At 38.6% G+C, this 144,179-nt stretch overlaps 1 protein-coding gene and 1 pseudogene across 2 annotated transcripts; one reads left to right on the top strand and one right to left on the bottom strand.

The window, feature by feature from the left end:
• The first annotated feature begins 23,486 nt into the window (after nucleotides 1-23,486).
• Nucleotides 23,487-113,483, top strand: LOC147608847 (cation/H(+) antiporter 19-like; annotated as a pseudogene). Its single transcript, XR_015264392.1, has 9 exons — nucleotides 23,487-23,729; nucleotides 24,385-24,697; nucleotides 97,631-98,297; nucleotides 98,853-99,365; nucleotides 99,398-99,670; nucleotides 99,706-100,217; nucleotides 100,331-100,407; nucleotides 109,371-109,467; nucleotides 113,013-113,483. The product of XR_015264392.1 is annotated as a cation/H(+) antiporter 19-like (transcript).
• LOC147608848 (cation/H(+) antiporter 19-like) lies at nucleotides 32,098-35,808 on the bottom strand. The gene is made up of 3 exons (XM_086788293.1): nucleotides 35,587-35,808; nucleotides 34,162-35,166; nucleotides 32,098-33,652 (listed from the first exon to the last, which is right to left on the bottom strand). Exons 1-3 carry the CDS (start codon nucleotides 35,800-35,802, stop codon nucleotides 32,348-32,350), a joined length of 2,526 nt encoding a protein of 841 aa, XP_086644419.1. The 5' UTR covers nucleotides 35,803-35,808; the 3' UTR covers nucleotides 32,098-32,347.
• Nucleotides 113,484-144,179: the final 30,696 nt, after the last annotated feature.

Here is a 144,179-nt window from a genome sequence, read left to right as displayed (position 1 = left end):
TCTGACTGTCAGTGAAGATGGTGGTGGCAGATGGCTGCCCAACACCCAAATCAGCCATAAGGCGTCTGAGCCACACACACTCAACCGTAGCTGTGAAAGCTGCCCTGTACTCAGCTTCACAACTAGAAGTGGCCACAGTAGGCTGCTTCTTGCTCAACCATGATATGCATGAGCTTCCAAGCATGAAGCAAAAACCACTCGTGGACACGCGTGTGTCATAACAACCAGCCCAGTCAGAATCTGAAAAAACATGTAAATCTGGCGGCAATGATCCCCCCTTGGGATAAAACAACCCAAGATGCCGAGTACCACTCAAATAGTGAAAGATACGCTTCACTGCCTGCCAATGCTTAATGCCTGGGCTATGCATAAATCTGCTCACCTGTGAGACTGCAAACTGAATGTCTGGCCTCGTAATGCATACATAAATGAGGCAACCAACAGCTGTCTGATAGAGTGTGACATCAAAGTGATCTCCAGCATCATGAAGACTCAACTTCAAACCTGTCTCCATTGGAGTAGCAATAGGCTTGCAGTCTTCAAGGCCAAATCTCCGCAACAATGTTTCAATATACTTTGTCTGACACAAAGCAATACCTCCATCACACTGCTTAAATTGTATCCCCAAATAATGATGCAAATGCCCCAAATCTGACATCTCAAAAGAGGCATTCAAATCAGCCTTAAAATCAGCAATATGACTCTCATTTGGTCCTGTGAGCAGCATGTCATCGACATAGAGAGCAATGATTAGATGTACACCATCCACACGTTTAACATACAAAGTGCTTTCTGTTGGACTATTCTGAAACCCATGTGCAGTCAAATATGCATGTATTTTTTCATACCAAGCTCGTGGAGCTTGCTTTAAACCATATAAAGCCTTTTTTAATCTGCACACTTTGTTTTCCTGCCCTCTTTGAACAAAACCACGAGGCTGCGATACATACACCTCCTCATGCAAATCTCCATTTAAGAACGCAGTCTTTATGTCCAGCTGATGTACATTCCAACCATTATGAGCTGCTAATGCACAGATGCTACGAACAGTGGTCATACGACATGTGGGAGCAAAAGTCTCATCAAAATCAATGCCCTTCTCTTGAGCATAACCTTTTGCAACAAGCCTAGCCTTATGGCGATCCACTGTGCCATCAGGCTTACGCTTCAATTTGTATACCCACTTAGTGCCAATGGCCTTCTTGCCAGGGGGCAAGTCACATAAAGACCATGTACTATTCTTCATAATAGCATCGTATTCTGCTTGCATAGCAGCCATCCAATTTTCTGAACTTTGTGCCTCATCAAATGAAACAGGCTCACTTTCATCGCACATACTAGAAACAGCCAATGCATAACAATCTGACGCATAAGAGGCACCATGAGAGCCAGAACGAGTGCGACTAGACAAAGGGGCATCCAACTTGCTGTCACGCAAAGTCTGCACCAGCCATCTAGGCATGTTCCTAGAGCCCTCAATCTCTTGTCTCTCATCCTCAAGTGCATCATGCACATCTGCATCAGATATAGGCTGATCTGTGCCATCATTTAAAACCTGCATAGGCTGAAAAACTGCCTCATGAGGTATTGCACTTGACTGTGCACCACTGAAAAGAGGCAACAATGTATCATAGACATCACGTGAGCTGATATCTGTCTCCTTAGTACATGAAACCAAGGGCTGAACTGCATCTTCCACAAATACAACATCACGGCTAACCAAAATGCGCTTTGTCTGTGGATGATACAAACGATAGCCTTTGCTCTCAGCACTATATCCAACAAAAATACATTTGACAGCTTTGTCATCCAATTTTCTGCGATGTTGCACAGGCACTAATGCATATGCCAGGCAACCAAAAACACGTAAATGGCCAACAGATGGCTTGCGGCTATGCCAAGCCTCATATGGAGTGACAACCTGTAATGCTTTGGTGGGACACCTGTTTAGTACATAAGTGGCACACATGACAGCCTCAAGCCAAAAACCATGTGGTAGACTTTGACTCTTAACCATACATCTTGCCATTTCCATGAGAGACCTATTTTTTCTCTCAGCCACACCATTTTGCTGTGGTGTATACGGCACTGTACATTGGTGTTTTATCCCACGCTCAGCCAGAAATGCATTAAATTCTGAAGACATATACTCCCCCCCTCGATCTGAACGGAGGGTGCCCATCTTACTTTCTGACACATTTTCAGCCATAACCAAAAACTGTTTGAAGCACAAAAACACTTCGGACTTTGCCTTCAAAGGATATACCCATGCATGCCTGGTAAAATCATCAATGAAAGTCACGAAGTAAAGGTAGTTTCCAAATGATGGAGTTTGCATGGGACCACAAACATCACTGTGAACAAGCTGCAATCTGCGTTCAGCTCTCACTGATCCATCTTTGGGAAAGGAAGCACGCTGCATTTTACCCAATATGCAGCCCTCACAAACATGCTTGACAGGTGCCTCAAGCTTAGGCAAAGAAGACACCATTTCAGATTTCTGCAGGCGCAGCAAACTTGCAAAATTCAGATGACCAAAACGTGCATGCCACAGTTTTGCATTTGAAATAGCCTGCGTATCCATAATAGCACATGCTGAATCCTCTACACATTTGCCATCCATATTGAGCTTATACAGCCCTCGACATAGTGAACCAGATGCTACAATGATGTCACCACAAGAGAGATCATGAACAGTACATCTGTCATCCACAAATTTTACAACCAAACCTGTTTTGGCAAATGCGGAGACTGACAGCAGATTCTTTTTGATCCCTGGCACATACAATGCATCAAAAAGTGTAAAGGTGTTGCAATTTGCAACATTCAGCACAATCTGTCCAACTCCTTTAACGGGATAAGAGGAGTTATTGGCACAAGTGACAGTATTCCCTGTGGGAGCAGACTCAAGGAAAGTGAATAAACTGCGCTGCGAGGTGATATGCTTAGTGGCACCACTGTCAAAGTACCATACATCTGAATCTACTGCAGACATACATGTGTCATGCAAAGATGGGTCATAACTGCACTGCGCATTGAATGCCCATTCTGTATCTTGAACAACATTAGCAGATTCATTGTTAGAAGGAGAGGCATCTGCAACAGCCATACCAGCCTCTTTCTTCTTAGCCTCTTTCGCAGCCAGCTTAGGACACGCTTTGATGACATGATCATTTCCCTTACAGTACTTGCAAAATGTCTTCTGTTTGTCACCCTTCTTCTCATCTTTGTCTTCCTTCTTTGGTTGCGCAGCATTTGCAGATTTCTGCTTACTAGAAGAAAAGCCAGCTTTACCTTTCCCGCTTCTCTGACTAGCAACGAAAGCTTGATCTGCGACACGCATAATATTCCTGTTTTGCCTTGACTGGTCTTTTTGCAGCAAAACAGAAACTAACTCCTCAAATGATAAGGCATTGGGATTGCCTTTCATCATCAAGCGAAGAGTGGAAGCAAAACCCTGATAAGAATCTGGTAGACCATTCAAAACAGTCTGCACAAGTGAACTGTCTGACAGGATTTCATCTGCAGAAATGAGCTGCTCTTTGAAATCCTTGATCTTTGTCAAAAAGCTATCCATAGAATCACCTTCGTTCATATGCTCACTCTCCAACTGTTTTCGGAGGTAAGCAACACGAGCCTCATTTCTTGCCTGATACAATGTGGCAAGTACATCCCAAGCATCCTTAGAAGTCCTGCAGGAGCGAATATGTGGGATAATGGTACGTTTGACAGACAGCGCAATCAAGGCATGAGCCTGCGCATCTCTACCATCCCAACGAATCTGCTCTGCTGAAAGTGGTGGTTCTCGAACAGCTGCTACAGCACTTGTGCCTGCACCATCATCAACAGTACCTGTTTCTGATGTGTTTGCAGCATTCCCAACCACAATAGGACGTGCATCAATACCCTGCACAATGTTCCATAACCCCTTTGCTACCAATACATGTCGCATCATATATGCCCACAATGGATAGTTGGTGCCATCCAACTTATCCTCAGCAGCCAACATGCGGAATACATCATTGTTGTCAGCCATGGCCAATGACTGTACTACTAGATGTAAATGCTGTCTGTAAGAGGTAAACCTGTATAAAATCGACCTGTGCTATGTAGCACAGCCCAAAACAGACGAATGGGCACCTGTCCTGCAGATTTTAATCTTGACAGAAAATCTGCACAGTAGGACGATTTTGCCTGCGCAGTACTTGGAATGCAAAAACGGAGGGCGAAATGACTTCAGATCAAAATTCTGAAACGAACTAGCCCTACGGGCTTTCCCACGGCATATACTAACCTGCAGACGCTCGTGAAACCTCGTCGCAATCGGAGGAGATGAAGCAGCAGGTGCCGATGATGCTGCCCGGGAGGAGGAAGCCTGCTCTGATACCAATTGTTGGAATTAGGGTTGCAGGAATGCACACACAACTTCAAGAAGATGAGGAAGCTTGAGCACAACACAGTAGTGTATTATGAGTGCCTAAAATGAAAGATAACAAGCCCTAGAAGATAATGGGCGTATATACAATGCACGGGGGAAAAAACCTCCTAGTGAGGGAAAAAGTGCCCCGGCGGTCCTAAGTGTGTTCACACACATCACTACTATAATATGGTAACAACAATGCAAGGACAATTTCAAGAATGCTCAAAGAAGTATGAAGCAATATATCGATGCCCATAGGAGATTTGTGGAGTTCAATGTGGGTGATTGGGTGCCGTATGTATACCAAAATCAAGATATGCATGTCTCAAGGGTAACACAAACCCCAAATTGGCATAAAGGTACTATGTTCCATATGATATTCAGAGAAGAGTTGGGAAAGTAGCTTATATTGCCACTAGCAACCACACGCATACATGATGTGTTTCATGTCTTTCAATTGAAGGCATATGTCGGGCCAATAATGGAAGTACAAGATGAGTCACCTCTACTGAATGAGGAAGGTATAATTGAGTTTGTACTAGAAAAGGTGTTCGACACTAGAGAAAAGGTGTTACGCAACTGTTCTTTGGTGGAATACCTTTTTAAATGGAGAAAGCTTCGTGGCAACCCTCCTCAATCTTGGAAGGTTATGAAGGCATTATGGGTGCATTTGGTCGATCAAATAAGGAGGCGTAACAGTGATTTTTCTTGCTAGAATTTCCTATAAATCATTGTTAGAGAGCTTCATACTATTTGGGGTTCATGGAACTTGCATTTGGGAGTGTTAATAAAGGAGGTACCATTATGGAGAGCGAGTTTGGGGCTGTTTTACATGCTTAAGATGCAGTTTTTGGTCATTGGAAGAAATTTAACCATGAATCACTTGAGAATGTTCTCACATGAGTCATGTTTTTCCACATATTTGGTGGATATGGATTTTGAGCACTTTTATGTGGATACCCAACCCATATGGAGAAGCTTGAATGTTATAAGGTTTCAAGGACGAAACCTATGGATGGGGATTGTTTGTAATAAAGTGCTAAAGGACTATGGCCATGGCCCATAGTGCTAAAGGACTATGGCCATGGCCCATAGTGCTAAAGGACTATGGGTGGGGATTGTTTGTAGTAATAAAGTGCTAAAGGACTATGGGCCTTGGGCATGGCCCAATGTGGAGTCCAAGAAATTAATAAATGTGAAAAGGGGGCCAAAAGTATATAAGACAACTATAAGCCCAAGTTGTACATAACACTTTATGATTTTTTACTCAATCAAAGCCTTTCTCATGCAAGCTTTCATGGTGACCTTCGACCATGTCTAGACTTCCATGTAAATAATGTCTCATGTGTCTAGACTCCACGTAAATAAGTCTCCCCATTTGTCTCTTCTTTCAATTAAATATTTTGGGCATAATTTTAATTGCATGTGTGCCCTTTCAATTTATTAAAAGGGAATACATTAACAATTTTATTGCAGTACACTGGTTCTTTTATTTCTTTGCTAGCTATTATCTAAGGAGCTCTGGGCAAGTAAATACCATAGACATGTACTAATTATACATATGGGCGTTTAAGGATATAATTTTCCAAAAGAGTAAAAGATTATTCCATACTTAAGAGAACAATTAAAGAGAGACTCTTTATATGCACACCAAGTATGAACAAGTAAAAGATTATTCCATACTTAAGAGAACAATTAAAGAGAGACTCTTTATATGCACACCAAGTATGAACAAGAATAATGTTAAAATATTTATGTTTTGGAAAAGGTGCGTGATTGATAAAATTAGGTGATGAATAAATGGACAAAAAATAAACAAGAATGTGGAAAATTTTATGTCTAAAAGGAACATGGATTATAAAAAACAATAAATAAATGGACAAAGCAGAGGATAAAGCATCTACAAGCATCATGAGAATTTATCAAGCAGAGGATGAAAGGCCTACAAGCATCATGAGAGTTTATCAAGCAGAGAATGAAAGGCCTACAAGCATCATGAGAGTTTATCAAGCAGAGGATGAAAGGCCTACAAGCATCATGAGAGTTTATCAAGAAGAGGATGAAAGGCCTACAAGCATCATGAGAGTTTATCAAGCAGAGGATGAAAGGCCTACAAGCATCATGAGAGTTTATCAAGCACAAGATGAAAGGTCTATAAAAAGCAATGAATAAATGGACAAGCAGAGGATGAAAGGTCTACAAACATCATGAAAATTTATCAACCTTTTTTTATTCTAAAGTGTCCCAATTCCCTTCTTCAAATGTGCTAAATGGGCACCCATGCCCTTGGGTACCTAATCATCATGAGACTTTCCTTACCTTAGAGTTTCTTTCTTTATATATTGGATAAGTTAGCGTTGGTGTCGGCACTTGCATTTTCTAGAAAAGGATTCTTTTAAAGTTATGATGGCGTTGGATTGTTACTCTAATGTGTCAAAATAAATATAGTCCTCCCTTAGAGTTTCTTTCTTTACATATTGGGTATGTTAGTGTGGGCAACATTTTCTATAATAGGATGTTTTTTAAGTTTTGAGTAACTTTCTTTACATATTGGATAGATTGATGTTGTTGTGGGAACTTCCATTTGCTATAATATGATGTAAATTTTTTAGTCACATGATGGCATTGTTTGATTACTCTTACCTGTCACAACAAAGATTGCTGCCACAATGCATAGCTAAGGAAACTTAGTGAACCTCATTATGTGAGTGAAAGATCTTAGAGGTGGAGATCCAATGGAAACCATCATACATAATAACTCTACAAAAGTTAAAGCTTCAAAACACTTCAATAAAATAATCCATGAGGTAGGATTAAGGTGCATCCATATCTTTGAATATGTACAACTATAATCCCTCATATGTGCAGTGTGGCATTTTATAGTACACACAATTAAAGCTCAACTTTATATATAATAACTCAAATTTCAAGCTTCAAAACACTTCAAAGCCCAAGTTTATCAATAGCTCAAAGTTCAAGCTTCAAAACACTTCAAAAAAATAATCCAAGGTGTATCCATACCTTTTGAATATGTATATACGTAATCCCCTTATGACATGTGGGATCTTTATATTACACACAATAGTAAGGATTATCAAACGAAAATGAGGAAACACATGGGAATAAAAAGGGCTACAAACATACTAGCTAGGTTCTTTGATCTAAGAGAATGACATGGAGATGCAAATGTGAAGACACGATTGTTTCCCCAAAAAAAAAATATAGATAAAAGGGAAAGCTTTACACATGGTGTGTTCAATATAACCTTTGGATCGTAACAACACATCTTGCTTTTGCCAGATCATGTGCTTCACATGAAGGACCACGATAAATATTAGAATATATTGTGCTAGTGCAATCATGGTTACTAGGACCTTAAAAAAGCAAAAGGGGGGACCATTACAAGACAGTAAGTGCGTATGTGTGTGTGTGCATGAGAGAGAGAGAGAGAGAGAGAGAGAGAGGTTTCATTTTTGTGGCTATCTTCTAGAGGGAAGGAGAAAAGAAACATATCAGATTGCTTTATCTTTACAATAATGGTTGTTGTGTTTTTGAATTGAAAGAAATATATATATATATATTCTAGAGGGAAGGAGTAAAAAATATCTCAGATGGTTATGTCTTTATGCATAAAGGATTGAGAGAGAGAGAGAGAGAGAGGAGAGAATTTTTTTCTCTTATGACACTATTGTATCCTAGTGTACATCCCAGTAACCTTGCAAGTTGACTATGAACTCTCGAACTAGTTTACATCATACGTTGCAATCTAAAGCCTTTATTAATAGGAGATTAATGGTAAGCCCCCCAAACCATATATGACCCCTAGTATACCCCATGCCTTCCTCCATTCTCCTTGTAGATAGTGATGTTGGGAGTGGGCTACTGCATGTTTCACGCTAATAGAGTTATAGAGGCAAAGGGATGAAGGTTCAAATGAAATCCAAAGGATCAATGTATTTTATTGGTTAGCTAGTTAATTATTTATTATGGATCTTTTGTTAATTGATTGGTTGGCTAGTTAATTCTTTAATAGTGATCTCTTATTAATTTTTGGTCATGCAAGAAAATCCTTTATTTATTAGTTTTAAATATGAGTCGTCAATTTTTTCCAAATATGATAGATTTTGTGTTGTTTGTATTATTTCAATGACAATAAACTACTTACAATAGACTCTTAGTTTAAAAAATGCCATGACAAACAAGTTATTCGGTATAACTATCATGGGAACGAGTCAAGTGGTTGAACTAATTCTTAAAATAGTGGGACAAATTGGGTGGCTAGCAGGGATTTAATATTCACGTGATCACAAGATTTTTTGTGATAATAACACATGTGAACAAGTTATTCACATGTTCTCATGTTACCGTTCACAAAATAACAGGTCACTTGCCATTTGGGAACCCCTTAAAAGCTTGGCTACACATGGGAATAAGCTATTCACATGTTCTCATGTTACCATCTTCACATAATAGCAGGTCAATGGCCACCTAAGAAGATTTTTTATGCCCGACAAAGATAATTTTTTTAGGTCCTTGTGAAAGCTTTGTGAATATAACATGTGATCACAAGATTTTTTGTGTTATTAACATATGTTATTATCATGTTTACATGTTCTCGTTTACATCAGTGAAATCCCTGGTGGCTAGTTTAACCAACAAGCTTGTATCTACTACAACCAATCAATTTCATGAGCCTACTAGGTTCTAAAATGACATCCCAAACTAGCAAGATAGCTAAACCAATCATGGACGTACATGGTTTAAATATTTGAAAAAAGGTCAAAATTTATTTAAAAAAAGATTCATTATTTGAATTTTTTTGATTCTTTAGTCACCCTATTTGGTCAAACAACACTAAATTGTAATGCAAAAATTGCCATGCAACACGATAGTGTGTTAATCCAAAATTTCAACCCCTAAGATGAATTGGTCTCTAGTTTTTTTAGTAGCCTCTTTTACTTATCTGAGCACAAAGTTTTAAATATTGCTATGTGCTTTTTGGATATCAAAAAAAAAAGTCCACCTCATCCCTTTGCTTTTTGATTGTGCATTTTCCTTAAATACACCCTTGTCTTCTTTCTTTTTATTCAGCCCGTCCTCCATAAATTTATACACCAAATAATACTTCAATCTAATACACCTTTCATAAGCAAAGCTACATGGTGAACTAGTGATAGATTGAGCTGTGTTGGGGACAACGTTTACAAATTAAACTTAGAGGGAGGAGCATGAGGGTAGATCCAAGCACAACAAGCAATATGAAGAATGTAAGCATAGATAACGTGGAGAAAGGTGCTGGAAAAGAATAAGAAAGTGCTTTGAAATCCTTAATGCCAACAAATTGTTTTTAAGTTCCAGAGTAGCATTTTGTCATAATATAAAGTTTAACTCCTACTTGCCTTTCTTGTGAAGGCATCATATAGTTTTTATAATACACATATTATTCTTATTTATAATATAGCTACATATTTCTATTTTAGAGATTCCCATAAAATGTTCAACATCTTATATCCCCATTATACAATATCTAGAGAAAAGAACAATGGATGAAAAATGTTCATGAGTTGATTTTTAGTCTATCATGTCTATGCATTAACCAAAGTAGCTATGGTATCTCATGTGGGAAGACCACATGTGATGCAAGAATCTTATGTGGGAATATGGCGTGTGTCGATGCTAGTACACAAAATAACAGCACATTTGTGTAAAAAATAAATTTCTATTTGACATGATTAAGGGTGTAGATTCTTTCAAAGGTTATAGCTTAGCAAATACCTTGTCATGAGCCCATGATTAAGAACGTAGAATTTTTCAAAGGTTATAACTTAGCAAATCCATTGTTATTAACCCATGTAATACATTGACATATTTTTGAGTGACCAATGTGAATGAAAATTCATTTTAGAAAAGTTGAGCACATGATTGGGATTTTTTTTTTAAGTTTAACATTATTTGAAGTAAAAAGAAATTTTCATGAGTTTTATTTTTGTCCTTGATTTTATTAAATGGAGTAAAATCATTCTTAAGAAAGTTGAGATGGAGTACCCATGTAATACATTGACATATTTTTGAGTGACCAAAGTGACTAAAATTTATTTTAGAAAAGTTGAGCATACGATTGGGAATTTTTTTAAAAAAAATTTAACATTCTTTGAAGTAAAAAGAAAATTTCAAGAGTTTTTATTTTTTCCTTGGTTTTATTAAATGGGTTATAATCATTCTTAAGAAAGTTGAGAGGGAGTTTTTGAATACTTTAGGAGGATGTGCCATTAAGCTTTCTATGGGATGGTAGTAAGTTTCTAAATGCATGTGTTCCCTCTAAAATTGAGAGGGAAGTTATAGAATAGTTTAGGACGATGTGCCATTAAGCTTTTTATGGGATGGCAGCAGTAAGTTTTTAAGTGCATGTGTGCCCTCTAAAGTTCTTCACATAATGCAATCAATGGATCGAGTTACCTTTATTCAGTAATTTTTTTGGCTAGATACATATTATTCAGACATGAATTTTCAAAGCCATAATTTTCACAAAATATTTATTCGTACTTAAGAGCACAACCTAAGAAAGTCTCTTTATATGTGAAATCGCATGAACAAGAATGTGGTATTATTTTTGTGTACAAAAGCACATGGACAATAAAAGGCATTGAATAAATGGACAATAAAAGGCATTATGCTAATTTATAAACATTTTTGTGGTGAAATATTGTGACCATCAAGCAACAATGGCCCCTTTTCTAATGTGCAAAGTTAGCATTCCATGTGCCTTAACCCTAGTCATCATGAGACATTCCTTTCCTTTAGGTTTCTTGCTTTGCATGTTGGATAAATTGATGTTTGTGTGGGCACATGCACTTAGGAGAATATGATGTTTTTCAAGTTGTAATACCGTTGTCTTGGTACACTCACTTGTCAAAACAAAGATAGTCTCACTGGTTTTCATGAATTGTATCCAATACAAAGGTAAGAATGCTAACCCCCATATGTAAGTGGAGGAGCATAGATATAATGGAAATCACAATCAAAGGTCATGTATAGTAATTCAAATTTCAAGCTTCATGAGGTCAGGTTAAGGTGCAAATTTCAAGCTTCCAATGCTTCATGAGGTCAGGTTAAGGTGCAAATTTCAATCAAAGGTCATGTATAGTAATTCAAATTTCAAGCTTCCAATGCTTCATGAGGTCAGGTTAAGGTGCAAATATACTCTTTTTTTGGAAGGATTTGGCTGAAAATTAGAACGTACACTACTCACACACACTAAATGCCACTACTCACTCACACTAAATGCCATCACTTGGGAGATTTGAAGGCATCACCTAGAGACTCTCAAACTCCTTTCTTACCACTCTCTTACCACTGCATTAACGTGTGATTGGCGAGGTGCAAATCTACATATGCCAAATGTTTCAATGTGTATATATATATGTAAAATAATCCACCTTATGTGACATGTGGCATCTTGTTGTGGCATGTAATTATATTAAGGATTATGGAAAGGGACGTGGGAATGGGAAAGATGACAAAGGTACTAGTCGATGCAAAACATCAACTTTTCCACACAACTCGATGTTTTGCATCGAGTTGATGCAAAACATCAACTTTTTCACACAACTCGATGTTTTGCATCAAAGTTGATGCAAAATATCAAATTTTCCACACAACTCGATGTTTTGCATCAAAGTTGATGCAAAACATCAACTTTACCATAAAACTTAATGTTTTGCATCAAGTTTCAAATGCTGCAGAGAAAAATGTTTGGGGACGGAGGTTGATTTTCACAAACGGACTTTTTTAGCGATTCCGTCCACAAATTTTTCACAAATTTTGAGTATGAACACGACTATGTTTCGATGCGATTTACAAACATCACAAAGCAACTTGTTGATGCAACAAGTCGCTTTGTGATGTTTGCGAATCGCATCGAAACATAGTCGTGTTGGTACTCAAAATATATGGAATAGGTCAACTTTCTTCTCCAGAGCATATGAAACTTGATGCAAAACATCAAGTTTTACGGTGGAGTTGATGTTTTGCTTCAACTTTGATGCAAAATATTGAGTTGTGTGAAAAAGTTGATGTTTTGCATCAACTCGATGCAAAACATCGAGTTGATGCAAAACATCGAGTTGTGTGAAAAAGTTGATGTTTTGCATCAACTCGATGCAAAACATCGAGTTGTGTGGAAAAGTTGATGTTTTGCATCGAGTTGATGCAAAACATCAACTTTTCCACACAACTCGATGTTTTGCATCGAGTTAATGTAAAACATCAAGTTTTATGAAAAAGTTAATGTTTTACATCGATTTTATGCAAAACATAAACTTTTTCATATAGATGTTTTACATTGATTTTATACAAAACATCAACTTTTCCATAAAACTTGATGTTTTGCATCAAAGTTGATGTAAAACATCAAGTTTTGTGGGAAGTTGATGTTTTCTATAATGTTGATACAAAACATCAAGTATTGATGTTTTGTATAATGTTGATACAAAACATCAAGTATTGTAAAAAAGTTGATCTTTTGCATAGAAAGTTAATGTTTTGAATATAAAGTTAATTTTTTATATCAACTTGATGCAAAATATCAAATTTTCATAAAAGTTGATGTTTTGTATCAAGTTGATTAGAAAACATCAACTCTTAGCTGAGAAGCTCTTACTTAGCATTAAGTTGCCGCAAATGTTATAGCTAAAACATCCTTACTATGTGTAGTAACCATTAGGATTCAAACCTAGGTCCCTACTTGATATTTTACAAAAGAAAGTATTTTGGAAAGTATAAACTTTTGTTTCTTAGACATTTTTCATACTTTCTAAACTCATTTAATAACTGAAATTACCATTTATCCCTTTTTTGTCACATCAAGGATACATCTTCTTTAAAAATGAGTGTGGAATTGTTTTTCAAAATTAGACAACTTTTAAATAGCTTTTTCATGATATTTTAAAATTCGTATGTATGTAACGAACTCTTTTTAAAGAAGTATATATTATCAATTAAGAAATTGTGATACTTAAGAGCTTCAAAATGGATTTTAATACTACTCTCATCGAGAGCCAGAATAGGGTTTTACAATTAAGATAATAATTATATCAAGATAACGCTTTTGTAATATAATTATATATATAGTTTTTTATAGTTGCACTCTGTAGCACATCCTCAATCATGCTAACATGGCAAATGACCCAAGGAGTCTAAGCTTCCAGTGTACATATAGAAGAAAAAATTTATATTTGTGTATAGTGAAGAAGAGGATGCCTCATCTACCTTCTCAGAGAAAGGCACATCGACTAGTGATGGTGTATCAATGATTATGAGGAACCAAACCTATGCCATAAGCTATATGTCTAGAAAATGGCTTCTTTTATAGTTGTATCATTTTTTAAATGGATTGAAGATAGAAATAATAAACATTATCTCTATTTTGGCATGTTTTTTGACAACTTATTATTAGATTTTAATTATAATCTCAAAAAGTAAGCAAAACGAAGTCTTTTTTTTCATGTTAATTTTTGTAAGAAAGTAAAGTGCCCAAAATATTACCGTTTTTTGGCAGTGTTGTACGCATGCGTAGAAGACCACTTTTTAAAAAGAGGTAAAAATCTGAACTTTTTTTATGGAATCTTTGAAAGATGCCAAATGTTTCTCGTTTTCAGAAAATATTACCTATTTTGTCCGCAACAGTGTTTAAATTTGAATTTTTTCTTTTGCGTTTGAACTTTCACAGCCTACACTTTCACACAGCGGACCGTTTTCACGGCCTGCACTTTGACGGTGGACCTTTACGGCCTGCACTTTCACGACAGACCTTTTCATATCACGGCCTACACTTTCACAGATGGAATTCCGTTCACAGTTGGAACTACACTTTCACAACCGGAATTCCCTACACGGCCAGATTTTCGTTCATGGTCGGATTTTTTTAATTTGTATTTTTTGGAGTCTAGTAGGAAATAGGAATTTTTCTTTTTTTGGGGGGGAATATTTTTGAAATAAAAATAAAAGGGGTATGGGCATTTTCCCAACAAAGTAAGTGGGAGTCAAAAAAGTCAACCTTTTAATGACACCCCTTACACCCCTCATAAATAACCCCCAAAATGAACAATTTTGATAACTCATTGAATGCTCATTAGCCTTAATGAGTTATGTAAAAAATTTATTAAGAATTAATCTAAGATTAAATATTTCACTAATATTTTTCTCTTTTACACTAAGTAAGGACTCTAATTCACTAATCCCTAAATAATTCACACGATTGAGCACATCATTGGATAGAGCAAGAGAATGCTAGTCTTTGTGCATCAACAATGGTGTAAATTAAGCTAAAATAGGAGATTAATTAGACTCTTAATAATTATCTCCTCTTTTAAGGTAAAATTAAGCAAAGAGAGTCAAATTTCTCCAATTGATGAAAAATTTGATGTGATTAGGTGTTTTGATGCACCTAGATGCTCTCAAAACACTCAAAAATCCCAATATATGATCAATTTAGAGCCCAATTAACACATTTTCTAATTTTCTGCATAGATTAAAGGCAAAACGATGGAAAAATAAAAGGGATGGCTCCCCGACAACGGCACCAAAAATGTTATGGCTCACCCTAACCTTCCTTGAAACACATCATCCAAAAAGACATTACCTTGTGAACCACAACTGTCGTGAGGATCTTTCCAATGTCATTCTCTTTTAGGAGTTTGCCTCACACATTTCGTCTACATCACGTGGTGAAGGGAATCGTGTGGCTTTCAATTTTGCACATATGGATGAGTCTTAAGATCTTGGCCCACTCGTAAGGCCGCACATGTGTAATGCTCGAGAGGATGATGATGAGTTTAAAGGTATCAAGGATAAACTTGTCTTCTCAAAATTCAAAGGATCAAGCATTGAGGAATATGTTGAATGGGTTGATAAGGTGGATATGTATTTTGAGATGAACATAAGAAGTGATCGCGCTAAGGAGTACTTTGACTCACTCCACATGGAGGGGTATGCACACACTTGGTGGCAACATTTACGTGACAATGGCTATGAGATTACCACATAGGGTGCTTTTAAGAATGCCATACGAAATGCCTTTACTTCCAAGTTAAGGAATGATAAGTTGATTGGTGAGTGGGAGAAAGGGTTTCACAAAGTTAAGAACTACACACAAAAGTTCTTGAAGCTTATTCTTCATCTGGTTGGATTTAGTGAGAAGTTTAATATGCTTAAGTACATTAAGGGTCTCAAACCAATCATTGGGGCGGATGTAAGAGCACAAGGGCCTAATAATCTCCAAGAAGCTATTATGTATGCCAAGATCTATGAAGATAAGTATGCATATAGAGGGCTAGTAAGAGGTGGAGGTAGCGGGGCTGATTTGAATGCCCCAACTTTTGGGACCTATTCGGCATCTATGGTTGCAAGACAATTTGTGGAGTTTTTATTCAAGTTGCACGGAATTCCTCACAACAAATTGTGAGTGAGAGAGATTCCAAGTTCGTGGGTTCATTTTGGAGAATGCTATTTAAGCTCATGGGTACCAAGTTGACTCCTAGCACTGCCTATCACTTGGGAATGGATGGGAAAACAAAGAGAGTCAATAAGTGGGCGGAGACATATTTGAGACACTTTTTCCATGATACTCAACATGCATGGGATGAGTGGTTACCTTTGGCAAAATTCGCTTACAATAGCACAAACTGTGTAAGCATTGGCATGTGGCCTTTTGAGGCTACTTAGGGATACAAAGTGAATGCACCAATGGTGATCAACAACAAGGAGATTTAAAATCAAAATGAAAAGGATGAGGTGAAAAGAATGCAAACTCTTACAACAATGCAAGGACAATTTGAAGAATGCTCAAAGAAGTATGAAGCAATATATCGATCCCCATAGGAGATTTGTGGAGTTCAATGTGGGTGATTGGGTGCTTTACGTATACCAAAATCAAGATATGCATGTCTCAAGGGTAACACAAACCCCAAATTGGCATATAGGTACTATGTTCCATATGATATTCAGAGAAGAGTTGGAAAAGTAGCTTATATTGCCACTAGCAACCACACACATACATGATGTGTTTCATGTCTTTCAATTGAAGGCATATGTCGGGCCAATAATGGAAGTACAAGATGAGTCACCTCTACTCAATGAGGAAGGTATGATTGAGTTTGTACTAGAAAAGGTGTTCGACACTAGAGAAAAGGTGTTATGCAACCGTTCTTTGGTGGAATACCTTTTTAAATGGAGAAAGCGTTGTGGCAACCCTCCTCAATCTTGGATTATGAAGGCATTATGGGTGCATTTGGTCGATCAAATAAGGAGGCGTAACAGTAATTTTTCTTGCTAGAATTTCCTATAAATCATTGTTAGAGAGCTTCATACTATTTGGGGTTCATGGAACTTGCATTTGGGAGTGTTAATAAAGGAGGTACCATTATGGAGAGCGAGTTTGGGGCTGTTTTACATGCTTAAGATGCAGTTTTTGGTCATTGGAAGAAATTTAACCATGAATCACTTGAGAATGTTCTCACATGAGTCATGTTTTTCCACATACTTGGTGGATATGGATTTTAAGCACTTTTATGTGGATACCCAACCCATATGGAGAAGCTTGAATGTTATAAGGTTTCAAGGACGAAACCTATGGATGGGGATTGTTTGTAATAAAGTGCTAAAGGACTATGGCCATGGCCCATAGTTCTAAAGGACGACACTCTTTATATGCACACCAAGTATGAACAAGAATAATGTGAAAATATTTATGTTTTGGAAAAGGCGCGTGATTGAAAACATTAGGCGATGAATAAATGGACAAAAATGAACAAGAATGTGGAAACTTTTATGTCTAAAAGGAACATGGATTATAAAAAACAATAAATAAATGGACAAAGCAGAGGATGAAGCATCTACAAGCATCATGAGAATTTATCAAGAAGAGAATGAAAGGCCTACAAGCATCATGAGAGTTTATCAAGCATCATGAGAGTTTATCAAGCACAAGATGAAAGGTCTATAAAAAACAATGAATAAATGGACAAGCAGAGGATGAAAGGTCTACAAACATCATGAAAATTTATCAACCTTTTTTTATTCTAAAGTGTCCCAATTCCCTTCTTCAAATGTGCTAAATGGGCACCCATGCCCTTGGGTACCTAATTATCATGAGACTTTCCTTACCTAAGAGTTTCTTTCTTTATATATTGGATAAGTTAGCGTTGGTGTCGGCACTTGCATTTTCTAGAAAAGGATTCTTTTAAAGTTATGATGGCGTTGTGTTGTTACTCTAATGTGTCAAAATAAAGATAGTCCTCCCTTAGAGTTTCTTTCTTTACATATTGGGTATGTTAGTGTGGGCAACATTTTCTATAATAGGATGTTTTTTAAGTTTTGAGTAACTTTCTTTACATATTGGATAGATTGATGTTGTTGTGGGAACTTCCATTTGAAATAATATGATGTAAATTGTTTAGTCATGATGGCATTGTTTGATTACTCTTACCTGTCACAACAAAGATTGCTGCCACAATGCATAGCTAAGGAAACTTAGTGAACCTCATTATGTGAGTGAAAGATCTTAGAGGTGGAGATCCAATGGAAACCATCATACATAATAACTCTACAAAAGTTAAAGCTTCAAAACACTTCAATAAAATAATCCATGAGGTAGGATTAAGGTGCATCCATATCTTTGAATATGTACAACTATAATCCCTCATATGTGCAGTGTGGCATTTTATAGTACACACAATTAAAGCTCAACTTTATATATAATAACTCAAATTTCAAGCTTCAAAACACTTCAAAGCCCAAGTTTATCAATAGCTCAAAGTTCAAGCTTCAAAACACTTCAAAAAAATAATCCAAGGTGTATCCATACCTTTTGAATATGTATATACGTAATCCCCTTATGACATGTGGGATCTTTATATTACACACAATAGTAAGGATTATCAAACGAAAATGAGGAAACACATGGGAATAAAAAGGGCTACAAACATACTAGCTAGGTTCTTTGATCTAAGAGAATGACATGGAGATGCAAATGTGAAGACACGATTGTTTCCCCAAAAAAAAAATATAGATAAAAGGGAAAGCTTTACACATGGTGTGTTCAATATAACCTTTGGATCGTAACAACACATCTTGCTTTTGCCAGATCATGTGCTTCACATGAAGGACCACGATAAATATTAGAATATATTGTGCTAGTGCAATCATGGTTACTAGGACCTTAAAAAAGCAAAAGGGGGGACCATTACAAGACAGTAAGTGCGTATGTGTGTGTGTGCATGAGAGAGAGAGAGAGAGAGAGAGAGAGAGAGAGAGGTTTCATTTTTGTGGCTATCTTCTAGAGGGAAGGAGAAAAGAAACATATCAGATTGCTTTATCTTTACAATAATGGTTGTTGTGTTTTTGAATTGAAAGAAATATATATATATATATTCTAGAGGGAAGGAGTAAAAAATATCTCAGATGGTTATGTCTTTATGCGTAAAGGATTGAGAGAGAGAGAGAGAGAGGAGAGAATTTTTTTCTCTTATGACACTATTGTATCCTAGTGTACATCCCAGTAACCTTGCAAGTTGACTATGAACTCTCGAACTAGTTTACATCATACGTTGCAATCTAAAGCCTTTATTAATAGGAGATTAATGGTAAGCCCCCCAAACCATATATGACCCCTAGTATACCCCATGCCTTCCTCCATTCTCCTTGTAGATAGTGATGTTGGGAGTGGGCTACTGCATGTTTCATGCTAATAGAGTTATAGAGGCAAAGGGATGAAGGTTCAAATGAAATCCAAAGGATCAATGTATTTTATTGGTTAGCTAGTTAATTATTTATTATGGATCTTTTGTTAATTGATTGGTTGGCTAGTTAATTCTTTAATAGTGATCTCTTATTAATTTTTGGTCATGCAAGAAAATCCTTTATTTATTAGTTTTAAATATGAGTCGTCAATTTTTCCCAAATATGATAGATTTTGTGTTGTTTGTATTATTTCAATGACAATAAACTACTTACAATAGACTCTTAGTTTAAAAAATGCCATGACAAACAAGTTATTCGGTATAACTATCATGGGAACGAGTCAAGTGGTTGAACTAATTCTTAAAATAATGGGACAAATTGGGTGGCTAGTTTAACCAACAAGCTTGTATCTACTACAACCAATCAATTTCATGAGCCTACTAGGTTCTAAAATGACATGCCAAACTAGCAAGATAGCTAAACCAATCATGGACATACATGGTTTAAGTATTTGAAAAAAGGTCAAAATTTATTTGAAAAAAGTTTCATTATTTGAATTTTTTTAACTCTTTAGTCACCCTATTTGGTCAAACAACACTAAATTGTAATGCAAAAATTGCCATGCAACACGATAGTGTGTTAATCCAAAATTTCAACCCCTAAGATGAATTGGGCTCTAGTTTTTTTAGTAGCCTCTTTTACTTATCCGAGCACAAAGTTTTAAATATTGCTATGTGCTTTTTGGATATCAAAATAAAAAGTCCACCTCATCCCACCTACCCTTTTCTTTTTGATTGTGCATTTTCCTTAAATACACCCTTGTCTTCTTTCTTTTAATTTAGCCCATCCTCCATAAATTTATACACCAAATAATACTTCAATCTAATACATCTTTCATAAGCAAAGCTACATGGTGAACTAGTGATAGATTGAGCTGTGTTGGGGACAACGTTTACAAATTAAGCTTAGAGGGAGGAGCGTGAGGGTAGATCTAAGCACAACAAGCAATATGAAGAATGTAAGCATAGATAACGTGGATAAAGGTGCTGGAAAAGAATAAGAAAGTGCTTTGAAATCCTTAATGCTAGCATTTTGTCATAATATAAAGTTTAACTCTTACTTGCCTTTCTTGTGAAGGCATCATATAGTTTTTATAATACACATATTATTCTTATTTATAATATAGCTACATATTTCTATTTTAGAGATTCCCATAAAAAGTTCAACATCTTATATCCCCATTATACAATATCTAGAGAAAAGAACAATGGATGAAAAATGTTCATGAGTTGATTTTTAGTCTATCATGTCTATGCATTAACCAAAGTAGTTATGGTATCTCATGTGGGAAGACCACATGTGATGCAAGAATCGTATGTGGGAATATGGCGTGTGTCGATGATAGTACACAAAATAACAGCACATTTGAGTAAAAAATAAATTTCTATTTGACATGATTAAGGGTGTAGATTCTTTCAAAGGTTATAACTTTGCAAATACCTTGTCATGAGCCCATGATTAAGAATGTAGAATTTTTCAAAGGTTATAACTTAGCAAATCCATTGTTATTAACCCATGTAATACATTGACATATTTTTGAGTGACCAATGTGAATGAAAATTCATTTAGAAAAGTTGAGCACATGATTGGGATTTTTTTTTTAAGTTTAACATTATTTGAAGTAAAAAGAAATTTTCATGAGTTTTATTTTTGTCCTTGATTTTATTAAATGGAGTAAAATCATTCTTAAGAAAGTTGAGATGGAGTACCCATGTAATACATTGACATATTTTTGAGTGACCAAAGTGACTAAAATTTATTTTAGAAAAGTTGAGCATACGATTGGGAATTTTTTAAAAAAAATTTAACATTCTTTGAAGTAAAAAGAAAATTTTAAGAGTTTTTATTTTTTCCTTGGTTTTATTAAATGGGTTATAATCATCCTTAAGAAAGTTGAGAGGGAGTTTTTGAATACCTTAGGAGGATGTGCCATTAAGCTTTCTATGGGATGGTAGTAAGTTTCTAAATGCATGTGTTCCCTCTAAAATTGAGAGGGAAGTTATAGAATAGTTTAGGACGATGTGCCATTAAGCTTTTTATGGGATGGCAGTAAGTTTTTAAGTGCATGTGTGCCCTCTAAAGTTCTTCACATAATGCAAACAATGGATCGAGTTACCTTTATTCAGTAATTTTTTTGGCTAGATACATATTATTCAGACATATGAATTTTCAAAGCCATAATTTTCACAAAATATTTATTCGTACTTAAGAGCACAACCTAAGAAAGTCTCTTTATATGTGAAATCGCATGAACAAGAATGTGGTATTATTTTTGTGTACTAAAGCACATGGACAATAAAAGGCATTGAATAAATGGACAAGAGGAGGATGAAAGGTACGTTGGCATTATGCTAATTTATAAACATTTTTGTGGTGAAATATTTTGACCATCAAGCAACAATGCCCCCTCTTCTAATGTGCAAAGTTAGCACCCCCTAGTCATCATGAGACATTCCTTTCCTTTGGGTTTCTTGCTTTGCATGTTGGATAAATTGATGTTTGTGTGGGCACATGCACTTAGGAGAATATGATGTTTTTCAAGTTGTAATACCGTTTTGGTACACTCACTTGTCAAAACAAAGATAGTCTCACTGGTTTTCATGAATTGTATCCAATACAAAGGTAAGAATACTAACCCCCATATGTAAGTGGAGGAGCATAGATATAATGGAAATCACAATCAAAGGTCATGTATAGTAATTCAAATTTCAAGCTTCCAATGCTTCATGAGGTCAGGTTAAGGTGCAAATATACTCTTTTTTTGGAAGGCTTTGGCTGAAAATTAGAACGTACACTACTCACACACACTAAATGCCACTACTCACTCACACTAAATGCCATCACTTGGGAGATTTGAAGGCATCACCTAGAGACTCTCAAACTCCTTCCTTACCACTCTCTTACCACTGCATTAACGTGTGATTGGCGAGGTGCAAATATACATATGCCAAATGTTTCAATGTGTATATATATATGTAAAATAATCCACCTTATGTGACATGTGGCATCTTGTTGTGGCATGTAATTATATTAAGGATTATGGAAAGGGACGTGGGAATGGGAAGGATGACGAAGGTACTAGTTAGGTTCCCCGATCTGAGAGAGAGTGACGAAGAGGTGCACATGAGAAGGCAAGATTGTTACCGAAAAGAAAAGGGAAAGCCTTGAGACATGCTGTGTCCTCAATAAAGTCCATGGACTATGACACCACAGCATTACTTTTTTCCAGAGCATTGTGTGCTTCAAGATGGACACAAAGGCCACATATTAAAATAGGTTGTGAGCATACTTACTAGTGGGTCTGTGATATCGTATAAAAAGGCAAAAGGGGGGTACCCTTCTGAGAGAGAGAGGGCGCGCATTTTCGCAAGGAGGTTTTACAGAGATAATGGACTCCTTGTCTGTGTACTGCGAGCGTGCATGCGCGCGTGTTTGAGAGAGGAAAGAGAGCCCATTTTTGGCTGCTATTTCCTAGAGGGAAAGAGCAGAGAGAATTAGATATATTCAGATGGGAGGTGTGTGTGTGTGTGTGTGAGAGAGAGAGAGAAAGGGGGGGGATGTGAGAGAGACGAGCGATAGAGATTGCATTTTTGGTGGATATATCGTATGCACGTGTGGGTGTGTGTTTTCTACAGAGGGTGTGTGTACGCGCGCACGAAGGGGGTGTGCGTGTGCGTGTGTTGCGAGTGAGAGAGAGAGTATTCTGTTGCCGGAGGGTGTGTCTGTGTGTGTGTGTGAGAGAGAGAGAGCGCGCTCTCACGCATGTGATTATTTGGTGCTTGAATATGCAGCAAGGTGCAAGGTAGTGCGTTGGCGGCCTCCATGCTGCAAGAGAGGGAGGTAGGGGGCTGGGGGCGTGCATTAAACAGTAGACGGAAAGAAACGCCAGTGGGATGGGTCGACGACGAGGTCTGTCTCTTCAGAGGTGTCCACCTCGACTCCCTCACTCAGCTTTATACCCACTCCCACAATAGACCATGCAGAGCCTTCTCGCCCTCTCGCAACAAATTCCTTCGTCTAGCCTGCCTATATATATTAGGTAGGCTGATCATCCCATGCAAAAGAAAAAAACACGCACCGTTTATCTCATGCAGTCGTTTCCTGTTCGCCGTCACAGCATCTCTCTCTCTCTCTCTCTCTCTCTCACACACACACACACTCTTTCTCTCTCTCTCTCTCTCACACACGCTCTCTCTCTCTCTGTCTGTCTCACACTCTCTCTCTCTCTCACTCACACACAAACACGTACATTGCTTTTCCCTTCACTGCTTTTTTTCCTTTGTTTTCGCTCTGCAAATTATTCAAGCATGGCCGCCACCAACTCTACCGCCCTTGTTCTGCAAGGAGACCTGCAATGCCTGCCGTCTCCAACGGTGTCCTGCAAGGAGACCTTCCCCTCAACTTTGCCCTTCCCTTGCTAACTGTTCAAACCGCTCTCGTGCTTCTAGTCACTCGATCTATGGCTTGTCTCCTTAAGCGTTTCAAACAACCTCGTGTTCTTGCAGAAATCATAGTAAGTACACGCCAACTTCCATAGGCGCTTCCTTATTACATTAAACTTGCTCTTTGGTTTAATTATGGTGTGCTTAATGCTTGTGCAAGTGGAAGCAGAAAAGGGACAAGGTTAAGTATATCTCTATCTATATATTATTTTAAGGAAGAGTTTCACAAAGCTACTACATGGTAGGTAAGAATTTGGAGGTTCTTGAAAAGGAGGAGGAGGTTTGGGTAGCATTTGATTCTGGAAGCCTCAAAAGACTTGCGAAGCACGGTTCTCAACTAGTTGGTTTAATTATGCTGTGCTTAATACTTGTGCAAGTGGTAGCAGAAAAGGGACAAGGTTAGGTATACTTGTGAATTTATTATTACATTGAAGAGCTTATATTATAGCTCTCATTTTCTCTCCGTAATCATGGGAGAAATGCGTCATATTAGCAACTTTCTAAACTGATTCTTTATATTTAATTTCATATGTTTTTGGTTGGGCACTGCCTTAGGTTTGAAAATTATAACCGTGTTCATGACACCAATTTGAATTTAAACTTTCTTGCAATAATGTCATCAAGTCCTGTGACTACTCATGATAAAGAAGGCCTTATTTTAGTTCTCTTGTACAATGAAAAATAATAGTTAGTTTTTTTTTTCTTTTCTTTGTTTTTTGTGGACAGGGTGGTGTTCTTCTTGGCCCAACTGCATTGGGCGGAAACAAGGCCTACATGGAGAGGGTGTTCCTCTGCTTGAGACAATAGCAACCATGGGGTTGACCTTCTTCATATTCATGGTGGGGCTAGAGCTGGACCTACAAGCTCTTAGCAAGACAGGGAAAAGGGCTTTTCTAATTGCAATGGCAGGAATTGGGGTACCCTTTGGAGCTTCAGCAGTGCTAGCAACCTTTGTGAGAAGCACCATCTCACAAGGAGTAAGGCTTGGGCCATTGATAGTCTTCATGGGAGTCCCCCTCTCCATCAGTGCCTTCTCAGTGCTTGTTAGAATCATGGCAGAGCTCAAACTCTTATCCACTGATGTTGGCGAACTCGCCGTAAGAACCGCTCATACCCTTGTGGGTTCTACTATGTGGTGTTGGATTTGGCCTCATAATGCTGACAATAGTTAGAATGTTCATATGGCAAGAGTAGCCCATAGAGCAACTAAGCAGGAGCCAAGGAAGTAGTGATGTGTATGTGTGCGTGTATGTGTGCATAACACTTGTGGGTGTGTTGCTATCTGGTTTTGTTAGTGATGCGATTGGTGTGCACCAACTCTTAGGGCCATTTTTATTGGGGTTAGTCATTCCAAAAGATAATGCATTTCCTAAGATAATCATAGAGTAGATTGAAGACTTTGTGACAGGTCTTATGCTGTGTCTCTTCTTTGCAGTGAGTGGCTTGAAGACCAACCTAGGGTCCCTTCATGGGGTGGTGTCGCTTGGTTTCCTTGTTCTCTTCTTTGCAGTTGCAGCAATTGGGAAGAGGAATTTTTTTTTATTTTTATAAAAACAGCAGAATATATTAAAAGTACTCACTGTCCTTGACATTTGAATCCAATAGAAGATACTTATCCACACTTGGATTGACCAAATCATCATCTTCTTCAAGATTCTATGTGATGATGGTGGCAAGACAGTAGTCCTCCCTGATGTCAATCAAAGTTTGAATATCTATTAGGAGGACATACTGGTGGTCACCAATTAGAAACACATAGGGGACTGAGGTTGAAACATGCTCTGTTTCCTCTACCACAGTGGGCTCCTCGTCTCAGGAGTAGCTATAACAACTTGGGTGCCTTCTCTTTTGAGGGCATCAATATCAAATTTCTCATTGCGTTCCCTCTCCATGGCCAACTCTATCTCCTATAGAACCTCATCATATTCTTCTCTTTAAAGGTTCCTCTGACGTTTTCTCATCTCCTTCTTTTTAACCTTTCTCATCCTTCAGTAGGTAGATGCAAATAGCAAATAAACCCATAGTGGTAGGCAACAAGACGATATTTGCGCTTATGTACTGGGCACTTATTTTTTTTCTTCTTATCCGCCGGCACCTTTGAAATATCCATGTTCACCTTATTTCTTGAGGATGTGGTAGAAATAAGATCCTCCACATGCACATACTGAATATTGTCCAGGATGACTGTATCATTCAAAGTTATCCCCCTCGGTATTGCTACTCTTTCTCTTGGAGGTATGAGTGTCCAGACAAGATCATACTCTCAATAGAGATGTTGCGAGAAAACATATGTAAAATATGAGGTTGGAGATGGTGCTGGCCGACTTTGTGAAGGAAATCGAACAATTTCTCGTTAGGGGTTTCTTCAAACCTAGTATTGGGTTCGACCTCGATCTCGAAAGGATGCATCTATAGGCAAGAAAAGGTTGGAAAAATGATTTTAACTACACAATAATGAGAGAATAATGGAGATCTGTAGTTACAGTGCAAACGTCATTACAACACGATTCACAATGGATGTTGGCGAGTGAAGCTTGATATCGCGTTGTGCTAAATCGAAATACACACAGTCTAGGTTGTATATATATGCATCAGAAGCTAGCGATACTATAAATTTTTATCATGACACAAACTATGGTGTTTCCGAATTCAAGCTATACTAAGTCTGCATTGCTAAAATTTCAGCAAACATCCCTATGAGACAGAGATATGGAAAAGGATTCAATATTTGAGCTAAAAAGACCTTCTATATTGCAAGTCACTACAACGTAATTAACATTGGATGTTGATGAGGGGAGGCCTTATATCACGTTGTATTAACTTGCACTATTTATACAAGGTCTATACTACACAGATATGTAACAAACATCATTACACGTTGGATGTTGGCGAGTGAAGCATGATATCGCGTTGTGCTGAACCGAAATATACATGGTCTACATTGCACATATATGCATCGGATGTTGGATGCCTTATATCACGTTGTATTAACTTGCACTATGTATACAAGGTCTATACTACACTAATATGTAACAAACATCATTACAATGCGATTCATGTTGGATATTGGCGAGTGAAGCATAATATCGCATTGTGCTGAACCGAAATATACATGGTCTACATTGCACATATATGCATCGGATGTTGGAGATACTATAAATTTTCATTACAACACAAACTATGGGGGTTTTGAATTCAAGCTATGCTATGTCTGCATTGCTAAAATATCAACAACACCACTATGAGACAGAGATATGGAAAAGGGTTCCATATTTGAGCTAAAAAGACCTTGTATATTGCAAGTCACTACAATGCAATTTACATTGGGAGAGGCTCACGAGGGAGAGGCCTTATATCATGTTGTACTGACTTGCACTATACAAGGTCTATATTACACTAATATCTAACAAACGGGCCTCTAAAGTTCATAATACTCAGTTTTTCATTGTATACAAGGACCATATAGTTTCACATTGCACAAGTGTGCAACGTAGCTGATGAGAAACAAGCTTCCATATTCACGCTATAATGAGAGCGTATATTGTAAGTGAGTACAATGCGATATAGGGTATGCGATATAGGGTGCATGTTAGCGAGAAACAACCTAACGTGTTGTTCTGAATTATAATATACAAGGTCTATATTGAGCAAATATGTAGAGAATACTAAAAAGTGGCTTCTAAGAACTAGAGTATGGGTTGGAGGTCTCCCATATGGTTCCAAATTCGCATTATAATGACCTTGTATAATGTAAGTCAGTATATCGTGATTTAGGGTGGACGTTCTCAAGTAAAGCCCTACATCGCGTTGTATTGAAGCTCAAAGTAAATTCTACTAAAAACGAGAGCATGTGCCAGAGATTGCTCATATTTTTCTAAATTCGTGCTATACTGAACTGTATAACGCAGTTCAGTATATCACGATTTTGGGTGGACGTTCTCGAGTGAAGTCCTGCATTGCATTGTAATGAAACTCAAAATTATTTATTAATTATTTATGATTTGCATAGGAAAAGAAGGAATGGCACTCACAATCATACGAAAACGAACATTTTAAGGCCGATAAGACTTCAGAACTCAACTGACCTTAAAATCGCCTTAGGCTTGGAAACTGTCACAGATTAATGCCGAGATGATCAGGAGAATTGCCAACAGTGATCACACCATCAAAGAGGAGCAAACAAGAGTGAGAAAATAGTTGCACCAAAAGAAAATCCAAGTGTGCTTGAAACTCATGCTATAAATAATGCATGTGGGAGTGTGTGTTACCCCAATGGTCTTTACATGTGGTAGGATTTCATTGGCAATTGTCTCCACGTTTGTTCACATGAGTGATAGACACATGTCACTCATGCATTCAGTTGTCACCATTGCCTGCCATGTGCACTTAATGCGAATGTCATCATGCAATGTCACATCTACTTATTAACCCTAAATCGTCCAATCAAGCATCAAGCGGCATCAAGCTCTGTGTAAACCTTGATCTTCTCTCCGTTGTCTACACCATTTCATCCCTTCGTGGATAACATTCTATTGACAAGTAAGTGTCCATTTCTCAATACACTGTTTATTGACTTGCACCATGTCTTCTTCTTCCTTTTCTATGTGGACTTCCAAGTGAGTTTCCTTCATTATGAAGTCAATACAACGCGATATGGGGGTTTCAATTTGTTGGAACTCTTCCCATCACGTTGAAGTGCATTAAATCCAAATATGTTGTCACGTTTCTTTGATTTTAAATGCAGCATAACTCAATTTACTGGTCTGAATATGTTGTTTTTTTGCATATCGCATTGTATTTGGGCCAATTTTCCATGATATGGAATATTCTACATGTTGGATGTCCTCTTCGGTCGACTTTGGAAGAAATTTTAAAGCCACTTCAAAGATCCTTCCAATGCTTGATGCAGTGAAGAAATTGAAGCCAAAATAGCACCTCCAAGAATTGCTGATTTATGATGCCCTTTCATGCTAAACAATTTCTCTCCAAGAGGTTTCCATTTTTTTTTCGAAAAAGAGATGAAGACCTTTCTGAAACTTTTCTGCAAAATTTTTTGCACCTTTTGTGTAGAGCCGCTTCTTTTGTGTAGAGCCTCTTCTTCCTCTAGAACCCCTTTGAACACCTTTGAAAATAAGCTTATAAGGCTTTAGTTTTAAGCTTGAAATCTTAAATATTAAAGTTTTACTTTGAAAAGCTTACAAAGCTTTTTTAAAAAAAGCAAGAACACCTTTCGAAACCATCGCGCAACACACATTAGAGAAGGAAGGAGGGTGATTTCAACTGTGCCAATGCCATGAAGAAAGAAGAGGAAGAAAGAAGAGAGAGGAATGAAAAATAGCACTACTGTCGAAGAAGACAGACCAGAATTCTTGAAAATTTTTCTTTTTAATTCCCCAAAAAAATCCAGCCTACAAGCGTATTCTCCATATATTGATTCGTAAAGGCACAAGCACCCTTCATCAATGGTTTAGTAATTGAATTGTGGAACTCAAACCTCCTTGAGAAGCTGATTCAATCCATACAGCTGGATCATTGAGAGGGTTTGGATTGAGGAAAACCACTTTTGAAGAAAAAGATAGTTTCATGGTTTTCTATAGAGTGGTTTGCCACCCCCTTTATCCTTTAGTCTATGCCCCTTGGATAATACAGTGCAACCCTCCAAAAATCTTTGAATTAAGCCTTCAATTCTTGCCTCCATCTTCCTAGATCCTTACTCTGATACCACTGACATAGATCTAAACGTCTAGGAAAATAGAGTTAAAAGAAACTAGTAAGAATTGATTAAATCAAATCAAATAACTTATCAAATACCACATGTTCAACATATTTCAATATTTGAGAGAATAATAAATAATACTTAGCTCACAAGTACGACTCTAAGATTGGGTGCAATCTCCCCCCTCATGTGTGTAGCTCCACTTCCACGACATGAGTATTTAGAGAATTGTATTCAATAAATAGTCCAAGGAGCTATTTATAGTTGTGACTACAAAATTAGGCTTTCTGTTTACACTTTTTGCAAAAATAGCTCAAGCACTAGAGCTTGTTCACACACTAAGTGTAAATAATCAAAACTCTTCTAGCATATATACTAGGAATATAGCAGCACCATGCACAAGCATGCATAAATAATTTGCATAAACATTTGGCACATGGCCAACAAAAAAATTACCTTGTGCTCATTCGCATATAACCTTGTGTACATTCGCACATTCCATTAAGCTGATTTTCACACACATTAAATCAAGCATATAACCTTGTGTACATTCGCGAAAGGTTATATGCTTATTCGCACATAACCTTGTGTACATCTGCACATTCCATTAAGCTGATTTTTACACACATTAAATCAAGCATATTTTTCTACAATCATTATGCATCAAAAATATGATACAATATATACATGTAACATTCAATGATGTAATTCATTATAAAAAGTCAAAGTGTTTATTGTGTAACATACAAATCATGAGATCATTTACTTTTTGTGAAAGAATATGTGACACATACATCATGAAACCTATTACTTTACTTCTTTAAAAAAGATGGTTGCATGATTATTATGTGAACCATTTCAGGTAGAAGAACTAATTATATGGAGATTCTAAAATACCATATTCACATGATTATACAAACCAGTAGAATAGGATAGTCATTAATTGGAGGGTTGATTTCCTTGAAAGTGGGTTCAAAGTTTTATTAGTGATATGAAGCCAATTATATGGAGGACCACATTGCAAGAGAGTCACTTAAAATTTTAGCTGGTTATATGAAGCCAATCATGGACCAACCGTGAAGCCAATTCTATGGAGGACCACATTACTCTGGCGTCACTTAAAAGTTTAGCTAGTTATATGAAGCCAATCATGGACCAATCATAGAGAAGCACATTTATTTAAGAGTTACTTCAAATTTTAGCTAGTCAAATAAAAGTTGAAGAAGCTAGTCACATGGAGGGGGGCCAATAGTGAGAGTCATTGGCAAATTTTGGCTCTTATGAATAAGGGAAATATGAGATAAACAAAAACTTGCATTAAACAAGAAATGCTCAAGAAAGACATATTTCCTTCACTTGCATATTTAAAAAAAAAGATTTATTTGTAAACATTTGAAATCAATACTAGCCACTATATTTGAACCAGAAGTTTTACATTTACATTCTTAGAAATATGTTTCATGATTTTGGCTTTTTTTTTAGGTGAGCTTATGTTCGAGTTTTTTAGCTTTTCCTTCTTTAATAGTTCTAGTTTAAATTTTATTCTCAAATTGAAAAAATAATGCATATGTATGTTTGTGAAAAAAGCTATGAAGTATTATATTCTTTGTAAATATTTTTGTTAAAGGTAATTTTTGCATTAAATCTTCTTGAAACATATATACTTGCAAAATTTAATGCTAGATGGTGCATAAATATGATGGATGGCAACTGAGTAGATAGTGGATCAAATATTTAAGGACAAAGGTAATGTGAGGGGAGGGGGCTGTGTTAACAAAAAAGTTGATGAGATAGAAGTGAGGGAGGGAGGGCTTCATGGAACTATGAATGTCTATAAAAAGGTGTATTCTTAATGTAAAGTGGACCTAGATCTCAAAATGATTGAATTAAACGGAAGAGGTTTACAACACACACGTCCAATCATGGGCTAAATAATAATCTTACGATTAAAAAGGTGAGGCATCAGACTTACAATTAAACAGGGAAGAAGTTGGAGTTTAACAATAGTCTTTTTTTATAAGAAAAAGGGTAATTAAAAATAGGGTAATGTTAAATCCAGTCACCTCTCTAAAGCCAAATGCTTTAGAGACTTCGTGAAGGTCCCTTTCTTTAAGAAAAATAAAAATAAAAGGAATATTGTGAGCAGTGTTGAACTACATTATTTAATGATCTTTCACTCATGGTTCATTTGCAAGAGCATGATTCAATACATATGATCATTGATACATCATTTGACATAAGTGCTTTTTTTTCAATACTTCCCCAAAATGATATAGAAACTATTTATTATATCAAGATTCCATTTTTATAACTTTCTAGTAGTCGAAAAAACAAGTATAAAAAATGTGAATTATATAATTTTTAATAATTATTATTATGGTATTTTTCTTGGAAAAGTTCAGTTCTAGTTCTAGTTTGAAAACAACTAAAATATTTTTTTTAAGCAGAGTACAAATCATAAAAACTCGTATACATGTGTATGAAACAATAGCATGTATCTTCCATCAATTGAAGTTATACTTGGATACTTCTTCTAAAAAACAAGACTTTTTAGAGTAATTCTAACCGACCTTTAGTAGTTTTATCAATTACAATATTTAACTCTTATAGTATGCGAACATGTGCCAACCAAGCACATTCAAATAACTTCATATTTTTGGCCTTCTTTTTAAAAAAGATATTATTTCATGTTTGTTGGCTTTCTTTTGTGCCATCCCTTTTTTTTAAGATATATGATGCCATTTTTATAGAACCACTTTTATGGGTCAATCATAGGACTAGTGTACCGACTAAAACTAGTCCTAATGTTGAAATGTGGTCTGCTAAAGGGTTCTGAACTATAGCAATTAGTTGATCACGGCAATAATAATATGGCCTTGAAGGTATTGCATGAGATGCAATAGCTTACATTAACAGGAAACCAGAGCATTTCGAACAATGCAATAGCTATACACGGCCAGAGCATTTCGATTGTTAAGCAGTTGAGTCAATTAAGGTAGTTGATGATGCTGGTTTGCAGAAGAGTGGCGATTTCGCCACCAACTCTTCTCTGTGTTGTTGAACCACCAAGATGCTTGCATGGAAATCTGACCCCGCAGATGCCAAAACCTCGCCAATCATACCCAACTCGCTAGTTTCAGCTTTACTAGAATCACAGCTATCATCACACGATGTTAATCTAGCCCTTAATCTTCCCCTACCCACAACAAACAAATCAACCTCATTCATTAATCTCTCTGTCATCACCTTAATTGCCTCCGTTGAGATTTGCCCTCCCACTATATGCTCCTCCTCATACACAAATGAGCACTCCATGGCCTTCTCTTTGACCCTTAAGATGGCCTCGTTGTCAAGAGTTCTCTGCTGGGTGGCATCCAATGATGATGATGATAACTCATAGTTTTCCTCATCAGTTCGATTGAAACTAGGGGTTTCGATATGATCATCGTTGGGATATATATTTTGATAATGGGGTCCTTCATTGGAGGTTAATTTGATTACTTTTAGAGAAACCCCTGGATGATCTGCCATCCTGCGGCCTAAACAGAGGGCCTCTCTGTCATCAGGGCCTCCTATGAACAGAACGACCACCTTGTAAGAGAAGAAGCAAGGGTGGATTGCGCCCATTGAAGCCTTATCCACAAGGATGCCAACAGAGCAAGGTGCATTGTCTAGCACTCTGTGACAAGCCTGGTAGAATCCATTGGTATCATCTGCAGCAGGAGCTAAGAGTGATGTTGCATGCTTGTGCAAATACGGTAAAATGATTATAGTGGCTCGCTTTTCTACGGCAAGCTTGCAGATGTCTTCATGCATGCGGTGGAGGTTGGCGATGGCGGTTAAGCGCTTCACTTTGACCTTACAGAGGGCGGAGGAAGCTTGAAAGGAGAGAACGATATTGCCGTGGGAGGCATTTGTTAATGATTGTTGTGCCGGGTGGTTGAGCATTAGAATGGCGGAGGGGCGGTCGGATAGTTGCATGACGCGGAGGGTGTAGAGTTTCAGGTTGGCGCTGCTGGTATTCTTGCTGCCGCGCGTGGCCTCCACCACGTTGACGAGGGCGGCGTATTGGCTGTCGTCGTCGGTGCATGCTAGAACGCGCAGCTGCTGCTTGCCCCTCTCCACGCTCTCCACATTGCAGCTCGCGTACAGCGAGCTATCGACGCCGCCAGAGGCCCCCGCCGGCACCCGGCACAGCGCCGACACCACCGGGAACGTGACAAATGACGTCAGCAGGCACGTCACGACCAGTATGGCGAACGTCTCGTCCGTCAATGCCTGAAAATTTTAACATAGCTAAAGTAGAAAATAAACAAATAATTATGAAGAAGAAAATAAATATAGAACAATTAGTCAAGAGAACAGGTTAGAAATGATAAATAAAAATAATATCTGAAATTTGTAATTAAAGAATTCGAATAAACGAGAAACAAAATAACACGAATATATTTTCCCCCAAAACAATAATGACGAATTTTGAAAAAATATTTTCGACTGTTCAAAAATCTAAACAAACATTGATATGTAAAGCAACTTTCTTCAGCTTTTCCAAAAAAAGGTCCTTTTTTAAAAAACTTTTGAATTGCATCATCATGAGAAATTCCCTGCGCCCAAAGGCATTCCCAAAAAAAAAGAGATGAGAAATTTAGCTAAAATAATTCCAAAGACTCATGCATAGACTTATTCGTGCGAAATTTATCATTACTTCCATACAAGACAAATCTGATTTTAATTACATTCTTCTTGTGTGCAGCAAAAGATTGAATGATCATATAATAATAATGTACCTGAAGATCTCTCCCAATGTTCAGAACGTTGAGCACGGCAAGCCCTTTGGTGTTCATGAGAAAGCCCAAAATCAAGGCTCTCTTAGTGGGAAGCCCACTAAGCCTGGCAGCCACAAAAGTCCCTGCGATCTTCCCAATTGCTGCAACTGCAAAGAAGAGAACAAGGAAGCCAAGCGACATCACCCCATGAAGGGACCCTAGGTTGGTCTTCAAGCCACTCGATGCAAAGAAGAGAGGCAGCATAAGGCCTGTCACAAAGTCTTCAATCTTCTCTGTGATTATCTTAGGAAATGCATTATCTTTTGGAATGACTAACCCCAATAAAAATGGCCCTAAGAGAGGGTGCACACCAATCGCATCACTAACAAAACCAGACAGCAACACACCCACAAGTGTTATGCACACATACACATCACTACTTCTTTGGCCCTGCTTAGTTGCTCTATGGGCTACTCTTGCCATGAACATTCTAACTATTGTCAGCATTATGAGGCCAAATCCAACACCGCATAGTAGAACCCACAAGGGTATGAGCGGTTCATGTTTAGGGCCAGCCATGGCAACACCCACAGCTAGTAGGGTCCACACAGTGACATCATTTACTGCCGCAGAGGGTACGGCGAGTTCGCCAACATCAGTGGATAAGAGTTTGAGCTCTGCCATGATTCTAACAAGCACTGAGAAGGCACTGATGGAGAGGGGGACTCCCATGAAAACTATCAAGGGCCCAAGCCTTACTCCTTGTGAGATGGTGCTTCTCACAAAGGTCGCTAGCGCTGCTGAAGCTCCAAAGGGTACCCCAATTCCTGCCATTGCAATCAGGAAAGCCCTTTTCCCTGTCTTGCTAAGAGCTTGTAAGTCCAGCTCTAGCCCCACCATGAATATGAAGAACATCAACCCCATGGTTGCTACTGTCTCAAGCAGAGGAATGCTCTGTGAAGGGAACACCCTCTCCATGTAGGCCTTGTTTCTGCCCAATGCAGTTGGGCCAAGAAGAACACCACCCTGCCCACCAAAAAAAACAAAAAAAAAACAAATTATTAACTAAAATAAGGCCTTCGTTTTCATGAGTAGTCTGAGGACTTATAACATTATTGCAAGAAAGTTTAAATTCAAGCTCGTGTCATGAACACGGTTATAATTTTGAAACCTAAGGCAGTACCCAACCAAAAAACATATGAAAATAAATAAAAAGGATCAGTTTGTTTAGAAAGTTGCTAATATGATGTATTTCTCCGATGATTATGGAAACACAATGAGAGCTATAATATAAGCTCTTCAATTTAATAATAAATTCACAGGTATATGTAACCTTGTCCCTTTCCTGCTACCACTTGCACAAGTATTAAGCACAGCATAATTAAACAAAAGAGCAAGTTTAATGTAATGAGGAAGCGCCAGCTATGGAAGTTGGCGTGTACTTACTATGATTTCTGCAAGAACACGAGGTTGTTTGAAACGCTTAAAGAGACAAGCCATAGATCGAGTGACTAGAAGCACGAGGGCGGTTTGGACAGTTAGCAAGGGGAGGGCAAAGTTGAGGGGAAGGTCTCCTTGCAGGAAACCGTTGGAGACAGCAGGCATTGGGCGAAAGCAACGGATAACATGAAGAACAAGGGCGGTAGAGTTGGTGGCGGCCATGCTTAAATAATTCGAACTGAGAAAACAAAGATAAAAAAGCAGTGAAGGGAGAAGCAATGGACGTGTTTGTGTGTGTGTGTGTGAGAGAGAGAGAGAGAGAGAGAGAGAGTGTCTCAGAGAGAGCGAGACACACAGAGAGAGAGAGAGAGTGTGTGCGAGAGAGAGCGAGAGACAGAGAGAGAGAGAGAGAGAAAGTGTGTGTGTGAGAGAGAGAGATCTATATAACAGGAAACGACTGCATGAGATAAACGGTGCGTGTTTTTTTTTTCTTTTGCATGGAATGATCAGCCTACCTAATATATATATATATATATATATAGGCAGGCAGGCGAGACGAAGGAATTTACTGTGAGAGGGCGAGAAGGCTTTGCATGGTGTATTGTGGGAGTGGGTGTAAAGCTGAGTGTGGGAGTCGAGGTGCACACCTCTGATGAGACAGACCCCATCGTCGACCCACCCCACTTCCGTCTACTGTTTAATGCACGCCTCCCCCTCTTGCCCACCAACGCACTATCTTGCATCTTGCTGCACATTCAAGCACCAAATGATCACGTGCGTGAGCTCTCTCTCTCTCTCTCTCTCTCACACACCCCCTCCGTGCGCGCGCACATACACATACACCAATAGCCACCAAAAATGCAATCTCTATCGCGCTCTCTCACACACACACACTCTCTCTCTCTCACACACCCATCTGAATATATCTAATTCTCTTGCTCTTTCCCTCTAGCAAATAGCAGCCAAAAATGGGCTCTCTTTCCTCTCTCAAACACTCGCACTACACAGACAAGGCCACCTGCGAAAATGCGCGCTCTCTCTCTCTCTCTCTCAGAAGGGTACCCCCGTTTTGCCTTTTTATACGATATCACAGTCCCACTAGTAAGTATGCCCACAACCTATCTTAATATGTGGCCTTTGTGTCCATCTTGAAGCACACAATGCTCTGGAAAAAAGTAAGATGTGGTGTGGTGTCATAGTCCATGGATTTTATTGGGGACACAGCATGTCTCAAGGCTTTCCCTTTTCTTTTTGGGAACAATCTCTGTGCACCTCCGCATCACTCTCTCTCACATCGGGGAACCTAACTAGTACCTTCGTCATCCTTCCCATTCCCACGTCCCTTTCCATAATCCTTAATATAATTACATGCCACAACAAGATGCCACATGTCACATGAGGCGGATTATTATACATATAATATATACACATTCAAACATTTGGATATCCCAATCCAGTATATTTGCACCTCGCCAGCCAGTCATGCGTTAGTGTAAGAGTTAGTGTAAGAGTAAGGAAGGAGTTTGAGAGTCCCTAGGTGATGGGTTCAAATCTCCCTCTCAGCAACAAGTGATGGCATTTAGTGTGTACTCAAGGGTGCATTACTAGGAAACCCTATGTATCACATGCGTTTAGTGTGTGCTGGGGGTACATTATTAAAAGAAACCCTATGTATCATGTGTGTTCAAGGGATATTTAAAAAATCCCTTACCTGTGAAATTTTCATGAATTAAATGACCCCTCTTTCTTTATGAACTTACGCTTTTTTTTCAAAATCAATTAAAAAACCCCCTTCTGTATATGTATTTTTGTAAATTTACCTTGAATATTTGAATTAAAAAACCATTTTATTTGAACTCACGTGCTCCACTTACAGATTTTTAGGTGAACCCCCCGATGTTCAAGTTTTCAGCCCAAAGTCCCCCCAAAAAAGAGTATGTTTGCACCTTAACCCAACCTTATGAAGTGTTGGTGGAAGCTTGAAATTTAAATTACAATACATGATCTTGAGCTTTGACTATGATTCCATTATATCTAAGCTCCTCCGTGACTTACATAGGCAGTTAGTATTGTTACCTTTGTATTGGATACTATTCAAGAAAACCAGTGAGACTATCTTTAATGTTTCGACAAGTGAGTGTACCAAGACAACATTGTTACAACTTAAAGAACATCATATTCTCTTAAGTGCATGTGCCCACACAAACATCAATTTATCCAACATGCAAAGAAAGAAACCCAAAGGAAAGGAATGTCTCATGATGACTAGAGTTAAGGGGCATGGGGTGCTAACTTTGCACATTAGAAGAGGGAGCATTATTGCTCGATGGTCACAATATTTCACCACAAAAAAGTTTATAAATTCTCATGATGCCAACGTATCTTTCACCCTCCTCTTGTCCATTTATTCAATGTCTTTTATCATCCATGTGCTTTTGGACACAAAAATAATACCACATTCTTGTTCATGCGATTGCACATATAAAGAGACTTTCTTAAGTTGTGCTCTTAAGTATGACTAAATTTTTTAAAACAAGTGAAAATTATGGCTTTGAAGATTCATATGTATGAATAATATGTATCTAGCTAGAAGATTTTAATGAATAAAGGTAACTCAATCCATTGTTTGCATTACGTGTAGAATTTTAGAGGGTACACATGCATTTAAAAACTTATTGCCATCCCATAAAAAGCTTAATGGCACATCCTCCTAAACTATTCAAAAATTGCGCTCTCAATCTTCGAGGGAACACATGCATTTAAAAACTTACTAGCATCCCATAAAAAGCTTAATGGCACATCCTCCTAAACTATTCAAAAACTCCCTCTCAACTTTCTTAAGAAATAACCCATTTAATAAAATCAAGGAAAAAAATAAAACTCATTAAAATTGCTTTTTACTTCAAACAATGTTAAATTTTTTATTTAAAAAAATCCCAATCGTATGCTCAGCTTTTCTGAAATGAATTTTCATTACTTTGGTCACTCAAAAATATGTCAATGTATTACATGGGTTTATAACAAGGGATTTGCTAAGTTATAACCTTGGAAAAACTTTATGCCCTTGATCATGGATTCATAACAAGGGATTTGCTAAGTTATAACCTTTGAAAAACTCTACACCCTTAATCATGTCAAATATAAATTTATTTTTTACTCAAATGTGCTGTTTTTTTTATACAAGCATCGCACACCATATTCCCACATGCGATTCTTGCATCACATGTGGTTTTCCCACATGAGATACCATACCTACTTTGGTTGGTTTTCCCACATGAGATACCATACCTACTTTGGTTGATGCATAGACATGATAGACTAAAAATCAACTCTTTATTCTAGATATTGTATAATGAGAATATGACTAGATCTTGAAACTTTTTATGGGAATCTCTAAAATAAAAATATATAGCTATATTATAAATAAGAATAATATGTGTATTATAAAAACTATATGATGCCTTCACCAACAAGGCAAGTAAGAGTTGAACTTTATATTATGTCAAAATGCTACTTTGCAATTTAAAACTGGTTTGTTGGCATTAAGGATTTCAAAGCACTTTCTTATTCTTTTTTGGCACCTTTATCCACGTTATCTATGCTTACATTCTTCATTTTTCTTGTTGTCCTTGCATCTACCCTTATGCTCCTCCCTCTAAGCTTTTAAGACTAACCTACTCCACCATTGTACCTAATATCAAAAGTTGCCACATTGAATTCTTTGGGTCAAGGAAATAATTTGTAAACCTTGGCCCCAACAAAGCTCAATCTATCACTAGTTCACCATGTAGCTTTGCTTATCAAAGGTGCATTGGATTGTAATATTATTTGGTGTATAAATTCATGGTAGAACATTGGGCTGAATTAAAAGGAAGAAGATGAGGGTGTATTTAAGGAAAATGCACAATCAAAAAGCAAAGGGTAGGTGGAATGAGGTGGACCTTTTATTTTGATATCCAAAAAGCACATAGAAATATTTAAAACTTTGTGCTCAGACAAGTAAAAAAAGATTGCTAAAACAACTAGAGACTGATTCATCTTAGGGGTTGGAATTTGGGATTGACATACCATCACGTTGCATGGTAATTTATGCATTACAATTTAGCATTGTTTGACCAAATAAGGTGACTAAAGCATAAAATAATTCAAAACTTGAAAATGATAAATCTATTTTTATATAAATTTTAACCTTTTTTCAAAAACTTGAACCATGTATGTGCATGATTGGTTTAGCTATCTTGCTAGTTTGGCATTTCCTTTTAGAACCTAGTAGGCTTATGAAATTGATTGGTTGTAGATACAAGATTGTTGGTTAAACTAGCCACCCAATTTGTCACATTATTTTAAGAATTAGTTCAACCACTTGACTCATTCTCATCATAGTTATATCAAATAACTTGTTTGTCATGGCATTTTTTAAAGTAAGAGTCTAGTTTAACTAGCTTACGGTCATTGAAACAACACAAGCAACACAAATATCTATCATATTTGAAAAAAAAATGACTCATATTTAAAAATAATAAATAAAGGATTTTATTAAATGACCAAAAATTTAATAAAAGATCACTATTAGAGAATTAACTAGCCAACCAATCAATTAATAAAAGATCAATAATAAATAATTAATTAGCTAACCAATAAAATACATTGATCCTTTGGATTTCATTCGAACCTTCGTTCGTTTGCCTCTATAACTCCACTAGGGTGAAACATGCAGTACCCCACTCCCAACATTACTATCTACAAGGAGAATGGGGGAAGGCAAGGGGTGCACTAGGGATCATATATGGTTTGGGGGGGCTTATCATCAACCTCCCTATTAATAAGGGCTTTAGATTTCAACATATGTGAACTAGTTGGAGAATTCATAGTCAACCTGCAAGGTTAGTGGGATGTACACTAGGATACAATAGTGTCCTAAAGAGAAAAAAATTCTCTGTCTCTCTCTCTCTCTCTCTCTCTCTCTCTCTCTCTCTCTCTCCCAATCTTTTACCTATAAAGACATCACCATCTCAGATCATTCTTTGCTCCTTCCCTCTAGAATATATATATATCTTTCACTCAATTCAAAAACACAACAACCATTATTGTAAAGATAAAGCCATCTGGTATGTTTCTTTACTCCTTCCCTCTAGAATATAGCCACAAAGAATGAAACCTCTCTCTCTCTCTCTCTCTCTCTCTCTCTCTCTCTCTCTCTCTCTCTCTCTCTCTCTCTCTCTCTCTCTCTCACGCACACACAAACATACACACTGTCTTGTAATGGTCCCCCCTTTCGCCTTTTTATGGTCCCACTAAGCATGATTGCAATAGCACAAGGTATTTTAATATTTATCGTGGTCCATCATGTGAAGCACATAATATGGTAAAAGCAAGATGTGTTGTTATGATCCAAAGGTTATACTGAACACACCATGTGTAAAGCTTTCCCTTTTCTTTAAATATTTATTTTTTTGGCAAAAAATCATGTCTTCACATGTGCATCTCCATGTCATTCTGTTAGATCGAAGAACCTAGCTAGTATGTTTGTAACCCTTTTTATCCTTTTTATTCCCATGTGTTTCCTCATTTTATTTTAATAATCCTTACTATTGTGTGTAATATAAAGATGCCACATGTCACATAAGGGGATTGCATATGTACATATTCAATGGTATGGATACACCTTGGATTATTTTTTTGAAGTGTTTTGAAGCTTAAAATTTGATCTATTAGATAAATTTGGGCTTTGAAGTGTTTTAAAGCTTGAAATTTTAGTTAATATATATAAAAATGAGCTTTGATTGTGTGTACTATAAAAATGCCACACTGCACATAAGAGGGATTATAGGTGTACATATTCAAAGATATCAATGCACCTTAATCCTAGCTCATGGTTTATTTTATTGAAGTGTTTTGAAGCTTTAACTTTTGGTTATTATGTATTATTGTTTCCATTGGATCTCAACCTCTAAGATGTTCACTCAGTTTCCTTAGCTACGTATTGTGGAAACAATCCATGATAGCAATTGAGAATACCTTTGTTGTGATAGGTGAGAGTAATCAAATAATGCAATCATGACTAAGGAGTTTACATCATATTATAGCAAATGGAAGTGCCCACAACAACATTAATCTATCCAATATGTAAAGAAAGTTACTCTAAACTTGAGAAACATCCTATTGTAGAAAATGTTGCCCACACTAACATATCCAATATGTAAAGAAATAAACTCTAAGGGAGGACTATCATTATTTTGACACATTAGAGTAACAAGACATTGCCCTCATAACTTTAAAATAATCCTATTCTAGCGAATTCAAGTGCCTACACCTACGTCAATCTATCCAAATGCAAGTGCCTACACCTACGTCAATCTATCCAATATATAAAGAAAGAAACTCTAAGGTAAGGAATGTCTCATGGATGATTAGGTACCCAAGGGCATGGGTGCCCATTTATTACATTTGAAGAAGGGAAGTGGGACACTTTAGAATAAAAAAAGGTTGATAAATTCTCATGATGCTTGTAGACCTTTTATCCTCTTCAATTGTTCTCTTAAGTATGGAATAATCTTTTTACTCTTTTGGAAAATTATGTCTTTGAAAGCTCATATGTATAACTAGTACATGTCTATCGTATTTACTTGCCCTTAGATAGTAGCTAGCAAACAAATAAAAGAACCGGTGTATTGCAATAAAAGTGTTATTGTATTTCCCTTTATAACTTGAAAGGGCACACATGCAATTAAAATTATTTATTATTTTTCCTTGTTTTTGCCTAGAGAGATAAAAAATTCTAGAGAGAGATAATTTAATATTGAGATATTTTTAGATAAATAATTCTCCTAATATCAAAAATATATTTCCTTGAAATAGAAGTTCAAAATAAATTCTCCAAGGTGCATTAGGAATCAATTAAAAATGATTTAAAAGACCTTAGTCTAAGGGTCTTGATTTTTTTTGATTTTTGGATTATGGTCCAATTAATATTCCTATGGGCCAATAAGATTAATCCAAGTGTTGGGATGAGATAAATCCAATGAATAAAAGAAAATACCCAAATTTGAGTAAAGGTAAAATTCTTGGTATAGTTGGAATAATGCATATTTTTATTTAATTTAAAGAGGAATCTTAGATAAATTCATTTTATGATAAAAGAGGAATTCCCATGACAATTGGAATCCAATCATTAAATGAGGAAAAGAGGAATTTTAAACTTATTCAAAAAAATAGATATTTGTATTTAGTTACAAGAAGAATTCTTATGATATTTAAATAGAGAAAGAATTGAATTAATTTTTGGTGACAAAAGAGGAATTTGCACCATAATTCCTCCTAGAGAATCAGGGTTGGTAAATTAAGTTGGAAGAAAGAATGTCTTTAGATATTTTATGTGGTTAAATCACCAAATTGGTATTTACCCAAAATTAGATTAAATGGAAGAAGAGTATTTTCATTAAAATCCAATATTCTCTAATAAAACCATTTCTTAATCTACTATGGAAAAGAAGGAATGAAATTCACAAAGTTGGAATTTCCTTACGATTAGAAATTTAGTAGATGTTTATTTGAAGAAAATCCTTGTTAGAACTAAACCGAATGATTTTGGTTAGACACCACGAGAGGGACAGTCAGTGAATCTACTTGTCCATCTCTCGATCCGAATCAAGTAAAAACTTCATTTACCAATTCCAGTTCTTAATACAAAGAATAAACTACCATTGAATTAACTAGTTTTCCCTTGACTGAAATCACCAAGAATCTAGTTGGACAGTCAATCAAATGATGGGTAGATTACCCTGATGAGAGATCAGGGATTCTCATTATGAAATTATGGATTAAGGAAAAAGGTTTTTGTGGAACCAATCCCAAACTGGGAATTTTACTTGCATAGAACCTCTGTTTTCATTTAAAGGACTGTTTTATGACAGAATGCTGGAGGAAGCATTTGGAATGTGTTTTGCTAAGAGGAGGTTTGTTGCAACAGCTGGCGCGGGGAGTCGTCGAGGGACGTCGCTCACATGACAAAGCCTGCGGAGGTCTTGAGGCAAGCCTCGGTACGATTAAAATGGTACACTTCTGGTACAATGGACGAGGATCGACAAAGCGGTCCCTGAGTGAAGTGCTAGGACACCTAAGTAGGATCCTAGAGGGTTCTGACCAGGTGATGCACAGGCTTGTGGTTGCTAAGACATCCATGCATACGTCGAGGAAGATTTGGATGGACTAAAAAGAATGACTTTTGTGAATCAAAGTTTGATATTGGATCTCGTTGGTTGGCCAGCCTGGTCCTTCAACGGAGAGCAGATGACATATTTTGTAATACAATGGACTCAGAATTTTGGAGGATGATGATCAGTAATATTATGATTTTCATTGAAGGATTATTTTAAAGACAGTCGATTCTGTTATAATGGCAATTTCATATTGGGTGTGTATGTGGTATGCCTACCTTAATTTTTGCATGAAATGCTGGCTAGGGGGCCTGGGAACTCTTTTCCTCGGTACCTCGGCAAAACATAACCAAATCCTTATAAAGGAATCCCACAAACCCATGAGCCGGTTAGGCTAGACAGGGGACTCCTATGATAACATTAAGTTACGATTAATTACGTTAGATAGATTAAGTTCTGAGAAGACCCTTGTTCTATGGGAGGGAATCAACGGCGGTTGTGCCTTGTTAAAGGAGGAAAAAAGCGGTGATTCTATGGACCAAGTGCAAGTCTCTTCTTTGATCTGACCATGTGACTTCAGGTTCGGTCGGATCAGTTTGAATAGTTAAGACTTTGACCCATTAGATTAATTCTCCCGTTTAAAGATTTTCCCTGGAGGAATCGCTCATGCCTTTCGGGCGAGGGAAGTTTTTTCGGGTTCGCGGGTTTCGGAGGAACCGTTGGGCTAGACTCTTGTCCAAACATCTGTGGGCGAGGCCCCAAGTGTGGATCCCTGTCTCGCGTGAGAGGGTGATGCTGCTTCTGTCGTGCCAGCGCCTCACCGCGGAGGGTGTCGGGGTCTCACAGCTCGTATCAGAGCTTTGTTGAAAGCTAATAAGGAAAAATGAATTCTTATCAGAAATTGATAATAAAAAACTCAAAAAGAGCTTTTACATATTGTATTTTCATTCTGTAAGCTTCATAAACAAAGAATTTTAATCAAAGAGACTGGTTTTATAGATGGAAGTTCCACACTTATCTGGTGTTCCCGACCTCACCTAGTCACTCACAAGACATGACTGCATTCACCTTCGAGCATCTCATCTCTTCTGCTACAACTCGAACGAGCCAAGCCAGACTCCCAGGCCATTTCATGGACCTATATTTCTCTGACCCAGCAGAGAGACGACAGCACAAGTGGTTTGCAGAGGGTAGTATGTCCACGCCTCTTGCAACCAGCATGCAATGTTGAGGCAGAATCTCTCATTAACCATGATTCTGATGAGGCTAAAAGTGATACATGGTGTTATTTTATATCACTCGATGCCTCGAAATTTTAGACTTTCTTGCCATATCTATAGACTCCTTAGTCGCTTAATTCATAAGGAGAAGACAGTAGCTCCCTTGGCAGTAAAGGGAACATTTGTATCAAGGGGCATGGCTATAGCCCAATACCACCGTCTTATGCATCTCCCAAGGAGATTTTGACTTCTGGAGCCAAGCTGCTCTATGTACATATTGCAACCTTTATATAAATAAAATGTTTTGTGGAAAAATTCCCTGTTGTATAAGTGATTGTTTTTTGATGAATTGATAAAGCAAAATCTGTTACCGGACCCATGTCATAGATCTCCAATAAGATCATTTATCTTGTTTAAGAAATTATTTTCCGAACCTCTTAAGTCTTAGGATCTCTTGGATGAAATCAAAATAAAAACTTAATAATATATCATTTTTGGTAGAGTCATGAGGCAAGGGAACCATGGCCGTTAGCTAGATCCTCTCACTGATGAAGAAGAACTTGACCTCGACGTTCGTAACTCTTCACCACATAACTCAGCCAGGATCCTTCAAAGGTGAAGGGGAGAACTTGGGTGAAGAGCTCTGTAGAGAAATGGGTTGAAGCAATGGAGGAGTATTTTGATGTCACCGACTACAATGAGAGGAGAAAAATGGCTCTTGCTAGGCTGAAAATTGTGGTTCAGCCAGGGTGGCATGGAGAAACCATTGCGACACCAACCACCTAGATAGGAATACCCAGTCCTGGAATGATCTTAAAGCCTATCTAAGGAAGAGATTTTGTCCCCCCGGGTTTTTAGAAACCAAGATTAATGAATTTTTAGAGCTAAACCAGGGGAGAAAAACCATTGAAGAATATCACCAGGCATTTGCTCTTCTCCTCAAGTATTCACCACCTCTAGATGAAGAGCAACTTACGGCGAGGCTCATTCGAGGAATGAACGAACCCTTAGACACACTGGTCAAGAATGCCGAGCCAGTGTCCATGGCAAAAGCTATTAGAATGGCGACGGACTTTGCCAAAGCCTTCATCGCGAAAGTCCCGCCAAAGCCAGCTCCCTCATCCTTCAAGAGATTCCAGACACCGAAAATTTCTTCCAACCTTCTGCCTCCAAAGAGACACCAAGGTCCCAACTAGAATCTAGAGTCGAGAAATTTCAGGAATGAAGGAAGACCTTTCCCTCGAAGTACTTTCTCAGGAACTCCGACTCTCTCAAGAATGCAAAGGGAAGAGCTTCCAAAAGTGAGAATAGGTGCTTCGAATGTCAGGGGTTTGGGCACCAGCTCAAGGATTGGTCATCTCCTTTTATGGGCCAAGGAAGCTAGGGTCCCAGAATTCAGAGACAGACTCCTTCGTATTAGTCCAATTAGGGTCCCCCACGCCAAAATGAAGGCAACCCGAGAAGAGTGCCAGCTCAGTCTGTAGCCTCCATATACAAAGCAGTCTCCGAACTCTCTCCCAGAATTGGAGTAACCAAAGAGAGAGAGTCCCACCTCCGACTGTAGCAGCTAGAGCTGTTCACTATAGTTGACAAAGTGGAGGAAGAAAAAGGACAGATCTATGCAACAATAGAGCATCAGGGGAATAACCGTCAATTTTCAGTCCTCCAGACTCCAGCAACAGAGTACCAGGGTAAGCAATTCAAGCTTTTGATTGATTCAAGCAGTACTCATTCTTTTATTTCCCTAGGATGTCTATGTAAGTTAGTCCTAAATCAAAAATCAAGAAAACCTATGCAAGTGGAATTGGCCAGTGGAAAGATTCTTTTCACACACCTTGAGACAGACCTTATTCAGTTTAGTCTAGATGGAAATGTAACAGACTGCCAGTTCACAGTCCTACCCTTGGGAGTCTATGATGGAATCTTTGGAATGGATTGGCTCCATAAGAATCAAGCTGATATTCATTGTCACAAAGGAACCATCTCTTTCCTTAACCTTCATGGGAATAAAGTTCAAGAAACTCGAATTTCTGGATCCCCAGTGCTGCAATTAGTCAAGGCTTCTAAATTGTTAAAAGGGCTCAGAAAGAGGCAAGCTAGTATTTATGTCGTTAAGATGAATCTGGTAGACATAAAATGCAAGGCTAAAGAACCAGAGTGGTTAAGTGAGTATGCAGATGTGTTCCCTAAAGAGCTGACTGAGATGCCTCCATCTCGCGAAGTAGATCATGAGATCGAGCCCCAGTAGCCCAGCGTGCATACAAAATGCGAGTCCATGAAGCCATAGAACTTAAGGAGCAGTTAAGACAATTGTTAAAGCAGGGATCAGTGTCTCACCTCGGGGCGCACCCGTTCTCTTTCAAAAGAAGAAAGATGGAATGTTAAGACTCTGTATTGACTACAGAGAATTGAATCAATTAACAATTAAAAATAAGTAGCCTATCCCTAGGATTGATGAACTTCTGGATCGGTTAAGTGGGACTCAAATGTTCACAAAGAAAGATCTCAAATCTGGGTACTACCAGATCAGAATCAAGGAGGAGGACATCCGAAAGACAGCATTCAATACTTGCTATGGGCATTATGAGTTCACAGTCATGCGGTTTGGATTTACTAATGCCTTGGCGACGTTTAATCGTCTTATGCAGAATATTCTTGTAGAATACTTGGATGATTTCGTTCTTGTCTTCTTTGATGATATCTTGGTATACTCAAAGAATACTGCAGATCATGAAGATCATGTGCCCAAGGTCCTGGAAATCCTAAGGAAACACCAACTCTTTGCAAAAAAGAGCAAGTGTTCTTTCTCTGTCGACTAGGTGGAATACTTGGGATTCATAGTATAAAAGGATGGGATTTCTCCAGACCCCGCAAAGATCCAAGTAGTCATAGAATGGCCAGAACCTAAGACGATAAAGGAAGTCAGAGGATTCCTAGGATTAAGCGGATGGTATAGGATCTTTATACCTAGGTATGCTTAGATAGCATCCCCTTTAACTAACCTTCTCAAGAAGAGTACACTTTTTCAGTGGACTCCAATGTGTCGGAGTGCTTTGATAAACTGAAGACAGCCTTAGTAACCAACCCTGTCCTTAAGTTACGAGATTTTACCAATCCCTTTGAGGTAGCTACCGATGCAAGTGGGTTTGCCTTAAGCGGTGCTCTTATGCAGGAAGGTCATGCAGTGGCCTATGAATCCAAGAAACTCAGAACACATGAGAGAAATTATGCCGTCCATGACTTGGAGTTACTCTCAGTAGTTTATTCTCTGAAGTTGTGGAGACATTATCTTTTGGGACAAAGGTTCACCTTGATAACAGATCATGAAAGTCTGAAGTGGATCTTCACCCAAAGGGATCTCAACATGCGTCAAAGGAGATGGATGCAGACCCTGCAGGAATTCGATTTTGAAATCAAGTATCGGCCGGGGAAAGAAAATGTGGTGGTGGCAGATGCGCTCAGCAGAAAAGCCTCCTTGCTTGTAATTATAGTGGTGTCAAATCCATTAATCAGTGAAGCAAGGGAGAGAATCATGCTGGCAAATTATTTGCCCCTATTGCTACCCTTCTCATGTAGGAAAGTAAGACTCCTCAAGAAATGAGTCAAGTTCTTGGGTACAAATTGGATGGATGTATGTACTATAATAATCGGCTATGTATTTCCAATGATGAGGAAATAAAGGGAAGAATTCTGAGAGTAGCCCATGAAAGCGTGATAGCTGGACATCCAGGGTTTATAAAAACCTATATGTCTATGAAGAAAAGCTTCTTCTGGCTAGGACTCAAAAAGGATGTACTTGATCATGTGCGGAAATGCTTAATGTGTTAGAGAGTCAAGGTAGAGAGAGTCAAGATGCCAGGGAAATTGCAGCCTCTAGACATTCCACAGATAAAGTGGGAGTGTATCAGTATGGACTTTGTCATTGGATTACCTTCAATGCAATCAGAATACAACTCCATTTTTGTGGTAGTTGATAGGCTAACCAAAGTTGCCCATCTGATTCCACTGAAAGAAACATACACTGCAGTGGATGTTGCTTGAGTTTTCCTTAAAGAGATCTTCAGATTGCATGGCTTACCCAGCAGGATAGTAAGTGACAGAGATCCCAAATTCACATCGAAATTTTGGACTGCATTCTTCAAAGCAGTAGGAACTTTCTTGGATCTCAGCACAGCCTATCACCCCGAGACTGAGAGAGTAAACCAGGTAATAGAAGATATCCTTCGGTCACGCTGCCACTACAAGACAATGCTGCCATACACGCGTTTCATACACGCGATAAATTACGAGCGCATGTATGGTCGCGCATGTATTTGAATAGAATCGGACGCGTGTATTTTGGCATTTAAATTCGCGTGTATATTTGCATTTATCAACGCGTGTATAAGCACGTTTATATAAACGCAATAATACACGCATCAATACACGCTGCCATACACGCATTAATACACGCTTGGTAAAGAAAAACTGAAGAAAAACTGAATTTCTTTACAAAATTAAGAACTATTTTCTTTAAATCATCTCATAGTACATTACAGTATATATCATTACACAATCCCACTACATGCATTTACAACAATGAAATATATTCAAAAATAAATCATGCATATGAGATGATAATTAAAAGACAACACATACAATAGAAATGTCATCAATTTAGAACGATACAGTGATGGATTGGTTAGGGTTCGATCTCATCTTCAATAAGATCCATCCTTGCCAAACGATCAACATCAATATCCATTTGATCAATTTGTAAGGCTACAATTAAATTTATTCCACTATTGATATTCTGTACTCCGTTGATAATGGTATCGATGTCCTGATCATCCTCATCAACATCACCATCATCCTCAATGGTAGGGTCATTCTCATGATCATGAGAAATGGCACGCTCATCCTCATTATCATGATCATCTCTTATTTCTTGATCATCGATCACAACATCTTCATTGGCATGTTCGACATCATCTTCATTGCGGCTTGTTACATCCTCCATATGCTCCATATCAGTGAATGTATTATACATCACTTTGGAACGTGGTGCAATAGGGATGACATACCACCATTTAATGTCATGCACCATTGGTAGATAGATAACCTACTCAAATACACATACTACAGTAATTAATTAGCATATCAAAAGTCAAGGGGTACGCGAGCTTAGATATATATGTACATAAAACACATTAGTAAAAAATGCATACCTGCTCACATTGTTGTGGCAATATGAGCCTATCTTTCTTTGTTTGCCAAAACTTTGTAGAGTCAATAGCTACATAGCCACTTGCATGGCGTTTTATCGTTGCATCAGGCCCTTTTTCCACCACGTTCATTTGCCATTTGACACCCAAAACATATACAAAGAAGCGACGAAAGTCAAGCCTAAATATGTCTTGGATTATGCCACAATAATCATCCATTTTTCCATTAGCTCCCTCAAAGCTACTAATGACACCGCAATCTTGTGTATTCCTATTTTCATCAATTCTTTGTGTTCGAAAATGCTTGCCTTCACACCATATAGCATTGAACATATTGCACTGGACCAAAATAGAAGCAATATTTGTGTAAGCAATGTGAATAAATATTAAAAGCAAATCACTTACAACTAATGCAAAACATTAGTTCTATGTACCTTTAACATGCATCCTCGTGCATACTCCCATTCTTCCGACTTTACGAGGTACGTCAAAACTCTTCATATCTGTTCTATACCTTGCTTCACCACAAGTGGGACAATGTCGAGCCTCCTTATGCGTCCCACGAAAGAGAATGCAATCATTGATGCATGCATGTATGCGATCATAATCCAATCCTCCAAGAGATGTCACATAGCGCCTCGCTATGTCTCTTGAGGTGGGTAGTCTATTTCCCTTTGGAAGCATGTTTGATAATAGCCTGCATCCAATATCATCAATTATAATTAGTCTTAAATCTTAAACCTTAAATCACTAATTCAAATTTGTAAGTTAGAATGCTTACTTCAATAATGCATCAAGACTTGCATTGCTACATCCATAAACTGTTTGTATATTGAGTAGTTCAAGTGAAGCACGTAAAATAGAGAATGTACACCCTTCAAAAACCGGTGTCGATGAAGCCTTGTAAAGATGCTCTTGTTCCATAGCATCATCGTCCATACCTTTGAGATCATCCTTAAAAAGATTTCGCACCATATCATCAAACACTTCCTCTTCCACAACTTTGTGGGGTGTAGGGCTATTGTCATCCCTTTCCCACTCATCTCTGACAATAGATCCCGAAGCTCCAGCATCATCTCGTCGACGCTTTGCATGCTCTCGTCGCGCATAGGGCACCATGTTAGGGTGTGGTACTGCATCCTGCTTCAATTAGAGTTTATATATTACAACTCTATTAATTTAATTTGGATACCATGAGTCATTTGAATACCATCAATTTACATCTACTCACCTCTAAACTAGTTTGATTCCATTCTCCATACATGGAGATGTGACTCAGGGTAATTCGACGTGCTCGTACAATGCATCCTTGACATCGATTACACATACATTTGATCCGTTGTTCCAACCACACATCGCGATTACGATGATGCATTGTCTCATCTTCCCCAGAACTGCTTGAGGAGGTTGATGACATCCTATGTACAAACCAGAAAACACAAAATCATAATATGTTTTTAATGAAAGTATAAAAATCGCGTGTATTAATGCGGCTATTTCCTAAAAATTGTGTGTATTAACGCGGCTACTTCCTAAAAATCGCCTGTATTAACGTGGGTAATTCCTGCAAAACGCGTGTATTAACGCAGCTAAGTTATCATACACGCGAACATACACGCGTTTATAAACGCGACGATCTGTTTAAACTAAAAATAGCCCGCCTTCCCCAAATAAAGATTTTGAACTAACATATCTGTTCTTTTTCGTTTTCGCCTCTTCCAACAGAAATGAAACCTAAGTGCAAGGAGGGAGCAGAGAAGGAGCACACACGGGAGGAAACCGACCAAGAAAGAAGACTCACTTTTTCAGAGGTGAGTCAGTTTGTCTTTTGCCTTGTCTCCTTCCTCAGATTTGTTTATGCTATTTTCTCTTTGCTTTTTGGGTTTGTCTCCGTCCTTTTGCTTCTGTGCACACGATTTTGGGTGAACGATTTTGACAGGGGCGACAGTGGGCCTTTTATAAGGACACATTATCGGAGGTCGGTCGCTTTCAAAAAAAAATTTGCGCAGGTCGCGTGTAGAAACGCGTGTATCCTGTCTGCACAGAATGCACGCAGATATACACGCGTTTGTGGACGGGTGTATACACACGTTTTTTGACGAGTGTATACACGCGTTTCTGGACGGGTGTATACATGAGACTGCATTTCCTGTTTCTATGGTTTACAGGCTGATAGGTGACTTGAATGATGATATTTGTGTGAGTCAAGAGAAAGCCCATGATGTACATGAGGATTATTTTTGCAGATTCTTTATGGATATTTGAGGTTCTTCATCTGATCCATTTGCATATAGCAATTGGTTGATGGAGATGCTAAATCATTTTGGGCACCATCCTGGTCTAGTTGAGCTTACAAAGTACATGTATGCCCATCCCCCTCCTTCCATGCCTGGTGTCTATACCCCTACCGCCGCGAGTATCCAGGGCACTCCAGTGCCGTCTATGCCTACGAGTCCGACGAGACGGCATGCAGCTTCTCTTCTTCCACGTCCACCGAGGAGACATACCTCGTCCTAGACACACTCACGCACACCCTCACAGCCACCATCACGTGCTCCCTCAGAGCCACCGTCACGTTAGGGCTCACAGCCACCGTCACGTAGACAATTCCCCAGTCTCGTGACTCCACCCGCAGCAGTAGGAAGAGTGGGAGTGGAGGATGCGGCGGGTGCTTTGGTGGGGGAGGTGGGGGAGGTAGTAGGGCACGCGGTGAGAGAGGAGATAGAGGGAGAAGAGTTAGAGGAGACAGTTTGGAAGAGGAGGAGATGAGAGAGGTGGAGGGAGTGATCTGCTATGATGTGAGACGGATAGGGGCGGGATAGTGATGGATGCGAGGGGGAGGGAGGTAATGGAGTACATGCGTGGGGTAGTATCAAACTTGTATAGAAATTGTTTTATTAAATTTAAAGATCAAAATAGCCGATTAGTTGGGGAGGTGATAGAGGCTGTACATAGTCGGTACCCCAATCCCCCACATGCTACATTCTCAGATGTATGGGGAAGGACGCGAATAAGGGAGATCTTAAGTAATAAAAGATCTCACCTTAAAAAACTCGCGTACGATGATGGGCTAAATGTAGCTGTGGGTGGCTATCCTGCCGAGAAACCTGCCACTACGCACAAACGCGAGTGGAAGGAGGCAAAGAAACAAGCAGAGGGTGGCGTGAAGAGTAGGCAGCATGTGGAGGCACGACAGATCCAGATGGAGACCATTGGATCTTCGCATTTCGGATCTGGCGACGTCGAGTCATGGGAGGCAGAGTTCATAAGTATCTTGCCACTTTATTTGATTATTTACTTAATTCATTGATTCTATGATTGTTTTAATCTTACAAATTGTGTTGATTATGATACAGCGACGACGGGTTACGGGGAGGAAGCCCACAACCCACGATACTGCGTATGCTCGTCGGCATAGCAGACGTGACACGTGGGCCATCTTCAGAGCCGAGGGATGTATTACGGACGCTCAGTTTGAGATGGCCATGAGACCATACGGTCGACAGGTACTTGAAAACTCTAAACGAATGATTTTGGTTTATTGAATTACATATATATATACTTATATACTATATATTACTTGAACAGGCACAAGCTGGTGATGATCCACCCGCCGCCACTGCAGAGGGTGGATGTGAGCACTACTCATCGGACATTCCGACCGATGTGAGCTCATCTGAGCATGGAGGGAGCACCGAGTCATCATCTGGGTCTGAGTAGTACTCAGACTTATAGTATCACATTCCATATTGAGGATGTGGTTGTATATATTTTTTTGTAAACTGAAGCCATGGGCTACTTCGAGATATGGACTCCCTTGTATATATGTGTGAAATTTTGATAGTAATATTAATCGTGAATCGATAGTATTACATTAATGTCTGTCTTGAATCGTGTATTGACAATGTATACATTCATGTCGTTCTTATCTTAATCTTCCTCGTGGACGTGGATGGTCTAATGCACCAAAAAAAAAATTCCAGAGAGTGTTATTGGGTGCTGGAATGCTGGAACAGCATTCAGGCACCAAATAGCACTATCTGGATTTTTTTTTTGCTCTCTGTTTGCGTGTATAAACGCGGTAGAACTGCTAAAAGTCGTGTGTATATACGCGGAAAATCTATAAAACACGCGTGTATAAACACGTCAAATCTGAGAAATGCACGTGTATAAGCGCATCTAAAGTAACAAAACGCGTGTATAGACGCTTGTATCAACGCGCTAAATGCATCTGAACTGACAGAATGCGTGTATACGCCCGTGTAGGAGCGCGTCTGAGCAGCCATATACACGCGCTTTTACACGCATGTCTCTGGCCGCGATGATACACGCACTGATACACAGGCCCGCTACTTTTTTTCACAAGTCATTTTTAGCGGCTAGGAGCGTGGGTATGAGCCCGATCCCTTGTAGTGTGCGACCGGAACCCAAGAAATGGTTTAGCCATTTGCATCTGGTTGAATTTGCTTACAACGCTTCTTATCATCGAAGCGTTGGGATGAGTCCTTTTTCTCTAATACTGGGAATTTTACTTGCATAAAACCTCTGTTTTCATTTAAAGGATTGTTTTATGCTAGAATGCTGGAGAAAGCATTTGGCATGTGTTTTGCTAAGAGGAGGTTCGTTGTTGCAATAGCTGGCGCAGGGAGTCCTCGAGGGATGTCGCTCTCGCAGTAAATCTTGCTGAGGTCGCCTTGGTACAGTTAAAATGGTGCGGTTTCGGTACGATGGGCAAGGACCGACGAAGCGGTCCCTGAGGAAAGTGCTAGGATACTTAAGTAGGATCCTAGAGGGTTCTGACCAGGTGATGCACGGGCTCGTGGTTGCTAGGACACCCATGCATGCGTCGAGGAAGATTCGGATGGACTAAAAAGAATGACTTTTGTGAATCAAAGTTTGATATTGGATCTCGTTTTGGTTGGCTAGTTGGTCTTAAACAAAGAGTCTAGATGATATTTTGGTTGGCTAGCTGGTCTTGAACAGAGAGTCTAGATGACATATTTTGTAATACAATGGACTCAGAATTTTGGAGAATGATGATCAATCTTATTATGATTTTCATTGAAGGATTGTTTTAAAGACAACCGATTCTGTTATAATGGCAATTTCATATTGGGTGTGTACGTGGTATGCCTACCTTAATTTTTGCATGAAACGCCGGCTAAGGGGCCTACGAACTCTTTTCCTCAGTACCCAGGCAAAACATAACCAAATACTTATAAAGGAATCCCACCAATACAGTGGTCAGGCGGTTGGCTAACCCATGGGCCGGTAAGGCTGGATCAAGGGATTCTTGCGATACCATTAAGTTACGATTAGTTACGTTAGATAGAATAACTCCTGATAAGACCCTTGTTCTGTGGGAGGGAATCAGCGGGCTGTGCCTCGTTAAAGGAGAAAAAAAGCGGTGATTCTATGGACCAAGTGTAAGTCTCTTCTTTGATCTGACCATGTGACTTCAGGTTTGGTCGGATCAGTTTGAATAGTTAAGACTTTGACCCATTAGATAAATTCTCCCATTCAAACGCATGAAAGAACCTCCTCCACTCTCTTGCACACTGCTTGGGCCTCTAACATTGGTTGCATTATATGCAAGACATATATATTCATAAACCATTTTTTTCACAATTCTACAGATGGAATGTAATGTACAAGGATGGACTTGTGTTAAAGGAATGTCAAGTATAGGGTCCCATGCTGGATCCACCCTAACCATTTTTCTATCATCCCATATGAATTGATCACACGAGTCAATGCACCATCCTTCCTAATATTCATATTCCATGCCTTTTTTTCATTCTTACCCTTTTTCCTTGAGCGCATGCAATATAAGCAAGCAAACTCTGTATTTGCAGTATTTGAGACATCAAACATGTACTTTAGTGTCTTTAGATCACCTGCAAGATGCCATTCCATTGAGTATTCTCCAAAACCATCCACATATAGAATTTCACCTGCTTTTTGACGTTGAACCACAATAGGAATCTCTGTTAGATTGAAAAACATCTTTAGGATCTCATGGTCCTCTTTTGGAACCCCAAATGTTGTGAGCCACCAGATCTTGTTTTCAGATTGAACACTGAAGTATTGAGGATCACCTGGCTTTATGGAAGGATCCAATGCCCTGTTCATCAATGTCAAACTTACTCTTTCTATTTTTTTATTCTTTAGAATTTCACTCGCAACAAGTTTAGTACAAATTTTAGTGTGTCACTATATTCTTAAACAAACATATCATAGAGCTTCACCATTGCAGCTTCCAATTTGCACACATCCAAGACAAAATTGTTGTTTGGATTCATATAATGCTTGAATACATATGGCTGAACTATGTGTTTCAGCTCACCAATGAGTTCAAAGACACTGTTATTCAATTGTTGCCTTATTTTTCTGACACTATAAGGACACGACAGCGGAGTTACCCTTTTGTTTTACTAGACACACTGCATCCATTTGTCTATAGATCATTGCATACGATTCTCTACTTAAACCGATTTTATCACAAATACCTTGAGCTTCCCTTTTTAGACAGTCGAGCATTTAATTGCTTGATCTGAGCTTCCTTCATCATTAGCATCCTTTGTGACGATATCCAAATGCTTTACACCTGACTAGTAAGCCTTCTTCTGTAACCAAGCAAGCTAGCATAGCCCTCAAACATTTAATCAAAGAAGTTAGGCCTAAAAATTTAGGTGGCGGGTCAAGGGATCAGATGGGTAATATATCCTTCCACTCATATATCAACATGCTTTCTCCCTAATTCCCTGTTGCATTACACAAGGGTTGACCTTAGAAGCCTCTGTTCTCTTATAGAGAGAAGCATACTCATCGTCCAGGTCCACATGTATACATCGCTTCTTAGAATTATCTCTGATGTTCTATAGACCACAAAATAATACTGAAATTGTAACTAACTCCTTTCCCTGATCCCACATGTTAATCCATATGCGGTGTAGGCTAAGTAATATTTTCTCCTTAGAGCATACACTCCAGGGCCGTGCCCGAAGTTCGCACCACTACATGCTTCTCCAAAAGCATGACTTTGTCTACATTGCGCCTAACGGGGTACCCCCCAAGACATCTAGATAATGTTTTGATCGTCGCAACCAAACAATGGGAATTCAACTCTGTCCTTTGAAAACTTTTTGTGGAAGATAATGACTCAGGAAATTTAAGCCGTTTAATGTACTTACTGGGCACACGATTCTTTCCAAGTCCTCCCACTCATGATCGTGATGCGTGCACGAGAAAATCATCCTCATAGACTACCAGCTACAAAACAACATTGTCCATAAGCCAACAAAATAAATACAATATCTAGAAGCTTCATCATCACGATATTCAAAATTATTATAATCAAACCTTCTGATTTTGATCATTAACAACTAAATCGTTTATCCATAAGTTGATTGATGACTCAACAGCTTGGACAATTGAATACTTCTCTTCCCTTTGCATACTATTGAGTCTTTGTTGAACATCTTGAAATTCCTCTTCAGTGGGATGGTTGGCCTCATATAGTGAGACGAGCATCCTTATACATCATTGATAATATCTAAGCAGGATTATGGTACTCACTATCCTTGACATTTGAATCCAGTAGAAGATACTTATCCACACTTGGATTGACGAAATCATCGTCTTCTTCAAGATTCTGTGGGATGATGGTGAGACAGTAGTCCTCCCTGACGTCAAACAAAGCATAAATATCTGTTAGGAGGACATACTGGTGGTCACCTCATTGGAAACATAGGGAGGATTGAGGTTGGAACATAGGGAGGACTGAGGTTGGAACATGCCTTGTTTCCTCTACCACAGCTAGCTCCTCTCGTCAACACAGAAGATGTAACAACTTGGGTGCCTTCTCTTCTGAGGGCATCAATATCAAACTACTCTCACCACTAAGTTCCCTCTCCGTGATCAATTCTATCTCCTGTGCAACCTCATGAACCTCATTATCTTCTGCTCTTAAAGGTTCCTCTAATCTTTCCTCATCTCCTTCTATTAAACCTTTCTCATCCTCAAGCAACACATGCAAATAGCAAATAAACCCATAGTGGTAGTCAACAAGAGGACATTTGCGCTTGTGTACTGGGCACTTATGTGTCTTCGTCTTATCCCCCAGCACCTTTGAAATATCCATGTTCACCTTATCTCTTGAGGATGTGGCATAAATAAGATCCTCCACATACATGTACTGAATATTATCCAGGATGATTGCATCATTCAAAGTTGTCTCCCAGTATTGCTAATGTTTCTCTTGGAGATATGTGCATCTAGATAAGATCATACTCTCGATGGAGATGTTGCAAGAAAACATACATGAAATCTGAGGTTGGAGATGGTGATGGCCTACTTTGTGAAGGAAATCAAACAATTTCTCAATAGGGGTTTCTTTACCGAGTTTTACCTCAATCTCTAAAGGATGCATCTATAAGAAAAAACGGGTTGGCAAAATGATTACTAACTACACAGCAATGAGAGAATAATGGAGATCTGCAGTTACAGTGAAAACGTCATTACAACGCGATTCACGATGGATGTTGGTGAGTGAAGCTTGATATCGTGTTGTGTTGAATGGAAATACACACGGTCTACATTGTACATATATGCATCAGCAGAAGGTAGTGGTACTGTAACTTTTCATTACAACAAAAACTATGGGGTTTCCGAATTCAAGCTATACTAAGTTTGCATTGCTAAAATTTCAACAAACACCCCTATGAGATAGTGATATGGAAAAGGATTCCATATTCGAGCTAAAAAAACCTTTTATATTGCAAGTCCCTACAATGCAATTAACATTGGACATTGACGAAGGGGAGGCCTTATATCGCGTTGTACTGACTTGCACTATACAAGGTCTATATTACACTAATACATAACAAACATCATTACAACGCAATTGACGATGGATGTTGACGAGTGAAGCATGATATCATGTTGTGCTGAACCGAAATATACACAGTCTATGTTGTACGTATATGCATCAAATACCTTCCTCATTAATTAGAGGTAACTCATCTTGTACTTCCATTATTGGCCCCACATATGCTTTCAATTGAGAGACATAAAACACATCATGTTTGCATGTGGTTGCTAGTAGCAATAACTTATAAGCTACTTGCCCAACTCTTCTCTCAATCTTATATGAAACCTAGTATATATATGCCAATTTGGTGTTTGTATTACCCTTGAGAGATGCATATCTTGACTTTGGTATGCATAAAGCACCCAATCACCCACATTGAATTCCACAAATCTCTTATGGGCATCATTATATTGCTTCATACTTCTTTGAGCATTCTTCAAATTGTCTTTTTGTTGTTGTATGAGAGTTTGCATTCTTTCCACCTCATCCTTTGCATTTTGATTTGAAATCTCCTCTTTGTTAATCACCATTGGCGCATTCACTTTGTTTTCATAAGTAGCCGCAAAAGGTGACATGCCAATGCTTACATGATTTGTGTTATTGTAAGCTAATTCCGCCAAAGGTAACCACTCATCCCATGCATGTTGAATATCATGGATGGCAAAAGTGCCTCAAATATGTCTCCACCCACTTATTGACTCTCTTCGTTTGCCCATCCATTTCTAAGTGATAGGCAATGCTAGAGTCAACTTGGTACCCATGAGCTTAAATAGTGTTCTCCAAAATGAGCCTATAAACTTGGCATCTCTATCACTCACAATTTGTTGAGGCATTCCATGCAACTTGAATAAAAACTCCACAAATTGTCTTGCAACCATAGATGCCAAATGGGTGACCTTGGTAGGAATAAAGTGTGCCATCTTTGTCAATCAATCCACCACTACAAACAAGCTATCCCAACCCTTCCTTATTCTAGGAAATCCCATGATAAAATCCATCTATATATGTGTCCACTTTACCTTGCAAATAGGCAAGGGCTGAAGGAACCTCCCAGCTTATGTATTGGATCCTTGTTTAATTAACACACCAAACATGCTAGTCCAAGTGTGCAAGTGACACTGCAAAAACAATGAAACACAAGCAATAATTGACATGATGTGTGATGATTCAATAAATCAACCAAAATCAAACTATATTATTTGAAAGCATGAATAAGAATCAAGCCCAGCAAGCTAATGCATTTGGGAGCTTGGTTGAGAGTATAAACAAGAGCCAAGTGTTATGGCTCACCCTAACCCTCCTTGAAACACATCCAAAAAGAGATTACCTGGTGAACTGCCAATTGTTTATGAGGATCTTTCCAATGGCCGAGCTTGTAACCCTTGAGGTCTCCAAGCTCTACAATTCCTTGAGAAGCAATTCAACTGCATCTCTCGTGAGCATTATCACACCATTGCTCGCGTTGCACTACGGGTCCTCGTCCCTCCTCTCATCTCACTTCACTCACACACACTCACTAGCATGCATTAGGGAGAGGGATTAGTAAGAGGATTAGCAAGAGCAAGACTCAATTGCACAATGGGAGAGTATGTTGTATTATGAGAGAAATTCACTTATATACATGGCCATAAGTGTTCACACTCACTTAAACTGTGGTCGACCGGGCACTTTAGGATCATAAGAGACCTAATGCTATTACAATGACTACTCTCATAATATATCCATGAAGTACATCACTTAGAACTTCATTCTATCTTGCTGCCACACGCTCTTGAAGTGGGGATCGCCATAAATACTCCATCACACCATTACGGGCACCCGTCCAAGTTGTAGCTTTGGACACTATTGCTTCAGTTCTTGAATGTATGACCCTTTGGTGTATCTACCATGACTCCTTGATGTAAGATAATGGCCATAGATCTTGTTAATCCTAGAAATAGATTAACATTCCCCCCAACCTGATGGGCGATCGCATCCTCATGATCGTGTTGAAGACCTTTGTGTGGGGAGAATGAACAAGCTTTGTCCATGGCGTTGATGTTGAGTGACGTTCAATGGTCTTTGTTCCTCCGAAAGAAATAAGAAAAGCTAGTTAATGAATGAATAGGTTAGTGGTGAAATTCCTAACGGGGTGAGGGGTGGGGTTTTTTGTGAATGAATTGCATTTTTATATTTGTGTGAGCCCTTTTTTTTGTTTTTTTTTTGCTCACTTTGTTTTTGGCAATCATCAGCAAGGCTACATGTGATTTTTGAGGACACTAAGAGATGCTAATAATGGGAGAAAAGAGAGAAGGATTCGGAGGAACATACACTTAATCATCAGAACGAGATGGTGATTCTCAATTCCTCATTTGATTCATTGAAGTAACATTCATCATTTGAAGTAATTAGCTTGTGATTATGTCCCTTTGTGTGGCAGGATTCTTGTCAAATGTTGTTGAGTATAGGACCCGATCTTGTCTTCTTCTCTCCATGTGCTTTTTATGTTTTTATACATATTTAAGTGCTCTTATGAAGCAGATTTACATGAAGTACAAGAATTGAGTCATATAGACTCTTATTGAACTCCTCTGTGTTGAAGTAGCCACTTGTTGGTGAGGATTGAAAGAATTACTTCAACTTGCAAGGCTAATATAGATATCTTCACTAACGATTGAAGATAATTGATTTGTGAAGATGGTGGCATCATTTGGAGAGGTTTGTAATTTGAAGGAAAACTCCAAGCGATGGGTTGTACCATTGACTAGGCATTCACCCACCATGGCCCCCCCATCCAAGGATGTACCTGAAAGTTGTTGATGATGATGAGGCTTTGGTGGAAATATTCTCTAGTGCACAAGTATGGATACGTACTCATGCAGCAAGTGCTACATTAATTGAGCCAAAAGAATAGTAAAGCAATAAGCTTAACAATTATATAGTGGCTATTGCGTGATATGGCTTAATCTGATGAGTGATGAGGTTTAAATCGTGGACAGTGCTGGTTCTTAAGCCGTGAGACTATATTTCTTGAAAAACCTAAGCTCGTGAGATTGCAAGATTTTTGGCCGTGATGTGAGAGGGGTTATTTCATGAGATGGCCTAATTCGGTGAAGTTGCAGGTTTCGACCCCAAGGGTTTTTTTTAAATGGGTCATCTAGGTCATGATTTGCAAGCAACAGCTTCTTGTTCACTCATTTCTCACTTCCAAAGAGGTGACAAGAGCATTGTTATTTTGTTCTTCATGTGCTCCTAAGTCTCCGTAATTGATTCTTGAATTGGTTTGCTGAAATGATGTCGAGGTAGTAGGAAAGACTGCTAATTGTTTGCTTGAACAGACAAGCTCTTATGGTGGTGTTGAATGCACAAGAGTGGTTGAGTGATTTGCTTGCTGTTGCTTGGGCCTCCATTCTTGTCAAACTTTAGGTGAAGTTGCTGGGGTTGAAGTCGGTGGTGGTGAGGTTTTCTGCACATTGTTCGATTTTGGCAACCATATGATGGAATTACCATCATAGTATCCTTGTTGTTGAAGTACATGCATAGGCACCCATCTTTGAGGAACACTATAATTTGGTGGCCGATGTGCTTGGTGTTGAGGCTTTCTTCTTTGTACAAGCTTAGGGGACTTTGTGATGTGCTTGGATTTGGTGGCCGATGTGCTTGGTGTTGAGGCTTTCTTCTTTGTACAAGCTTAGGGGACTTTGTGATGTGCTTGGGGACCCAAGCCTTGGTATTTCTTTGGTAGTACCCTTATGCTTGTAGAGCAGTGTTTTTGGTACCCACTCTTGTTGCATTGGTGGAGTTCTTTGAGGAACTTGCATAGGCTTTTGTGGACGGTGTTGTGGAGTACTTTTCTTTTTCCTTGGCCTCTGAGTGCTGCATTGAGGAAGAGGTTTTGACTATCGAGGCACCCAAATTTAATTGGCACCTTCATAGTAGCCTTGAGCTACAAGTAGCTACTTCTCCACCCACATTTTGATACTATTAAGATATCATGATTGTGCTAGTCTTGGTGGAGTTTTCTTTTGGGTTGGTGTGGAAGGTTTGGGGCCTCCTTCTTTGGTTGGCACTAACGCTACAATTTTGAGACTCATGGGCATTGTTGATGATGATGAGGTTAGAGTCTCTTGTGGAGTGGCTGTCGATGATGAGGCCTTTGAGCATGTGGTTGTTTCCTTTGGTGAGGTTTGTTGATAAAGATGCATAGGCTCCGGGGTCTTTCCTTTGATTTCCTTGTTAGAGATAGATGGTTTGGCTCTAGGAACTTCTTCAGGAATAGCTGCTGATTGTGAGGTTTTGGCATCGAACTTCATAGGTGAGGATGGGGTTGAAGGAGTAGATGCTTTATCGTAGTCAGTCGTGGACACGGATGGTACGTCATTGTGTAGAGAGGCTTTTGTGGAAGAGGCTTGTATCCTTTTGCATTCAGCATCATAGAAATCCATTAAAGTTGGATCCTCTTCCTTGCACCATGGTATTCTCAACTTTTTGTCTTTGACCATCATGATGACTCTATCGCTAGCAAAGCACAGTGGTGCTTGGGCACAGCAATAGTCCATTTATGCCCCAAGATCAAATTTGCTTCTAATACATACTCAACCACAAAAAACTTGCAAGTAAGGGGGTTAGTTTTAATATACATTGTATGTTCAAAGTACCCCAAACATGACATGTTCAAGTCTTGTGTAAAGTTTATTCTTTCAGGATATGCTGTGAGTGTTGGTTGACATAACAAATCCCATAGCTTGAGGGTCATGAGATTGTGTTCTTGTGTGGATAAAGTTATGCTTGAGTATGGTGATTTTATTTAAAATTTTCAATCCCACCAAAATCCTAGGGATCTTTTTAGTAAGATATGTTGGAAGTTCCAGCTCTTGCAAGGTTTCTTCCTCCTGTTAATAGCAATTGTACATTGCCCCCTCCAGGAGTGTTCAAGGGGGCAATTATACATTGCCCCCTGTAGGAGTATTCAAGGCGACTATTTTCATGGATTCATCTAGTGAATACAACGATTCACCTATCCAAGTTCCACCAAGGACGACATCATACTTAAGGGAATATAGGAGGGTAACATGGAATGTAAATTCCGTATCCCCACCATCAATTGTTTGAGTAGTGTAGCTAAAGTAACCTGGAACTTTGATGTTTTTTCCATTGGCTCCTCTTACAAGACTATTGCTTATAAGGATGAGTTTAGGTTGTCCCAATGACACCCAAGTTTCTATTGTCAACGATGTTATGACTAGCTCGAGGGCTAATCAATGCGCGTTTACGCTTAACATTATTGCTTGTAGGAAATCCAACCATACCATGATAGAATCTTTCAAAGGAACTATGGGTGTTTTGGTTATTGTTTTAGCTTCAGATCTTGTTTCTGTTTCATACTCCCATTCACTTTCATCCTCATTATTTTGGCTTTCAGCTTTTTCAAGAGTACCTAATGCGTACACTGGCACACTTGTCCCTCTCACAATTCTTAATGAGGTATGTTTGGAAACTTTCAAATCTTCACAGTCCTATTTTATGGAGTTCGTTATGTCCTTGTATAACTCAGGTTGAGCCCTTAAAGGTGCAAGTGCCGATGTGATGCTGGCTTTATCTCATGAGAGAAGAGCATTCCTCTAAATGAGGTTTTGAGAGACTGTTTTAATCTTGTAAGGGAATTATCAAATTCCTCACGTGCTTTATCAAAGGTATAGTTTGTACAATCTGTCTCAAATAGCTCTTCTGTAGAGAGTATGTCTTCCTCTTTAAAGGGAAAGCGGTACTCCTCTAGGCTTTGTATCTTGGTTGATGTTTTAGGTTTGGCATTATGAGGCTCAATCACAACTGGTGACCCTATAAGACATCCAACCAACCTAAGCATGCTCTCCTGAGCTTGCTTTTTGTGTTCCGCATATGTCATGTGATCATTATTATCCATTTGGGGTGGTTGGGTGGGTTCTAGTTTCTTGATTGGTCTATGTGGTGCATTGAGCAAAGAGTAAGAACTTGTTTCATCCTCACTAAGTGATGTACTAGAACTTGTTTCATTCTCTAACTTCCTTTGGTTTGTCAGTTTTTCATTATGTTTACCCATGTGACGAGATCAAAATTTCTTTTAGGTTTTTGTATCCTGTGTCGCGTATATGGGTGTTAAGGTTTGTGTGGTGGTCTTTGAGGGTGTATGCTTTTGCATCTTGTATAGCTTTTGGCTCTTTTGTGTTTATGTCCCTTTTTGGGTTTATGTCCTCTATAGGCTCTTTTTCCGTGCCTTTTAATTCGACCTTGGTTTTGACAATTAGTTGTCTTCTATTTTTCTTGGTTTTAGAAGGTTTTGCTCCTTCTTTTGGGTTTTGTTTTGAATCATGTTCTTCTACCCATGTTGAGGTATTGTCTTTTGCGTTCTTTTTTACTGTTTCTCGTGCCTTGGCTTGTAAGCATGTAAGCACATTCAAGGGTACCATGGCCAGTTGCCCATTTTGTACACTTAAGATATTAAGAGTTGTATTTTGTGAGACAAGTTGGTTTGAAGCAACTTGTCTTGGGAAATCTTGGAACATGTGATCAATGCCACATCGTTCACACATTGGTTGCAAGGTGTCAATAATTATGGGCATGGAAGTATTCCAAACTGTGCAGTTTGCCACCTTATGAGGTCCATGACAATAGAAACACTAAAGTGTTCGATTAACTATTTCCTGAGCACTTTCTACCCTTTGAACTATTCTTATTTGGTGCATAGGAGGTTTTGAGTCTATTGTAGAGGAAGTGGGACACTTTTAAATATCATGGTCAAAGGTTTTACAATATATGTAATATAGAAGAACAAATGCCTTATATGCACGATGAGGATTAGGATGGTCGTTATAGTGATTGCACTTAACACAAGGCATCTCGTTCCTCACTTTTAGAGGCATTAAGGATGTCTAGGTTTGAAGGTTTTTATCCTCTCTTAGAGATGTTGGCTATAAGGTTTCAAACAAGGCTACATAAAATTCTGGGAATGCTTCACTTGGTTTAGATGAGGAACACCTCGTAGTATGATCATCTTCTAGCATGTTATCTAAATGCATTGCTTCTTTGCAACATTGATCGAATGTTTTCGGATTACATACAATGATCAAGTTGTGTAAGCTATTATTCTTCAAGTCCATCATGACACATCTCCTCAATTGAACATCATTTAATTTTTCCCATGACTCACATGAGTCCAAGAGTTTTATCCTAAGGATAAAATCTCTAATGGATTCATTTGGTTGACATTCAATTGAATAGAGTTCTGTTACTGCACTCCACCGATCACCTTGTCTACATGGCTTTGACAGACAAGGTGATAGGCTGGTTTCAAAGTTTTGAAGTTGGTCTTGATCACCGGCATCAATGCGATGAACCATCGACTAGCTTTTCCTTCTAAAGCATAAGTTCAACACATGTATCTGAGTGGGGCAGTTGGGATTTCCAAAGGCTTCACATCTCTATTCAAACATTTGAATAAATTGAACAGGGTTTATTATTCTATCATATTTGCCTATAATTTTGTAAATTTGTATGGCCGTATTTCTGTATGAGTCATTGAGGCCGTATATGAGTGCTCTTGTTGTTGGAACAGACTCATGAGTCCTTGGGCCACCCCCTTCCTAGACTAGTCAATATGTCCAAGGTGTGGGCATTCAGGAAAGGGTTAGTACTTATAGGATTTACCGCAAGGGGCCAAAGCCCAGTGGAATCGAAGTGACAGGGAGTGTAAAATCCAATGGCACACTTGTTATAGGTATGGCCAATGGCATTGGGAGGTGAATTTACGGCATAGATCTCAATGGCTCAAAGATGTCAGCCATTGGGTTCAGTCCTTATGTGATCCCCAGCAATCCCTCTTTCACGTGGCCATGTCAGAGTGCCTAAATGCTCCTTAATGAGCAATCACAGTTTTTTTTGGGTTTTGTTTTGCTTTTTATATTCTCCCACAGCTTGTTACAGCCTCAAGAGGCTTGGTGCACTCTTTGTTGGATCAAACAGGTGTCCGTTTGCCCTAATTAGCTTAGACGCTATATATTTTTTTTTAAAAGTGTATGCTAGGAACTTCCCAGATGGAAGAGGAGATCCTAAAACCTATTTTCCACCACTGTCTCAAGGTGAAAAAAAAATTTGAGAATTTTTTTCCTTGTTACGCACCACGTTTTTGAGAGTGTTCCAAAAGGAATTTTGAAAAACTTTGTATGACGAAGTTGTAATATTTTTGGAGTACTACAACTTTATTTCTCGAGTCGTCCGTGATTTTATCGTTTGGACCCTCAAAAAGTAGCCCGAATATGGCTCGTCGTCGTTTTTGCGCTGTTTTTTGTGATTTTTCGTGGTTTTTGGACTGTTTTTTGCCTCGATTTTTGGGTCGAATTTTGAGGTTGTTGGTCGGAGGCGAAAATGGTCAATTTTGACTTCCGACAACCAAGTCCAAAGTCGAAGAGCTCGATGTCAGCTTTCTGATGAGCGCTAGATCGCCTTCATCAGATATAGGGTGGTTTCCAGAGTTTTTTTTTTTTTTTTTGTCGACGGACCCCTTTTCACGTCGACCAATGGACTTCACGAGTTTTAAATTTTATTTTTATTTTTTTCACATGAAACCTTAGGTTTTCACGGCGTGAAACGTTCAATGTTTGACGCCGTGAACTTTGTGGACTCCACGGAATATTAAAAACACTATTACGAGCAAAATAGGTAACTGATGAGGTTACCTAAAAAGATTTCCTCCCAAATGTGTGAATTCTCAAAAATGGCTTAAAAACATATTTTTTTGAAAACACATCTAGAATTCCATGTATAAATTTAAAAAATACATGAATTTTTGCTATTTTTTCAAGATTGAAAACACGTGTGACCTACGTAGATTTATAAATTGCTATTATAAAAATAAACTTGACTTACAAAATTACATAGGAGTCTACATAACTTAAAGAAATATCAATCTTTTTCAAATCAAAAACTATTTTATAAATTTCATGAATACAAGACACTTTTTTTAATGGACTTTTCGGGATAAATTCTACCACTATGCATAAATATGCACATTATTTGATAAGCACTAAAAAAATATTAGAATACATAACAATATAAGCTCCATAATTTATGAAAAAAACTACAAACATCCTTGAGTCTATTTCTAGACCCAAATAGTAAAGCCTTTAGTATATACTTACCTTGACAGTTTGCATGATATAATTATTTGCTCTATTATTTATAAGCAGATAGTGGGTATGATATACAACCAATGCTAAGCGTTTAAAGAAGTCAACTTATAGGTGTGCAAAGGTAGACTTGTATTCATATATATATGTAGAAGATGGTAAGTATGGAGGCTCTGAGTAAACCTAAGCATGTTAAAAGATATATTTTTTCAGCAGGACAATCTTAGAGAGGCAGACATCATATAGCCTATGGGTGTAAATTTTGACCCACATAGGCATTTGTTTTCATGAAGGGAATTTTTGTTATGCACTATAGATAAGGGTGGCAGGAAGAAATTGTAGCCTATATCATGTACATATGTGGTGGTGGGGGCAAAAAGTCATAGTATGCATATGTTGATGTTTGATCCAGATAGCCATTATCATGAACATAGGTGATGGTATATCTAAGAGTAGTGTAGGAATGAGCTCTAGTAATAATTATTTATAGTGCAGTGAAGCATGTTGAAAGATGGTATGTCTAAGGGTAGTGTAGAATAAACTCTGGTTATAATTATTTAGAGGACATGTAAAGGATGCTGAGAGATGCAATCTTCACTCGTGACATTGTCTTTGTGTACAAAGAGAAAAGAGAGGAGCTTAGGGCTTCTGGAATGGTGGTAGAGAAGAGCTTAGAGCCTTCACGAGATGACGATAGATTCAACGTCCCCTATGCTAGAGAGCATACTACTGCACATAGGCATGGCAGAGTCCAAGCTCACATGCACCCCCCTCCTCATAGATGGTCGCACCGCGTGTATTTGCTTATAGTTCTTCAGATTTAAAATTGAATTTTAGAACAAAAATCAAGATTGGTGAATCAATCGACTTGTGGTATTCCAAATCAATGGAGCCTTGCACATTTGGATTAAAACCAATGGATTACAGGTCATCATGGATTATCTCATCTAGCTCTTCTGTTATCATGATTTTTTGGCATCTACTATGTAGCGATATTATTTATGATACAAAGGTTACATGGTTACATAGACAAGCATTTTTTTTAATGACCTCCTCTCAAATTTGTAGTCAAAGATTGCAACCATATGTGTTTTTCACATCCTTAGCCGTAAACCTATGTTCTACCTATATCACCTTATCCTAGGTATATTTTTTCTTTAATTCTATGCAAAACATTAAGTTTTATGGAAACGTTGATGTTTTGCATAAAATCTATGTAAAACATCAACTTTTTCATAAAACTTAATGTTTTACATCAACTCGATGCAAACATCGAGTTGTATGGAAAAGTTGATGTTTTACATCAACTTTTAAACTTAATGTTTTGCACCAACTCGATGCAAAATATTGAGTTGTGTGGAAAAGTTGATGTTTTGCATCGAGTTGATGCAAAACATTAACTTTTCCACACAACTTTGATGCTTTGCATCAAAGTTGATGCAAAATATCAAATTTTCCACACAGCTCGATGTTTTGCATCAAAGTTGATGCAAAACATCAACTATACCACAAAACTTGATGTTTTGCATCAAGTTTCAGATGCTCCAGAGAAAAACATTGGGGGATCGGAGATCAATTTTCACAAACGCACTTTTTAGCAATTCCGTCCATAAATTTTTCACAAATTTTGAGTATGAACACGACTATGTTTCGATGCGATTTGCAGATGTCACGAAAGCAACTTGTTGATGCAACAAGTGGCTTTGTGACGTTTGCAAATCACATCGAAACATAGTCGTATTGATACTCAAAATTTATGGAATAGGTCGTCTAAGCATGCCTCCAACTTTCTTCTCCAGAGCATATGAAAACAAGCCGTTTGTGAAAATCGATCCCCGATCCTCCAACTTTCTTCTCCGGAGCATATGAAACTTGATGCAAAACATCAAGTTTTGCGGTAGAGTTGATGTTTTGCATCAACTTTGATGCAAAACATTGAGTTGTGTGAAAAAGTTGATGTTTTGCATCAACTCGATACAAAACATTGAGTTGTGTGGAAAAGTTGATGTTTTGCATCAACTCGATGTGTAAAACATCAAGTTGTGTGAAAAAGTTGATGTTTTGCATCGAGTTGATGCAAAACATCAACTTTTCCACACAACTCTCGATGTTTTGCATCGAGTTGATACAAAACATCAACTTTTCCACACAACTCGATGTTTTGCATCGAGTTGATGTAAAACATCAAGTTTTATGAAAAAGTTAATGTTTTACATCGATTTTATGCAAAACATGAAATTTTTCATATAAAACTTGATGTTTTACATCGATTTTATACAAAACATCAACTTTTTCATAAAACTTGATGTTTTGCATCAAAGTTGATGTAAAACATCAAGTTTTGTGGGAAGTTGATGTTTTGTATGTTGACACAAAACATCAAGTATTATAAAAAAGTTGATCTTTTGCATAGAAAGTTAATGTTTTGAATATAGCCATTTTAAGGATCTATATTTCCCTGACCTAGCGGAGAAGTGGTTTGCAGGGTAGTATGTCCATGCCTCTTGCAACCAACGTGCAATGCTGAGGCAGAATCTCTCATTAACCATGATTCTCATGAGGCTGAAAGTTGTATCAATATTGGATTACCTTCAGTGCAATCAGGTTACAACTTCATTTTTGTGGTAGTTGACAGGCTAACCAAAGTTGCCTATCTGATTCCAGTGAAAGAAACATACACTGCAATGGATGTTGCCCAAGTTTTCCTTAAAGAGATCTTCAAATTGCATGGGTTACCCAGGAGGATAGTAAGTGACAGAGATCCCAAATTCACATCGAAATTTTGGACTGCATTCTTCAAAGCAGTAGGAACTTTCTTAGATCTCAGTACAGCCTATCACCCCGAAACAGATGGCCAGACTGAGAGAGTAAACCAGGTAATAGAAGATATCCTTTGTTCATGATGCAGCAAGGAACCCAAGAAGTGGTTAAGCCATTTGCATCTGGTTGAATTTGCTTACAATGCTTCTTATCATCGAAGCATTGGGATGAGTCCTTTCAAAGCTTTGTATGGGACATATTGCCTTACACCATTGACTTGGTCCGACGCATTGATCAAAGTCGAGATGTCCAGACAAATGCTTGATGACATGGACCAGCAAATGCAATCAATCCGTAAAGATATAAAGGCAACGCAAGATAGGCAAAAGCAGTATGCAGATAAAAAGAGATCAGAGAGTTTGAAGAATTAGATATGGTCTTCATTCAAGTACGACCAAAAAGAAGTTCCTTATCCTTAGGGAAGTATAAGAAGCTCTCTCCCAGATACTGTGGACCATATGCTATTATAAAGAAAGTGGGTGATCTAGCCTATAAACTTCTTCTGCCTCCCCATCTCAAGGTTATACTAAAAAATTTATGATAAAATTATGATTAATTTCATAAATTGGATTTAGGTCCAAATGACAGTTACTCTATCATAATCATATAACTAAGTCTTATTCTTTAAGAAAATATTAAAAATTATCAGTAATAGCAGCGGAGCTATGGTAAATTTTTTAGGAAGTTAATACATAAATCATTTTTATGCATAATGTGAAAAGAGGACTTCCTACCATATTCTAGGATAAGTCACCCTATGCTAAAAGAATAATTTTCATTACATTCATGGAAAACTAGTTTTTAGTGTTTATACTTATATAATTAATTAGAGAAAAAGAGGAATTCTTAGTAATTTTATTTTTATGCAAAAAGAGGAATTTCCATGATAATGGAGATCCTTGTATTTCAATGGGGAAAGAGAAAATTTGGTATATTAAAATAATGAATATTTTCATTTAAAATTAAAGAGAAATTTTAGATAAATTATTTTATGCATGAATAAATTTAAATGATGAAAGAGGAATTCCCATCATATTTGGAATTCAATCATTTAAATGGTAAAAGTGGAATTCTTGTCATATTTAAATTAATGGATATTTTTATTTAATTTTAAGAGAAATTTTAGTTAAATTTATTTTTATGGATAAGAAAACCTAAATGATAAAAGAGGAATTCCCATCATAATTGAAATTCAATCATTTAAATGGTAAAAGTGGAATTCCTGGTATAGTTAGAATAATGCATATTTTAAAATTTAGAGAGAAATTTTAGATAAATTCATTTTATGATAAAAGAGGAATTTCCATGACAATTGTAATCCAATCAATAAATGAGAAAAAGAGAAATTTTAAGCTTATTCAAAAAAATGGATATTTGTATTTAGTTAAAAGAAGAATTCTTATGATATTTAAATAGAGAGAATTGAATTAATTTTTGGTGACAAAAGAGGAATTTTCACCACAATTCCTCCTAGAGACTTAGGGCTGGTAAATTAAGTTAAAAGAAAGAATATCTTTAGATATTTTACATGGTTAAATCACCACATTTGTATTTACCCAAAATTAGATTAAATGGAAGAAGAGTATTTTCATTAAAATCCAATATTCTCTAATAAAACCATTTCTTAATCTACTATGGAAAAGAAGGAATGAAATTCACAAAGTTGGATTTTCCTTACGATTAGAAATTCAGTAGATGTTTATTTGAAGAAAATCCTTGTTAGAGCTAAACCGAATGATTTTAGTAAGACCACGAGAGGGACAGTCAGTAAATCTACATAGCCATCTCTCGATGTGAATCAAGCAAAAACTGCGTGACCAATTCCAGTTCCTAATACAAAGAGTAGAGTACTGTTAAAATAACTAATTTTTCCTTGACCGAAATCACCAAGAATCTAGTTGGACAGTCAGTCAAATGATGGATAGATTATCCTGATGAGAGATCAGGGATTCTTATTATGAAATTATGGATTAAGAAAAAAGGGTTTTGTGGAACCCATCTCAAACTGGGAATTTTACTTGCATAGAACCTCTGTTTTCATTTAAAGGACTGTTTTACACTAGAATGCTGGAGAAAGCATTTGGCATGTGTTTTGCTAAGAGGAGGTTCATTGTTGCAACAGCTGGCGAGGAGTTCTCCAGGGATGAGCTCACTTTCTTAAAGGTGATGGTCATGCTTTTGTTTGAGCTTTATACAAAAAAGTGCTCAAGGAAGCCAATCTTAAACCGCTCGTCGCAGAAAAGCATGCTGAGGTCTTGACCAGCCTCGGTACGGTTAAAATGGTGCGGTTCTGGTACGATGGGCAAGGACCGACGAAGCGGTCCCCTGAGTGAAGTGCTAGGACACTTAAGTAGGATCCTAGAGGATTCTGACCAGGTGATGCACGGGCTCGTGGTTGTTGCTAGGACACCCATGCGTGCATCGAGGAAGATTCGGATGGACTAAAAAGAATGACTTTTGTGAATCAAAGTTTGATATTGAATCTCGTTTTGGTTGGCTAGCTGGTCTTGAACAGAGAGGGCAGATGACATATTTTCTAATACAATGGACTCAGAATTTTGGAGGATGATGATCAGTCTTATTATGATTTTCATTGAAGGATTGTTTTAAAAACAACCGATTCTGTTATAATGGCAATATCATATTGGGTGTGTACGTGGTATGGCTACCTTAATTTTTGCATGAAACGTCAGCTAGGGGACCTAGGAACTCTTTTCCTCAGTACCCGGGCAAAACATAACCAAATCCTTATAAAGGAATCCCACCAATACAGTGGTCGGGCACTTGGCTAACCCATGGGTCGGTAAGGCTGGATCGGGGGATTCCTGCGATACCAATAAGTTACAATTAGTTACGTTAGATAGATTAACTCCTGAGAAGACCCTTGTTCAGTGTGGGAAGGAATCAGTGACGGCTGTGCCTCGTTAAAGGAGGAAAAAGGCAGTGATTCTATGGACCAAGTGAAAGTCTCTTCTTTGATCTGACCATGTGGCCTCAGGTTTGGTCAGATCAGTTTGAATAGTTAAGACTTTGACCCGTTAGATTAATTCTCCCATTCAAAGATTTTCCCTGGAGGAATCGCCCCTGCCTTCTTGTCCAAACATCCGTGGGCGAGACCCCGAGTGTGGATCCCTGTCCCACACGAGAGGCTGACGCTACTTCCGCCATCAGCGCCTCAGAGGGGGCACCGCGGCGGAGGGGGTCAGAGGTCTCACAAATCTCTCAAAGAAGCCTCTATGCTTTCACCTGAATCTCCTCTTTCCTCACATACTATTTATGCATGGACAACAATGAAGAGAGATTTGGCTTTATGGTGTCTTCAAGTTGAACCAAAAAGTCATATTTTCCTTCATTTATTTTCTATAATCGATTATTTTGCTACCAAGAAGTGTTATTGCATCAAAAGGGGCATCAAGAAGTGTTGCTACAATGCTCAATGGAGGTATGGCATTAATTTTTACGTTATTTGAAACACACGTGTCTAAAATTAATGATAATGTTTTACTACACCTTATATGTTTGCAAAGAAAGGAGTTAGTTAGAATTTTAGTATTATTTTGTGGTCTGTAGAACATCAGAGATAAATCTAAGAAAGCGATGTATACATGTGGACCTGGACAATGAGTATGCTTCTCTCTATAAGAGAACAGAGGCTTCTAAGATCAACCCTTGTGTAATGCAACAAGCCAGGGAATTAGGGAGAAAGCATGTTGATATATGAGTGGAAGGACATCTGATCCCTTGACCCAACAACCACCTAAATTTTTAGGCCTAACTTCTTTGTTTAAATATGTTTGAGGGCTATGCTGGCTTGCTTGGTTACACAAGAAGGCTTACTAGTCAGGTGTAAAGCATTTGGATATCATCACAAAGGATGCTAATGATGAAGGAAGCTCAAATGAAGTAGTTAAATGCTCGACTGTCTAACACTTAGGAGAATGCATACAATGAGTTGGTAGAAGTTGTTCATGCTTAGCATTTGTAGAACCATGAATTGGATCAAAAAGCAAAGGATCTAGAGGCCAAAAATGATAAATTAGAAGGGGTGTTAGAGAACAAAGTCAAACATGATCCCACCTCTAATTTAGATGCACGTGAATGAGTAAGAGAACAAAGACCACTTACTACATTGTTAAATTTAAATAGTGGAAACTACAAATGCCATATACATTCTGAGACTGATAAGCTGAAGAACTTTAAACAAGACAGTGGAGCACTCTCAAAAGTCTTCTCAAGACAGATGGTGAAGTCTACACTTTCTCATTCAAAGTTTAGAACAATTAGTGATGATCTCATGCATGCATGATTACAAGCTGTGAAGAATGCATTTACTGCAAGTGAAGCTCAAGGTATTTGTTGTGACAAAATTGGTTTAAGTAGAGAATCATATGCAATGATCTATAGACAAATGGATGCAGTCTGTCTAGTAAAACAAAAGGGTAACTCTGCTATCGTGTCCTTATAGTGTCAGAAAAATAAGGCAACAATTGAATAACAGTGTCCTTGAATTCATTGGTGAGCTGAAGCACATAGTTCAGTCACATGTATTCAAGCATTATATGAATCCAAACAACAATTTTGTCTTGAATGTGTGCAAATTGCAAGCTGCAATGGTGAAGTTCTATGATATGTTTGTTCTATGATATGTTTGTTTATGATATGTTTGTTCAAGAATATAGTGACACACTAAAATTTGTACTAAAACTTGATGCGAGTGAAATTGTAAAGAATCAAAAAATAGAAAGAGTAAGTTTGACATTGATGAACAGTGCATTGGATCCTTCCATTAAGCCAAGTGATCCTCAATACTTCAGTGTTCAATCTGAAAACAAAATCTGGTGGCTCGCAACATTTGGGGTTCCAAAAGAGGACCATGAGATCCTAAAGATGTTTTTCAATCTAACAGAGATTCCTATTGTGGTTCAACATTAAAAAGTAGGTGAAATCCTACATGTGGATGGATTTAGAGAATACTCAATGGAATGGCATCTTGCAGGTGATCTAAAGACACTGAAGTACATGTTTGATGTCTCAAATACTATAAATACAGAGTTTGCTTGCTTATATTACATGCGCTCAAGGAAAAAGGGTAAGAATAATAAAAAAGGCATGGAATATGAATATTGGGAAGGAAGGTGCATTGACACATGTGATCAGTTCATATGGGATGATAGAAAAATGGTTAGGGTGGATCCAGGGTGGGACCCTATACTTGACATTCCTTTAACACAAGTCCATCCTTGTACATTACATGCCATCTGGTAGAATTGTGGAAAAAATGGTTTATGAATATATATGTTTTGTATATAAGATGCAACCAATGTTAGAGGCCCAAGCAAAGTATGCAAGAGAGTGGAGGAGGTTCTTTCATGCGTGGGCTTACACAAAGGAAAAGTGGAAATCAAGAAAGATAAGAAGTGGTTAGGTGCAAGTGGAAATGTGCCATGCAAACTAAGTATTGGTGGAGCCAAGGCTAGAAAATTTGTGTCACCACCAAGGAACCATGAAGGCTATTTATTAGTTCTTCAACCATGGAAGTATAAGTCATCGAGGAAGTTACACATGGTTGTCCCAAGTCCTAGAGTAATAATGGCGAGACTAGAATTGCAAAGGCTAATGTATGGATTGCCTTTGATAAGGTTGCTACACTTCTACAAAAAATGGCATTCAACAAAGGAGATGCCAATGACTTTAAGGAAGCTATGACTACATTTTACAAGTACATGGTGAAGGCATGGACATCAAAAAGTAGCAAAACACATTATATGGTAAGATCCCTAATTTTGTATGTTCTTATGTTGTTTAGAGATTCTTATTGAAAATAACCAATGTGCATATGCTATTGTCACTTTTATTCTAGCACATTTTGGAGGCTCATGGCCCCTACTTTGCAAATGAGGGAAGCTTTAAAGCTATCTAGTCGACCCAAGGCATGGAGCACTCACATTGGCAAGCTCGTTGTGGGTTTCAGAAGGCTACCTTACATGGTGGTGGAATCCATGAAGTCAGTGCATTGAGACAGTTACTCATGTGGTGGTATAGGAGGATTGCAGTTAGGATAGAGGAGAAAGAAGTGTCATTGTATTATATATAAAAAAGATCTTTTTACAATGGATGGGAGTCTACTGCTACTCCTCATCCTTCCGAGTAGCATCCTCTGGTGCGTGAAGCTTTGCTCTCTTTGCAGATGAATCGGCATCATCTTGCAATCGTAGAATTGGCAAAACTCTCGGTCTTTTGAATCTGAGAAGATCCCTTTTGCCATATTCACTTAACATCTTGGGATCCCTAATCCCACATGTTAATCTATATGTGATGTAGGCTAAGTAATATTTTCTCCTTAGAGCATACACTCCGAGGCCATGCCCGAAGGTTTGCACCACTACGTACTCCTCCAAAAGCATGACTTTGTCTACATTGCACCTAACGGGGTATCCCCCCAAGATATCTGGATAATGTTTTGATCGCAAACAATGGGAATTTAACTTTGTCCTTTGAAAACTTTTTGTGGAAGATAATGACTCTGAAAATTTAAGCCGTTTAATGTACTTACCGAGCGCAGGGTTCTTTCCAAGTCCTCCCACTCATGATCCTCATGCGTGCATGAGAAAATCATCCTCATAGACTACCAACTACAAAACAACGTTGTCCATAAGCCAACAAAACATCGTTGTCCATAAGCCAACAAAACAAATGCAATATCTAGAAGCTTCATCATTTCACGATATTCAAAATTATTATAATCAAACCTTTTGATTCTGATCATTAACAACTAAATCGTTTGTCCATAAGTTGATTGATGACTCAGCAGCTTGGACAGTTGAAGACTTCTCTTCCCTTTGCAGACTATTGAGTCTTTGTTGAACATCTTGAAATTCCTCTTCAGTGGGATGGTTGGCTTCATAGTGACGAGCATCCTTATACATCATTGATAATATCTAAGTAGGATTATGGTACTCACTATCCTTGACATTTGAATCCAGTACAAGATACTTATCCACACTTGGATCGACGAAATCATCGTCTTCTTCAAGATTCTGTGGGATGATGGCGAGACAGTAGTCCTCCCTGACGTCAAACAAAGCGTAAATATCTGTTAGGAGGACATACTGGTGGTCACCTATTGGAAACATAGGGAGGACTGAGGTTGGAACGTGCCTTGTTTCCTCTACCATAGCTAGCTCCTCGTCAACACAGAAGATGTAACAACTTGGGTGCCTTCTCTTCTGAGGGCATCAATATCAAATTGCTCTCACTGAGTTTCCTCTCCGTGACCAATTCTATCTCCTGTGCAACCTCGTGAACCTCATTATCTTCTGCTCTTAAAGGTTCCTCTTACCTTTCCTCATCTCCTTCTATTAAACCTTTCTCATCCTCAAGCAATAGATGCAAATAGCAAATAAACCCATAGTGGTAGTCAATAAGACGACATTTGCGCTTGTGTACTGGGCACTTCTGTGTCTTCGTCTTTTCCCCCAGCACCTTTGAAATATCCATGTTCACCTTATCTCTTGAGGATGTGGCATAAATAAGATCCTCCACATACACGTACTGAATATTATCCAGGATGATTGCATCATTCGAAGTTTTCCCCCAGTATTGCTAATGTTTCTCTTGGAGATATGTGCGTCTAGATAAGATCATACTCTCGATGGAGATGTTGCAAGAAAACATAGATGAAATCTGAGGTTGGAGATGGTGATGGCCTACTTTGTGAAGGAAAGCAAACAATTTCTCATTAGGGGTTTCTTTAAACCCAGTATCGGGTTTTACCTCAATCTCTAAAGGATGCATCTATAAGAAAAAACGGGTTGGCAAAATGATTATTAACTACACAGCAATGAGAGAATAATGGAGATCTGCAGTTACAGTGAAAACGTTATTACAACGCGATTCACGATGGATGTTGGTGAGTGAAGCTTGATATCGTGTTGTGTTGAACGGAAATACACACGGTCTACGTTGTACATTTATGCATCAGAAGGTAGCGGTACTATAACTTTTCATTACAACACAAACTATGGGGTTTTCGAATTCAAGCTATACTAAGTCTGCATTGCTAAAATTTCAGCAAACACCCCTATGAGACAGTGATATGGAGAAGGATTCCATATTCAAGCTAAAAAGACCTTTTATATTGCAAGTCTGTACAACACAATTAACATTGGACATTGACGAAGGGGAGGCCTTCTATCACGTTGTACTGACTTGCACTATACAAGGTCTATATTACACTAATACGTAACAAACGTCATTACAACACAATTGACGATGGATGTTGATGAGTGAAGCATGATATCGTGTTGTGCTGAACCGAAATATACACAGTCTATGTTGTACGTATATGCATCAGATACCTTCCTCGTTAATTAGAGGTAACTCATCTTGTACTTCCATTATTGGCCCCACATATGCTTTCGATTGAGAGACATGAAACACATCATGTTTGCATGTGGTTACTAGTAGCAATAACTTATAAGCTACTATGCCCAACTCTTCTCTCAATCTTATATGGAACATAGTACATATATGCCAATTTGGTGTTTGTATTACCTTTGAGAGATGCATATCTTGACTTTGGTATGCATAAAGCACCCAATCACCCACATTGAATTCCACAAATCTCTTATATTGCTTCATACTTCTTTGAGCATTCTTCAAATTGTCTTTTCGTTGTTGTATGAGAGTTTGCATTCTTTCCACCTCATCCTTTGCATTTTGATTTGAAATCTCCTCTTTGTTAATCACCATTGGCACATTCACTTTGTTTTCATAAGTAGCCTCAAAAGGTGACAAGCCAATGCTTACATGATTTGTTATTGTAAGCTAATTCCGCCAAAGGTAACCACTCATCCCATGCATGTTGAATATCATAGGTGGCAAAAGTGCCTCAAATATGTCTCCACCCACTTATTGACTCTCTTCGTTTGCCCATCCATTTCTAAGTGATAGGCAGTGCTAGGAGTCAACTTGGTACCCATGAGCTTAAATAGTGTTCTCCAAAATGAGCCCATAAACTTGGCATCTCTATCACTCACAATTTGTTGAGACATTCCATGCAACTTGAATAAAAACTCCTGAGAGTATAAACAAGAGCCAAGTGTTATGGCTCACCCTAACCCTCCTTGAAACACATCCAAAAAGAGATTACCTGGTGAACTGCCAAGTGTCGTGAGGATCTTTCCAATGGTGGCCGAGCTTGTAACCCTTGAGGTCTCCAAGCTCTACAATTCCTTGAGAAGCAATTCAACCGCGTCTCTCATGAGCACTGTCACACCATCCGTCGTGTTGCACTACGGGTCCTCCTCCCTCCTCTCATCTCACATCACTCATACACACTCACTAGCATGCATTAGGGAGAGGGATTAGTAAGAGGATTAACAAGAGCAAGACTCAATTGCACAATGGGAGAGTATGTTGTATTATGAGAGAAATTCACTTATATACATGGCCATAAGTGTTCACACTCACTTAAACTGTGGCCCGCCGGGCACTTTAGGATCATAAGAGGCCTAATGCTATTACAATGACTACTCTCATAATATATCCATGAAGTACATCACTTAGAACTTCATCCTATCTTGCTGCCACACGCTCTTGAAGTGGGGATCACCATAAATACTCCGTGGTCACACCATTACGGGCGCCCGTCCAAGTTGTAGCTTTGGACACTATTGCTTCATTTCTTGAATGTATGACCCTTTGGTGTATCTACCATGACTCCTTGATGTAAGATAATGGCCGTAGCTCTTGTTAATCCTAGAATTGGATTAACATTCCCCCCTTCCTGAAAATGGGCGATCGCATCCTCATGATCGTGTTGAAGACCTTTGTGTGGGGAGAATAAACAAGCTTTGTCCATGGCGTTGATGTTGAGTGACGTTCAATGGTCTTTGTTCCTCCGGAAGAAATAAGAAAAGCTAGTTAATGAATGAACAGGCTAGTGGTGGAATTCCTAACGGGGTGAGGGGTGGGGTTTTTTGTGAATGATTGCATTTTTATATTTATGTGAGCTCTTTTTTGTTTTGTTTTTGTTTTTTTTGCTCACTTTGTTTTTGGCAATCATCGGCAAGGCTACATGTGATTTTTGGGGACACTAAGAGATGCTAATACTGGGAGAAAAGAGAGAGAAGGATTCAAAGGGAAACATACACTTAATCATCAGAACGAGATGGTGATTCTCAATTCCTCATTTGATTCATTGAAGTGACATTCATCATTTGAAGTAATTAGCTTGTGATTATGTCCCTTTGTGTGGCAGGATTCTTGTCAAATGTTGTTGAGTGTAGGATGACCTGATCCTGTCTTCTTCTGTCCATGTGCTTTTTATGTTTTTATGCATATTTAAGTGCTCTTATGAAGCAGATTTACATGAAGTACAAGAATTGAGTCATATAGACTCTTATTGAACTCCTCTATGTTGAAGTAGCCACTTGTTGTGGTGACGATTGAAAGAATTACATCAACTTGCAAGGCTAATATAGATATCTTCACTAACGATTGAAGATAATTGATTTGTGAAGATGGTGGCATCATTTGGAGAGGTTTGTAATTTGAAGGAAAATTCCAAGCGATGGATTGTACCATTGACTAGGCTTTCGCCCACCATGGCCCCCCCATCCAAGGATGTACCTGGAAGTTGTTGATGATGAGGCTTTGGTGGAAATGTTCTCTAGTGCACGAGTATGGATACGTACTCATGGAGCAGCTACTACATTAATTGGGCCAAAAGAATAGTAAGCAATAAGCTTAACAATTATAAAGTGGTTATTGCGTGATATGGCTTAATCCGTGAGTGATGAGGTTTAAATCGTGGTGGTGGACAGTGCTGGTTCTTAAGCCGTGAGACTATATTTCTTGAAAAACCTAAGCTCTTGAGATTGCAGGATTTTTGGCCGTGAGGGGTTATTTCATGAGATGGCCTAATTCGGTGAAGTTGCAGGTTTTGGCCCCAAGGTTTTTTTTTAAATGGGTCATCTAGGTCATGATTTGCAAGCAACAGCTTCTTGTGCGCTCATGACAAGAGAATTGTTATTTTGTTCTTGATGTGCTCCTAAGTCTTCATAATTGATTCTTGAATTCGTTTGCTAAAATGATGTCGAGGTAGTAGGAAAGACTGCTAATTGTTTGCTTGAACAGATAAGCTCTTGTGGTGGTGTTGAATACACGAGAGTGGTTGAGTGATTTTCTTGTTATTGCTTGGGCCTCCATTCTTGTCGAACTTTAGGTGAAGTTGCTGGGGTTGAAGTCAGTGGTGGTGAGGTTTTCTTCACATTGTTTGATTTTGGCAACCATATGATGGAATTACCATCATAGTATCCTTGTTGTTGAAGTACATGCACAGGCACCCATCTTTGACGAACATAATAATTTGGTGGCCGATGTGCTTGGTGTTGAGGCTTTCTTCTTTGTACAAGCTTAGGAGACTTTGTGATGTGCTTGGAGACCCAAGCTTTTGTATTTCTTTGGTAGTACCCTTATGCTTGTAGAGCAGTGTTTTTGGTACCCACACTTGTTGCATTGGTGGAGTTCTTTGAGGAACTTGCATAGGCTTTTGTGGACGATGTTGTGGAGTACTTTTCTTTTTCCTTGGCCTCTGAGTGCTGCATTGAGGAAGAGGTTTTGACTATCGAGGCACCCAAATTTAATTGGCACCTTCATAGTAGCCTTGAGCTACAAGTAGCTACTTCTCCACACCCACATTTTGATACTTCTACAAGTAGCTACTTCTTCACCCACATTTGGTACTATTAAGATATCGTTCATAAAACATATCCTCAATTGAACATCATTTAATTTTTCCCATGACTCACAACGTGAGTCCAAGAGTTTTATCCTAAGGATAAAATCTCTAATGGATTCATTTGGTTGACGTTCAATTGAATGGAGTTCTGTTATACTGCACTCCACCGATCACCTTGTCTGGAAAAGCCATGTATAAAGGCTGGTTTCAAAGTTTTTGAAGTTGGTCTTGATCATCGACATCAATGCGATGAACCATCGACTAGCTTTTCCTTCTAAGAATAAGTTCAACACGTACCTTAGTAAGGCACTTGGGATTTCCAAAGGCTTCACATCTCTATTCAAACATTTGAATAAATTGAACAGGGTTTGTTGTTCCGTCATATTTGCCTATAATTTTGTAAATTTGTACAGCCGTATTTCTATATGAGTCACTGAGGCCATATATGAGTGCTCTTATTGTTGGAAGAGACTCATGAGTCCTTGGGCCACCCCCCTTCCTAGACTAGTTAGTATGTCCAAGGTGTGGACATTCAGGAAAGGTTAGTACTTATAGGATTTATCGCAAGGGGCCAAAGCCCGGTGGAATCGAAGTGACAGGGAGTGTAAAACCCAATGGCACACTTGTTATAGGCATGGCTAATGGCATTGGGAGGTGAATTTCTGGCATAGATCTCAATGGCTCGAAGATGTCAGCCATTGGGTTCAGTCATGTGATCCCCGCAATCCCTCTATCACGAGGCCATGTCAGAGTGCCTAAATGCTCCTTAATGCGCAATTCTAGTTTTATTTTAGTTTTTTTTTTGCTTTTTATATTCTCCCACAGCTTGTTACAGCCTCAAGAGGCTTGGTGCACTCTTCGTTGGATCAAACGAGTGTCCGTTTGCCCTAATTACCTGGCGCTATATATTTTTCTGGAAAAAGCGTATGCTAGGAACTTCCCAGATGGAAGAGGAGGTCCTAAAACCTATTTACCATCACTGTCTCAAGGCGAAAAAAAAAATTTGAGAATTTTTTTCCTTGTTACGCAGCACGTTTTTAAGAGTTCCAACAGAAATTTTGAAAAACTTTGTATGACGGAGTTGTAATATTTTTGGAGTACTACAACTTTTTTTCTCGAGTCGTCCGTGATTTTATCGTTTAGACCCTCAAAAAGTAGCCTGAATATGGCTCGTCGTCATTTTCGCGCTGTTTTTTGTGATTTTTTATGGTTTTTGGACTGTTTTTTGCCTCGATTTTCGGGTCAAATTTTGAGGTTATTGGTCGAAGGCCGAAATGGTCAATTTTGACTTCAGACGACCGAGTCCAAAGTCGAAGAGCTCAATGTCAGCTTTCTGATGAGCCCTAGATCACCTTCATCTGGTTAAGGAGATACGGGCCTCCAAACAAGGGTGGTTTCCATAGTTTTTTTTTGCCGATGGACCCCTTTTCACGTTGACCGATGGACTTCACGAGTTTTAAAAGTTATTTTTATTTTTTTCACATGAAACCTTAGGTTTTCACGCCCTGAAACGTTCAATGTTTGGCGCCGTGAACTCCGCGGACTCCACGGAATATTAAAAACACTATTGCGAGCAAAATAGGTAACTGGTGAGAGGGTTACCTAAAAAGATTCCCTCCCAAAATGTGTGAAATCTCAAAAATGGCTTAAAAACATAGTTTTGTGAAAACACATCTAGAATTCCATGTATAAATTTAAAAAATACATGAATTTTGCTATTTTTTCAAGATTGAAAACACGTGTGACCTACGTAGATTTATAAATTGTTGTTTGCGACATAAAAATAAACTTGACTTACAAAATTACATACGAGTCTACGTAACTTAAAGAAATATCAATCTTTTTCAAATCAAAAACTATTTTATAAATTTCATGAATACAAGACACTTTTTTTAATGGACGTTTCAGGATAAATTCTACCACTATGCATAAATATACACATTATTTGATAAGCACTAAAAAATATTAGAATACATAACAATATAAGCTCCATAAATTATGAAAAAAACTACAAACATCCTTGAGTCTATTTCTAGACCCAAATAACTAGTAAAGCCTTTAGTATATACTTACCTTGATAAATTGCATGATATAATTATTTTCTCTATTATTTATAAGCAGATAGTGGGCATGATATACAACGAATGCTAAGTGTTTAAAGAAGTCAACTTATAGGTGTGCAAAGGTAGACTTGTATTCATATATATATGTAGAAGATGGTAACTATGGAGGCTCTGAGTAAACCTAAGCATGTTAAAAGATATATTTTTTCAGTAGGACAATCTTAGAGAGGCAGACACCAGATAGCCTATGGGTGTAAATTTCGACCCACATCGGCATTTGTTTTCATGAAGGAAATTTTTGTTATGCAATATAGATAAGGGTGGCAAGAAGAAATTGTAGCCTATATCATGTACATATGTGGTGGTGGCAAAAAGTCATAGTATGCATATGTTGATGTTTGATCCAGATAGCCATTATCATGAACATAGGTGATGGTATATCTAAGAGTAGTGTAAGAATGAGCTCTAGTAATAATTATTTATAGTGCAGTGAAGCATGTTGAATGAGCTCTAGTGTAGGAATGAGCTCTAGTAATAATTATTTATAGTGCAGTGAAGCATGTTCAAAGATGGTATGTCTAAGGGTAGTGTAGAGTAAACTCTGGTTATAATTATTTAGAGGACATGTAAAGGATGTTGAGAGATGCAATCTTCACTCGTGACACTGTCTTTGTGTACAAAGAGAAAAGAGAGGAGCTTAGGACTTCTGGAATGGTGGTAGGGAAGAGCTTAGAGCTTTCACGATGACGGTAGATTCAACGTCCCCTATGCTAGAGAGCATACTACTGCACATAGGCATGGCAGAGTCCAGGCTCACATGCACCCTCCTCCTCGACATAGATGGTCGCACCGCGTGCATTTGCTTATAGTTCTTTAGATTTAAAATTGAATTGTAGAACAATAATCAAGATTAGAGAATCAATCGACTTGTGGTATTCCAAATCAATGGAGCCTTGCACAGTTGGATTAAAACCAATGGATTACAGGTCATCATGGATTATCTCATCTAGCTCTTCTGTTATCATAATTTTTTGGCATCTACTATGTAGCGATATTATTTATGATACAAAGGTTATATGGTTACATAGACGAGCATTTTTTTTAACGACCTCTTCTCAAATTTGTAGTCAAAGGTTGCGACCATATGTGTTTTTCACGTCCTTAGCCGTAAACCTATGTTCTACCTATATCACCTTATCCTAGGTATATTTTTTCCTTTAATTCTATGCAAAACATCAAGTTTTATGGAAATGTTGATGTTTTGCATAAAATCTATGTAAAACATCAACTTTTTCATAAAACTTAATGTTTTTCATCAACTCGATGCAAACATCGAGCTGTGTGGAAAAGTTAATGTTTTGCATCAACTTTTTCACATAAAGCTTAATGTTTTGCACCAACTCGATGCAAAACATCGAGTTGTGTGGAAAAGTTGATGTTTTGCATCGAGTTGATACAAAACATCAACTTTTTCACACAACTCGATGTTTTGCATCGAGTTGATGCAAATATCAAAATTTTCACACAACTCGATGTTTTGCATCAAAGTTGATGCAAAACATCAACTTTACCACAAAACTTGATGTTTTGCATCAAGTTTCAGATGCTCCAAAGAAAAACGTTGGGGGATCAAAGATTGATTTTCACAAACGGAATTTTTTTAGCAATTCCGTCCACAAATTCTGAGTATGAACACGACTATGTTTCGATGCGATTTGTAGACGTCACAAAGTAACTTGTTGATGCAGCAAGTCGCTTTGTGACATCTGCAAATCGCATCGAAACATAGTCGTGTTGGTACTCAAAATTTATGGAATAGGTCGTTTGAGCATGTCTCCAACTTTCTTCTCCTCCGGAGCATATGAAAACAAGTCATTTCTGAAAATTGATCTCTGATCCTGTAACTTTTTTCTGTCCGGAGCATATGAAACTTCATGCAAAACATCAAGTTTTGCGGTAGAGCTGATGTTTTGCATCAACTTTGATGCAAAACATTGAGTTGTGTGGAAAAGTTGATGTTTTGCATCAACTCGATGTAAAACATCGAGTTGATGTTTTGCATCAACTCGATGCAAAACATCGAGTTGTGTGGAAAAGTTGATGTTTTGCATCAAGTTGATGCAAAACATCGAGTTGTGTGAAACAGTTGATGTTTTGCATCAACTTGATGCAAAACATCAACTTTTCCATACAACTCGATGTTTTGCATCGAGTTGATGTAAAACATCAAGTTTTACGAAAAAGTTAATGTTATGAAAAAGTTAATGTTTTACATCGATTTTATGCAAAACAAACTTTTCCATATAAAACTTGATGTTTTACATCGATTTTATACAAAACATCAACTTTTCCATAAAACTTGATGTTTTGCATCAAAGTTGATGTAAAACATCAAGTTTTGTGGGAAGTTGATGTTTTGTATAATGTTGATACAAAACATCAAGTATTGTAAAAAAGTTAATCTTTTGCATAGAAAGTTAATGTTTTGAATATAAAGTTAATGTTTTATATCAACTTGATGCAAAATATCAAATTTTCGTAAAAGTTGATGTTTTGTATCAAGTTGATAGAAGACATCAACTCTTAGCTGAGAAGTTCTTACTCAGCATTAAGTTGGCCGCAAATGGTATAGCTAAAACATCCTTACTATGTGTAGTAACCAGTAGAATTCAAACCTAAGTCCCTACCTGATATTTTACAAAAAAAAGTATTTTGAAAAGTATAAACTTTTGTTTCTTAAAGAGACATTTTTCATACTTTCTAAACTCATTTAATAACTAAAATTACCATTTATCCCTTTTTTGTCACATCAAGGACACATCTTCTTTAAAAATGAGTGTGGAATTATTTTTCAAAATTAGACAACTTTTAAATAGCTTATTCATGATATTTTAAAATTCTTATGTATGTAACGAACTCTTTTTAAAAAAGTATATATTATCAATTAAGAAATTATGATACTCAAGAGCTTCAAAATGGATTTTAATACTACTCTCATCGAGAGCCAAAATAAGGTGCAATTAAGATAATAATTATATCAAGATAACGCTTTTGTAATATAATTATACAAATAGTTTTTTATAGTTGCACTCTCTGTAGCACATCCTCAATCATGCTAACATGACAAATGACCCAAGGAGTCTAAGCTTCAAGTGTACACATAGAAGAAAAAAATTATATTTGTGGATAGTGAAGAAGAGGATGCCTCATCTACCTTCTTAGGAAAAGGCATATCGACTAGTGATGGTGTAGCAATGATTATGAGGAACCATACCTATGCCATAAGCTATATGTTTAGAAAATGGCTTCTTTTACAGTTGTATCATTTTTTTAATGGATTGAAGATGGAAATAATAAACATTGTCTCTATTTTGGCATGTTTTTTCAAAACTTATTGTTAGATTTTAATTATAATCTCAAAAAGTAAGCAAAACGAAGTCTTTTTTTCATGTTAATTTTTGTAAGAAACATGTAAAGTACCCAAAATATTATCGTTTTTTGGCAGTGTTGTATGCATGCGTAGAAGACCACTTTTGAAAAAGAGGTAAAAAAAATTAAACTTTTTTTATGGAATCTTTGAAAGATGCCAAATGTTTCTCGTTTTCAAAAAATATTACCTATTTTGTCTGCAACAGTGTTTAAATTCGAATTTTTTCTTTTGCATTTGAACTTTCACAACCTATACACTTTCACAGCGAACCGTTTCACGGCCTGCACTTTCATGACGGACCTTTTCATATCACGGCCTGCACTTTCACAGACGGAATTCCATTCACAGAGCTGGAACTACACTTTCACAACCGGAATTTCGTACACGGCCAGATTTCCGTTCATGTTCGGATTTTTTTTATTTGTATTTTTTGAGTCTAGTAGGAAATAGGACCCCTAGTTTCAATCTAGCTGATGACAAAAACTATGAGTTATCATCATCATTGGATGCCAACCAGGAGTAAATTAATCTAAAATAGGAGATTAATTAGACTCTTAATAATTATCTCCTCTTTTAAGGTAAAATTAAGCAAAGAGAGTCAAATTAAGCAAAGAGAGTTAAATTTCTCCAATTGATGAAAAAATTGATGTGATTAGCACCTAGATGCTCTCAAATCACTCAAAAATCCCAATATATGATCAATTTAGATCCCAATTAACACATTTTCTAATTTTCTGCATAGATTAAAGGCAAAACGATGGAAAAAGCCAAGGGATGGCTCCCCGGCCAACGGTGCCAAAAATGTTATGGCTCACCCTAACCTTCCTTGAAACACATCCAAAAAGACATTACCTGGTGAACTGCAACTCTCAAGGATCTTTCCAATGGCCGAGCTCATAACCCTTCAGGTCTCGAAGCTCTACAACTCCTTGAGAAGCAGTTCCACCGCGCCTCCCCCGTGAGCGTTGTCACACCACCGCATCGCACTACGGGTCCGCGTCCCTCCTCTCACCTCACTTCACTCACACACACTCAGTAGCATGCATTAGGGAGAGAGATTAGCAAGAGCAAGACTCAATTGCACAATGGAAGAGTATGTTGTATTATGAGAGAACTTCACTTATATATACATAGCCATAAGTGTTCACACTTTAAACTATGGCCGGCTAGGCACTTTAGGCTCATAAGAGGCCTAATGCTATTACAATGACTACTCTCATAATATATCCATGAAGTACATCACTTCGGAATTCATCCTATCTTGCTGCCACATGCTCTTGAAGCGAGAATCACCATGAATACTCCGTGTCATACCATTATGGGTGCCCGTGTCCAAGTTATAGCTTTGGACACTATTGCTTCATATCTTGAATGTTTGACCCTTTGGTATATCTACCATGACTCCTTGATGTAAGGTAATAGCAGTAGCTCTTGTTAGTCCTAGAATTGGATTAACATCAAGCTACTTTGATTGAAAGTATGGACCAGAATCACGTCATTGCTTAAAATTTTCAAGGGGGATTCCATCCAAGATGCAAAGAATACCATATTAGATAATTTGGGAAAAATCCCATTCCCATTTGAAAAATGGGAGCATGGTGAACTTGTCCAAAAGTTTGTCAAAACCCCCTCATGTGACATATCATCGGAAAGATCTTGAAGAGTAGAATTAAGTCTATGATCTCTGACAAATTTGGAGGTAGTATGTTTAAGATATGTCCAAAACTATATGGAGTAATTGATTCCCAAAATGTGAGATTTTTCCCAAATTACCTAATATTGACTTAAAGAGCTTTGATGGAAGAATTACCTACATAAAAGGCAATACAAATGTGATGAATCAGGGGAAAGGCTTGAGTACTTCACAACAACTTGGAGACTTCTTCAATCAACATAAGAACTTGGATGGCAATGGGTGTGTGTAATTGGGAAACAAAGAAAATTTTCCACCAAAATCATTCTCTTTTAGGAGTTTGCCTCCACACATTTTGTCTACATCACGTGGTGAAAGGAATCGTGTGGCTTTCAATTTTGCACATATGAATGAGTCTTAGGATCTTGACCCACTCGTGAGGCCGCACATGTGTAATGCCCGAGAGGATGATGATGCATTCAAAGGTATCAAGGATAAACTTGTCTTCTCAAAATTCAAAGGAGAAGGTGGAGTACCTTTTTAAATGGAGAAAGCTTTGTGGCAACCCTCCTCGATCTTGGAAGGTTATGAAGGCATTAGGGTGCATTTGGTCGATCAAATAAGGAGGCATAACAGTGATTTTTCTTGCTAGAATTTCCTATAAATCATTGTTAGAGAGCTTCATACTATTTGGGGTTCATGGAACTTGCATTTGGGAGTGTTAATAAAGGAGGTACCATTATGGAGAGCAAGTTTGGGGCTGTTTTGCATGCTTAAGATGCAGTTTTTGTTCATTGGAAGCAATGTACAACCATGAATCACTTGAGAATGTTCTCACATGAGTCATGTTTTTCCACATACTTGGTGGATATGGATTTTGAGCGAATGTTATAAGGTTTCAAGGATGAAACCTATGGGTGAGGATTGTTCGTAATAAAGTGCTTAAGGACTATGGACCTTGGGCATGGCCCAATGTGGAGTTCAAGAAATTAATAAATGTGAAAAGGGGGCCAAAAGTATATAAGACAATTGTAAGCCCAAGTTGTACATAACACTTTATGATTTTTTACTCGATCAAAGCCTTTCTCATGCAAGCTTTCATGGTGACCTTCGACCATGTCTAGACTTCCATGTAAATAATGTCTCATGTGTCCAGACTCCACGTAAATAAGTCTCCCCATTTCTCCCTTCTTTCAATTAAATAGTTTGGGCATAATTTTAATTGCATGTGTGCCCTTTCAAATTATTAAAAGGGAATACATTAACAATTTTATTACAGTACACCGGTTCTTATTTCTTTGCTAGCTATTATCTAAGCAGCTCTGGGCAAGTAAATACCACTAATTATACGTATGGGCGTTTAAGGATATAATTTTCCAAAAGAGTAAAAGATTATTCCATACTTAAGAGAACAATTGAAGAGAGACTCTTTATATGCACACCAAGTATGAACAAGAATAATGTGAAAATATTTATGTTTTGGAAAAGACGCATGATTGATAAAATTAGGTGATGAATAAATGGACAAAAAATGAACAAGAATGTGGAAATTTTTATGTCTAAAAGGAACATGGATTATAAAAAAGAATAAATAAATGGACAAGCAGAGGATGAAACGTCTACAAGCATCATGAGAATTTATCAAGCAGAGGATGAAAGGCCTACAAGCATCACGAGATTTTATCAAGCACAGGATGAAACGTCTACAAGCATCATAAGAATTTATCAAGTAGAGGATGAAAGGCCTACAAGCAGAGGATGAAAGGCCTACAAGCATCATGAGATTTTATCAAGCACAGGATGGAAGGTCTATAAAAAACAATGAATAAATGGACAAGCAGAGGATCAAAGGTCTACAAACATCATGAGAATTTATCAACCTTTTTTTATTCTAAAGTGTGGACCCACTTCCCTTCTTCAAATGTGTTAAATGGGCACCCATGCCCTTGGGTACCTAATCATCACATGAGACATTCCTTACCTTAGAGTTTCTTTCTTTATATATTGGATAAATTAGTGTTGGTGTCGGTACTTGCATTTTCTAGAAAAGGATTCTCTTAAACTTATGATGGCATTGTGTTGTTACTCTAATGTGTCAAAATAAAGATAGTCCTCCCTTAGAGTTTCTTTCTTTACATGTTGGATATGTTAGTGTGGGCAACATTTTCTATAATAGGATGTTTTTTAAGTTTTGAGTAACTTTCTTTACATATTGGATAGATTGATGTTGTACTCTCAATTGCTATCATGAATTGCTGCCACAATGCATAGCTAAGGAAACTTAGTGAACCTCATTATGTGAGTGAAGGATCTTAAAGGTGGAGATCCAATGGAAACCATCATACATAATAACTCAAAGTTAAAGCTTCAAAACACTTCAATAAAATAATCCATGAGGTAGGATTAAGGTGCATCCATATCTTTGAATATGTACAACTATAATCCCTCATATGTGGAGTGTGGCATTTTATAGTACACACAATCAAAGCTCAACTTTATATATAATAACTCAAATTTCAAGCTTCAAAACACTTCAAAGCCCAAGTTTATCTAATAGCTCAAAGTTCAAGCTTCAAAACACTTCAAAAAAAAAATCCAAGGTGCATCCATACCTTTTGAATATGTATATACGTAATCCCCTTATGTGACATGTGGGATCTTTATATTACACACAACAGTAGGATTATTAAAAGAAAATGAGGAAACACATGGGAATAAAAAGGGCTACAAACATACTAGCTAGGTTCTTTGATCTAAGAGAATGACATGGAGATGCACATGTGAAGACACGATTGTTTCCCAAAAAAAAAATTTAGAGAAAAGGGAAAGCTTTACACATGGTGTGCTCAATATAACCTTTGGATCGTAACAACACATCTTGCTTTTGCCAGATCATGTGCTTCATATGATGGACCACAATAAATATTAAAATATATTGTGCTAGTGCAATCATGCTTAGTGGGACCATGAAAAAGCAAAAGGGGGGACCATTACAAGATAGTAAGTGCGTATGTGTGTGTGTGCATGAGAGAGAGAGAGAGAGAGGTTTCATTTTTGTGGCTATCTTCTAGAGGGAAGGAGAAAAGAAACATATTAGATGGCTTTATCTTTACAATAATGATTGTTGTGCTTTTGAATTGAGAGAAAGATATATATATATATATATATATATATATATATTCTAGAGGGAAGGAGATAAAAAATATCTCAGATGGTTATGTCTTTATGCGTAAAGGATTCAGAGAGAGAGAGAGAGATTTTCTCTTATGACACTATTGTATTCTAGTGTACATCCCACTAGCCTTGCAGGTTGACTATGAACTCTTGAACTAGTTTACATCATACGTTGCAATCTAAAGCCTTTATTAATAGGAGATTAATGGTAAGCCCCCCCAAACCATATATGACCCCCAGTATACCCCATGCCTTCCCCCATTCTCCTTGTAGATAGTGATGTTGGGAGTGGGCTACTGCATGTTTCACGCTAATGGAGTTATAGAGGCAAAGGGATGAAGGTTCAAATGAAATCCAAAGGATCAATGTATTTTATTGGTTAGCTAGTTAATTATTTATTATGGATCTTTTATTAATTGATTGGTTGGCTACTTAATTCTTTAATAGTGATCTTTTATTAATTTTTTGGTCATGTAAGAAAATCCTTTATTTATTACTTTTAAATATGAGTGATCACTTTTTCCCAAATATGATAGATATTTGTGTTGTTTGTATTATTTCAATGACAATAAGCTACTTAAACTAGACTCTTAGTTTAAAAAATGCGATGACAAATAAGTTATTTAGTATAACTATCATGGGAATGAGTCAAGTGGTTGAACTAATTCTTAAAATAATGGGACAAATTGGGTGGCCAGTTTAACCAACAAGCTTGTATCTACTACCAATCAATTTCATGAGCCTACTAGGTTCTAAAATGACATGCCAAACTAGCAAGATAGCTAAACCAATCATGGATGTACATGGTTTAAGTTTTTGAAAAAAGGTCAAAATTTATATAAAAATAGATTCATTATTTGAATTTTTTTTAATGCTTTAGTCACCCTATTTGGTCAAACAACACTAAATTGTAATGCAGAAATTGCCATGCAACCCCATGGTGTGTCAATCCAAAATTTCAACCCCTAAGATGAATTGGTCTCTAGTTTTTTTAGTGGCCTCTTTTACTTATCTGAGCACAAAGTTTTAAATATTGCTATGTGCTTTTTGGATATCAAAATAAAAAGTCCACCTTATCCCACCTACCCTTTGATTGTTAATTGTGCATTTTCCTTAAATACACCCTTGTCTTCTTTCTTTTAATTCAGCCCATCCTCCATGAATTTATATACCAAATAATATTTCAATCCAATGCACCTTTCATAAACAAAGATACATGGTGAACTAGTGATAGATTGAGCTGTGTTGGGGACAACGTTTACAAATTAAGCTTAGAGTGAGGAGCATGAGGGTAGATCCAAGCACAACAAGCAATATGAAGAATGTAAGCATACTAGATAATGTGGATAAAGGTGCTGGGAAAGAATAAGAAAGTGCTTTGAAATCCTTAATGCCAATAAATTGTTTTTAAATTCCAGAGTAGCATTTTGTCATAATATAAAGTTTAACTCTTACTTGCCTTTCTTGTGTAGGCATCATATAGTTTTTATAATACACATATTATTCTTATTTATAATATAGCTACATATTTCTATTTTAGAGATTCCCATAAAAAGTTCAACATCTTATATCCCCATTATACAATATCTAGAAAAAAGAACAATGTATGAAAAATGTTCATGAGTTGATTTTTAGTCTATCATGTCTATGCATTAACCAAAGTAGCTATGGTATCTCATGTGGGAAGACCACATGTGATGCAAGAATCTTATGTGGGAATATGGCATGCATCGATGCTAGTACACAAAATAACAACACATTTGAGAAAAAAAATTCTATTTGACATGATTAATTTCATGAGTTTTTAATTTTTTCCTTGGTTTTATTAAATGGGTTATAATCTTTCTTAAGAAAATTGACAGGGAGTTTTTGAATACTTTAGGAGGATGTGCCATTAAGCTTTCTATGGGATGGTAGTAAGTTTCTAAATGCATGTGTTCCCTCTAAAATTGAGAGGGAAGTTATAGAATAGTTTAGGACGATGTGCCATTAAGCTTTTTATGGGATGGTAGTAAGTTTTTAAGTGCATGTGTGCCCTCTTCTAAAGTTCTTCACATAATGCAAACAATGGATTGAGTTACCTTTATTCAGTAATTTTTTTGGCTAGATACATATTATTCATGCATATGAATTTTCAAAGCCATAATTTTCACAAAATATTTATTCGTACTTAAGAGCACAACCTACGAAAGTCTCTTCATATGTGCAATCGCATGAACAAGAATGTGGTAATATTTTTGTGTACAAAAGCACATGGACAATAAAAGGCATTGAATAAATGACAAGAGGAGGATGAAAGGTACGTTGGCATTATGCTAATTTATAAACATTTTTGTGGTGAAATATTGTGACCATCAAGCAACAATGCCCCCTCTTCTAATGTGCAAAGCTAGCACCCCATGCCCCTTAACCCTAGTCATCAGACATTCCTTTCCTTTGGGTTTCTTGCTTTGCATGTTGGATAAATTGATGTTTGTGTGGGCACATGCACTTAAGAGAATATGATGTTTTTCAAGTTGTAATACCGTTGTCTTGGTGCACTCACTTGTCAAAACAAAGATAGTCTCACTGGTTTTCATGAATAGTATCCAATACAAAGGTAAGAATACTAACCCCCATATGTAAGTGGAGGAGCATAGATATAATGGAAATCACAATCAAAGCTCAAGGTCATGTATGTATTCAAATTTCAAGCTTCCAATGCTTCATAAGGTCATGTTAAGGTACAAATATACTCTTTTTTGGGAAGGCTTTGGCTGAAAATTTGAATGTACACTACTCACACACACTAAATGCCAATACTCACTCACACTAAATGCCATCACTTGCATAGGGGGAGATTTGAACACATCACCTAGAGACTCTCAAACTGCTTCCTTACCACTCGCTTATCACTGCATTAACGTGTGATTGGCTAGGTGCAAATATACTCGATTGGCGTATCCAAATGTTTCCAAATATACTCGATTGGCGTATCCAAATGTTTCAATGTGTATATATATGTAAAATAATCCACCTTATGTGACATGTGGCATCTTGTTGTGGCATGTATTTATATTAAGGATTATGGAAAGGGACGTGGGAATGGGAAGGATAACGAAGGTACTAGTTAGGTTCCCCGATCTGAGAGAGAGTGACGCGGAGGTGCACATGAGAAGGCAAGATTGTTCCCGAAAAGAAAAGGGAAAGCCTTGAGACATGCTGTGTCCCCAATAAAATCCATGGACTATGACACCACAGCACAGCTTAATTTTTTCCAGAGCATGTGTACTTCGGGATGGACACACCGGCCACATATTAAAATAGGTTGTGAGCATACTTACTAGTGGGACTGTAATATCGTATAAAAAGGCAAAAGGGGGGTACCCTTCTGAGAGAGAGAGCGCGCATTTTCGCAAGGAGGTTTTACAGAGATAATGGATTCCTTGTCTGTGTACTGCGAGCGTGCACGCGCGCGTGTTTGAGAGAGAGAGCCCATTTTTGGCTTAGAGGGAAAGAGCAGAGAGAATATATTCAGATGGGAGGTGAGTGTGTGTGTGAGAGATGGGGGTAGAGATTGCATTTTTGGTGGACATATCTTATGCACGTGTGGGTGTGTGTGTTCTAAAGAGGGTGTGTATGTACGCGCGCACGAAGGTGGTGTGCGTGTGTTGCGAGTGAGAGAGAGAGTATTCTGTTGCCGGAGGGTGTGTGTGTGTGTGTGTGAGCGCGCGCTCTCACGCATGTGATTATTTGGTGCTTGAATATGCAGCAAGGTGCAAGGTAGTGCGTTGGTGGGCTCCATGCTGCAAGAGAGAGAGGGAGGTAGGGAGTGTGACGGAATTACTAATGAAAGGTCTGGCTGGGGGCGTGCATTAAACAGTAGACGGAAAGAAACGCCAGTGGGGTGGGTCGACGACGAGGTCTGTCTCATCAGAGGTGTCCACCTCGACTCCCTCACTCAGCTTTACACCCACTCCCACAATAGACCATGCAGAGCCTTCTCGCCCTCTCGCAACAAATTCCTTCGTCTAGCCTGCCTATATATATTAGGTAGGCTGATCATCCCATGCAAAAGAAAAAAACACGCACCGTTTATCTCATGCAGTCGTTTCCTGTTCGCCGTCACAGCATCTCTCTCTCTCTCTCTCTGTCTCTCTCTCACACACACACTCTTTCTCTCTCTCAATCACACTCTCTCTCTCTCTCTCTCTCTCTCTCTCTCTCTCTCTCTCTATGTCTGTCTCGCTCTCACACACACGCACTCTCTCTCTCTCTGTCTCGCTCTCTCTGAGACACTCTCTCTCTCTCTCTCTCTCTCTCTCGTACATCGCTTTTCCCTTCACTGCTTTTTTTCCTTTGTTTTCGCTCTTCAAATTATTCAAGCATGGCCGCCACCAACTCTACCGCCCTTTTCTGCAAGGAGACCTGCAATGCCTGCTGTCTCCAACGGTGTCCTGCAAGGAGACCTTCCCCTCAACTTTGCCCTTCCCTTGCTAACTGTTCAAACCGCCCTCGTGCTTCTAGTCACTAGATCTATGGCTGGTCTCTTTAAGCGTTTCAAACAACCTCGTGTTCTTGCAGAAATCATAGTAAGTACACGCCAACTTCCATAGGCTTGTTATAATCATGGCAGAGCTCAAACTCTTATCCACTGATGTTGGCAAACTCGCAGTACCCTCTGCGGCGGTAAATGATGTCACTGTGTAGACCCTACTGGCTGTGGGTGTTGCCATGGCTGGCCCTAAACATGAACCGCTCATACCCTTGTGGGTTCTACTATGCGGTGTTGGATTTGGCCTCACAATGTTGACAATAGTTAGAATGTTCATGGCAAGAGTAGCCCATAGAGTAACTAAGCAGGGGCCAAGGAAGTAGTGATGTGTATGTGTGCATAACACTAGTGGGTGTGTTGCTGTCTGGTTTTGTTAGTGATGCGGTTGGTGTGCACCCTCTGTTAGGGCCATTTTTATTGGGGTTAGTCATTCCAAAAGATAATGCATAATTTTCCTAAGATAATCATAGAGAAGATTGAAGACTTTGCTGCGTCTCTTCTTTGCATCGAGTGGCTTGAAGACCAACCTAGGGTCCCTTCATGGGGTGGTGTCGCTTGGTTTCCTTGTTCTCTTCTTTGCAGTTGCAGCAATTGGGAAGATCGCAGGGACTTTTGTGGCTGCCAGGCTTAGTGGGCTTCTCAGTAAAAGAGCCTTGATTTTGGGCTTTCTCATGAACACCAAAGGGCTTGCTGTGCTCATTGTTCTCAACATTGGGAGAGATCTTAAGGTACATTATTATATGATCATTTATTGCGGCACACAAGAAGAATGTAATTAAAATCAATTTTTTGCTGCACACAAAGAGGAATGTAATCAAAATCAAATTTGTTTTGTATGGAAGTAATGATAAATTTCGCACGAATAAATCTATGCATGAGTCTTTTGAATTATTCTAGCTAAATTTCTCATCTTTTTTTCTTTTTTGGAATGCCTTTGGGCGCAGGGAATTTCTCACGATAATGCAGTTCAAAAGTTTTAAAAAATGACTTTTTTTTTGGAAAAGCTGAAGAAAGTTGCTTTACAAGAGTGGGAAAAAAAAACGGATTTCTCAAATCAATGTTTTTTTTACCATTTTTGAGCTATCGAAAATAATTTTTCAAAATTCGTCATTATTATTTTGGGGGAAAATATATTCGTGTTATTTTTTTTCTGGATTCTTATTCTTTAATTAGAAATTTCAGATATTATTTTTATTTATCATTTCTAACCGCTTGATGAATTGTTCTATATTTATTTATTTTCTTCATAATTATTTGTTTATTTTCTACTGTTAAATTTTCAGGCCTTGACGGACGAGACGTTCGCCATACTGGTCGTGACGTTCCTCCTGACGTCATTTGTCACGTTCCCGGTGGTGTCGGCGCTGTGCCGGGTGCCGGCGGCGTCGATAGCTCGCTGTACGCGAGCTGCAATGTGGAGAGCGTGGAGAGGGGCAAGCAGCAGCTGCGCGTTCTAGCATGCACCGACGACGACAGCCAATACGCCGCCCTCGTCAACGTCGTGGAGGCCACGCGCGGCAGCAAGAATACCAGCAGCGCCAACCTGAAACTCTACACCCTTCGCGTCATCCAACTATCCGACCGCCCCTCCACCATCCTAATGCTCAACCACCCGGCACAACAATCATCAACAAATGCCTCCCACGGCAATATCGTTCTCTCCTTTCAAGCTTCCTCCGCCCTTTGTAAGGTCAAAGTGAAGCGCTTAACCGCCATCGCCAACCTCCACCGCATGCATGAAGACATCTGCAACCTTGCCATAGAAAAGCGAGCCACTATTATCATTTTACCATACCGCATGCAACATCACTCTTAGCTCCTGCTGCAGATGATATGAATGGATTCTACAAGGCTTGTCACAGAGTGCTAGACAATGCACCTTGCTCTGTTGGCATCCTTGTGGATAAGGCTTCAATGGGCGCAATCCACCCTTGCTTCTTCTCTTACAAGGTGGTCGTTCTGTTCATAGGAGGCCCTGATGAGAGAGAGGCCCTCTCTTTAGGCTGCAGGATGGCAGATCATCCCGGGGTTTCTCTAAAAGTAATCAAATTAACCTCTAATGAAGGACCCCATTATCAAAATACATATCCCAACGATGACCATGTCGAAGCCCCTAGTTTCAATCTAATGAAGGACCCCATTATCAAAATACATATCCCAACGATGACCATGTCGAAACCCCTAGTTTCAATCTAACTGATGAGAAAAACTATGAGTTATCATCATCATTGGATGCCAGCCAGGAGAGAACTCTTGACAACGAGGACATCTTAAGGGTCAAAGAGAAGGCCATGGAGTGCTCATTTGTCTATGAGGAGGAGCATATATCTGTGGGAGGGCAAATCTCAACGGAGGCAATTAAGGTGATGACAGAGAGATTAATGAATGAGGTTAATTTGTTTGTTGTGGGTAGGGGAAGATTAAGGGCTAGATTAACATCGTGCGATGATAGCTGTGATTCTAGTACAGCTGAAACTAGCGAGTTGGGTATGGTTTGGCATCTGCGGGGTCAGATTTCCATGCAAGCATCTTGGTGGTTCAATAACACAGAGAAGATTTGGTGGCAAAATGGGCACTCTTTTAGTAATTTGGGCTTGAAGGCTCGATTCAAAGGTTTTGAAAGGTTGCACTCTATTATCCAAAGGGAATAGACCAAAGGATAAATGGGTGGTAAATCACTCTACAAAAAAACATGAAACTATAGCTCTGGTAACACGCAAAGGGGGATACTCTGAAACTATAGCTCTGGTAACACGCAAAGGGGGATACTCTTGTGTCCCGTCCTGTTGTAAGCCATTGCATCTCATGCAATACCTTCAAGGCTATATTATTATTGCCGTGATCAACTAATTGCTATAGTTCAAAAACCCATTTGTAGACCACATTTCAACATTAGGACTAGTTTTAGTTATTACACTAGTCCTATGATTGACCCATAAAAGTGGTTCTATAAAAATGGTTCAAGGGAGAATTATATATCTTTTAAAAAAAGGGATGGCACAAAAGGAAGCCGCAACAAAGATCAAATAATATCTTTTTTTTTAAGAAGGCAAAAAATATGAAGTTATTTAAATGTGCTGCGCTGGCACATGCTCGCATACTATAAGAGTTAAATATTGTAATTCACAAAACTACTAAAGGTCGGTTAGAATTACTCTACAAAGTCTTGTTTTTGAGAAGAAGTATCCAAGTATAACTTCAACTGATGGAAGATACGTGCTATTGTTTCATACCAGGGATTTCATTAACGTCTTCACAATTTCGTGATCACGTTAACAAAACCTATTGTTAACATATTAAAACTTGTGATCACATTGTATATTCACATGACCAGAGAAATGACCTGCCGGAACCCACTATTCCAGTAACACCTCCGGGCTTTTATCCTTTCCCGGCGGGCCCGCCGGGGTATGAGGTTTTCCCGGCGGGCCCGCCGGGAAAGGATAAAAGCCCGGCGGGCCCGCCGGGAAAAACAAAAAACACCGGCGGGGTATTATTCTGTATATAAACACTGCCCGACACCCGTCGTACAACTTTTGGGAAGATAGTCCTTGTTTTGGGGGCGTGATATCTCTCCTCAAAGTACTTGTAGAGCTCTCGAGTTGCTAGAAGTGTCCTCTTGGGAAGAACGTCCTTATTTTAGGGGCTGTCGTCTTTCCTTGTAGGCACTCCTAAGGCTATTGGGCCACTCGTCCTTAGTTCTTTGAACTGGGGGCAGGGTGTGGTTCGTAGCTAATACTTGCGGAGATTTAGGGACAAATTTGGAGTCATTCAGCTTTGCATTTGAGCCACGTACGTAATCTACCTCATTCTGCTTTATGAATGGTTTGATGGAGCCAAGAGTCCTGCTTAGGGGCTTGTATTGGTTCTTGATACTTGATATAGTTTAGAGTAGACAAGGGTCTATTGTCCTATACTAGAGTATTGGGCAAGCATAGATCTTTGATTTTTTTTGTGAATGTTAGAGAAGGTCTATTGTCCTATACTAGAGTATTGGGCAAGCATAGATCTTTGATTGTGTAAAGTATCCTTAATTGGGTACAAAAGGCATCCTTCATTGGGGGTGCAATGTGCATGATAGTTTCGAAGTAGTTTTGTAGTAAGACCTTGCAAGATAGTTTGAAATAGTTTTGTGTTATGTGATGATCTTTTGTATTTGTCAAGATAGTTTCGAAGTACTTTGTCTGCAGATGTATGTTTTTGTTATACGTGAGTGATTTGTTGTTTTTTCATTTGTGTATTCATTGTTATATGCTTGGTTGAATAGGCTATTTGTTGAGATGGAGGACAATGTTGGATCCAGTGGTACCTCCAATAGAGTCCAAATTTCAAATAGCAGAAAAAAAAGGCACCTGGGATAGAGTGGCAATATGCAATTAACGTTGGTGATCGATTCATAGATTGGGAGTGTAAGCTATGCCATGCAGTAAAATCAGGTGGGGCGCCTCGACTAAGAGAACACTTTTTAGGTGGACCGAAGAAAAAGTCATGTACCCACCCCTCTGCACCTATAGTGGCCAAACGCATAAGAGAAGAAATTCAAAAGAAAGATTCAAGAAAACATGACACTCCTCCCGTTAATGTATCAAGGCAGCAAGAACACTGTTCTTCTAATCATCAAACTCCCGCTACATCGCCTACTTGTACCCCGAACGGCAATATGCAGCCAGAAAGTAATCTACCCAGTGCATCTTCTTGCAAGCAAAACTTTGACGTAGGAAATATACCCATGCGTCAAACTTCATTGCAAGAAAGCCTACGTCAAGGTCGACTCGATGATGCACAACTCGTCCTTGCTGAAGCGATTTACTTTTCTGGGAGTGCTATGATGATGGTGGACAGTGAGCATTGGAAGAGAGCATGGAAGAAAATTGGTGAGTTTGGACCAGGGTTTTCACCGCCTACGTACCATGCTATGCGAAATGATCTATTAGAGAAATGTTATGCGCAGGTAAAAGAACGTGTACAAAGAATAATTCTTAGCAATATAGAGCTTTCTGGATGTAGTATAGTAAGTGATGGATGGTCTAATGTGCAAAGAAAACCATTAATTAATGTAATGGTTATTTCACCTAGAGGTGAGACTTTCATCCGTGCCGTGGATTCAGCTGGTTCAATCAAAACTGGGGCTTACATTGCTCAAGTTATTAGCACTGTGATAGAGGAAGTGGGTGCCAAAAATGTAGTCCAAGTCGTCATGGACAATGCAAAAAATTGTAAAAATGCATCCAGAATCCTACAGCGACAATATCCACATATTTTTCCGGTAGGCTGTAATACTCATAGTTTGAATCTTGTATTAAAAGATTGGTATAAATCTGATGATACCAAATGGTTTGCCTCAATCGTCGACACTGCTCGCCAGCTTGTGAAATTCATGCTCAAGAGACAGAGAGTTTTGGATATGTTTCGACCTCGCATGTCAGTTATGTTAAAGCTTCCAGCGGAGACTAGGTTTTGCACTCACTTTTACACTTTTGAGTCTCTTCTTAGAAATAAAGATGCAGTTTGTGAAACATTTACATGCATGGCATTTCATGACTGGGAGAGCACTCAACTTGAAAAAGTGAAAGAGAAAATCAAAGTCTTAAAGGCAGCGCTTACGAGAAGAAGTTGGTGGAACAGTGTGATGGATGCATACCATGTAATGATGCCTGTTATGTATGCTGTACGAAGCCTTGATCAAAGAGCGCCTAATCTCGGAAAAGCATGGATGCAATGGTGGACTGTCCAGCGGAGTTTGGAGTGTCCTGAGAAATTAGAGCATTCAGTGGTGGAGAAGCAATGGCGTGTACCGTTCTCTAGTAGACAAAGAAAAGTTCTGTTGAAGTACTTTCATGCTAGATGGATTGGAGCGCATTCACCACTGCACAGTGCTGCTTACATGTTAGATCCTGAATATTGGAATATGGATTTGATGTCCAACGTTGAGGTGGTGCAAGATTTTTATAAAGTGGTAAACACTTTCTATAATAATGATGATGATCGTGTACAGTGCATAAAGGAGATGACCTCATTTCGGTTGAAAGAGGGTTTATTTTCCAACTCCCTTGTTCAACAAATGGCTAAAGAGCAACCTGCATGGAAGTGGTGGATGATGAATGGTGGTGAGCATTATGCTTTATTGCGCAACCTTGCGATGAAGGTTCTAAGTCAGTGCTCTTCAAACTCAGGCTCAGAAAGAAACTGGAGCATGTATAAATATATTCATAGTACTATTCGCAATCGACTTCTTGCGGATCGAGCAGATAAACTTGTTTACATGTACTGCAATGAAAAGATCTTGCGAGACATCGAAAGCGAAGAGTATGAAGAAGATATGCCCAGATGGATGTACAATTGTGAAGATGTAGACGAGAACTTTGATGTTGGACGTACGTTGTGCACCACCCTTGAGATAGAAGACAATTTAGCCATTGACTTAGATGAGCTTAATTTAGCAGACGAGAGAGTAAACGGTGAAAGAATTTTGGAGCAAGATACTGACATAGAGGAAGAAGTCACTTTATTAATTTAATAAAAAGTACTTGTACAAATGATCATATTTGGAGAAATTATCAATACAAAAGTAGAATTTGTTTTTCTTAGCTCTCATCTTGAAATAAATTGCGAATTGCACTAGGAGTTGCATCTAAAGGTCCTGGTGGTTTATATTCGCTAGCCATGCCGAACACTGTATAAATACCTTGATTTATTGGGACACTGCACAATGCACATGTGGAAGTATTTTGCATTTGTCTCACTAAACATATTAAGTGGTAGTAGTGTCCACATGGTAGTATATACTGGCCGCTCCACCCATCGAATACTTTGTAACATACAGGACATTGGGGGGTGGAGGAACTTGTAGCCTCAGCAGAAACTCCCACAAGATCAGGATGTATCAAAAAATGAGAGATGTGGTTTCCTTGGCGCACAGGAGCAATACGTGAAGAGATGCTCTGCACGTCTTGGCTGATCTTTGTTAGCTGCTCTTGAATTCCTCTATTGGCCGGGGGAGGAGTTGACGCTTGAGTTAATCGGTCAGCTTCTTTCTCCTTCTCTGCTAGCTGTGCCCCTAAGCTTTCTTTGACCTGGTTTAACTCCAGTCCGGCGCCCTCCACCATAAGAGCAAGTTCTTCTCTTGTGAATGTAACTGTCTCTTCACGTATGTCGTGGGTGTTGACAGTGGCCTCTCTGGAGGCGAAGTCCACTGGAGTTTCCAGTACAAAGTGAGCATATAGCATTTTAGCAAAATACAGTGGAGCGTCGGCGTTATGGAGAGGACGGCCGTACACCTCCAAGAAAATGCGCTCGGCATTAGTTTTGATATCATTGTTAGTGCAACGAGAAATCTTCCATCTTCCCTTCTTTATCTCGCCATCTGGACATGGCCATATTGCCTTTATCATCTCTGTGGTTACCCGTTTGTTTATGTCTTTCCATTGGGCATAAGTTGGATTTGTCCACTTCGATAATCTGCACGCTGTTCTTGTAGCTTCGCGGGCTGTCAGGCCATGTGCAAGGGCCTTCATTCTCTCGTATGCCTTCTTGGCTAACTCCTGATGCTCGTTCGCTTGCGCTTGCTCCATATCTGCATGAACGTAAACGACATCAGGATTTTAATGAACAGTAAAGATCAACGCAAGATAAATTGACCATTGCTCTCAAAATCTTGAAGTCAAACACAACGAGAGGAGATATGTATTGCAAAGACTCGATGAGAAATATCCACTTGACTCCAAAAACACTTCAAACAATGCTCGCACATCAAATTTTAAAGAGAAAACATAAACTTAAACACCAGAAGAGGAGAGAGATATTGCAAAGACCCAATGAAGAGAGAAACAAAATTTTGAAACATTGGACACAATAAATTTTGAAGAGAAACAAAATTTTGAAACCTTGGACACATCAAATTCTCAAATTCCTGAAACTTAATCCCTTGGTACTGTATTATTACAAAGTTGGGGTGAATGCCACCGATAGCTCTACAAGAGGACGTTGTGCCCTCGTAGGGTCAGTATTTAGTGACCTAAAAAATTCAACCACTTGCAAAATTGACTTTCGCTCATCGCGATTAGGCAGAAACATCCAATTTTTGACTCTATGAATAATATTATCCATGGTAACTTTGTCATGGGAACTATTATCCATCCACAACTCTTGCACTTTCTTCCAAAAGTCATATAAAGTTTGTAATAAATATCCCAAGGCAAAAACATCAGATGCAGGAGTGTATGCATCTGCCAAAAATGGATCATAAAGCTCTGGGGCTATCCACGGCCGTTTATTTCGCTCTCTGTCTGCGTGGGAGACTGCCTGTGCCACCTTCTCGGGGTTCTTGTCTGCTTCATAAACAAAATTGAGAGACACCCGTTTTTTGGGCGCTCTCAGCAGCAATCCCCAATCGATAATACCTATGCGTGGCTTTAGCTCTTTTGTATAATCCAACACTACATTAAAAGGATGTAGGTCGGTATGTACAATACCTGCCATATGCGCTGCCGCTACACCTTCCACCAGGGCATGCATAATATGTGGCATGTTTATTACTACCTCTTTTATTTTTGAAAGTTCTAGATGACCTAAAGGGATATTATCAGGCGGCGGTTGTCTCCATCCTCGATCCAAACGAAAAATGGCTCTGGTGAACTCACTGAATCTGAAGGGAACCTTCAGTAGAGTATCACCAAGAGCGCCGCCATTAAAGTACGGGAAAATTGTGATCCAAGGAGCCTCTTTTGTAAAGGCAATGCATCGGACAATCGATGGATGTAGCACTTGCATACCCTGCTCTGCCTGGAAGCTCTCGAACTTCGCGCTGCCTTCTCCTTTGTAGTGCTTTCCGCAAAAAGTAATGTGCTCCGGTAAAAATGATATGCCTTTAATTGCATACTCTTTTACTGTTCCAAACACACCGGAGCCTATTGTTCGTCCTTCGTGAAGAGCTTCGTGCGGGATGCCAATAAGATGTGTGCACATAGAATTGTAGATGGTACGATTAATGACACCTGTACCACTTGCATCTGCCTGACTGGACGTTGCAGCGACGTCTTGGGCAATTCGAACTCTTTTGGGGAGGGACTCTGCATCCAACGCCTTCATGCGCTTGCTCTTGGCCCTCTGCTCGCTCCATACAACGTCCCATAACTGTAGACGTTGCATGTTGGCTTCAGGCGGGGCAGCATCTCGAAGATCACTGCACGCTACTCGCATGCTCCCCAAAATGGTTCGTGTTATGTGCTGATGGTTGAAATCTGCTATCTTCTGTCTATCCAGCAGCTCAGCGTTGCCTCCGCTTCGAAGCCGCCGCTGTGCATTTTCCCATATTTGGTCTATGAGATCTCGCATGAGTATCTCAGACTCGTTGGTCTTCTTGACGACATCATCAGTACATTGTGATACTGTGATGACCGCTTCAACGCGAATTGCTCGCAGAACAATTTTGCGCTCTTCGGGAGTAAGCATGTTGATCGTCTTCGTAAATCCAGCAAATAACACTAAACATAAAAAAACAAAATATCAAACATTACTGAAATAAACATCAAGCAGACGTGAGAGAACAGCAACAAGTATATCAATATCGTCAATGTTCATACAAAAACAGAATATCAAATAATTTTAATGAACTCAATATCATCCAATACATCATCAAACGTGAGAAAACAGCAATAAGTGTATCATTACTTATCAATGAACAAACAAAAACAGAATATATCAAACATTACTGAACTCAACATCATGCAATACATTATCGAACGTGAGACAACCGCAACAAGCGCATTATTACTTACGAAGTGTATACATTATCGAATGAGAGAGAGAGAGAGAGGGGGAGGAAGAGAGAGAGGTGTGACAGATAGAGAGAGGAAACATTAAATGATATTTTTTATAGTTTTGTGAGTTCCTAAAGAGAGAAAAATAATGTTTTGTAATCCTAAAGCACTCCTCATCTACATACCTAAAGTATTTGGTGAAGTGTATCATGAGAGAGAGAGAGAAAGAGTTGTGAAGTGTATCATTGCGAGAGAGAGAGAGAGAGAGAGTTGTGAAGTGTATCATGAGAGAGAGAGAGAGAGAGGAGAGGAAGAGAGAGTTGTGACAGATAGAGAGAAGAAACATTAAATCACATTTTTAATGTTTTTGGGAGTTCCTAAAGAGAAAGATAATGTATTGTTTTAATTTTTAAGTAAATAGAGGGAGAAAAAAGAAATTATTAAGAAGTATGTATATTTTAAGAGAGAAAAAAAATCATTATCTACACATCTATCGTGTTGTGAAGTGAATCATGAGAGAGATAGAGAAAGAGTTGTGAAGTGTATCATGAGAGAGAGGGGGGTAAGAAGAGAGAGATTCATATTTTTCGAGTTACGAATCACGATATTATAAAATAAAACGGTTAGACAATATGATGTAAACTTTGATCCATGAAATACTAATGCCGCGTTAGCAACCAAGTATCGCATGGATCAAACACAATAAAAACAATACAAGTCAAATCAAACAAATTTACGACACTTTTTCGACCGCGTTAACGATCAAATGCCGCAATATGCAAAAAACATTTTATGCACTAGCGAACGACACCAACTTGCCGTGTTAACGACAAAATGCCGCCCGATTCTATGGGAATACCAATAGGATACGAACATACACTGGCCGCGTTACCGACCATATGTCCGCATTTGACAAAGGGAAGGGAAGGGAAGGTGACATCGCCATAACGATACTATGCTTGCCGCGTTACCGACTAGTACCGCTACGGCGTGCCATACTTACCATAGGACACAGACTAGCCGCGTTACCGACTAAGTGCCCCAGGGTAAGCACCATTCCGAAGAATGGCCTTACACACACACACCAGTCGTGTGGCGGGCCACCCAAATCCTGCCGCGCATTGCGACAATGGGCGGCTGCCCGCACGAACTCACCCACACACACATCCCTCGTGTGGCGGACCACCCACATCTTGCCGCGCATTGCGACAGTGGGCGGCTGCCCGCACAAACACACCCACATACACAAACACACACACACACACACAAGTTTTTATTACCTGTGTGCTGTCAGCAATGAAATCCCAAAGGGCCCCCCGGGCCCATATATATAGAAAAATGTACCCCACCGGGATATGTGACGACCCCGGCGGGCCCCGCCGGGTAAAGCATAAGCCCGGCGGGCCCGCCGGGGTATATCAAAAGCCCGACGGGATTTTCCCCGGTTACCAGGTCGCTTGCCACCGGCTTTTTTGTGAACATGTTAACATGTGAACATGTTAATAACATGTTCACACATGTTATTAACAAGAAAAATTTTGTGATCACGTGAATATAAAATCCCTGTTTCATACACATATATACGAGTTTTTATGTATGGTATTTGTACTGTGCTTTAAAAAATATTTCAGTTGCTGTCAAACTAGAACTTGAATTGAAATTTTCCAAGAAAAATGTCATAATAATAATTAATAAAAAATATATAATTCACATTTTTTATACTTGTTTTTTTTCAACTACTAGAAAGTTATAGAAATGGATTCTTGATATAATAAATAGATTCTAAATCATTTTGCAGGAGAACAATAGAAAAAAAAACACTTATGTCAAATGATGTATCAATGATCATATGTATTGAATCATGCTCTTGCATAGGAACCATGACTATAAAATCATTAAATAATATAGTTCAACCATGCTTACAATATTCCTTTTTAGATTTTTTTCCTTAAAGAAAGGGACCTTCATGAAGTGGTTAGAGAGGTGGCTGGTCTTAAAATTACCCTATTTTTTAATTACCCTTTTCCTTTTTCTTTTTTAAAGACTACTATTGTTGGGTATGGTTGGCGATGTCTTGGCATCTGCGGGGTCAGATTTCCATGCAAGCATCTTGGTGGTTCAACAACACAGAGAAGATTCGGTGGCAAAATCGGCACTCTTTTAGTAAATTGGGCTTGAAGGCTCGATTCAAAGGTTTTTGAAGGGTTGCACTCTATTATCCAAGGGGAATAGACCAAAGGATAAAGGGGTGGTAAATCACTCTACAAGAAAATCATGAAACTATAGCTCTGGTACTGTATAGCTATTGCATTGTTCCACAGTAACATGCAAAGGGGGATACTCTGGTGTCCTGTCCTGTTGTAAGCCATTGCATCTCATGCAATACCTTCAAGGCTATATTATTATTGCTATAGTTCAAAATCCATTTGTAGACCACATTTCAACATTAGGACTAGTTTTAGTTGTTACACTAATCTTATGATTGACCCATAAAACTGGTGCTATAAAAATGGTTCAAGGGAGAATTATATATCTTTTAAAAAAAGGAATGGCACAAAAGGAAGCCGCAACAAACATCAAATAATATGTTTTTTTTAAGAAGGCAAAAAATATGAAGTTATTTGAATGTGCTACACTGGCACATGCTCGCACACTATAAGAGTTAAATATTAGAATTCACAAAAACTACTAAAGGTCGGTTAGAATTACTCTACAAAGTCTTGTTTTTGAGAAGAAGTATCCAAGTATTACTTCAACTGTTGGAAGATACATGCTATTGTTTCATACACATATATAAGAGTTTTTATGTATGGTATTTGTACTATGCTTTAAAAAATATTTCAGTTGTTTTCAAACTAGAGCTTGAATTGAAATTTTCCAAGAAAAATGCCATAATAATAACTACTAAAAAATATATAATTCACATTTTTTATACTTGTTTTTTTTCAACTACTAGAAAGTTATAAAAATGGATTCTTGATATAATTATAAATAGATTCTAAATCATTTTGCAGGAGAATAATAGAAAAAAAACACTTATGTCAAATGATGTATCAATGATCACATGTATTGAATCGTGATCTTGCATAGGAACCATGAGTGAAAGATCATTAAATAATATAGTTCAACCATGCTTACAATATTCCTTTAGATTTTTTTCCTTAAAGAAAGGGACCTTCATGAAGTGATTAAAGCATTTGTCTTTAGAGAGGTGGCTGGCTTTAAAATTACCCTATTTTTTAATCACCCTTTTTCTTTTTCTTTTTTAAACTCCAACTTCTTCCCTTTTTAATTGTAAGTCCTATGCCTCACCTTTTCAATTGTAAGATTCTTATTTAGCCCATGATTGGACATGTGTGTTGTAAACCTCTTCCTTTTAATTCAATCATTTTGAGATCTAGGTCCCCTTTACATTTAAAATACACCTTTTTGACATATTCATACTTCCATGAAGCTCTCCCTCACTTATATCTCATCAACTTTTTTGTTAAACCCCCCATCACATCACCTTTGTCGTTAAATATTTGATGCATTATCTACTGAGTTGTCATCCATCATATTTATGCACCATCTAGCGTTAAAATTTTCAAGTATATATGTTTCGAGAAGATTTAATGCAAACCTTACCTATAACAAAAATATTTACAAAGAATGTAATAGTTCGTAGCTTTTTTCACAAACATACATATGCATTATTTTTTCAATTTGAGAATAAAATTTAAAGTAGAACTATTAAGGAAGGAAAAGAAAAATAACTCAAACATAAGCACCTAAAAAAGAACAAAAATCATGAATCATATTTATAACAATGTAATGTAAAACTTCTTTGCTCCTCTGATGGTCTTCCAAAGCACCTCGGCTATATTCTTGAAAATGTGCATTGGGTCAAGAAGATGGTTCACTAAAAGGTCATTCTAGTATGGAAGTTGATGGAAAATGGATAGATGCTTCATTCTTCGAGGTGTACAGGAGGTTGGATCCAGCTCCCATAAGGTCCTCCAATCACTTCTCTTCCATATGCGAGGAGACCTCCATAGAAATCCCTCACACAAAGGATGGTCCACTGGGAGATACTTCTTGTGCCCCTCGTATAATATCTTCTTCATAGACTTTGAGTATCGAGCCTCAAGTTACGGCCCACATAATGGACATCCATTATACCCTAACACTGAAAGCCTTGTAGAACATCAAAAAAGATTGTAGCGGCGGGTAAGTTTGGATGACAATCATGACTTAACATAATATGTTAACAAGTTACAGTATTACCTGGGCACTCTCCATAGCCAGGCCAATCATGCATAGTCCACATAAGTATTCCTCTCAATGTTAGCACACATTGTCCAAACCTCTTGGAAATATCATGAACTTTAATGCCCTCCCATAGAACTCGAAGCTCCTCAACTAAAGGGGCTAAATACACATCCATCCATGTTTTTCACCTTGTACTTTCTAGGAACTATCAAAGACAATAAAAGATGCCCTTTTTTATCGCTAGCCATGGTGGAAGATTATAGTTAACTAGACAAACAGGCTATGTACTCCATGATGAACTTCGTAGACCAAATGGATTCACTCCATCCATCGCTAGTCCGAGTCAAATATGGCGAGCCTCCTCCTGAAAGGCTACCCACTTCTCTTCAATGTGCTTCCATGCAGTGGAATCTATGAGCACATGCATAACACCATCCGTAGACCTAATGTTATGGAGCCAAGTCAGCAATCCTGCAATGGATTTGCACTTCAACAATGTTTTAATCCAAGGGATAATGGGAAAGTGTCGTAAAACTTTTGCTGGTACCCTTTCTCCTTGCACATCTTATGTATATCTCAATGTACCACAATGCGAACATTGTACTGTGTTGTTATATTCTTGTCGATAAAGAATACAATCATTTGGACAAGCATGGTGTGTGTTGTAGTCCATGCCAATCGAGTGCAACATTGCTTTTGCTCGACTATGGTCCACTGGCATCTCATTATCTTCTGCTAATATTTGATGTTTCAATAAGCTATTGCACAAAATAGTCAAGCTAAGAAAATGCATATAAAGGTACATAACTCACTAATTGCATATGATATCATCACTTACGCAAAAAGTTTTGATACGCTCGTATCAGACCATCCAAAAAGTTTTGATACGCTCGTATCAGACCATCCAAATATCGATTTGCAAGTTCAATATGGATAGGCAAGCGCGTAAAACAGACACATGTGCTCCACGATATAGTGGAAGATGAGCAAGCCTGCGTAGCTCTTTCTCTTCTTGGGAAGCGTATTCCACACATCGTGGGATATTGCTGCACTTTCTCAATCGAATGCCTAATTTGCATGTCTCTATTGTGCAAAAGCTCTCTGCATCATTGCACTTCTTACTCTCTCTTTACTAAGCTCTGTTGTCATCATTGCCTTGTTTCAGTCTTAGCTATCTCTTGTCTAACAGATCAGTGGAATTTGAATATCTATGGTCCACCCTATACAAGGAAGTAGATAAACATGTAGAATGGTTGGAGAAGATGGGCATGAAGCAGTTCGCAAAGCTACCTTTGGGAGGATCTCCAGTACAATTTCAGAGTTGGGGAGCAGTTGGAACAACTCTAGAAATCCAACATTATTACTCTACCCTCTGGAGAGAAGAGGGAATTGAGTCCCTTGTATGTAGCCTTGATATTCCAATTGCTGTCATAGGGAGAAGTGGAGATCAAGACTACAGAGGATGACAACTTGATTAAAGAGTTTGGCCCGTTAGAGGGTAGAGCCAAAGAGTACAAAATAATAGGCATAGCGGACGAAGATAGGCAAAAGCAGATGAGGTCTGTGGTGGAGATGATAAATCTCACCCACAAGCCTTACTGCATGTCTAGGAAAATTTTTGGAATGTTGAAGGTTGTTGAAGCTGGCACAAGAGTGGCATGGGAAAAAGTACTTTATCACAACCTCAAGGAAAAGATTGGAAAGCTCATGAGGCCCAACATAACGACTAAGATCAGGCTGTATCTAGATGCAGCTAGGAAAATATGTGATGTCCTAGAGGCTAGAACAACAGTAGGAGGCCACTTCCACCATAACTTTATAGCTGGAGACAGTCTGCACGGCCAGTCTCTGCAGCACGGCCAGAACTCTCCGTACCCATCTCGGCACAGATGGTGTCACAACTGAGGCAAGATTTTCGGACACGATTAAGATAGAATGGGTGTAGGGAGCCCTAAATTATCTTCAAAGATGCATGAATGACGGGCTAAAAGAAATGACAAAAATATAATCCATCATCAAAGAGAAAGATGCCGCCTTGTAGAACATGATGATCCTTATATCTTTACATGGTCAAGGTATCGAGACGAGTAGGAAATTTTTCTCGAGTTAGACTTAGTAGACTATCTTATGGTTTTCCCTATTTAGGAAGGTAGGAACCTTATAATTACCAACCATTATACTTCATCCTTCATTCACAGCAAGGGTTTCACCCATGCCCTTCACTCTTCGGAAAGAAGACCGGGGAGGTCCATATTTTGAACCAAAGATTTCCGAGTTGGATGATTATTTGACTAAGGAAGTCCCGCTAGCATGGAGAACTCCATTTGGCTTTCAATAGCGAGTTTGGGTCTCTGGAAGGAAATTATGCACCGTGTTGCTTTACCGTACCACAATTCGAGTCAAGCACCAAGCTTAGCATTGGGGAGGACCCAATGATGGTATATGCGATCAAACGCCAGAGTGATTTGCGTAACCAGACAGCTAAGGGCAAGGTGGGGTAGAGATCACTTTTGGAATCGTGGGCCAAGGTACTTTTTCATCCGAGCAAACCAAATTGGAAACCTCACCACCGCCGACTTAAAGCGGGTTCGTTGGTTCAAGAAGTTGAAGATGGCCTGCTTATTCTGGTTTGTGGGGATACTCCCATAATCGATAGTTATGTGACCATAGAATGGAACTATGTACCACAAAAGCATTGGGTATATGACCAAGTAATGCAAGTCTTACCCGCCGCCACTAATAGATTAGCCGTTATGGAACGCAACATAATCCCGAGTCTACCGCCCCTACCATCAGTCTTTTGCGTCTTAGAAACCATGGCTGAAACCCCATATTTCACCTATGTGGACTGCTTAAGTCTTATATCTTAGTTGAGCCTAGGATTCTCTTTTATGATGAATAAGACTAATTATATTAGTCTCAAATCTTTGTAAATAAATCTTTTCCTTGTAAATATTTTTTAAATAAAATGATTTCAAAGTTTTACTTTTAAAAGCATGAGCGTAGTGTAATGTATGAATCTCGTAATCCTAAAATTTAACCTTGCAAATGATGACCAAGACAATCAGCCTCCTCTCCCCAATGCACTATACACAGATACCTAGGAGAAGAAGCTCCTCCTCAAACAAATGCAACCTCCTTCCTTTGAGGGGGAAGGTTCAAAAATTGAGAGGGATGCGGAGGTAAGGATTGAAGCAATGGATGATTATTTCTCAGCTGTCGGTACTGGAGCGGCAAACCAGTCCATGCTTACATGATTTTGCCTCACCAGAGATGCTAAACTTTGGTGGAAGCACTGGTGCCATGTGACAAGGGGGTCACCAAACACTCCCAAACATGGGATGACATCAAGCAAGCTGTGAAGTAGCGGTATCTCCCCCCATCTCATGAATCTATCAAGATGAATGAGTTCTTTAGCCTCAAGCAACTTAGTTTAACCCTGGAAGAATACTACTCCAAGTTCATCACTCTCCATAAGTATGCACCGGCCCCCGGCCATGACTACTTCCCAACAAGTAGCCCGTTTCTACCAAGGTCTAATTGGACCTTTGGACTCTCGGCTCGAAGCAATGAGGCCAAGCACATTGCAAGATGCTCTCATACGAGCAAAAACACTTGTGAAAGAGCTAAAGTCTAGAAAAGCTAAGCCTCAGAAGAGATCTTATCGTGAAGCAAACCCTAAAGATCAGTCTTACAAGAAGCCCCAGAAAATACTCCCTACTACAACTGGGGTCGGCAAACCAACTACTTTGTTCCCCGCTTGTATGCTGCTTCTTCTAGAGAACCCCTTCTGTGTTTCAAATGCAATCAGTCGGGACACTCTAAGGCCAACTGCCCCAAGCTAGCATCATCTTTTCCTCAAAGCGGTCAAGCAAATCAGGGCCGTGGAAACCCCATCCACCAAGGTGCAAGAGATAGTGGACGTGGTAGAATTCGTGGAGCAGTTGCCCACGTAGCCTGTGCTATAAATGAAGAACCAACTTTGGAGATGGTTGAAGAAGAGCGTGCCTCTGTCCATGCGGCGGTAGAACATCGAAGTCCAAATCAACAATTTAGTGTTATTCAAACCACAGTCACTCATCATGGTAAGCCATTCCAACTTTTGATTGATTGTGTGGATGTACCCATTCATTTCTTTCTCATAGGTGCTTACAAAATTTAAATCTGGGGTTAAAAACCAGCTAGGAAAATGGTTGTAGAGCTAGCTAGTGGTGGGAAGGAAATAATATCTCACCATTCTATGGGGAAAACCTTGACTTTGAATTGGGTAGTGAACAAACTCATGGTGGCCAGTTTAGAATCTTACCATTAGGTATTTATGATGGGATCCTTGGGATGGATTGGTTAATTGCAAACAATGCTAGTATTCATTGTAGCCAGGGGAGTATCACTTTTAAAAATGAACATGGCCAAGTAGAATCAGTTCAGGGAAAGACAGGTATACCCAAGTCTAGGGTAGTCAAAGAAAAACATCTTCTCAAGGGAGCATGTAAGGGACAGCAAGTTTTCCTAGTTAAACTCAATAAAGCTGCTAAACCTAGTAATGAATCAGAACCCTCTTGGCTCCAAGAATTCTATGACATCTTTCCTCCTGTGAAGAGACGAGCTTATAGGGCTACCTCCTCCTTGAGAAGTTGATCATGACATCGAGCTAATCCCTAGTGCTCAACCTATCTCAAAAACACCTTATAAGATGTCTCTCCCTAAAACCATTGAACTCAAGGAGCAACTTTTCCAACTTATTGAGCAAGGATTTGTACACCCCAGCAGCTCTCCTTAGGAAGAACCCTTATTTTCCAAAAGAAGAAGGATGGCTCTCTTCATCTCTATATAGATTATCAGGGGCTAAATCAAGTCATTGTCAAGAACAAGTATCCTATCCCTCACATCAATGAGCTTCTTGATAGCTTCATATGGGATGAAGGTTTTCTCAAAGATAGACTTGAGGTCTAGCTACTATTAGATCATAGTCAAAGAAGTAGATATACCCAAGACAGCTTTCAATACCCGTTATGACCACTATGAGTTTACTATAATATCATTCGGGTTAACCAATGCTCTTGTAATTTTCAACCGCCTAATGTAAGATATATTCCATCCCTACTTGGATGAATTTGTTCTTCCTAGAGCGCTTCATGAAGACCTTAAAAGACTTTGTGAGGCAAAGTGCAAGGCCTGAAGGATAATGTTCTTCCTAGAGCGCTTCATGAAGACCTTAAAAGACTTTGTGAGGCAAAGTGCAAGGCCTGAAGGAAGCATGGCCGAGGGTTGGTTGATACAAGAGTCTCTTGTATATATTTCAGAATTTCTTGGTCAGGTGGACAGCTCTTTGCCGACTATGGAGTAATGAAGAGGACTTGAGGATGACCTCTATTGTGCCTCAAGGAAAAGGACATAGTAAAGTAATTGACAGAACATTGATTTTGATGATCTCAATTTCACTTGCATCCTTAATAGTGATGTGATGAGCAGATGGGTTACAAGATATGAGGATGCAAAGACAAAAAGGCAAGCAGAAAGAGCTCTCTTTCGGAGGCAACATGGCTCTCGTAAGGCGTACCCTAAGCATCTAGCAACACTTTCGAATGATATCCATGTTGATTGGTTGCATGAGGAAATGGAGAGAGCAGAGAGCAACGAGGGGCTGCATATCACGGCGGAAGAATGGGAGTATGCACGAGGATGCATGTTAAAGGTACATAGAACTAATGTTTTGCATTAGTTGTAAGTGATTTGCTTTTAATATTTATTCACATTGCTTACACAAATATTGCTTCTATTTTGGTCTAGTGCACTATGTTCAATGCTATATGGTGTGAAGGCAAGCATTTTCGAACACAAAGAATTGATGAAAAGAGGAATACACAAGATTGCGGTGTCATTAGTAGCTTTGAGGGAGCTAATGGAAAAATGGATGATTATTGTGGCACAATCCAAGACATATTTAGGCTTGACTTTCGTCGCTTCTTTGTGTATGTTTTGGATGTCAAATGGCAAATGAACGTGGTGGAAAAAGGGCCTAATGCAACGATAAAACGCCATGCAAGTGGCTATGTAACTATTGACTCTACAAAGTTTTGGCAAACAAAGAAAGATAGGCTCGTATTGCCACAACAATGTGAGCAGGTATGCATTTTTTTACTAATGTGTTTCATGTACATATATATCTAAGCTCGCGTACCCCTTGACTTTTGATATGCTAATTAATTACTGCAGTATGTGTATTTGAGTAAGTTATCTATCTGCCAATGGTGCATGACATTAAATGGTGGTACGTCATCCCTATTGCACCACATTCCAAAGTGATGTATAATACATTCACTGATATGGAGCATATGGAGGATGTAACAAGCCGCAATGAAGATGATGTCGAACATGCCAATGAAGATGTTGTGATCGATGATCAAGAAATAAGAGATGATCATGATAATGAGGATGAGCGTGCCATTTCTCATGATCATGAGAATGACCCTACCATTGAGGATGATGGTGATGTTGATGAGGATGATCAGGACATCGATACCATTATCAATGGACAGAATATCGATAGTGGAATAAATTTAATCGTAGCCTTACAAATTGATCAAATGGATATTGATGTTGATCGTTTGGCAAGGATGGATCTTATTGAAGATGAGATCGAACCCTAACCAATCCGTCACTGTATCGTTCTAAATTGATGACATTTCTATTGTATGTGTTGTCTTTTAATTATCATCTCATGATTTATTTTTGAATATATTTCATTGTTGTAAATGCATGTAGTGGGATTGTGTAATGATATATATTGTAATGTACTATGAGATGGTTTAAAGAAAATAGTTTTTAATTTTGTAAAGGAATTCAGTTTTTCTTAATAAAGCGTGTATTGATGCGTGTATTAATGCGTGTATTATTGCGTGTATATACACGTGCTTATATACGTGCTGATAGATGCCAATATACACGCGAATTTAATGCTAAAATACACGCGCTCGATACTATTCAAATACATGCGCGACCATACACGCGCCCGTAATTTATCGCGTGTATGAAACACGTGTATGGCAGCATTGTCTTGTAGTGTCGGAAAAGAGATGAAGACCTTTCTGAAACTTTTCTACAAATTTTTCTACACCTCTGAAAAATCTAGATTTTTCTAAATTTTCCCCTTTTGTGTAGAGCCTCTTCTTCCTCTAGAAACCTTTTAAAGCCTTTGAAAATAAGATTTTTAAATCTTATAAAGCTTTTGTTTTAACCTTTGAAGCTTAAATATTAAAGCTTTTCTTTGTGAAGCTTATAAAGCTTTTTTTTTTAGCGAGAACACCTTTGAAAATCGTCGCCGCGCGCAACACACATTAGAGAAGGAGGGAGGGTAATTTCATCCACGCCACTACTGTGGGGAGAAAGAAGAGAGAGAGGAATGAAAAATAGCATTGCCACCCGTTGGGGAAGAAGAGGGAGAAGAATTTTTTAAGCTTTTTCTTTTTAATTCCCAAAAAGAAAATTCAGCCTGCAAGCATATTCTCCATAAATTGATTCATAGAGACACAAGCACCCTTCATTATGGATTCTTCTCTCCATCAGTGGTTTAGCAATTGAATTGTAAAACTCTAACCTCCTTGAGAAGCTCATTCAAACCATACGGTTGGATCATTGAAAGGGTTTGGAGTGCTCAAGAAAGACACATTTCCTTCACTTGCATATTTTTTAAAAACAATTTATTTGTAAACATTTGAAATCAATACTAGCCACTATATTTGAACCGCAAGTTTTACATTTACATTCTTAGAAATATGCTTCATGACTTTGGTTTTTAGGTGAGCTTATGTTTGAGTTTTTTTTCTTTTCCTTCTTTAATAGTTCTAGTTTAAATTTTATTCTCAAATTGAAAAAATAATACATATGTATGTTTGTGAAAAAGCTATGAAATATTATATTCTTTGTAAATATTTTTGTTAAATGTAAGTTTTGCATTAAATCTTCTCGAAACATACACTACAAGAGAATCATTGTTTTTCGACGCTTAGTTTCCACACCTGGTCGCGTCGTCAATATGTGCATCGAAATAGCCGTCGAAATATGCATGGAAAAAGCGTCGAAATATTTGTGGAAAAAGTAGTCAAAATATGTGTCGAAATAACAGTCAAAATTTCTTTTTTTTAATTGAATTTATATATAATATTTGCTAGTTCCCATCCTGGGATGTGTTTTTGCCTTCTCTTTCTACCTCTTTTCAAGCATATGTGTCTATGAGAGAGAGAGAGAGAGAGAGAGAGATGATCAGAGAGAAAGAGAGATAAAGAGAGAGAGAGAGAGAGGGGGGGGAGCCGAGGGAGAGAGGAGGGTATAACTTCCATCACGCTCTTTGAAGGAGAAAAAATGCTGGCTCCTCCTCCTCATCACTAAAAGGTGCAATTAAGAAAGTGATCTATTTTACAATGAAATTAAAGTTCATCATCAACTTGCTCGTCCTAAGCGAGATCCATGGCTCCAAAAAAATCTATTTCTAGAAATACTCCATCATTGTTGTTGTCAATTGGTGGAACCGGTTGTCTTGTAGTAGTAGAAGGTAATTCATCCATGTCCTCATCCTCTTCTAGCTCTAGCATGAGAGCTATTGATGCATCATGATCATACTCAGCATGAATCTCTTCTTCTTCTGGATTATCTCTAGTGTCTGTTTCTTGTTCAAGATGTATTTTCTCAATGAGTACACCTTCATCCGATCCTAGTCCCATGTGAGCCTCACCTATTTCCTCAACTAGTATATCTTCTTCTTATTCTTCTTGTTGTTCAATAGGTGCTAGTGGTGTATGCTCAACCATCACATGATCTGGGGGGAGTTCCTCAGCATCTGGCAAACAGTCAACTGCTATTTTCACCTCTTCAAATATTTGTTTTCCACGTGGATTTATTTGGAGCACAAACAACCATTTATGATCTGTCAGGTCTTCCACAAAGATGACTTTCTCACAGTGCTCTAGTAGCACAAATGTGACCCTTTGGTCAGTCCATACCTTTGTGTGGTCTACTTGAAGAAATCCACACTTGTCTTTGTGTACAGTTACTTGTGCCCCTTGAGTTACCAACTTGAACCATTTCACATCAAAAATGAACATATCAAATTTTTTGAATCCAACCTTGATAATATATTGGATTATTCCACCATAATCTAGCATGCCTACTTCAGTATTGCCATCACTTGCACTTGAATGACTTTCTTGCATGAAATTAGCCTTCAAACCACAATCAAATGTTGTTCTCTTTTTATCTATTCCTTCTACTCGAAAGTGACGTCCGCTTGACCAAATTACCCCAAACTTATGATACTGCAAGAACAAAAAATAAGTACTTTTAATACACGAAAGCACAACATAAAAGACAATGCGTAGATATCTCTAACTCACATATATGGAAATCACCACCATATGCAAGCTCCTCCTCCTCATCACTTATTGATTCACCATTACGTTTAGCTTGTAGTATGGTTTGCTCGAGCCATTTATTAGAAGAAGTGCAAGTTTTGTTGGGTACGGTAGTGTGTGGGTTATTCAACTCCTTCTAAAACTCAAATGAGCTTGGTCCCTTTCAGCCTTCACCAAGTTATATCTCTTGATCCATTTCTCCATAGCATGTGAGTTTCAGATGCAAAATTTATTGATCTTCTCACGCAATGCTACATCCATTGTTCTCACAAGGCCTTTCCCTTGTGGCTCTTCCCTAACTAGTCGATCATCTTCTTCTTGTGTCCATAATCTTGGCATATTGGGATGAGACGTACTGAGAAATTCAGTTATATATACAAAAGTTATTCTTGAACAAGCCATCCCGCTACCATACTACCTTAAGGAGGATGGGCTCTTTGACAAGCAAATCCTTTAAGTGTCTTCATAAATCTCTCCAAGAAAAACATCCATCGGCTATGGACAACCCTAGAAGCCACATCAACTTCATCAACCACGTGAACTAGCAAGTGCAATTGAATGGTTAAAATACTTGTTTGGAAAGTATTTCTCAGCCATTGTAACAACCTCAATAGAGTTTAACCATGCTGCTTCCAATGTGTCTCTACTAATCTCTTCTCTTGATATCCAATGTACCACTGCACCAATTTTATAAATTGTAACTCTAATGTCATCGCTGAGGCAATCCTTGATGGCTATAGGAAGCACGAATTGCAAGAACTTGTGCCAATCATGACTCTTCAAGAGCCACTAAGCTCATCGTTCTTTGTAAATTCTCCCTTTAAGCAATGCATGCATCCTGTGTACGGGTACAAAACTCACTAATGCACTTCTTTACATGCCGTTGCTCATCCTTTGTCATGACCCAAGGTGCTTTTGGTAGCTTCACCTTTCCATCTACTCTATTTTGGGCCCATAAGTGGTGCATGCATTGCACCTCTTGTAAATCATCTCGTTGTGCCTTGCTCTCCTTTGCTCCTCTGATGGTCTTCCAAAGCACCTCGGCTATATTCTTGAAAATGTGCATTGGGTCAAGAAGATGGTTCACTAAAAGGTCATTCTAGTATGGAAGTTGATGGAAAATGGATAGATGCTTCATTCTTCGAGGTGTACAGGAGGTTGGATCCAGCTCCCATAAGGTCCTCCAATCACTTCTCTTCCATATGCGAGGAGACCTCCATAGAAATCCCTCACACAAAGGAGGTCCACTGGGAGATACTTCTTGTGCCCCTCGTATAATATCTTCTTCATAGACTTTGAGTATCGAGCCTCAAGTTACGGCCCACATAATGGACATCCATTATACCCTAACACTGAAAGCCTTGTAGAACATCAAAAAAGATTGTAGCGGCGGGTAAGTTTGGATGACAATCATGACTTAACATAATATGTTAACAAGTTACAGTATTACCTGGGCACTCTCCATAGCCAGGCCAATCATGCATAGTCCACATAAGTATTCCTCTCAATGTTAGCACACATTGTCCAAACCTCTTGGAAATATCATGAACTTTAATGCCCTCCCATAGAACTCGAAGCTCCTCAACTAAAGGGGCTAAATACACATCCATCCATGTTTTTCACCTTGTACTTTCTAGGAACTATCAAAGACAATAAAAGATGCCCTTTTTTATCGCTAGCCATGGTGGAAGATTATAGTTAACTAGACAAACAGGCTATGTACTCCATGATGAACTTCGTAGACCAAATGGATTCACTCCATCCATCGCTAGTCCGAGTCAAATATGGCGAGCCTCCTCCTGAAAGGCTACCCACTTCTCTTCAATGTGCTTCCATGCAGTGGAATCTATGAGCACATGCATAACACCATCCGTAGACCTAATGTTATGGAGCCAAGTCAGCAATCCTGCAATGGATTTGCACTTCAACAATGTTTTAATCCAAGGGATAATGGGAAAGTGTCGTAAAACTTTTGCTGGTACCCTTTCTCCTTGCACATCTTATGTATATCTCAATGTACCACAATGCGAACATTGTACTGTGTTGTTATATTCTTGTCGATAAAGAATACAATCATTTGGACAAGCATGGTGTGTGTTGTAGTCCATGCCAATCGAGTGCAACATTGCTTTTGCTCGACTATGGTCCACTGGCATCTCATTATCTTCTGCTAATATTTGATGTTTCAATAAGCTATTGCACAAAATAGTCAAGCTAAGAAAATGCATATAAAGGTACATAACTCACTAATTGCATATGATATCATCACTTACGCAAAAAGTTTTGATACGCTCGTATCAGACCATCCAAAAAGTTTTGATACGCTCGTATCAGACCATCCAAATATCGATTTGCAAGTTCAATATGGATAGGCAAGCGCGTAAAACAGACACATGTGCTCCACGATATAGTGGAAGATGAGCAAGCCTGCGTAGCTCTTTCTCTTCTTGGGAAGCGTATTCCACACATCGTGGGATATTGCTGCACTTTCTCAATCGAATGCCTAATTTGCATGTCTCTATTGTGCAAAAGCTCTCTGCATCGTTGCACTTCTTACTCTCTCTTTACTAAGCTCTGTTGTCATCATTGCCTTGTTTCAGTCTTAGCTATCTCTTGTCTAACAGATCAGTGGAATTTGAATATCTATGGTCCACCCTATACAAGGAAGTAGATAAACATGTAGAATGGTTGGAGAAGATGGGCATGAAGCAGTTCGCAAAGCTACCTTTGGGAGGATCTCCAGTACAATTTCAGAGTTGGGGAGCAGTTGGAACAACTCTAGAAATCCAACATTATTACTCTACCCTCTGGAGAGAAGAGGGAATTGAGTCCCTTGTATGTAGCCTTGATATTCCAATTGCTGTCATAGGGAGAAGTGGAGATCAAGACTACAGAGGATGACAACTTGATTAAAGAGTTTGGCCCGTTAGAGGGTAGAGCCAAAGAGTACAAAATAATAGGCATAGCGGACGAAGATAGGCAAAAGCAGATGAGGTCTGTGGTGGAGATGATAAATCTCACCCACAAGCCTTACTGCATGTCTAGGAAAATTTTTGGAATGTTGAAGGTTGTTGAAGCTGGCACAAGAGTGGCATGGGAAAAAGTACTTTATCACAACCTCAAGGAAAAGATTGGAAAGCTCATGAGGCCCAACATAACGACTAAGATCAGGCTGTATCTAGATGCAGCTAGGAAAATATGTGATGTCCTAGAGGCTAGAACAACAGTAGGAGGCCACTTCCACCATAACTTTATAGCTGGAGACAGTCTGCACGGCCAGTCTCTGCAGCACGGCCAGAACTCTCCGTACCCATCTCGGCACAGATGGTGTCACAACTGAGGCAAGATTTTCGGACACGATTGAGATAGAATGGGTGTAGGGAGCCCTAAATTATCTTCAAAGATGCATGAATGACGGGCTAAAAGAAATGACAAAAATATAATCCATCATCAAAGAGAAAGATGCCGCCTTGTAGAACATGATGATCCTTATATCTTTACATGGTCAAGGTATCGAGACGAGTAGGAAATTTTTCTCGAGTTAGACTTAGTAGACTATCTTATGGTTTTCCCTATTTAGGAAGGTAGGAACCTTATAATTACCAACCATTATACTTCATCCTTCATTCACAGCAAGGGTTTCACCCATGCCCTTCACTCTTCGGAAAGAAGACCGGGGAGGTCCATATTTTGAACCAAAGATTTCCGAGTTGGATGATTATTTGACTAAGGAAGTCCCGCTAGCATGGAGAACTCCATTTGGCTTTCAATAGCGAGTTTGGGTCTCTGGAAGGAAATTATGCACCGTGTTGCTTTACCGTACCACAATTCGAGTCAAGCACCAAGCTTAGCATTGGGGAGGACCCAATGATGGTATATGCGATCAAACGCCAGAGTGATTTGCGTAACCAGACAGCTAAGGGCAAGGTGGGGTAGAGATCACTTTTGGAATCGTGGGCCAAGGTACTTTTTCATCCGAGCAAACCAAATTGGAAACCTCACCACCGCCGACTTAAAGCGGGTTCGTTGGTTCAAGAAGTTGAAGATGGCCTGCTTATTCTGGTTTGTGGGGATACTCCCATAATCGATAGTTATGTGACCATAGAATGGAACTGTGTACCACAAAAGCATTGGGTATATGACCAAGTAATGCAAGTCTTACCCGCCGCCACTAATAGATTAGCCGTTATGGAACGCAACATAATCCCGAGTCTACCGCCCCTACCATCAGTCTTTTGCGTCTTAGAAACCATGGCTGAAACCCCATATTTCACCTATGTGGACTGCTTAAGTCTTATATCTTAGTTGAGCCTAGGATTCTCTTTTATGATGAATAAGACTAATTATATTAGTCTCAAATCTTTGTAAATAAATCTTTTCCTTGTAAATATTTTTTAAATAAAATGATTTCAAAGTTTTACTTTTAAAAGCATGAGCGTAGTGTAATGTATGAATCTCGTAATCCTAAAATTTAACCTTGCAAATGATGACCAAGACAATCAGCCTCCTCTCCCCAATGCACTATACACAGATACCTAGGAGAAGAAGCTCCTCCTCAAACAAATGCAACCTCCTTCCTTTGAGGGGGAAGGTTCAAAAATTGAGAGGGATGCGGAGGTAAGGATTGAAGCAATGGATGATTATTTCTCAGCTGTCGGTACTGGAGCGGCAAACCAGTCCATGCTTACATGATTTTGCCTCACCAGAGATGCTAAACTTTGGTGGAAGCACTGGTGCCATGTGACAAGGGGGTCACCAAACACTCCCAAACATGGGATGACATCAAGCAAGCTGTGAAGTAGCGGTATCTCCCCCCATCTCATGAATCTATCAAGATGAATGAGTTCTTTAGCCTCAAGCAACTTAGTTTAACCCTGGAAGAATACTACTCCAAGTTCATCACTCTCCATAAGTATGCACCGGCCCCCGGCCATGACTACTTCCCAACAAGTAGCCCGTTTCTACCAAGGTCTAATTGGACCTTTGGACTCTCGGCTCGAAGCAATGAGGCCAAGCACATTGCAAGATGCTCTCATACGAGCAAAAACACTTGTGAAAGAGCTAAAGTCTAGAAAAGCTAAGCCTCAGAAGAGATCTTATCGTGAAGCAAACCCTAAAGATCAGTCTTACAAGAAGCCCCAGAAAATACTCCCTACTACAACTGGGGTCGGCAAACCAACTACTTTGTTCCCCGCTTGTATGCTGCTTCTTCTAGAGAACCCCTTCTGTGTTTCAAATGCAATCAGTCGGGACACTCTAAGGCCAACTGCCCCAAGCTAGCATCATCTTTTCCTCAAAGCGGTCAAGCAAATCAGGGCCGTGGAAACCCCATCCACCAAGGTGCAAGAGATAGTGGACGTGGTAGAATTCGTGGAGCAGTTGCCCACGTAGCCTGTGCTATAAATGAAGAACCAACTTTGGAGATGGTTGAAGAAGAGCGTGCCTCTGTCCATGCGGCGGTAGAACATCGAAGTCCAAATCAACAATTTAGTGTTATTCAAACCACAGTCACTCATCATGGTAAGCCATTCCAACTTTTGATTGATTGTGTGGATGTACCCATTCATTTCTTTCTCATAGGTGCTTACAAAATTTAAATCTGGGGTTAAAAACCAGCTAGGAAAATGGTTGTAGAGCTAGCTAGTGGTGGGAAGGAAATAATATCTCACCATTCTATGGGGAAAACCTTGACTTTGAATTGGGTAGTGAACAAACTCATGGTGGCCAGTTTAGAATCTTACCATTAGGTATTTATGATGGGATCCTTGGGATGGATTGGTTAATTGCAAACAATGCTAGTATTCATTGTAGCCAGGGGAGTATCACTTTTAAAAATGAACATGGCCAAGTAGAATCAGTTCAGGGAAAGACAGGTATACCCAAGTCTAGGGTAGTCAAAGAAAAACATCTTCTCAAGGGAGCATGTAAGGGACAGCAAGTTTTCCTAGTTAAACTCAATAAAGCTGCTAAACCTAGTAATGAATCAGAACCCTCTTGGCTCCAAGAATTCTATGACATCTTTCCTCCTGTGAAGAGACGAGCTTATAGGGCTACCTCCTCCTTGAGAAGTTGATCATGACATCGAGCTAATCCCTAGTGCTCAACCTATCTCAAAAACACCTTATAAGATGTCTCTCCCTAAAACCATTGAACTCAAGGAGCAACTTTTCCAACTTATTGAGCAAGGATTTGTACACCCCAGCAGCTCTCCTTAGGAAGAACCCTTATTTTCCAAAAGAAGAAGGATGGCTCTCTTCATCTCTATATAGATTATCAGGGGCTAAATCAAGTCATTGTCAAGAACAAGTATCCTATCCCTCACATCAATGAGCTTCTTGATAGCTTCATATGGGATGAAGGTTTTCTCAAAGATAGACTTGAGGTCTAGCTACTATTAGATCATAGTCAAAGAAGTAGATATACCCAAGACAGCTTTCAATACCCGTTATGACCACTATGAGTTTACTATAATATCATTCGGGTTAACCAATGCTCTTGTAATTTTCAACCGCCTAATGTAAGATATATTCCATCCCTACTTGGATGAATTTGTGCTTGTCTTATTTGATAACATCTTAGTCTACTCCAAGTTGGTAGAAGAGCACAAGGAGCATATGTGTAGAGTTCTGCAATTGCTGTGCAGACATAAACTCTATGCTAAGAAGAGCAGATGTACCTTCTTTATCATCAGATTGAGTATCTTGGATTCATTGTCTCCCAAGATGGTATCTCAGTAGATCCCACCAAGGTCAAGGATATACTGGAATGGCCACCCTAAATTAGTCTGTGAAGTTTGTGGATTTTTGGGAATCACAGGATGGTACAGGATTTTCATTAAAGATTATGCCTTGGTAGCTACAACCTTGACGGATCTTCTTAAGAAGGATTCCAAAATAGTGTGGTTGCCAACCCATCAAGTCGGCTTTGATTAGCTCAAAGCCATCATTACCTCAACACCAGTCGTCATGAAACTTTTTAATTTTACCAAAGAATTTGAGGTGGTTACTGATGCTAGTAGTCTAGCACTTGGTGGTGTCTTAGGCCAAGAAGGAAGACCAGTGGCTTATACTTCTCGCAAGATGAAGCAATATGAAGCCAATTATGTCACCCATGATTTGGAACTATTAGCTGTTGTTCATTGCCTCAAGTTATGGAGACATTATTTCTTGGGATTTTAAATTCCAGCTTGTTGACCACAAAATTCTGAAGGGGATCTTCACCCAGCCTAACCTCAACATGAGGTAGAGAAGATGGATTGAAATTCTACAAGAATATGACTTCGACATCATATTCCACCCTGGAAGGATAATGTGATAGATGATGCACTTAGCTGCAAATCCTTCTTGAGTGCAATTTCTATGCCAAATGATCCCATTCTGATCAAGGTGAAAGAAGTGTCAATTCATGATCCCGATTACCAAAGGATGGTGAACCTAGTCAAAGAAGGAGAAACCTTAGAAAAAGAGAAAAATCTAGTTAAAGGTTACTCCACCCATGATGGGCGCCTCTACTTTAATCACAGGCTATGTATTCCTAAGGATCCTTCCCTAAAGAAGTTAATCCTGCACGAAGCTCATGATAGCCCCGCTTTGCAGGGCACCCAAGCTATGCTAAACCTTGAATGCTATAAGGAGGAGAAATCATTGGGTAGGCTTGAAAAATGATGTCCTTCGGTACTTGAAGCAATGTCTCTCATATCAAAGGATCAAAGCTGAAAGAGTCAAAATGCCTGGGAAGCTTCAGCCCTTGGATATCCCCCAAATAAAGTGGGAATACATTAGTTTGGATTTTGTCACAAGTCTCTCACCACTGTACAAGGAGGATATGATTCCATTCTAGTGGTGGTGGACTTGCTTACCAAAGTAGCTCATCTTATACTAGCAAAGAAAACCTTCAAAGCTTTTGATGTTGCCCGGTTATTTATTAAGGAGATCTTCAAGCTTCATGGTCTATCAAAGAGGATAGTCAGTGACCAGGATTCAGACTTCACTTCAAAGTTTTGGCAGTCCTTATTTCATGCCTTGGATACTCAACTTTACTTTAGTACAGCTTATCATCCAAAGATCGATGGCCAAACTGAGAGAGTCAACCAAATAATTGAAGACATTCTCAGAGCATATTGTGGACGGGAGCCAAGAAGATAGATTCAATACCTTCCTCTGGTAGAACTTGCTTATAATACATATTATCATCTCAGAGCATAGGAATGTCACCATTTAAAGCACTCTATGGACAAGAATGCTTATCTCCTCTAAATTTCTCTAATCTGACCTTAAGAGTTGGGGCATTGTGACACAAAATTGGGGGTTTATTTTGGTCACTTCTTAAGATCGTGTTGAAGAAGGAAGAAGAGATTTTGGTGTTAAATGAGGAAAAGAGACAATCTCACTTCTTATCTCCCTAGAGTAAAACAAAGATATAGACATCAAAAGTGAGGGTGTAATCCATAGATGGAAATAGAAATGGCTCAGGGTAAGCATTAATTTAGGCTAACCGATCAGCCCAAAAAGCAAGGGCAAGTCTCTACTGGAAGAAAATCTTTCGGCTTAGCACTATGTGAATAAAGGTCAAAGGGGTGTAATGATATGGCCCATTTAGACGTATTGCACAATTTGGACATAGCATTGGGAAGTAAATGGTAGTAGAAATAGGTTACAAATGATTTAAATACATGGGGTTTCACATGGGTAAGATGATTAAGAGAAAATAATTATGATTAAGGAGAGAGATGACCAAATATGCAAAAAAAAATAGCAAAAAATAGAGCATTGATGTTTGCAATCCTTATGGTTGTACTCAAATTAGACTACATAGATGTGTAGAGCTCAAAGAGAGCTTCACGCCTATATAAAAACTTTTAAAAACAAATAGTTGGGTTTTTAAATTAGACTACATAGATGTGTAGATCTCGAAGAGAGCTTCATGCCATAGATGTGTAGAGCTCGAAGAGAGCTTCATGCCTATATAAAAACTTTTGAAAACAGATAACCGAGCGGAAAGTTATGGGCATTTTACTGACGGCATAGAAAGCTGTTTAAAAAAACGATTTTAAGCTAGCAATTTTGGGAGAGATTCTGATCATCATTTTAACATGAGATGGAATAATTGATTACACATATGGAAAGAGTATTGAAAGATATTTCTAACCATATAAACAATTTTAGAAAAGATCACTCAAGAAAAGAGTAATAGAAAGTAGGGATTAAAACCACCAAACTACATTCCTCTTTGCATTTGAGACTCCAACTTAGCAAAGTCCTTGCCTTTAATCTCATTCATGATACAAACTAGAGAGTAAGGGTTAACATTGCGTAGTAGATGACACAAATCTATCCATGGTTCCCAAAGTCCTTCCACATGCTCATTACCGCTAAACCATTGGTACCTCCAAATGAGCGCGACAATAAGGCAAGGGCTACCTTGAGAAGTCATAGGCCCACCGAGATAATAACTCCTTATCTCCCTTAGTTTGGATCATCAAGAGTTCCAATCTTAGGGTAAGGCCTTGAGAGCTAATGCTGTAAGCCTACATATGGAAAGAGAGTATCTTGGGAAGAGGATTAAGAGAATTGGGAGAGTGAATGACACAAGAATGCTCAAAAGCTCAATTGTAGAGGCTTCACTCATTGATTTGAAAGGGAGAGGAGGGCTCCTTTTATAGATGAAAGAGTGACCCCCTCTTACCTTGTTTACAAGTTACAATTGTAGAATTCTTCCACCTCCCATGACAATTGTGAGGTCACATGAAATGTCTCTTTAGAAAAAGGCTTTTTTCTAATTTTTAATTTGGAGATCTTTGCCTAAAGATACTTGCATGAGACAAGTTGTAGCCAAGATGGCACCTATGTGGCATTTTTAGTTTATAAATGTCAAAAGGCTCCTCATCCATGTAGGATTTCTAGAAGAATCTTCCCTAATTATGCACCTACATACACTTCTCCACATGCCTTCCACATGCTAGCTTGTGGCAAATAGCATTTAAATATTACAAAGGTGAGCCATGCATACATTTAGGCCCACTTTTATTTTTCACATCGCTCACCTATACAACCATACCAAAGAATTTATAGAACATACTTGGTATTTACAATGAGCACATCCACACATTACACAAACTTTAGGAAATGCAAAATATTGAGGAGAGATGCCGTCGGGGTAGCCGCTAAGCCGCCGCCATGATGTCATTTTATTACGGGCCTGCCGTAATCTTCTTGGAGACAAGCTTAAAATTTATTACCATTGCAAAGCCACAAAACTATATACAAAGTTGAAAATGAAAGGTATTATTTTTTCATGTCACATCTTCCCCCCCCCAGCAGATCCCCATGCTTGTCTTGGGGGTCTGCTAGCCATGGTGTCCTAGGATAAAAGATTTTTAGCCGATACTCATTGACACATCCTAGAACCTCCTGGCCAGTTGCATCTTCCAAAAGATAGGTGTTGTTTCTGAACTTCTGCTTTATTCTAAACGGGCTTTCCCAGCATCGAAGAAGCTTCTTATCTAACCACTTCTCCACACAACTGTCAAACCGCATGACCAAGCTTCCCTTCTTGAGTTCTGGCTTCTTCTTCTTTTTTGTCAGAGTGTCATGCCTTGCCTTGTGCTGTTGTTGTGTTACCTCTAAATTTTGAAGTGCCTGAATCTTCTTTTCATCCAAGGTCTCAAGTTGTATCAGGCACTGGGCATGAGTTTCTTCTTCATTGTTCAAGCATGCAAAAGATGTGCAGAGGCTTGTGATTTCCAATTCTATTGGTGTGGCAAAATAGCCTCCACTCCATAAACTAGTTAAAAAGGTGTGAAACCAAAGGAGATCGTGTGAGTGGTGCTATAAGCCCATAGGACCTCTTAAATGCACATCCCACTTTTGCTTCATAGTATCCACTAGCTTAGACAAAGATCCACAAAGTAAACCATTAGTCTTTTCCACTAAACCATTGCATATTTAGGATAATAAGGAGTCGACATAGCATGATATATTCTTAATTTTTGCATCAAAGATTCAATTGATTCATTCCTAAAAGATCTCCCTCCGTCTGTAAGAATCTCTAATAGACACTCAAATCAAGCACATATGTACTTTGTAAAAAAATGACACAGTCCCTACTTTATTATTGATTGTGGCCTTTGCTTCTGCCCATCTCGTTGCATAATCTGTGGCCACCAATATGTAATACTTTCCATGTGAGGAGCGAGGAAGTGGACCCACAAAATCTAATCTCCACCTTTCAAATGGACCATATGCTGGAATGGGATTTAAGGGTCCAAGAGTCAATTGTTTACGACCATATGCTTGGCACATTTCATAGCTTCGACACCACTCATAGACATCTTTGCGGAGCCGAGGCTAGTAATACCCAGTGTTAAGGACCTTGCGAGTTGTGCTAGCTGAGGCAAATTGACCTAAACATTCATGACATAATTCCATAATCCTTTTAGATTTTTCCAAGATCACTACCCTTCTAAGAATCTTAGCCTTACCTTGCCTGTAGAGAATGTCACCTAGAATTGTGTAAGAACAAGCTTTCCTCATAAGCATTTGCTTCTGCTGCGCTGAGGGTTCAATCCAAGAGGAGAGTGACCTTTATCCAAGTAATGTTGAACATCTTGGAGCTCTGGTCAACCTGTACATCAATGCAAGAATAGCCACCTTTAAAGAAGCTAAAGTTTTAGTAGCCAACTCATCAGCCTTTTGATTATCTTTCCTATTAACATGCACAAATTTACAAAACTCAAAAACTTCTTTTAACTCCATTACCCTTTTGTACAATTCTTGCAAATTAGGACTCCTTGCTTTGTATTCTCCTTTCATTTGCCTAATGACCAGTTTTGGGAGTTTCCTTTAACCTCTACTTCCTTCACACCACGAGATGAGGACATCGCGATTTCTTTAAGGGGGAAGGATGTAACATGCCCATCTTCAATAATAATATATGTCCATTTGATAGATGAATTTATGGTCTTTTTATGATGTAAAAATCATCAATTTTAATAATCAAGCTATTTCCACTTGGAATCTTAAAACTCTGAGCCAAATTTGGAATCTGCGTGTGATTTTACCCTAATATAGGATTTTACAGCACTCAAAACAAACATCGGATCAAGCCTCTACGTAAATTTTTTATTATTTTTAATTAAAATATAGTAAACTTCAGACCTTAATAAATGCATGATCAGGTGTTCGATTGACAAACGGTCTGCACCCCCATGACTAGGAAAACACCCCAGACATTTTCGTCGAAAAACTTTGCATAGGAGCCGACCGGGCAGATTGGCATGTATATCGAGGTCGGCGTCCCAAATTAGGGCTCCCTATCCCAAATTAGGGCTCCCTATCCCAAAACGATGTCATTCACATAAGTGGGTACTCGCACAACAGCCACGCAAGGATCAAAGGTTGACCGCCCTAGCGTACAGTCCACACTGGCTGACACGTGGACACATATGCGGCCACCACTGACCCCGAAGGTACATGCGTACCTCATCTTTTGCTCGCGTACAAGCACCATCCCTTTTCCCACACTCCTGTAGCCACAAACCAGCGTTCTTTCACCGTACACCATTCTTTGGACCCCGCTTTGCTCTCTTTTTCCCTGCACCTATACCCCGTACCACCTCCTATATATACTCACCAGCACCCCCATGGTCAACACCCCGACACCCTGTGTGGTACATGTACCCAACATTCTATGCGGATTGTACTCGATAATCCGTACTCGACACTCTGTGCGGGACTGTACTCGACAACCCTGTACAGCCCTTCTCCTAGCAAACCCTTTTTAGCCCACCTCCAAGTAAGCTCTGCATAATTTTTTTCATCATCTCACCCTTGTGTTGAGTAGAGGGTGTGCTTAGCTGCTCCCCCCCCCTTCCCCCCTGTGTGAATAGACCTAAGGAAGAACTCCCCCTCTCTCCCTATAGGCGCAGCCTTTTGCCCCAAATTCTAGTTTAAGGACACCTTTCTCCCCCCCACCCAATTTGCGGTGAGGGCTCTTTGGCTCTTAGATGTGGTTCCCACCTAGGAGTTTTATGCTCATAAAGTGAGCAAACCAACTCCGATTTGTGATCCGACTAAAAAAGCATTGAGTTTGGGGCAACATGGGCTCTGAGAAGGTGAATAGAATGGATCCTCCTCGAAGACGCCAAAGTACTGCCTCGAGAAGCATGTACAACGACAACCTTGGAGAGAATGCCTCGGATGTGGCCCCAACTCTCCCTTTGGGAATTCCACAAGGAACTAATGGATAAGTTAGCTTAATAATCATTTAAAAAAAGAGGTTTTTTTGACTGACTTTTAATGTTAACATTAATTATGTAATAAGAAAGAAGTTGCTACTTTTCCTTGCTTTGAAAAAAATACCAAAATTCTTGTAAAATCGTTGCTTTCTCGAGAAAATGATGTTATCTCTTGAATCCTATGATTTAGTTAAGCAATTGTGTTGTCATCTTGATTAAGTTAAAAGTACAGGTACATCTTCTCCCTGCCTTAATACTGATCGTGTTTCCGTGCTGTGTAGTCGGATGGTGATGTCAGCGAGGCCCAGAGTCGTCCCAAGGTATTCCTCCTACCATTGGGAAGATGGTGATGTCAGCGAGGGCCCAGAGTCGTCCCAAGGTATTCCTCCTACCATTGGGAAGATGAGTTTCGTCGGTTTAGGTGAGTATTATGATGCTACCTAGTTCTGCGGGCCTATGCTAGTGCGGTGAATAAGCCCACCCTAGCATGTAGACATCCCTCTAAGGAGCGGGAGAATCAAGCGATGGAGGCTGAGAGGACGACAGGCCAGCTTGAGTCCTTGCCAGCTGTCGACGACAAGGAGGTGTATGGTCCCGTAGGGATTTCCCAGTCTATAGAGGCTGGAAGACCAAATTCTAGATCATTGGCGCAAAATAAAATAAAGGAATAAGAGAGCCTGGATCTGGCTACAAATGATTTTGAACATTGTATCTATTTTTTAATTAAATCCCTTGTTTGTTAGAGGCTGGAAGACCAAATTCTAGATCATTGGCGCAAAATAAAATAAAGGAATAAGAGAGCCTGGATCTGGCTACAAATGATTTTGAACATTGTATCTATTTTTTAATTAAATCCCTTGTTTGTTAGCGGTGTTGTATCATTGTTAAAGGCTATTTAAACGAACAATGTGTAAGGTCATTAATTAATAAACTTGTTTATATGTGTCGCACATCGTGGTAGGACTAATTAGAAAACAAAATTGATGTGTGAGCTAGGTGGAAAGTGGGAGGATGGAATGCCCTGATGGCACCATCCTATGGACGGGTGGACCCGATTAGTCGAGTAACTTTCCAACATATTAATTGAAAGTTCTATGTTAGGTAAGTAGGTTCCTGGAAATCTCTACTCTAGAGGACTAGGCCAACGGTTGTGCCTTGCATAGATGGAAACTTAACAGCATTGTTTCTAGGAATCAAGAATAGAGGTTGCCCAAGTTAAGGTCAGTCACTCTATGAGTGATTTGATTTTAAGAGTCATTTAAAAGACCACGCTCCCCCTGCTGCGGCGGGATAGAACTAGGTCTTACCTATTAATCGTATCCTTGTATCTTTACATGGTCAAGGTGTCGACGAGTAGGAAAGTTTTCTCGAGTTAGACTTAGTAGACTATCTTATGGTTTTCTCTATTTAGGAAGGGGTGAACCTTACATAAATCAAGTCTCTACTAATAGGACTAGTGATTTATGTTTTACTCTACTTTGAACTTTATGCTAATTAGTAGTAGTAACTCCTTTTGCTAGTTAGTCCTTCATCTCATAATTAAAGCTTCCTATGATAAATAGCACTACAAAGCTTCCTATGCTCTAATAGCTAGATGATGCTAACTAGAATAGTCTAATAATAGCAAGCATGGTCTGATAACTCGCATATGATAATAACTAGATTGTGCTTACTATCATGGTCTACTAACAAGCACGGTCTAATAACTAGCATGTGATTCTAGCCAAGTAGATGATGCTATAACTAGAATGGCCTAATAACTAGACGATGCTAACCAACATGTCTAATAACAAGCAAGGTCTGATAACTAGCATGTACTAATAACTAGATTATGCTAACTAACATGATCTAATAACAAGCATGTGATACTAGCAAGTACATAAGCTGACTAGCATGGCCTAATAACTAGATAATGCTTACTAGCATGGTCTAATAACAAACATGGTCTAATAAGTAGCATGTGCTAATAAATATATTATGCTAACTAGCATGGTTTGATGAGATAAGCACGGTCTCACTAGCATGTGATGCTATCAAGTAGATGATGCTAACTAGCATGGTCTATAAGTAGCATGTGCTAATAACTAGATTATGCTAACTAGCATGATCTAGCCAGCATGTGCTAATAACTAGATGATGCTAACTAGCATGGTCTATAAGTAGCATGTGCTAATAACTAGATTATGCTAACTAGCATGATCTAGCCAGCATGTGATGCTTGCAAGTAGGTGATCTACGCTAGCAAGGTCTGATAACTAGCATGTGCTAATAACTATATTATGCTATCTAACATGATCTAATAAACAAGCATGTGATGCTAGCAGTAGATATGCTAACTAGCATGGCCTAATAACAAGCATGCTAATGACTAGATTATGCTAACTAGCATGGTCTAAACAAGCATGCTAGTGACTAGATTATGCTAATAACTATATTAACAAGCATGCTAATGACTAGATTATGCTAACTAGCATGGTCTAAACAAGCATGCTAGTAACAAGCATGCTAGTGACTAGATTATGCTAGCCACATGGTCTAATAACAAGCACGGTCTAATAACATTTATTGTTAACTGACATGAGGATATGTTACTTAACACGTGATGCTATGAAAGGCAAAGTGCTAACTAGCACTACCTATAAACAAGATAGTGCTAATGCTAACTATCATCTCTGCTAGTTCTAGCACTTGCTATTAACTTTTAAAGCTAAATCAAGTGATGAGTGCACATGTCCATGTAGACCTGAGATTAATGCATTATTGTGAAAAATCACAAGTTGAGTTCTTCCACAGGTTCAAAGCAAAATATCCAGACTACAACATTGGGATGAGATCCTTTGAGATACTGAAGCCATTTTTCGTACGTCGGTTGAAGGATAAATACACATGTTGTTGCAAATACCATGTGCAAATGTCATTTCTAAAGTACACATTGAACCACATGCAGTCTCATACCTTCGGGCTCATGAAGCAGGATGCAATTGTACATGTGGCATTTGTGCCACATAGGTGTGCCACATAGGTGTTGGCACGAGCATTGGTTGCTGGGCTTCACTTCACATTTTCAAAGGTGTCACACATCTATGGGAGTCAATACACATAGAGAGAGAGTGAAAGAGAAACACATAAAATAAATCATGCCAAGAATCTCCAAAGGTAGGAATGGAACTTTCACCCAAATCCTCCTACACTTAGGTAACTCCGTCTCAATACCGTTTCCACACATGTAGAGAGAAGGACATACACACACCATGATATACAAAGACACATACATTTTCTAGTAAAGAAAAAGATTGGGACTTGAATCCACAGTAAGAGAGAGAGAGAGAGAGAGAGAGAGAGAGAGAGAGAGAGAGAGAGAGAGAGAGAGAGAGAGAGAGAGAGAGAGAGACTCACACAACACACTTAAGGGACATGTTCATATGAACCAAAAGAATAAGAGAGAGCGAGAGAAAGAGAGATACCAAAACAAGGAGGAAAGATGGAGGGAGGAGGTGTTTTAATTTTTCAAAAGTGAAAAAAAAAGGGGGAAGGGTGGGGATTTTGAATTTTTAAATGGAGGGAGATAGGGGTGAATTTGATCAGGTTTAGGGTTAGGTTTTTTTATTTATTTATTTTTTTAATCTTTTTACTTGTGGTGGTCATCAACACAAGCCATCTAGTAGGAAAATGTATGAGCCATCTAGTAGGAAAATTTATGTGATGGCTACAAGGCCCTGAGCTTGCAAAGGATGATGATGTTGAGGCATCCTTCTCTACAAGATATATTGAGGGCACAAAAAATATCAAATTTTGCACCTCTGCAAAGGGCGAGCAGGCAATGGCATAGGGTATAATGGTGTTTGGCGGTGGCAGTGGCTCTTCAACGATGGTGAAGCCATTGACCTTAAGGATAGTTGAGGTAACTCTTGGAATAGAAGTTCATCTCCAGCCCAATTCTCCTTGGGGTGCTCATGTGCTTTTTTAGAAAACGAAAGATGGTACCTTAAGGTTATTATTGATTATCAAGAACCAAATCTGTTAAACAATAAAAAGTAAATATATGATTCCGAGGATAGAAGAGCTTTTGAATTGTCTTTATGGTGCTCAGATATTCACTTAAAGATTGATCTAAAATCTAGGTAGTACTATCAAGTCATAATTAAGGGAGCAAGATATTCCAAAGATTGCCTTCAATACAAGGTATGTACATTACAAATTCACAGTAATGCCCTTTGATCTTACAAATGCTCATTTTGGTGTCCAGTCGAGACCCGACACTTGCGTGGTTCTGAACCACATAGTCGGCTCTGGACAAGCGATGAATATAACTATGCCCAACGCGATAATCTAACGCCAGTGCGTTGCACCACTGATTTGCGTAAGCTAAGGGAGTTAGTCATGACAGTGTAGAGGTTAGTTTCTAAGTCTGATATGATTCCTAACATGGCTCCTGATCCTGTTTCCAAATAGGAGTCATGTCTGGATAGGAATAACTCTGGATCCAGATTCTAGTTAGAAGACTCTTCAAACAGGAAAGCACTTAACATAGACTCGAAATTAGATAGACATAGACAGTACAGAATAGAGAATTGCACATATGAATCACTGTATTACTCAAGTGAAGGCTTCGCCCAGCTGTACAATGTGGTAGCACACTCAGTAGTCACTCTCTACTCTCTTCTCTATCTCGTATCTCGATAGTTCCCCTCACTTATTACTACCCGTTGGCAAGATCAGTACAAGGTTGTTACAAGAAAGAACATTCCAACTGAAGAGTTTGTTGCCCAATGGATACACTGGGCACGATGAGGCTGGGTAGTGGGCCGACGGGGCGGCTGGGTGGCCACGGCTATTAATTGTCTGATGCAAGAAATCTTCAGTAGGGAGTATTAAGATGACTTTGTTTTTGTGTTCTTTGATGACATTCTAGTTTATTTGAAGAATGCTATCGAACATGAGAAGCATGTCTGTAAAGTTTTGGAGATCCTAAGAAAGCATAGACTCTTTGCTAAAAAGAGTAAATGCACCTTCTTTACTGATTGTATTGATTATCTAGGATTCATTATTTCAAAGGATGAAATGTCAGCTAATCCAGCCAAAGTAAATGCTATCATTGATTGGCCAGAGCCTAAGTTTATGAAAGAAGTTTGAGGATTTCTTAGTTTGAAAAGTTGGTACCGCATATTTATTTAAAGATACACAAAGATTTCCTCTCCCTTGATAAAGCATAGACTCTTCCTAAAAGAGTAAATGCACCTTCTTTACTATTTGTATTAAATATCTAGGATTCATTGTTTCAAAGGATGGAATCTCAGCAAATCCAGCCAAACTAAAAGCTATCATTAATTGTCCAGAGCCTAAGTTTATGAAAGAAGTTTGAGGATTTCTTAGTTTGACAGGTTGGTACCATAGATTTATTCAAAGATACATAAAGATTTCCTATCCCCTGAGAACACTTCTCAAGAAAATAACACCTTTCAAATAGACTCCAATGTGTTAAAGTGCCTTTGACAAGCTCAAAGTTACCTTGCTAACTAACCTCATGCTGAAATTGCTAGAGTTTGGCAAACCCATTAAGGTTATTACCGATGTAAGTGGGTTTACAATTAGAGGAATTCTTATTCAAGGCGGTCGACCTATGGCTTATGAGTTGTGGAAGTTGAAGCCTCATTAAAGAAATTATGAGTTCATGACTTGGAACTTCTAACTGTTACTACTCATGCATTGACATTGTTATGGAGGCACTACTTGCTTGGTCAAATATTCACTCCATTAGAAGAATTCGGAGCTCATTTTGGGGCCCTGTAAGAAATTCACTATTTTCTTATTTATCTTGCTCTTAAACTACGTGAAATAGTCACAACAGGTCCAAAACCATCAGTTTGAGGCAATAAATATACTGTTGCTCACAAACAACGAGGTCTTATCATTAAAAGCTTTGAGAATATACCTTTTTCATAGGTTTGGCTCACACGTATGAACGATTCTTCTGTCAGTATTACATAACTAATCTCTCTCATTTCGAAATTAAAATGTTTAGCGCCTTCTTCAACTCTCAACAAACAAAATAATATATAGTAAGAAAGAATACATCGCATTGTTGTGAAACATGGCAAAAGGAGAAACCAGTAGGAAACGACTTCATCATTTCCATGTCGACTTGGAACAACAGTATGCACCGATATTGAAGCGCCAAAAGAGTTTGCATCTATGCACCGAGCAAAGAGATATGCTGCGGAAAGGAGGTTTGTAGCATATAGACTTGTGGTGTGACGGAGGCATCTATCCAACATGCATCATTAGAAATTCAACACCTCCATTCTCTAATCCAACAACTCTATTGAAGTTTGTAGACAATGGAGTAAATGGATTGTATGGATACGTCTCAGCTCAATGTGCTAATGCAAATATGTACAAGAATTTATATCTACGAGAGGAGGCAAACAGAAGGCAAGATAAGATAGAGTGTGTGGCATTGAAGCAACTTCTAGAAAATGAGAAGGAAGAACATAAAAAGACAAAGGCAATGCTACTGAAAGCAAGGAGAAAAGGCACTGTATTAGGAGAGAGACTACGGAATAGAAAAATCCGGAACATTGCAGAGTTGAAGGCTGGCTCTGGAGGATGTAAGTGCAGAATTCAAAAAGCAAGGTATGACGATATCTCATTGTTAACTTCCATTAATGAGCATCCAAATTGTTTAAACGAATGAAGAAGCTCCAAAAAATTTCAATGTAAATCAATGAACTTTTAAAGGTGAGTTATAATTGTCTCATTGTATAATTGTAGATGTGTTTCTTTCTTGTTGTAGTAGGGAAATTTTAAGGCTTGGTGAAGTAAATGAAAATTCCAATCTTGTTCCAGTGAATCAAATGAAAGGTTTAGTCTCTACTAAAGTTGTCGTGCAGAGCTTGATAGATGAAAAAAAGTTCAAAAGGGTGAAATATGATGCTGTTGAAAAGTTTATATCAGAAAGTAGAGTTGATGTCAAAAAAATTCAAGAAGCCATAGATATGAGTGGGGTGAGTAGAAAAGGATATGCTTCAATCTTTAACATCGTTTCTTCTACTCTCAAAGTTCATCGGATAAAACGTGTATTGTTACCTACCCCAGCAGCCAGCAGTGTGGCACCAAAGAGGTCTTCTAAATCAGGAAATAGATGAATTCATTAGAAAATATTTACATATCGAAAATGTATATGAAGGGGCCAAAGGAAGGACTGTATATGATCCTTTGAATAATATTTTTGTGGAGCTGCAACAATTACAGAGAAGAATGGTGGAGTTTTATAACATCACACTTGAGGAATGTAAAGGAGTTCTAAAGTTTGTTGTTAAGCTTGATGAATGTGAAATTGTAAAAGAAAAGAAGATAGAAAGAGTGACTATTACCTTGATGAATCGGGCACTTGATCCATCAATCACACAAAGACCAGTTCCAAGTACTTTAGCGTTCAATCAGAAAAACATATATGGTGGTTGGGATCATTTGAGGTATGGATTTTCTTATTTTGGTGTTAGTATTTGTTGAATATACATGTATATTTTTTTAATAAACTTCTACCATATATCATTCTATTGTAATGGCAGGTGAATACAGAGGACCATGAAACACTTAACTGGGTTTTTCAACAGACAGATATACCCTCAACTGTAAGGAGTCAAATTTTAGGGGGTCATCTTCATGTTCCAGGCAAAGGTGATTTTCAAGTAGAATGGCATATGGCAGGCGATCTTAAGACGTTGAAGTGTATATTGTACAATATCAGTAGAGGGGGTAACTCCAAATCTCCTTGCTTGTATCCAGCCCATGTCTTGGATTTCAAATGGTGGACAAGAGCACCCACCAATAGGGACAAGGAAGATCCAAATTTTAAAGCAGTTCTTGATATTCCATTATGCAATGTTCACATTTGCATATTGCATGCATTGTGTAGAATTATTGAGAAACTTGTTTTTCTATATATTGGATTTGCCTGAAAACTTCGGCCTGAGGTGAAAAGAAAAGAGGCAATACAATCATTGGAAGCAGTATAATCAGAAATCGGTCTACATGGTGGAGATGTTCATATAACAAAAGATCTAAAGAAATCTACAAATGGTAAAGAGGTACCTATCAAGCCATCCATTGGTGGAGTAAAGGCCCGAAGGTTTTTATCACGTCTAGAAAATACAACAAGAAAAGGGGGTAGAGAATCACAATATGTATCCAGAATAAAATACAGTGTGTGGAAGTAAGTCCACAATGCAGTAAAAGATCATCAGGCAGATGGGATGGCACGAGATGTCAAGGCTGAGGTATGGAAATCGTTGGACAAGCTATTTGTTTATTGTGACAAAGTTTCTTGGAACAAAAATGATCAACAGGCATTTCAGAAAGAGGTTAAGAATTTCGGAAAGGCAATGAAGGAAGCATGGACCACCTGCAACATAACCCATTACATGGTGACAACACTAACTTCCACCCAATTGTTCAATTTTGAGAACAAAATGATTTGTATTTTCTATGTTTTCTAATGCTAGACTCTTTCTATGTCCAAACAGCATATTATCTACAACCATCTTCCATTCTTTGTAAAAAGTATGGATGCCCTGCAATCTGGTCTACAGAAGGAATGGAAAAATCACACTACATGGCCCGTAATAGACATACACAACATTTTGGAGGAAAACAAAAAGGCAACAGCTTAAAGGAAGTTTTTCAATGGTTTTATCAAGGCGTACTTCAAAAGATCAAAACCAAGAGAAAGGTCAATGCATCTCAAGTCAAGATAGCCTTTCAAGTAGCTCAGAAGCAGAGAAGACAGAAAATTTTAGAGAGTACAAATTCAGCAGCAGAGCAGAGAGACATGGTGAATGGAGAAAATCAAAGGTCTTTGTAGATCACAAATGGGTGGATAGATCACAAATGGGTTGATAGAATACAAGTGTAAATGTTGTGTATCTCATAATCTCATAATTGAAAACACTTCTCAAATTTTGATTGATAGAAATAAAGAAAGAATGTGTGTTTATTACAATTTCTTTGTGGTGGATGCAGAAGAATACAAGTGTAAAAATTATGTACCGCATAATAAAAACAGTTCTCAAATTTTGATGCATAGAAAATACAGAATACAAAAGATACAGCAGAAATAAATTGTTGTTCTATGCTAAATATACAATGACAATCATCTTATAGCTAATAACCTTAGGGTTTCTCCCAAGGTCTACCAATGGGAACCCTACCTTTCACTTTACTTGGAGACTTCTTTTTCTTCAATGGCACCACAGTGCTCTGAGATCTTCCTTGTTCTGTGGTGAGGTTGGTTCTCGAGCACTTTCTCCTTCCTCGAATTTCTCTGGTTTTCCCAATAGTGCTGGCTCTCAGTTCCGTATAAGTTTGTGCTTGCCATAAGGCTCGAGACTGAGAGGATTTTTTACACCAGCACCAAGCGCATAGGCAGTATATGACAAAAAATATCCTACTCTCTAGAGCACTGTTTTCCAGAATAATAACCAAAAATATGTAAGGCATACCTCTTCTCTATCAATATTACTTTGTCTGCAGACCATGAAAGGGAATGGCCACCCAGGGCCTCTGACATACACTTGAAAAAAAGAATTATTGCTTCCCCATTGTTGCTCATTGTCCCATGGTATATTAACAATTTGGCAGTACATAAGTCTGCAAGGAAATGGGAAAGACTTGATAGTTTACCCAAGCCAGTAACTCTGCTTCCTTTGGACCTCAAGAGGAAGGTTTCATCTTCAATATCTAACTGCATGTAGACAATATTGTCAGATTACCTAAATGGTCACTAGAACTCAAAAACAGGGATTGAAATATCACAAAAGTACACAAATAGGATGCCATTACCTTCATATTCTCATCCTGCTCAAGCAAGTTCTCTCTCCACAATGAGATACTATGTTCTGATGTCTGCTCAGAATGATGTGCCAGAGATGAGCTTCCAGTGAGATTCATACTGGCTTGTAC

The sequence above is a fragment of the Cibotium barometz genome, chromosome 52 (genome assembly GCF_041138505.1).
Source record: "Cibotium barometz isolate CiBa-2024 chromosome 52, ASM4113850v1, whole genome shotgun sequence".
Classification (NCBI taxonomy): Eukaryota; Viridiplantae; Streptophyta; class Polypodiopsida; order Cyatheales; family Cibotiaceae; genus Cibotium; species Cibotium barometz.
The sequence above is the reverse complement of the archived record's forward strand: the minus strand, read 5'-3'. Positions and strand labels throughout refer to the sequence as shown.

Coding starts and splice junctions, on each gene's coding strand:
- LOC147608848 (XM_086788293.1), bottom strand. CDS start 35,802: ATGGCCGCCACCAACTCTACCGCCCTTGTTCTTCATGTTATCCGTTGC. Junction 35,167..35,586: donor GTGTTCTTGCAGAAATCATA/GTAAGTACACGC, acceptor TTTGGTGGGCAG/GGTGGTGTTCTTCTTGGCCC. Junction 33,653..34,161: donor ACATTGGGAGAGATCTTCAG/GTACATTATTAT, acceptor TAAAATTTTCAG/GCATTGACGGACGAGACGTT.